Below are 138521 nucleotides of genomic sequence, written 5' to 3' on the forward strand. Positions count from 1 at the left end.
CTCAGGAAGAACAGGAGAGGTCAGTTCCCAAACCTTGTATGGCATGAGAGTAAGGAAGTTAAAAATACCTGCCTGTCTGGCAGTGACATGGTTCAGCAGTTCCAGAGGCTGGCAGTCAAGCCCAACCATCTGGGTTCTGTACCCAGAGCCTACATACACGGTGGAAGAAAAGAACCAGCTCACAGAAGTTGTCCTCTAACTTCCCACATTGGCTCTCAGGCAAAATGAAAAACGAGACTCGGTGACTCGTACCTATCTGTCATCCTAGCCCTTGGGAGTCTGGAATGGGAGGAGAGGCCATCCTGGGCCAAGAGTGAGACCCTGTCTAAAAAAGCCAAAACAAGGGACTGGGGATGTAGCTCAGTTACGGAAATGCATGTGTAACATGTATGATGCTTTGGATCTACTCCCTGGTACCCTGTAACCTGAATGTGGTGGCATCTACCTATATTCCCCACACCTGGAGGTGGAGGCCAGAAAATCAGAGAAGTTCAAAAGCGAACAGGAGACAAGCTGGGCAGTAGTGCTGTGTGTACCTTTACTGCCAGCACTTGGGAGGCAGAAGCAGGGGGTGGATCTTCGTGAGTTCAAGGCCAGCCTGGTCTAGAAAGCGAGCTAGTTCCCAGACAGCTAGGGTTCTCACACAGAGAAACCCTGTCTCGAAAAGCAAAAAAAAAAAAAAAAAAAAAAAAAAAAAAAAAAAAAAAAAAAAAAAATTAAAAAAAGAGAATATGAGACCAGCATGGGTTATATAAGAGTCTGTCTTTAAAAAAATAAATGTTGAGGCAGAGGCAGGTGGATCTTTGTGAGTTCGAGGCCAGCCTGGTCTACAAGAGCTAGTTCCAGGACAGGCTCCAAAGCTACAGAGAAACCCCGTCTCAAAAAACCAAAATAATAATAATAATAATAATTAATTTAAAAAAGAGAATATGAGACCAGGGGATCTTTCTCTTTTGTCTACATATACTGCAAGCATTTATTTTGTTCACTTGTCTCTCTTCTCTCCTTCCCGGGGCTAAACCAAGTTTTGTTTCTGCAGTTCCATTGACCACCGCCCTGCCTCTAATCCTTGGACGTTATTGAAGGAAAACTATCTTTGTGACAGAAGTCCCCAAACGACTAAGACACCCAGGCTCCACCCCCTCCGGCGAAGCACAAGGCATGATGTTATGGTTTAATTACTGCAGCGTCCTAACTGAAATTTTTGGTGACTATTCTGGTTTTTTTTAATCTCACGTTCTAAGTACGGTCTGTGCTGACCTAGACGGAAGGGTTCCACCCACTTGCTTTGGGACTGAAGAAGTCAAATTTCTAGTTCTTTCCCCACCCAGTGTTGTTCTTAATTGTACTGTTGCCTGGCAACTTCTGTAGAATCACACTCGGGAGTACGGTTAGCCGAAGGGGGAGGGGGAATCCTGTCTCTAGCAGAAGGGAGAACAACCCGTTTATCCTCCTTAGTCCAGTGACTCAGCAAATGAAAGCCTGCTACTGGACCATTCCCCTTCCTTATCAGCAAAGCAGGATTTTAGTTGAGACTCCTAAGACAGCCGAGGGTGCCAGAGTTCTCATTAACATCAACTCTGCTCTAGGCAAAGTTCTTCAGAACTAAGAACTATTTTTTCCTCAGAGGAACATTTCAGGAAGCCACTGGGGCTTTCCCAAAGCAGAGTCTTTTCTAGTTTGTGTTTAGAACCCTGAAGTTCACCTAAGGTAGATTTCTGGATTTTGGTTTGGTTTGGTTTGGTTTGGTTTTTAACTCTTCATTAGGGACTGGGGAGATGGCTCAGCAGATTAAAGTGCTCTCAGGTCTAAGTTCAAGGCCCAGAACTCAGAGAAAGGAAAGAGGCAACTCCCAAAAGCTGTCCTCTGGCTCCACAGGGGCACTGTGCCCAGCCAAGTGCACACTCAACAAAACACAGCAGTGCAGGGCCTGCGAGCCGCTCAGCCCTCATAGGGGTGTACTTCCCAATCCAACGACCCGAGCTCCACCTCCAGTGCTGCTTGATGGAAGGAAAGAACTAACTCCGCAGGTTGTCTTGTAATGATTTAAGGAAAATGCTGCAGGTCCCTGAGCCGTGGCAGTGGGCAGCTCGTCCAGAGATCACGGCAGGCCACGAAGGCAGCCGGGTCCCAGGCAGGAAGCTGCCTGGTGGGTGAGAGACCAAGACAGATAGGCACGCCATGCAGAGAAAGTGGGTATTTATTTAGTGGGTTATGGAAGGGAAGGAAGTGGGGGGGAGAAGGGAGAAGAGCAGAGAGAGGCAGAGAGAGAGAGAAAAAAAGAGAAAGGAGGGATGAAAGGGAGAAGTAAGAAGAAAGGAAAAAAGACAGAAACTGCCTCTGAGAGAGAGAGAGAGAGAGACAGACAGACAGACAGACAGACAAACAGAAAAGGAGAAGACTCAGGCTGAAAGCTGAAAGTCAGCTGGGGGGGAGTGGGCGTGGCTTGTCTCTTAAAGGGCCAGGACAGAACATTACGTGTCTGACTTTCACACACGCACCTTGGCTTGTGCCACACACATATACAAACAAATGAGAAAAAAATTAATTAATATGAATTTTCCTTAAAGAATCATTAGTCAAAACTCACACTGGCACAAATGTGCTGGACCTGGAGAGATGGCTCAGTAATTGAACACTGGCTGCCCTTCCAGAGGACCTAGGTTCATTTCCTAGCACCCCCACCGCAGCTCGCAGCCATCTGTAACCCCAGTTCCTGGCCTCCATGTGGCTCACAGACATACATGCAGGCCAAACGCCTGCACGCATAGAGTAAAATAATAGTATTTTTTGAAAAAATGTGTTAAGTAGTTCAACTCTCTTCCTTATCATCTGTATCCTTTGTCTTCTGCCATTCCTCCATCCCTTAACAAAACTTACATCACCTCAGCTCTAACTGCTACCAACTGCCACTCAGCCCCAGGAACTCGGATCCCAGGCTAGAGTGAGGCCAACCCTAGAGCTGTTCTGGGTCAACTCCCCAGGTAAATGAGATTTCTTCACTTCTCACCCCCTCGATACCCTCCACTGAATATGGGAGTAGCTCAGAGTATAATCAGATTAATTCTTCTGAAGTTATTCAGCATATTAAATGTAGCAGTTATCCTTTGCAAGGGACATTCCAGAAACACTATGTGCGCCTTAACTATAGCAATGTTGTTTGAGAACAATGTCTGTCTTAAAGTCACTTAAATACAACATGTGATTTCTGATGCCCCCCCCCACAAAAGATATTTAATACTTACAAGCAGTTGAGTTGTGCACAACCAGCTGAGATAATGAGAACAAAGTATGCATATAATATGAACGGGAAGAGTCTAATGAGCAAGGGGAGAGCTTGTAGTTTAATACGAATTAGTTTTTATTGTCGTGTCTAGTTAGTCTCTAGGGGCTATTAGACACTAATGTCTGCTTACCTTTCTGATGTTTGAATAAGATCAGTCAAGGGCAGATGACAGCATATCCTTTAGATATGAACTTTTATGGATGCTATACAGAAGCTTTGAAGATCTAATATTCTTCATATTTTCTTAGGGTCTGAAGGTAGGAGAGCGACCACGCTAGGGTAGTCACAACAAGTGGTGTCTGTCCACGCACAAACCTTGGCAGGAGTGCCAGTGAGATGGCTCGATGGATCAGATACTTCTCCCACAACCCTGGAGGCCTGAGTTTGAGCCCAGGCACCCAGCTAAAAGTGGAAAGACAGAAATGACTCTGCACAGCTGCCAGACCTTCACACACACCACAGCATGAACATGCTCCAAGCTGCTTCGCTCTCATTGGTTTTTGAAATTATTACAGTGAGGCTCTTCTCTCTTGGTCTCTCTTTTCTCTCTCTCACGAATATCATGCATACACACAATAATAATAAGTTAAAAACAAAATATCAGAATGGTCTCCAACAAATAATGACACATCTTAGGATCTTGGAAAAATAAGAAAAAACATGAAATTGGGTTCAGCACTTAAGAGCACTGGCTGCTCTTCCAGAGGACTTGGGTTCAGTTCCTGGCACCTATGCGCTGACTCCCAGTGTCTGTAACTCCAGTTCCAGAGGATCTGATGCCCTCTCCTGGCTTCCATTAGCACAAAACACATACATCATGTGCAGACATACATGCAAACAAAACACTCATAAAAGTAAAAAGAGGCCAAAATCGATGGACGGTGGTGGCGCACACCTTTAATCCTAGCACTCGGGAGGCAGAGGCAGAGGCAGGCAGATCTCTGTGAGTTCGAGGCCAGCCTGGTCTACAAGAGCTAGTTCCAGGACAGGCTCCAAAGCTACAGAAAAACCCTGTCTCGAAAAACAAACAAACAAAATAAGCAGAAAAAAAAATCAGGGTGTTGTAATGGGGAGGCGGAGGAGAAGGGGCAGGTGGGTGGGAGGGAAATGAGACCCCACCCAACATGGACATTGACAGTACCCTGGTCTAATAGGGGAAGGAGTCCTCCAATCTGTTCCCAGTTATCCTTGCAGTTCTCAGCTGTGTACAGGCCCCAGCCTAGGAAGACTTGACAGCCTCCTGCCATCAGTAAGGAAGTCCTTTCTCAAGGGAAAATGCAGATGCCTCAGCCCCCACCCCGCAAGTCCCATCATCGCAACATAAGAGTAGTCTCAAGTAGCATATTTCAGACTCGCAACTCCAAGGCATCCAACCAAAGCAACACGGAGTGTTTCCTACTTGCTTTCTGCTTTTAGTTTTTCTCTTTTTTGGGGGCAGGAGGTGCATTTCAAGACAGAGTTCCTCTGTGTAGTCTTGGCTGTTCAGGAACTCGCTCTGTAGACCAGGCTGGCTGGCCTCCAACTCACGGAGATCTTCTGCTTCTGCCTTCTGAGTGCTGGGATTAAAGGCATGCACTATCATCAACTGTGTTAATTTTCACTTTTTACTGCAGTCCTGGGGATGAGACTCAGAGCCTGCTAGGCGAATGCTCTGTCTCTGTGTCTGTGCTTCCAGCCTGTTAGTTGGAATTCTGTAGCCCCCTTCTCTGACTGACGATACAGTGCAGGAGAGCGTGAGGCCGACATCAAAGCTCAGGGTTCAGTCCTGGAACGTCGCTCTTTACAGAGGCCTAACGAGCTGCTCTTTGGTTTTTAAGTAAGAAGTCACTTCACTTCAGAAACAAAGAATCCCGGTCCGGAACAGAAGGCTAAACCACTGGGAAAGCAGGTGATTGAGTGGTTGCTAGTCCCCGGGGTTTGTGACACATACAGGAAATGATCCCGGTGACCACCAGGCTCAACAAGGACAACTCCTTGTTGGCTGGTCACCCTGTAATGAGTTGAGCAGATTTTGTTGGAATCAGGGTGGAACAAAAGATGTGGTGACTTCTCCAGTGACTCAGAGAGGTTGTGGGGAGGGGGAGGGGAGAGAAGGCAGCCTCCCCACCTCCTATGCTGGTTTTTAGTCATCAACTGAACAGTGTTTGGGTGCTGATGACTCAGTGGAGAGTCAGTTTTAAAGTTCTGTAAAGGCCTTGCTTCACCTCAGATAGGATCAAAACAAACTCACCAGGACCTAGCTGAAGGACGCCCCGCTGTGTGCTGTGATCAATCAAACTGGGAGCATGGCTGCGCACACAGAGGAAAAATGTCGCTTTCCAAGTGCAGCAAGCAAGTCCCCTTCTGTCGCATTTAAATACCAGCCTACCAACCACACACTGTTCTAAGAGAGGCCAGAACAGGGACTCATCCCACACGCTACAGGAAGTGCTTTGGAGGAGCTGTGAGGGCAGAGAACATTCAAGGGGCAGCTAAGGAAAGGCAGTCCTCTCACCTCCATGTGTGTGCTGTGGCATGCAGTCCCCGCCCACACAGAAAATAAATACATTTAGTATTAAAAATATTTTGTATTGAAAAATGTTGTTGTTGTTGTTTTTCCAAGATGGGTTCTCTGTAGCTTTGGAGCCTCTCCTAGAGCTCGCTCTGTAGACCAGACTGGCTTCGAACTCACAGAGATCCGCCTGCCTCTGCCTCCCCAGTGTTGGGATTCAAGGCGTGCGCCACCACCACCCAGCTGTTAAAAATGTTTTTAAAGACTGTTTTAGTAATTTCTGAAGTAATGTAAATATTCATCTTACTTGGCCCTGAGGACTTATTGAAACAGCTCTACAGATTTGCAAAACATAAGGTACATACAAAAGAAAGACTATCGCATTATTAGTTCTTTTAGTAAATCCATAATAAGATTTGTCTGCAGACCAGACACCCTGTGGGTGTTGGGAACACAGAAGTGATACCCTACAAAGTCCTTTCATGACATTTGTTGAGAGAAAGGTTGGTGACAAGTGTCCTCTTGCCACAGCCTCCCGACACCAGGACTACAGGTGTGAGGCTCCATCTGCTGTGTCCCTTTCCACATCATCACTGCTGCTCTCCTAAGGAGCTGTCAGATAACAGGCTCCCACACTGGGAGTCCAGCACTGCCTCTCTGTCTCCTTCCATCTGCAGTCTCTTTTGCCATAGACAAGAAGAATAAAAGCTTCGGTAAATTACACCCTGACTGCATTGAGAGAGTACTATTAGTCAGCTACTTCCCAAGCAGTGGATCCTGCCTCTCCAGAGCCACCAGCCGGTGTGATGAGATTTTGTTTGTGTTGTAACAAATAAAGCTGCCTGAAGATCAGAGTAGGGAGCTAACCTAAAAACAAAACAAAAACAAACAAAAAAAGACCAGTTAGAATTCACACTACAGGGCTGGAGAGATGGCTCGGAGGTTAAGAGCACTGACTGTTCTTCCAGAGGACCTGAGTTCAATTCCCAGTAACCACATGGTGGCTCATGGCCATCTATAATGAGATCTGATGCCAACATTGTATACATAATAAATAAATAAGTAAATTTTAAAAAATTATTTTATTTTGTTTTTGGTTTTTTGAGACAGGGTTTCTCTGTGGCTTTGGAGCCTGTCCTGGAACTAGCTCTGTAGACCAGGCTGGCCTTGAACTCACAGAGATCCGCGTGCCTCTGCCTCCCGAGTGCTGGGATTAAAAAGTGTGTGCTACCACTGCCTGGCCAAATCTTAAAAAATTATTAAAAAAAAAAAAGAAAAAAAGAATTCACACTACAAGCCAGGACTGTGGCACGAGGAAGGTTCTTCTCGGCCACCCGGCTAGCTTAGCCCCCGAAGTAAGCACACAGAAACTGTACTCATTAATGCTTGGCCATTAGCTCTAGCTTCTTATTGACTAACTCTTACATCTTAATTTAACCCATTTCTATTTATCTGTGTAAGGCCACGTGACTGTGGCTTACCGGCATGATTCTAACCAGTGTCCATCTCAGGCAGAGAAGATCCATGGCGTCTCCCACTCTGCCCTTCTTCCCAGCATTCAGTTCTGTCTTCTCCGCCTACCTAAGTTCTGCCCTATCTGGCCAAGCAGTTTCTTTCACATGAACAGAAGAACTCCTACACCACAAGACCATCCCACACAGGCCTGCAGGAGTGTCAGGCAGCATGAATCCCACCGCTTCTGTGCAGAATTGTCTTTTAAGCTAGTTCCATACTGCCACCGTTATCCTTGACATGATGCTTCCATGAGTGAGGGTATATCGTGAAGACATATAACTAGGAACACATGCAAAAACACAACAAACAGACACCAAGAAGAACTATTGACTCCTGACTTGTTGTTCAGTTCCTTTTCTGTCTCTGTAAGAGATTAACACAGTAACACAGACTAGGCCATTTATAGAGTAAGGTATTGCAACATATACCTGTAATCTAGGCTCTTGAAGGCAAGACAGGAGGATCAAGGCCAGCCTTAGCTACATTAGGCTGTTTAATATGTATATACACACACACACACACACACATATGCTGGGCAATGGTGGCACATGCCTTTAATCCCAGCACTCAGGAGGCAGAAGCAGGCAGATCTCTGTGAGTTCCAGGACAATCGAGGCTGTTATACAGAGAAACCTTGTATAACAAAACAAAAACAAAAAACAAAACAAAACAACAACAAAAATATGTGTGTGTGTGTGTGTGTCTCAAAAGGTAGCATTTGGGAGACAAAAGCTGGCAGATCTCTGATTTCGAGACCAACCTGGTCTACTGAGTAGGTTTCAGGACAGCCAGGACTGCATGGAGAAGCACTTTCATGAACCCTCCCCTCAAAAGAAGGAAAGAAAGAAAGAATGAAAGAAAGAAAGAAAGAAAGAAAGAGAGAAAGAAAGAAAGAAAGAAAGAAGAAAGAAAGAAAACAAACCATTGAGCCACACCCTAATTTGCATAATTAGTCTCAGGCCAGACAGGACTACATAGTGAGACACTGTTTAAAAAAAAATCTCATAGTTCTATATACTGGGATGTCCAATTTTATGCTAAAGATCTCATCTCTTTTAAAAAACAACAAACAAAAAAGCATAGCTCCTGTAGCCCTTCCTGCCTCGGTTTCCTGAGTGCTGGGGTTACAGGAATTAGTCATCATATCCATATATCTTTTTATTTCCTCAGACTAAATTTTTCCAAAAAAGATTTATTTTTATTATTTTAAATTGTGTATACATGGGGCTGGAGAGATAGTTCACAGGGTAAGAGCACTGACTGCTCTTCCAGAAGTTTTGAGTTCAATTCCCAGCAACCACATGGTGGCTCACAACCATCTGTAATGAGATCTGGTGCCCTCTTCTGACCTGCAGGCATATATGAAGGCAGAACACTGTATACATAATAAATATATATTTTTAAATTGTGTATACATGTCTGTGTCTTCATGTGCACAAAAGTGCAGAAGTCTGAGGAAGAGACCTCAGATCCCGTGGAGCTGGAGTTACAGGCAGCTGTGAGCCACTGGGAACCGAACTCAGAACCTCTGGAAGAGAAGCCAGTGATCATAATTGCTTAGCAGTATCTCCAGTCTCCAGACTCAGTGCTGAACCTTCAGGGAACACAGGGAAGTTTCTTTAGCTCTTAGAAAGGTTAGATGGACTCTATTCCTATCATGCCAAAGCAAAACAAAAAAAACAAACAAACAAACAAAAAAACAACAAAAAAACAAAACCAAAACCAAAAACACTTCCCAGCACTAGCGGGGCTGTAGAGGGCTGCCTGCTCCTCACAGTGCCTCCTGCACCTCAGTGCGTCCTGCACCTCAGTGTGTCCTGCAGCTTACATAGTGTCCTGCAACTCACAAGGCATCCTGTACCTCCTCCTGCACCTCCCAGTGCCTCCTGCACCTTCCTGTGCCTCCTGCACCTCCCAGTGCCTTCTGAAGCTCCCAGTGTGTCCTACAGCTCCCAGTGCATCCTGCAGTTCCCAGTGCGTCCTGCAGTTCCCAGTGCGTCCTGCAGCTTCTAGTGCATCCTGCGGCTCCCAGTGCATCCTGCAGTTCCCAGTGCGTCCTGCAGCTCCCAGTGCCTCCTGCAGCTCCCAGTGTCTCCTGCAGCTTTCAGTCCATCCTGCGGCTCACAGTGCCTCCTGCACCTTCCTGTGCCTCCTGCACCTCCCAGTGCCTTCTGAAGCTCCCAGTGTGTCCTACAGCTCCCAGTGCATCCTGCAGTTCCCAGTGTGTCCTGCAGTTCCCAGTGCGTCCTGCAGCTTCTAGTGCATCCTGCGGCTCCCAGTGCATCCTGCAGTTCCCAGTGCGTCCTGCAGCTCCCAGTGTCTCCTGCAGCTCCCAGTGTCTCCTGCAGCTTTCAGTCCATCCTGCGGCTCACAGTGCCTCCTGCAGCTCCCAGTGCCTTCTGAAGAACACAGTGCGCCCTCCAGCTGCCAGTGTGTCCTGCAGCTCCCAGTGTCTTCTGAAGCTCCCAGTGCATCCTGCACCTTCCAGTGCGTCCTGCAGCTCACATTGCCTCCCGCAGCTCCCAGTATCTTCTGCACCTCCCAGTACGTCCTGCAGCTCCCAGTGCCTTCTGAAGTTCCCAGTGTGTCCTGCAGCTCCCAGTGCATCCTGCACCTCACAGTGCTTTCTAAAGCTCCCAGTGCATCCTGCAGCTGCCAGTGTGTCCTGAGGCTCCCAGTGCCTCCTGCAGCTTCCAGTGCCTTCTGAAGCTCCCACTGCATCCTACACCTCCCAGTGCGTCCTCCAGCTCCCAGTGTGTCCTCCAGCTCCCAGTGCCTTCTGAAGATCACAGTGTATCCTGCAGCTCCCAGTGTGTCCTGCACCTCCCAGTGCATACTGCAGCTCCAAGCGTGTCCTCAGCTCCCAGTGCGTCCTGCACCTCACAGTACGTCCTGCAGCTCCCAGTGCTTTCTGCAGCTCCCAGTGCCTTCTGAAGCCCCCAGTGCATCCTGCAGCTCCCAGTGTCTCCTGCAGCTCACAGTGCCTCCTGCAGCTCCCAGTGTCTTCTGAAGATCACAGTGAGTCCAACAGCTCCCAATGCGTCCTGAAGTTCCCAGTGCATGCTGCAGCCCCCAGTGCATCCTGCACCTCACAATAATTCTGCACTTCACAGTGCGTCCTGTAGCTTCAAGTGCCTCCTGCAGCTCACAGTGCGTCCTGCAGCTCACAGTGCCTCCTGCAGCTCACAGTGCCTTCTGAAGTTCACAGTGCGTCCTGCAGCTCCCAGTGCATTCTGCAACTCCCAGCACGTCTTGCAGCTCCTAGTGCGTCCTGCAGCTCACAGTACGTCCTGCACCTCATAGTGTGTCTTCTGATGGCTGGGGCAGCACCTGCCTGGCCTTTCTTTTCAGCTTTGAAGAACAGGCTGGATTCCACTAGCTCACAACAGCAAAGCCCACATATGCAGTGGAGGAAAGTCTTTTTTTTTTTTTTTGGTAGCTGCTGCTTTCTGGTTAAAAATATCAACAGAGAAGCAGTTTGTGGCAGTTAGAAAAGCCTGGAGGAAGAGGGAAACCCGTCTGAGCAGTTTTACCGGGTGAGCTGTTACCTCTGTCCTCCAAGGGTCCTAGGGCACAAAAGTTACTGGCGTGAAGCAACGGTTTCCTGTTTTAAAAGATAAGATAGGCACAGAAACCTCCAGGACACCAAGATTTTAACCCATTACAGATGGTTGTGAGCCACCATGTGGTTGCTGGGAATTGAACTCAGGACCTTTGGAAGAGCAGGCAATGCTCTTAACCTCTGAGCCATCTCTCCAGCTCCCCCCTCCCCGGAACTCTTATAGACAGCTGTGAGCTGCCATGTGAGTGCTGGGAATTGAACCCAGGTCCTCAGGAAGGGGTCAGTGCTCCCAACCACTGAGCCCCAGAGGCTTCTGAAACTATCTAGACTGAGGTATTGTTTCAGGTTTAGCTACATCACCATTGGCGTCTATGTCTGCCTCCACCTCTGAGGACCTTCTGATGATCCCTCAACAGACACCCCCTTTTTCTGGAGAACCCCTCCAGACTACGCTCTGTCACATGACAGAATGCCACCACTAAGCAATACTCCTTTTCCTCCAATATTCCCACTTAGCTCTGAACTAGCTAGAAGATCACCTCTGTCCTCTGAGGTGATTTGACCCTGCACTAGTCTGTGTGGGGAGTGTGGATGCCACTCTGTGGTGAATCAACTAATCTAAGTGCTAAACTATACACCTCTCCCCAAGACTGCTTTGGCCTCAGGTCAGGCTGGGCTCCAGAGGAAGGCCCCTGCTGCCTCCAAGCAGGATCCAAAGGAGTTACTCTTTAACAAGGCCTGGCTGTAGTCTGTCTTCGGGCACCCTGACACTACTCTAGCAGATGAGCAGGCTTTGAGCCCTCCTGACCTTCGCTATGCACAATAAGCCCGCCCCAAGGAGAAACAATCCACACTGTATGTCCCGTTCATCAGCAAATACCAAGGTGCTGCCCGATCATCCGGACATGAGCACCACACAGGTGTCTCAAAGAACTACAACCCTGGACCCCACCACATGGAATACTGCCTGGCTGACCACACAGACTTTACCCCTCCCAGCCAAAGGGGGGAAAGTTTGTGCAATTCCTCTCTACTGTCTTACCTGCTGGGGCTGTCATGCAGTACATCTAATAAACCTAGTGCTTTATGTTCTTGTCTTGTTGAATTCTTTCACTGCCTGCACTTCATCAGCCTGTCATTGTGTTCCCGGACATGGTACCAAGTGCATGTCCCATTGTTGCATGGAACTTCATAGATAAGTTTGTAAGAACTTCAAAGGTGGGCTGGAGTGATGGCTCAGTGATTGTGTCTTCTAGAGGCCCCAAGTTCAGTTCGTAGCACCCACTCCAGCTGGGGGAATCCAATGTCTTCTTTTCTGCTAGGGCATGCACTACACTCATGTGCACAAACTCACGATAGGCACACACACACAATTTAAAACAATACAAACTCACATAAACACAATTTGAAACAATACAAATTTGGGATTGGGGAGTTAAGTGCACTGGCTTCTCTTCCAGAGGTACTGAGTTCAATTCCCAGCAACCACATGATGGCTCATAACTATCTGTAATGAGGTCTGGTGCCCTTTTCTAACAGGGAGGTGTACATGCAGGAGAAACATTGTATACATAGTAAATAAACTCGCACTCAGACACACACATACACATAATTAAAACAGTACAAAGTTTGCCAGCAGCCGGGCGATGGTGGCGCACGCCTTTAATCCCAGCACTCGGGAGGCAGAGGCAGGCAGATCTCTGGGAGTTCGAGGCCAGCCTGGTCTACAAGAGCTAGTTCCAAGACGGGCACGAAAGCTACAGAGAAACCCTGTCTCGAAAAACCAAAAAAAAAAAAAAAAAAAAAGTTTGCCAGGCAGTGGTGGTGCACACCTTTAATTCTAGCACTCTGGAGGCAGAGGCAGGCAGAACTTTGAGTTGGAGGTCAGCCTGGTCTACAGAGCAAGTTCCAGGACAGACAACTAAGGCTACACAGAGAAACCCTGTCTTGAGAAACCAAACCAAACAAACAAACAAAAATCCAAACCAAACTAAACCAAAACCTAAAATAATGCAAAGTAAAAAAATAAAAATAAAAGTAAAAAAGAAAGCACTATGGGGACTGGAGAGACAGCTCAGTGGTTAAGAGCAGTGGTTGCTCTTCCAGAGACCTGGGTTCAATTCCCAGGACCCACATGACCTCACAACGGTCTGTCTGTAACTCTAGTTCCAGGGGATCCAATGCCCTCTCTGGCTTCTGGAGGCACCAAGCACACATGCAGTGCACATAACCCATTCATATAAAACAACAAAAAGAATCACAAGTGTTTGTGTGCACACGCATGTGTGTGTGTGTGTTTGTGTGTGTGGTGTGCCTGTCAGTGGACAACTTTGCAGAGTTAGTTCTCTCCTTCCAGCTTCCAGGGTTTGCACGATTGAGGTCAGGTTTCACAGTAGTGCTTTTACCCTCTGGGCTATCTTCCTGGGGCTTGCAACAGGTTTTATTGGGGCCTCAAGCCACTTCAGGGTAGAGCTGGCTGTTCTTCCTGGACTGAACGACTGGCTGGATCTTATCACACCAGCTGATAGTCAACCTGCTGTTTGCTGACATGAACTTGTTTTCGAGTGCCTTTGGTAGGTTGATTTTTGGGAGGACTCCTTTGCACTACTTTTGCTGAGACCCACAGCACTATACCTTGAGGAGCACGCTAGCTTGCTAGACACTAGATGGGCTGGAGACAAAGAATGGCATCCTGTGTCCCATTTTCTCTGGGTACCAACAGGAAGGCCTTTTCTTTCTTGTTTCAAACCTCCGGATAACAGGGCTTACCAGAACTCTCTAGGTAAGTGCTGCCCTACCCTGCTGGCATGGGGCCTGGGCTGGCGTGAAGCACCCTAGAGTCTGAGCATAGGTGAATATAAAGGCTCAGAGGCCCCCGGCTTAGGTTTTCATGCTGGCCTACCCTGAAACCTCACATTTTCTCCAGTTTGCCCCCCACACCTCAGATGGGTACTCTACAGATGTGTACACAACACCATTGTGAATGAAGGCTGGATAGGGGATAACTAGCACACTGACATGAAAGATAATCAACCAGCCCCGGAGGGCTCCTCTAAATGACTGGCCTCAGGAGATAAGAGAACTTGATCAAAAAAAGCCACATTAAATCAAACAGCATTTCCCCTTCAAAGTATACAGCCCTACAGGAAAAACTGCCACGGTAGCCACAGTAGGGCTCTGACACCCCAAGCTAGGTGAAAGGTAGTTTACGAGTATTGGCTGGAGGGCACCTTTCAGCCTTCTCTATTTATTTTTGATTTTTCGAGACTGGGTTTCTCTGCAGCTTTTGGAGCCTGTCGTGGAACTAGCTTTTGTAGACCAGGCTGGCCTCGAGCTCAGAGATCCGCCTGCCTCCCGAGTGCTGGGATTAAAGGTGTGCGCCACCACCACCGGCTGCACCTTCTCCTTTTAAACTCTCAACATTAGACAATGGTATGGTGAATTTTGCCTGCAATCCTAGCACAGATGGAAGATGGCTTCAAGTTTCAGGTCAAGCAGGGCTATAGAGTGAGACCCTGTCTCAAAAAGACAAAACAGAACAAAAACCACGGGGAGAGATGGTTTTGCTGTAAAGAGCTCTAGCTACTCTTGCAGAGGATCTGAGTTCAGCTCCCAGCACCCGCATTAGTCCACAACCATCTGTAACTCCAATTTCAAGGGATCTGATGCCCTCTTCAGATCTCCATGGGTACTGCACACATACAGTATACAGACATACATGTAAACAAAATACCCATACAAAATAAAAATTTTTGTGATTTTTCTTTTTTTTATTCATTGTGTTTTGTCTGCATGTACGTCCATGTGAGGGTGTCAGAAGCCTTGGAACTTTACAGATAGTTGTGAGTTACCATGTGGGTGTTGGAAATTGAACCTGGGTCCTCTGGAAGATCAGTGAGTGCTCTTAATTGCGGAATCATCTCTCTGGCCCCTCAAATAAATATTTTTTAAAAAGGCTTTCAACTCTTGTTATTGAGCAAGCAGAAGTTATCAAACAAAAGCCATCTTGATGTCCCCTGCTACAGTGACTTTGTCATTCCAGGCTACAGTATAGTATAAGTATACTATACTGTATGCTTATATATATACTTTATACTGAAGTGCAGTATAAAACCCATACCAGACAAGGGGGTAGAAGGCCAGAGCTGTCCAATCTTGACCTGCCCTGCCTTTTAGGACTGTCAGGCCTGAGTAATTTGGAGACAACAAGACTGTTGAGTAGACAGTAATACACAGGGAAGTGTTTGTTCTCTGCCTGTCCAGGATACACTCTTGGCCAGTGTATACAGGGTCATGCTGTTACACTGTGGATGCTTGTGCAACATTCCCCAACACCAGACCAATTTAATAAAGCAAACAAAAAGCATTGTTTTAAAAACTGCTGTATTCAAAAATCAGTAACAATAAACTTTAGGTTAAATAAGCTTTGAAACAAAAGCTTATGAGCAAAAACAAATAATTTTACACAACTCACTAACCCAGTTTCTTTTGGTAAATCTATCCCAGCTGTAGGACTCTAAGCCTACGACAGACCTGTGGGAAATTCTCATGTTGATTATCATAAAAAAAACAGTAGAAAAACTGAGAAGCCTGAGTAGAACCTTAACAAGCCCAGCACTGTTTTCTTTGTTTTTGAGGAAGTATTTACTCTGTAGTCCAGAACGGCCTGGAATTCACCACATAGCCCAGGTCACTCTCAAGTTTATGGTAATCCTGACTCAACTTCCTCAACACTGGGATTACAGGCACAGGCTACCATGCCTAGCTTCAAACACTGGACTTAATGTTTTACTTTAAAACAACCAAACTTTTTAATTTTATACACAATCCAATGTAATGCCAAAATAATTAGTATTTTAGTTTGAAAAAGTGTTATTTAACAGGGTGGGACACTATAAATGAGGTCTTCGATTCTTGAAATGAAAATGGGTGTGGAGTGGACAAAAAATCCAGACACTACTGGAGGAACATCTGAAGGCTTGCATCCTTTATTTTCTGTGATGGCTTTGAAGTTATGATTGTTTGACATGTAGAACCTTCGGCACATTAGATACAGCCTTTATTTTTTTTTTTTTCACAGTAAGTTAAAATCTCATCTTGACTCTGTATAGACCTGGATGGTCTTGTGGGCGGGTCCAAACGTCTGCTGTGTGGTAAGAGTGACGGAAGAATTGCTGCGGCGCTCTCATTTCATACTTCCTTGTACACAATGAATCACTTTGGGAATTTATTCCAGGGGCTATGTACACAAAAGTGTCAAGAAGAAAATGTTCTCCACTCTTGCATAAAAACGTGTACAGTGCTTCAGGATTGGAACCTCTGCTCTGCTGGGCCGGGCCTCAGGGAGTTCTGTAGCCAGAAGATGAAAGGCTCCTTTCCTTCCTCCTGCTTTATTGCTCCGTGGTTCTGGTATTAATCATCCAACCCTGGTGTTTCTCCTTGTTGGATCCTAGATGCTATCCTGATGGCTTCTTCCAGAGATGGCTGTTCTCCAAGCTGAAACCAGAACACACATCAGACATCAATAATCCAAAACCCTGATCTGGGTAACGCCAGAGAATTGGTAAATGGTAGAGATGTAATTTCTCTCGGTAATTCTGATGGTTAGGGTTGCTAAAATATTAGTTAGCTTGATCACTAAAACATAAAATCAAAACTTCTACACATCTTGTGACATGCTCACTTTGGGGCTGTATGGAGACTGTTGGAGAAATCACTGAGGGTCTGTTCACAGCAAGTTCACCTCCAAGGAGTAGCTCCAACGTATTTTATTAAAACCCCACCTTGCTAGATTCCATCTTAACAATGAACACGGCTGTCTGGGTACACACAAGGACACACGCCTGACAAATTTTCTCTTGCTATGAATTCCCCAAGAACATGCAAAGCAAAGGTAGTAAAGAACACTCTTAGTTTATGTTTTGATTAAGGCCTCATATAGCTTAGGCCAAATGGCCTTCATTCAACTTCTGATCTTCCTGTCTCCATTTCTTGAGTGCTCAGATCAGGCCTGGGCTACCAGGCCTAGTTATGTGGTCCTGGGGATAGACCCCAAGGTTTTATGAATTTCAAACAAGCACTCCACCAATTAAGCCACACAGGGGTGGGGGTAAAGGTGTCTGAGAAAGGGTCTCTCTATATAGCCCTGGCTGTTCTGGAGCTATGTAAACCAAGCTGGCCTTGAACTCACAGACATCAGCTTGCCTATGCCTCCTGGGTGCTGGGACTAAGGGTACATGCCTCCATTGTGTGGTTTCTGGTCATTTTCAGATCACCGCATTATATTAGTTGTCTTAAAGCAAGTTAGGCACCCAGATGATTTTGTGCACAGCATAAACACAGGAAAGTCACACAGAAGACCCAGAGTCCCAGGCTGAGAACTATGTACTGCTGCTGTCCACCTAACCTAGATGATGTGGGATTTCCTTCTGTACGCTGTGAATATGTTTTATTACCATTGGTTAATAAATAAGTTTAGGGCAGAATATAGCCAGGCAGGAAATCCAAAAAGAGATATATAGAGAGAACAGGCAGAGTCAAGGAGACGCCATATAGCTGCTGAAGGAGAAAGAAGACAGAACTTTACTGGTAAGCCACAATCTAATGGCAATATACAGATTAACAGAAATGGATTAATTTAAGATATAAGAAATACATCTACCCCACTGGCCAAGCAGTGTTATAGTTAATATAGTTTCTGTGTGATTACTGGGGTCTGGGCGGCTGGGAAATGAATGAGCAGTCTCCACCTATACTTGCACTCACCTGAACTGCAATCTGGGTGCCATTGGATGTTGCCACTAAGGTCAGAGGTCTGGTTTCCGTGGTTACTAAATGATGGCTATGTTGCTGGTGTCCCATTTCTGAAGAGGCTGTATGGAATGCTGCCAGATCTTGAGCCACAATTGCAACCTTAAGTGAAACAAAATGAATAAAACACACATGAAAAAAATTTATCTATGAGTCATTAGGTTAAAGTCTACTCTGTGGGAAGGACCAAAGAAAGATGTGTAAGCACTTACTGCTGGGACAGACTTTATGCACTGCCTAGGATGGACTCTTTCATTTGAGGAAATTAAGTCTCCCTCAGAAGGGATTCACCTATGACCGTGAAGTAAGTCGATGGCCAAATGGGTAGAGAGTACTGGAGAAATGGATGTGCCATGTCTAACTTCACTGGCTAGGGGGATGAGGCTGTCCCTAGGTTCTGCTGTCCTAAGGATGCTGATGTGTATTTATTCCAGTGTGTGGACTGGATTATTTTCTCCTTTTGTATTTACAATTAGACTTCCACTTAACTGAGGACCTGGAAGGACTGGTGACATGACCGATCAACAGCAACATCTCCTTAGATACCTGAGACTCATGATCCTTGCAGTATCTCCTGAAGCCTCTTGTTTGTTTATTTATTTATTTGTATGGGTGTTTTGCCTGTATGTGTACATCTGTGTACCACTTGTGTGCCAGGTGCTGGAAGAGGCCAGAAGAGGGCATCAGATCCCTTGGGACTGGAGTTACAGATGTTTATGAGCTGCCATGTGGGTGTTTGGACTTGAACCAGGTTCTCTTGAAGAACAGCCTGTGTTCTTAACTACTGAGTCACTTCTCTAGCTTTGTTCTGGTGATGTTTTTGTTTGTTTGTTTGTTTATTTTTTCCTTTTGGTTTTTTGAGACAGGGTATCTCTGTATAACAATAGCCCTAGCTGTCCTGGAACTAGCTCTTATAGACCAGGCTGGCATCAAACTCACAGAGATCCGCATGCCTCTGCCTCACAAGTGAAGGGATTAAAGGTGATGCCACCACCACCCGGCTACTTATTTTTGAGACAGAGTCTCACTATGTAGCCTTGGCTGGCCTAGAAACTGCTCTGAACACCAGGTAAGACTCAAATTCAAAGATCTCCCAAGTGCTAGGACTAAAGGTATGTACTTGTATGCCTAGCTGTATGTGGTTTTTTTTTTTTTTTGATTGTTTTGTCTTCTTGTTGTTTTTTGAGATAGGGTTTCTCTGAATACCTTTAGAGTCTGTCCTAGAACTTGCTCTGTAGACCAGGCTGGCCTTGAACTCACAGAGATCCACCTGCCTCTGCCTCCCAAGTGCTGGGATTAAAGGTGTGTGCCATCACTGCTTGGCACTGTAAAAACATGGGTGTTCTTAAATTTTAATTTTAATGTGTTTATGTCTATGGAAGTATATATGCTATGTGTGTGTGTGGGTACCCTTGGAGGCCGGCTGAAGTTACAGGCAGTAGTAAGACCCTTAATGTGGCTGGGGATGGTGGCACACGCCTTTAATACCAGCATTTGGGAAGAGGAGGCAGGCAGATCTCTGTGAGTTCAAAGCCAACCTGGTTTACACAGCTAGTTCCAAGACAGCCAGGGTTACACAGAGAAACCCTGTCTTGAAAAAAAAAAAAGCCTAATATGGAAACTGGGAACTGAATTTGGGTCCTTTGGAAGAGTAGTAGGCGCTCTCTTTTAACCACTGAACTGTCTCTCCAGTCCCTCTTTCTTTCAGCCTACCGTGAACTTTATGAGGCTGATGTAAATATCACTCCTATTTTACAGATAGAGAAAAAAAATCAGCTTCAAGGACTAATTGACTAAAAGATGTTATAAAACTGGGAAATAGCTTGAAGTTCATATGCCTAAATAGGAGCATACAGTACAGCTTCTGTGCAGGTTTTGACAGTGATGTATGTGTTGACTAACAGTGAACAAAAGTAGTTACCTGCTGCCCTTCTGTGCCCTCGGCGGTGACCATAGCAACAGAGTGTGTTCCTGCTGAGGAGATGACTGCATCATGAGTAGGGACCGTGATGGGTGTGCCATCCTGTGTTACCATGGTGATGGTGTTGCCAATGGCCTGCATGTCAGCTTGAGATATGTTGACCTGCAAACAGTGTATTTTACGAGTCAGTCAATATCTCTTGTTACATTTGGCAATCTTAACTAAGGAAAGAGCCTAATCCTTACTCTGTGGGAGCAAATAAACTTTTTACAATGAAATAAACTCTAACTCATCAGACAAGTCAACGTTTTGTTTTTGTTTGTTTTTTTTTTGTTTTTTTGGGGGTGGGGGCGTTTTCGAGACAGGGTTTCTCTGTGGCTTTGGAGCCTGTCCTGGAACTAGCTCTGTAGACCAGGCTGGTCTCGAACTCACAGAGATCTGCCTGCCTCTGCCTGGGATTAAAGGCGTGTGCCACCATTAGTTTTTTTAGACAGGGTTTTGTTCCACTGCCTGGAATACTGCAGTTATCCTCCTGCCTCAGCTTTCTGCTTACTGGGATTATGTTTATGAGCCACCATGCTCAGTTTAGACCCTTACTTCTGCCATAATCTAATATTCCTACAGGTATTGGGCCCAACTCTTCCTGCTCTGGCCATCTCTACCTTGACACCTTCATCCTGCTCAAACCTCTATTTCCTAGGGTCTAGAATTCCTGCATGCACTTTTACCTGTTGACTTTTTTTTTTTAATTTCATTTGCATTGGTGTTTTGTCTGCATGTCTGCATGTATGCGGGTGTCAGAGTCCCCTGGAACTGGAGTTATAGACAGTTGTGAGCTGCCATGTGGGTACTAGGAATTGAACCTGGATCTTTGGGAAGAGCAGTCAGTGCTCTCAACCACTGAGTCATCTCTCCAGCCCCACTTTTCAACTTCTTTTTTTTTTTTAAAAAAAGATTTTATTTATTTATTATGTATACTACATTCTGCCTTCATGTATGCCCGCATGCCAGAAGAGGGCATCAGATCTCATTACAGATGGTTGTGAGCCACCATGTGGTTGCTGGGAATTGAACTCAGGACCTCTGGAAGAGCAGCCAGTGCTCTTAGCCACTGAGCCATCTCTCCAGCGCCCTCTTTTCAACTTCTTTACAAATGTTCTTAACCCCAATTTCTATCACCTCAAATCTGCATCTGACACCCCAGCCACTACTAACCATCTGTAGCCCCAGAAAGGGGCACACCTTGTCACATTTTCATGGCTTTGCCTGGCAAACTCATGAAAATCCTTCAATCCCCACTGAAGGATGTTCTATGAGAAGATCATTCTAAGATTTCTTGAAGGTCAATCATTTATTCTCTCCTAGTCTGTCAAAGTAGTTCATATATCCTTCACATATATACCCCGATCATGAGAAATTACCAACTGACTACGTTAGAAAGGCCTCTCTTTCTAGATTGTGACACCCACCACCTTTTTGCGCTAGCCAAACTACCTTAAAAAAAAAAGTCTTCATGGGCCAGGCAGTAGTGGTGCACACCTTTAATCCCAGCACTCAGGAGGCAGAGGCAGGCCAGTCTCAGTGAGTCAAGGCCAGCCTGGTCTACAAACCAAGTTTTAGGATAGCCAGGACCCACACAGAAAACCTGTCTTGAAAAACTAAAAAAGTCATCATGGAATAGAAACCCAAAAGTATCTGAGTGACTCAGAGAATGAAATAAAATTCCTAAATAAAAATAAAATAAAAAAAGAAATGGAGAGACTAAGTTTAGAGAGAAAAACGTTGGGATGAGGATGACAGTTTTGGGATAGATAGCCGTACTCTGAAGGGTCTGAGAGAGCCATGAATGAACAGTACAGAGGTGGGTGCCCTATAAACCCTAGAGCTACTCAACACTGTTACTGGCTGTCCGAAAGAGAAACTTACATCATCACACCTCACTGGAGGCTGTTTTGAAGTTGCTTCAGAAGAAACTGCTCCTGAGAGGAGCAAAGCTAGGTCAGACAACTACCTGTGATTAACTACCTGTTTTACAAAGTGTCAGGACAGAAAATGAACAAACACTGGGTTAAGCAAATGTGGTCAATCTTGCCTGTTAGTCAGTGGACAGAGTCCTCTGTGGAACCACACGACAAAGGTAGGAGACGTGGGAGCATGGGATGGTATGAATGCTTTGGCATTTCTCAGTCCTGAATGTTCTGCCTCCTAGCTAGTATCAACAAGTTAACAGTTAAAAACCAGGACAGGAGTGGTGTGCACAATTGTCATCTCAACACTTGGAAGATGAAAAGCAGAAGACTGGGAGATCCAGGTCAGCTACATAGAGAATTCCAGGCCAACCTGAGTTACATGAAACCCTGTTTTAAAAACAAAAGTTATAAAAATAAATAAATAAAAACAAAAGCTATCAAAAACAAAGAAAGGTGGGGTATGGTGGCACACAACTATAACCTCAGACCTTGGGTCGGGGGGTAAGACAGGGGGATTCTGTAAATTCAAGTCCTGATCTACACAGAGTTCTAAGCCAGCGAGGGCTGCATAGTGAAACCCTGTGTCAAGCCACCAAACCAAACCATTCCCCAAAACAAACAAGCAAAACAAAACAAAAAGCAAAGGGTATACAGACTGCAGGAGGCAGATTCTAATACAGAAGGGCAGGAAGAGAGCTCTCCATGGAACACAGAACACAGGAGAATAAAGAGCCCTTATAGTCCATCTGCTTGTGTTTTGTTTCACCAAACTAAGACAACTCTACCAGGAGCTTAAAAATCACATCAAGGGGCTGGAGAGATGGCTCAGTGGTTGAGAGCATTGCCTGCTCTTCCAAAGGTCCTGAGTTCAATTCCCAGCAACCACATGGTGGCTCACAACCATCTTTAATAAGGTCTGGTGCCCTCTTCTGGCCTGCAGGAATACATGTAGACAAAATATTGTACACATAATAAATAAATAAATAAATATTAAAAAAAAAAAGACTTGTTTGGTAAAAAAAAAAAAAAATCACATCAAGACAGGCAGTGGTGGAGTTCCAGGATAGCCAGGCTCCAAAGCTACAGAGAAACCCTGCCTCGACACCCCCTGCCCCCAAAAAAGTGCCCCTAATCACATCAAAGCATAATTCTTTTAGGCTATTGGTGCCCACAAAACCATGGCAGGTTTGGCTCTCAGAGCACACCCATCTCATTACTCATATTTCCCCCTGGCTGTCTTGGAACTAGCACTGGGTTCCTAGGTGTTGGGATTAAAGGCATGCACTGTATCCACCCAGAACTTTTTTATTTTTCTTTTTTTTAAAAGAAAAGGATTTATTTACTCATGCATTTTGTATATTTGAGTACTTTGTCTATATATATATGTCTGCACATCAGAAGACAGCATCAGATTCCATTATAGGCAATTGTGAGTCTGCATGTATGTTCTGAGAACTGAATTTAGGACCCCTAGAAGAGAAGCCAGTGCTCTGAGCCATCTCTTCAGCTCAGACCCACTAGTTTTGAAGCCCACAGTCTCCTTGTGATTCTGATCTTTGCCATTTCACTTTGAACCACACCAGCCAACACTATTTGGATTCTACATATACTATTATTACTTAGTACTATCTTTTTTAAAAAAAATATTTATTTATTATGTATACAATGTTCTGTCTCTGTGTATGCCTGAAGGCCAGAAGAGGGCACCAGATCTCATTACAGATGGTTATGAGCCACCATGTGGTTGCTGGGAATTGAACTCAGGACCTTTGGAAGAGCAGGCAATGCTCTCAACCACTGAGCCATCTCTCCAGCCCTTCATACCACCTTTTCCAGCAGACTATGGAGATCTACGATGCCTAGAGTCGTGGTTCTTGACTCCTTGGGCAATCAAATAACTGTCTTACAGAGATCTCCTTAACACCACCAGAAAACATAGATACTTACATTATGATTCAAAACAACAACAAAATTACAGTTATGAAGTAGCAATAAAAACAAGTGTAGTTGAGGGTCACTACAACATGAGGAGTTGCATTAACGGGTCGTAGCATTAAAAAGGTTGAGAACCACTGGCCTACAGGCAGGAATCCAAACTTCATGCTTTGCTACTCAGGGATTTCCTCCACTGGGACTCAGCCTGCCTTTCAATCCCAGGTGTAGAGAAATACTTAACTTTCTTGGCTTTTAGTAGATACTTACATGTTGAGTCCCATCCTGGGATATAAGTGTAACTTGCTGACTCAACCCAGACTGGGTTACTGTGGCTACCTGTGTAGATACAATGTTCTCTCCTTCTACACCTGTAACATATGTGATCTGGGACCCTTTAAGAACATCATCACCTTGACCTGTTGAAAATAAATGAATAATTTATTTGACCAACAAACCAATTTATTTAGACAACATTAGAGATTCTAACTATGTAACTATGAAACAAAAAAACCGAATAGAGAGCCAGGCATGGTAGTGCCTGACTGTCATTCTAGCACTTAGGAAGTGGAGGCCGTTCAAGATAGTTCAAGGCCAATCCAGGTCATATAAAACCTTGTCTAAAAACGAAACAAAACAAAACAAAAAGCCCAAAAAACTAAAGCTTACTTTTATATTTTAAACCATGAAAATAGTTTTCAAGACCTCTTCTTAATTCTTCTGTCTTCACTTCTGCGAGGCCAAGTCAAAGTGAACCCTATCCATGAACTTTAAATGTTCTGATTTGAGGAGACCTCTCCTTTACACTTAGATGGAATGATTATGTGCCACTGTGCACAGCATACTGGGGACACAAAGGGAGGAATTATACACAAAGATAGACTTGCCGCTCCCAGAAGGGCAAGTCTATACCAAGTTCCTGAAGTCACTTAAGATCCATGAAGGTAATAAAAGGTCTCTATAAACATTAACCACAAAACCAGAATGGCTTGTACACACAATCTACTATCTTAGTCTTTTACACACGTGATTGACAGCAAGCTATTGGTACACAATGACATCACTGTGTAAAGACTATGCAATGGCATGTTATCTCGGCTGAGGTTAATCATTTAATAAGTAACAGAACAGGAACTCCAGTCCAGTTCTTTTTTCACAAAGAATCAGCAAAAGAACCAGGCAGAAATCCTGTCTCAATAACCACCCCCCTTACTCCCCAAAAAGAATCAGAAAGCGAAGGATGATTTAACATCCAGAACTGCTATACTGGGCAATCAGGATGACTGACCTTCCCTTCTCTCAGTACGGGCCAGCTCTCATGGAGCAAAAAGAAAGTCCCCCTTTAAAGAGAAACTTCATACTCTGCAGTACTAATCTAAGAATACTAGTATATGAAGGATTTTAGTATGCAAATCTATCTAGTGTGTGTTCAGATGGCGACAATGAGGTGTAATGTTCTCAGATACATTACTTTGCGCCTTTTCTTTTCAGTTGTTTATTATTTTATTCCAAGTGTTACCCAGGGAAAGGAGCACAAATCTGTATTTTTAGAAAAGCAATCATAGTTGTTTTTGTTTGTTTGTTTTGAGACAGGGTTTCTCTGTATAGCCCTGGTTGTACTGGAACTCACTCTGGAGATCAGGCAGGCCTCAAACTCACAGAGATTCACCTGCCTCTGCTTCCCAAGTGCTGGGATTAAAGGCGTGCGCCACCACCACTTGTCCTACATTTAACATCACTAAAGCTTGCTTTCTTCCCAGGTGTATGTGGGTGGTGTGCATGCATGGAGGCTGGAGGCTGACATGAACTCCACTTTATTTATCAAGGTAGAATCTCTCAATCGAAGCCAGAGTTCACCGACATAGCTACCTACCAACCTGTAGTATATACATCTCAGCAGCTCAGGGAGCCTGTCCTACCTTCTAGGCACTGGAATCACAGGCAGGACTCCACAGCACGTGTGTGGGTTCTGGGCCCTAACTTTGGTCCTCATACCAGCACAGCACTTTTAACAGCTGAGTCATCTCCCCATCCCACAAAGCCTGTTTTTTTTTTTTTTTAAATTAAGAGGAATTAGCAGTTACATCTTTCTCGCTTCTTTCAAGTATAAAGTATGTTATTATTAACATTAGTCAGCACGCTGTACAATGTTTCCATTGATCCTCCCATTAGCTAGGAGTGGTGGCTTATGCATATAAACCCAGCATGTGGGAAGCTGTAGCAGGCTAGCCTAGTAACAGTAAAACTCTGCTAGATGTGTGTTTGTGTGTGTGTAAGAAGGGAATGAGAGGAATAAATTGTACATACTCCTGGGTGTCAAAATATTGAACTATACACACGGGATTTTGGCTAGAAAGCAATATGGAGACATTTAAGTGATGAAGTTTTTCTATCAACAACTTTTGTTTTTATTTTTTGAGACAAGGTTTCTCTGTGTATCTCTGGCTGCACTGGAACTCACGCTGTAGACCAGGCTGGCTTTGAACTCAAGCAATCTGCCTGCCTCTGTCTCCCGAGTGCTGGGATTAAAGGTGTGCATCACCACTGCCCGGTCCTATCTAACTTTTTAAACTTAAATGTTTCTGTACACTTCACTCCAGTGTTGAGAATGAGAGAAGTCTCCGCTCTTCCCAGGCAGAACTGCCATACTGGTCAGGCTTCTTCCAAAGTCTCCAAGTTGCTTTCCTCTCACCAGTACTCAGCCTTTTCCTTTGCCATCTGTCTGCAAGTCCCCTTGCCTTATGTCTGTTCCCCTTCCCTTTCCCCAGGCCTTGCTTCTTTGTTCCTTTAACCCCCTGCACCCTCAGAATCTTTCCAAGAACACTTCTTCAGGAAGCTTCTCTCCTCTTGGGAGATACCAAGTCCCCCTTGCACAACCTGGAGCCCCCATGCCCTTCCACAGCACTCGCCACAGCTGGAAATCCGGTGTGTGATCACACAAATGAAACAGAAGCATGGCTCATGCTCATAACTGATTCTCAAACTCAAAACATACAACTGTCAAAGTTCTCACCTGGGGGAGGCTCGAAGAAGGCTTCCTGCTCCTCCTCAATGGGCTCTGTGTCATTGTGAGCTGTCCGTTTGTGCATAGCCAGCGTGGAGATCTGTTTGTATGTCTTCCCACAGTGGTTACAGTTGTATGGTTTCGAGTGAGTATGAACGACATGGTGTTTATACAAACTGGAATATTCTGTAAACCTTTTGTCACAACCAGGAACTGTACAGACATATGGCTTTTCTCCTAAGAGAAGAAGATACACAAAAAGGTCATTTTTACAGAGATATTTACTCCACAACTGGAAAATGGGACTTCTAAAATAAACAGCCAAGTTATCTGTCACTATATAACTTATTGTTAGAGCGCTTGAGTTCAATTTCCAGCACCGGGGAGGTATTTGTGAGGGGTGTCCCTCTTCATCTTGAAATGAAATAGCACACTAGAAAAAAATTCCCTATGGTTTGACTCAGCTCAAAAACAGCCATAGTCCCAGCATTTAGGAGGCAGAGGCAGGTGGATCTCTGTGAGTTCTAGGCCAGCCAGGTCTATATAGCAAATTCCAAGTCAGTGTGATATATGTACCACCAGGCCTGACTCCACTTCTTACTGAATCTGGAACTCAATGATTTGACCAGATTGGTTGAACTTCTGTCTTTGTCTCCCAGAGATAAAATACAGGTACATTGTGATGTTCAGCTTTTCTGCGGGTGCAGGGGATCAGAACTCAGATCCTCATGCTTGCATGGCAAGTGTTTATATCAAATGAGGTGTTTCTGCACCCCGTTACAGAATCTGTACTGTAGCATTTGACTGTTGCTTTCGGTTTTGGGCTAGGTGCCAGGAAGGATTACAAACTAGTCCTTAACTCTTCTTATAAATTAAGAAAATAAGTGTATATGTGTGTCTCTGTGTGTGTGTGTGTGCGCGCGCGCACACAGGTACCCAAAGCAGTCAAGAGAGGCATCAGATCCCCTCGTGCTAGGTTGTCAGGCTGTCTGGTTAGAGAGATGGCTCGGCCTTTAGAGTCTAGGCTCACAACCCAAAACAGAAGAGTTACAGGCAGGTCAAAGCCACCTGACACCATGTGTGTTAGAAACCAAACTCAAATCCTCTGCAGGAGCAGTACTTGCTCTTAACTGCTGAGCCATATCTTCAGCCCTTTATAAATTAAAAAAAAAAAAAAACAAAAACAACAAAGGTTTTGTTTGTGAGAGACAGGGTTTTTCTATGTAGCCCTGGCTGTCCTAGAACTTGGTATGTACAACAGACTAGCCTCTAATTCAGAGATCCACCTGCCTCTGCCTCCTGAGTGTTGGTATTAAAGGCATGTACCACCAAGCCCAGCTATTTATTTAATTTTATGTGTATGGGTATTTTTATTTTTCTTGCTCATCTATTGTGTTTTTCATACACACACACACACGTCCATGTACCAATGGTGTGCAGTGCCCAAGGAGACCAAAGAGGGCATAATTTTCTCTAAAAGTGGAATTACAGATGGTTTTAAGCTCTCATGTAGGTTCTGGAAAGCAGCAGTGCTTTTAACTACTAAGCCATCTCTCCAGCCAATTTTTGTAAGCTTTTAAAAATTATATTCACAGACTGGAGAGATGGCTCAGAGGTTGAGAGCACTGGCAGATGACGCCTAACAGGAAATGGCTGCCAATCACCACTCGGCGCAGCAGTCCCGCTGTCTAGGCTGAAGCAGGAACACCAACACTAGGTGGCACCAAACAGTCAAAAAGGGAACAGACTGGGCTGGAAGCTTTTTCTTTTTTCCAGGGGGGGTTGGGTGTGTGTCTTTGTTTTTAAGTGTCCATGTAGCTTAGGCTGGCCTCACACTCATTATATAGCCAAAGATGACGCTGAACTTCTGATCCTGCTCTCTCCCTCTGTCAAGTGCTGGGATTACGAGTGTGCAGCAGCATTCCTCCTTCACAAGCTTCTGAATTCCTACTGTTGGCTGTACCAACTTACCTGATCAGCCTTCTTCCTTTGTGTAGTGCCTGGATCAAAAACAGACCCTTACACATGCAAGCACTCAAGCACTGAGACAGTTACATGCCTGCCTCTGGCTCTGCCTTCCCAGTACTGGGAAAAAAGGCATGTACCACCACCTATGTTGGCTCATTAAAGAAATTTTGAAGCTGCTAATCTCTTCTCACTACATGAACTGGGAGTGATGGGGAAGTTCAGCCAATCATATTTTCTTTAGGGTGTGTCCCCCTGAGGCCAAGAAAAAAAGATAAAAACACCCAGGTGCCCTTGCCAGCTCTCTTTGTTCACTGCGCTCCTGGTGTTCGCTGGACCCCTGGTTGTGTGCGTTTCCCTTTTTTCCGTTTATTAAAACTAAATCTATTATATTGAGCTGGTCTGGTTAATTTTAGCTTATCGATCGACCGCACACATCATGGGAGGAAGAGACTAGTTGGAAAGACAGGGCCAAGACATGAGCAATCATTACCTGTGTGTATCCTCACATGGTTTTTATAATTAGTTGCGCTAGCAAATGCCCTCCCACATCCTGGTTCTGTGCAATAGTATGGTCGTTCTCCTGTGTGCGTCCTGATGTGCACTTTTCTGATATTTGATGTTGTAAAGGACCGACCACAGCCTTCAATAGGACACTTAAAGGGCCTTTCTCCTGAAGATACAAAAGGAAATAAATTAAAGGATGCAGGAAATAAAATACATAGAGAATGGAAATGTCTCATCATGTGGTTCTGCCCAGTGCCTTGCCGCAGTCTGCTTGCTCTGAATTTCCCTTCTAAGCTCTGTTGTGTCTCTGGAGTATGCTTCTTCCACTCCAAACTTGGGCTGACACAAGAAAACTGAATGGCATGCAACACTCATCAGTGACTGACTTTCCAAGCTATAACCATCAACTGAAAACTGAGCTGAGGAAAGCATAGACCAAAACGTCAGAGAAAGGTTAAAAGAAAAACAGAGTAAGGACTAAGGTTCAGCAAGATGTCTCCATGGGCATAAATGCTTGTTGCCCAAACAAACTGCCTGAGTGGCATCCCTGGAACCTAAAGGATAGAAGAATAATCAATTCCTGAAAACAATTCAGCCTGCATCGTGTGCTATGGTGCATACATACATACATACATACATATATATATAGTATAATACAACTTAATTTAAAAAAAGAATTAAGTTCAAATTATAGGATTTCCTAATGCTTATTTCTTATTTATTCTACAATACCACAAAAAAAAAATAATTTCTGGGGTTGTGAGATGGCTCGGTAGGTGGTAGCTAAAACACGTGCTACCAGCTTTACTAACAGCTTGACTTCTATCCCTGAGAACTACAGAGCAGAAAGTGAGAGCCAACTTCTGTAGGCTGTCTTCTAACCTCCACGTACACAGCATAGTGGATGCACCCATATTTGTTTAATAGCAATTAAAAGAAAATAATTTGCTATTTCTTTAATCTAGTACCTCCCACAAAACACATCAAAATATCTACATATGTATGTTTATTTATTTATATTATTTATTAGAGAGAATTGTTTTTTCTTTTTTGGTTTTTCCAGGCAGGGTTTCTCTGTGTAGCCCTGGCTATCCTGGAACTAGTTCTGTAGACCAGACTACTCTGTAACTCAGAGACCCGCCTGCCTCTGCCTCCACTTACTGGAACTACCATACTTGACATCGGATATTTCCTTTAGCAGCAGGAGAGGAATTCTGCACCTTAGGGTCTGTTTTCAATTCAGCTACTTATCAAATGTGCAATCCAGGAAAACAAGCTTGTCGTTCAGATAATTTCTGAAAGCCGAAAGGGCTGTGGTCTAGGGCTACCACCGCATTTCTGGGGCGCCACCTTGGAAAGAGGTACACATGCACAAACAGAAAACTGGAGGGAATTTTACGAGTTTCCAATTTTTTCACAGACACCATCCTCACCCCCACAGATTAAGAATACCTGGTTTAGTCTAATAGTACTAGCTTGTAATTCCAGAACTGAAGAAACTGATGCAGAAGCATCATCACAAATTCAACATCAGCCTGAGCTACAGTCAAAAGAGCAATTCCTGGTCTAGCTGTGCTACTCTGTTTGTACTGGTACCTGTGTGGGTTCTGATGTGCTTCTGTAGATCTCCTGAAGTTTTGAAAGATTTTGTACAATTATCTTCTGAACACCGATATGGCTTTTCTCCAGTATGAGTTCTGAAATGACTTTTTAATCCATAACCTTTAAAAAAAATTTAAAAGAAATTTAGTGCCAGGCAGTGGTGGCACACACCTTTAATACCAGCACTCAGGAGGCAGAGGCAGGAGGATCTATGTGAGTTTTAGGTCAGCCTGGTCAACAGAGTGAGTTCCTGGACAACCAGGATTACTCAAAGAAATGTGGTCTCAAAAAAATAAAAAAAAAAGAGAAAAAGAAATTTATCAATACAATACTCTTCTAAACAAATATTAGGAGATTAACTTACGGAAATATACAGCAAATAACCAGGATAAAATACTAGCTATATACAAGAGGATGACTATTAAACATACATGGGACAAGTTAGGGTGGTAGCTCACACCTGTAATTCCCAGAATGTGGGAAGCTGACACAGGAGGACTGTCATCAGTCTGAGGCAAGTCTGGGATACCACGTGAGATGACACCTCAAAACACAGACAAACTAGGGGCTGGAAAGATTGTTTAGCACTTAAGAGCACTGGCAGCTCTCCCAGAGGTCCTGAGTTCAATTCTCAGCATGATGGCTTACAATCATCTATAATGAGATCTGGTGCCCTCTTCTGGCCTGTAGGCATACAGAACACTGTATAATAAATAAATAAATAAATAAATATCAAAAAACAAAAGCTAATAAACTAATCAGCAAAACCCTAATGTTAAAAAAGGATGGGGCTTGAGAGTCGGCTCAGTGATTCAGGGCACTTGTTCTTGTAGAGGATCTGGGCTGGAGTCCCAGCACCTCCATGACAGACGGCTCAGTTCTGTGGGTCTCTAGACCTGTACTAATTACATCTTAAGTCAGCATTTTATGGTGGAGTGGGATCTTAAGTCAGCATTTTATGGTGGAGTGGGGGTGGGGGAGGGATAGGCAGGGTCTTACTACATAGCTTTGGCTGGCCTGGAACACATTAGATAGACCAGTCTGGGCTCAAACTCAGAGATCTGCCTGCCTCTGCCTCCTCAGTGCTGGGATTAAAATTGTCTACTGGCATATTTGGCTTTTAACACATGGCTTTTATTTTCCCTGGTAGAAGAAAATAGAGGATGGAATGAGTAACAGTAAATATGTAGTCAGAGCGAGATCTCTGGAGAAAAATGGTAACACAGAGGAGGTCCAAAGTGAGCAGGACAAGAGGCAGTTAGGAAAGACGATGGAGGGTTGAACAGGCGGCTCAGCAGTTCAGACTGCATACATACTGCTGGAGCAGAGGACAGAAGTTTGGGTTCCCAGCACCCGCATCATGTGGCTCACAACTGCCTCTAACTCCAGTTCCAGGGGATCTAATCACCTCTTTTGGCTTATAGGGGCACCTGCACATACATGGTACACATAAATTCATGCAGGAACACATATACACAAATATTTTAAAAAGCATAAAAGTAAAAAACTGATCATGTGTTTCTGTGGTTTCAGAAAACAGAAGGGGTTCTGCTTCTGGCTTGCCCTGGGCAATGTCCCATTGGACTAAGAAGCAAAGAAAATTTATGTTTTTACCTGTCGCAAATGCTTTCCCACAGCCTGAATGCTCACACTGATAAGGCCGGTCTCCTGTGTGCGAGCGCTCATGGACCTGTTATTAAAACACAAACAAGATTCTGTTCCCTTTATGTGTTCTATGAGTAAGATGTTCTCAAGTTCAATCTTACTTTTCCTCTATTTGTTTTATGCGTTTCCCTCCTTCTTCTCTTTTACAGTACTGGGCATTGAACTCTGGACCTCGGATATGAGATGCAACAGCTATCACTGAGCTATATCACTATTCCAATTGTACAAAACAAAAAAATAAAAAAAAAAACCTCTTCCACAAAAACTATACCCAGTAATTCTCAATGCACACCCATATGTTACATAGAAACAAGGCCTTTTAAAATGAGAAACGGTATCATTTGAGTGCTTTTGGAGTGGTCACAGGAACTCCTATGACACACATGCATGATGAGAATGAGGGAGAGAGCGTCAGGCTTCTCAAAGGGAACAGCGGCATGCAACCTGTGCTAGAAAGTCATGAACCTGAAATCGAAAGCAAGGCTACACTACAGCCTAGAGGAGTGGTCTTGGGTACCCGTTTTTCTCTCTGTCTCTCTCTCCCCAACTATTTACATATCTATTCTCTCTATCTGAGCTGGGGTCTCATGCATTCCACAATGGTCTCACTCTACTTGTCTACTCTAACTAAGTATACGAGGATGACGTGTGCTCTTGATCTTTCTGAGTCCTGGGATCACAGGTATGCACCACCATGCCTGGTTTATGGGTGCTAGAGATAGATCTTAGTCATGCTAGTCAAGCACCCTTCTGTTGAGTGCAAAGACGTGTTATATTTGTTTCATTATGTAAAGGTGTGTCACTATTTTACCTTGCCTACTTAAGGCATCTGATTGGTCTAATTAAAAGTTGAATGGCCAATACCAAGGGAGGAGGTTTAGGTAGAACTTCCAGGCAGGGAGAGTAAACAGGAAGAGAAATTGAGGCTTGAGGAAGAAAAAAAAGGATACAAGAGGGAGATTCCAGGGCCAGCGAGTAGCCAGATACAAAGAAAGCAGAAAAGTAGGGCATAAAAGAAAGGTAAAAAGCCCCAAGGGAGAGATAGTTCAGCGGTTAAGAGTACTGCCTGCTGTTCCAGAGGTCCTGCGTTCAATTCCCAGCAACCACATGGTGGCTTACACCCATCTGTAGTAAGATCTGGTGCCCTCTTCAGACCTGCAGAACACTGTATATATCATGAATAAATAAATCTTAAAAAAAAAAAAAGCCCCACGACAAAACATAGATGATTAGAAATGGGTTAAACTAAGTTAAAGAGCTAGTGGGACAAGCCTAAGCTAAGGCGAGCATTCATAATTAATAATAAGTCTCTGTGCCTTTATTTGTGTGCTGGTTGGCAGTCCAAAGAAAATTCTAACTACACTCTATTAACTGAGCTACAATCTCCAACTCTGTGCCTGCCTTTCTAAGCCTCAAGATCCTCTCTGTAAAGTGAAATAAAATATGAATACTTATGCTAATGCCCAACATGCCCCAAAACTTTAATGGACTCATTCTTTTTAGTGACTTATATGAACAGTATTAACTTATTTAATTTTCACATCATTTCTGTAAGACAATGGTAAGTTATAAACAGGGTCTCATCAGTCCCATCCTGGATTTGCAGTGAGGGTGACCTTAATCTTCTGAGGCACCTGTCTCCATCTCTCGAGCATTGATTAAGAGCATGTGCCACCATGACCAGTTTATGTGGGGCTGGAGAATAAACCCAGGACCCAGCAAGTACTCTAGTGAGCGAGTGACATTCCCAGCCTGAGATAACCAGTTTTTGTTTTTTAAGACAGGGTTCTGGTTGTCCTGGAACTTTATTTATAGACCAGGTTGGCTTAATCCCAGCACTTAGGAGGCAGAGGCAGGCGAATCTCTGTGAGTTCGAGACCAGCCTGGTCTACAAAAGCTAGTTCCAGGACAGGCTCCAAAACCACAGAGAAACCCTGTCTCGAAAAACCAAAAGAAAAAAAAAATAGACCAGGTTGGCCTCAAGGTCATAGAAGTCTGCCTGGCTCTGCCTTCTGAGTGCTGGGTTTAAAGGTATGTGCCACCATTGCCAGGCAAACAGCTTTACAGATAGGGAAAATTAGGTACCAAGAGGTCACTTAACATGCTAAAGTCACATTAATAAGTACAAGATCACTGCTCTAAGGCCACTGTTCCAAATATATACTTCCCTATACAAGGTAAGTTATTCACTAAATCTGAACTGTTTGTTAAAAATCATGGCATAGTTTTTTTGTGTTTTGTTACAATTAAAATAAAAATATTGAGGCTTGGTGTAATGAGAGGGCCAGGGAGCCAGACCAGAACCATGACAGATTCTGCTAGCAGCCCTCCCAGAGACTAGGCCTTAGTTGAGCAAATAATTTTCAGGAAAACCACAACTCAAGAGCAACCAATCAGCAGGCACCCCACAGCCTTCTGCTAGCACAGCAGATGCCCCATAGACTCTTGGTAGCTAAAGATAGATTTTCCTACCCTGTTGCTGGAAAGTCCTTAACCACTAGGGACACCCACCAATCAGCCCTCATACTAATCTCTCCTCACTGGGATTCCCCTAACCCAGCTTTAAAGGGGCCCAAGAGCCTCTCTTGTCACCGCCATTTGCCACCCAACATGTTGGCAGTTTGGGTTTTTAATAAACACTCTTGCTGACTGCAAATGTGACTAGTGGTCTTTTAGAGGACTTCTCACGGGCCCTGACAGTAGTAGCATACACCTTAAAAATAGCTCTCCAGGGTTGGGGAGATGGCTCAGAGGTTAAGAGCACTGGCTGCTCTTCCAGAGGTCCTGAGTTCAATTCCCAGCAACCACATGGTGGCTCACAACCATCTGTAATGAGATCTGGTGCCCTCTTCCTGACTGTAGGCATCCAAGCAGACAGAATACTGTATACATAATAAATAAATAAATCTTTAAAAAAAAAAAGAAAAAAAGAAAAAAAAATAGCTCTCCAGCGAATTAATATTGCTGGGTGTGGTGGCACATGCCTACAACCCCAGAAATTAGAGGGCAGAGGAGGACGGAGAGAACTTGAAGGTCAATTTGAGCTACACAGTGAGACGCTGTCTCAAAAAAACAAGGGCTGGAGACATAGGACAATGGTAGAACACTGGCCTAGCAAATGTAAGACCCTGGATTCTTTTTTTTGTTTCATTGTGGGGACAGGGTTTCTCTGTGTAAAAGCCTAGCAATCCTGGAACTCACTTTGTAAACCTGGCTAGCTTTGAACTCACAGAGATCCACCTGCCTCTGCCGCACAAGGGCTGGGATTAAAGGTGTGCACCCCAACAGGCAAGATGCCGGATCCTCAGAGAAAGATAAATAAGCGATGAGAGTGCTTGGGTCAATGTTTGTGAAGTGGGATAGTCTTTTCCTCCCTCCATGCTGAGGACTGAACCCAATAGACAACTGCTCCATCACTGAGCCACATCACCAACCGCTGCCAGACTGCACTGAATCACTGCCACTGTAGTGACGAAACAGACTCTGGAAGCAGAGGTAAACGGATCTCTGTGAGTTCGAGGCCAGCCTGATCTACATGGTGAGTTCAAGGACAGCCAGGGCTGTATAGAGAAACCCTATCTCAAAAATAGAAAGAAAGAAAGAAGGAAGGAAGGAAGGAAGGAAGGAAGGAAGAAAATTATGTAAGTTCCATAAATGAAATGTACTAATTATATTGAATTTAATATATAGTTTCTGCCAGGAAATATGTGGGAATTAGGGATACAGAGATAAATCATCCAAGTTATCAGAGAACAGACATTTGCTGAGTCTGTCCATGTTCTTGTGTGTGTTAGTGTGAGTGTGTGTCAATAACTTTTGAATGCAAGAGAACAGGGATGTCTAACATGTAACACGGACGACCATGTCACTAGTCAGTGCAGGCCATAGTGTGCTTGTGACTAGCTACTTCTCTCTTATGTACCTTAAGATGATGAGCTGTTGTATAGAGTTTTCCACATCCATCGTATTTACACCGAAATGCCTTTTCTCCACTCTGTTGAGATTTAGGAGTTACTCTTGTAGCATGTCCTTGTAAGACAATCTAGAAAAAAAAATACAACTTATGTACTTATACAGAAATACAGTAGATGAAATTACTGTTTTCACAATAAACAGAAAGAGAAACTGGGAGGAAGAATCTAGACTCATGGATTCTCCAGGCAGACAAGGAGAGGAAATGGGAGGCGCAAGATGGAAGAAAGAACACCACGTGGTAGAACGTAGACGTCGTATTCTGTGAGCTGGCAGCCCAAAGAAAAATCCGACTATAAAAACCGTAAAACCATGTTATAAGCTATAAATCAGTATCATTTTGCTAGCACCTAGCCCTTCAAACTCCAAAGACTCACTCCATCCAAGGCTGAAGTCAGTGCTCTGGAACAGCCAAAAGGGGCCCTCTCAGGGCACAGCTGGAGCTCAAGATCCATTTCCACCTAGAAAACCTCCAGGATGCTCGTCACTCTTGTGACACATGCCTGATGTCCCAGAAATTAGGATGCTGAGGCAGGAGGATCATGAGATTAACGCTGAGTTATATAGTGAGAATCTACCCAAAAATACCCAAAGTAAATAAGACTTCCATTCCATTGTACCTTGCTATTTCTTGACATAGTCAAGGGATCCATCTCAACAGTCATACTTTTTTTTTTTTTAAAGGAAATGGAATCTTAAGACAATGTCAAGCAATGACAAAGAGGGTGTCAGGTCATTTGAATCCCTCTTAAGAGATAGAATCCATGTGATCCTAATCTACACTTAGATTCAGCAGAGAGTCATTTTTCTGGATGCCACACCATAAAAATTTAAACAACAGCACTTCCTTTAAGGTATTTCTTTGTAAGCTGACGATTTCAGAAACTATGACACCAAGGAGTAGATCTTACCTAGCAAGTATGAGCCCTAAATTCAATCCTTAGTACTGCCAACAAAACAAAACAAACCCCAAAAATTCTAAAACCATAAAAATTGCAAATAACGACCAGAGGAGCCAAGTTCAATTCCCATCATGTCAGGCAGTTCATAACCACCTTTAACTTCAACTCCAAAGAAACCACATACCCCTAAGCTACATGGGCACCAGTGCTCATAGGTACCTGCACACAGACATCTACATGTGCAAGTACATACATGCATGCACGCACGCACGCAAGCACACACACACACAACCAATTTAAAATAATAATTAAAAAACTTTTAACATGACTCAGCTCTACATACCTGCATCTTTTTGTCTTGCTCGTTTTCTCCAATCAGTCCTGTACTTGTTACACTTTCACTCCCATCAATGGACACCTAAAAGAATAAAAGAAAGCTTTAAAAGGCTTAATTTATTTATTTGCAGTGCTGGGGATTGAACCTAAGACCTCACATACATTAAACAAGCAATGTAGAGCCATACCTCCAGCCCCAGGTTTTATATTTTGATAATGGTTTAGGCTGGATCACATGCCAGAGATTTCTCTGTGTAACAGTCCTAACTGTCCTGGAACTAGCTCTTGTAGAGTAAGTAGGCTGGTCTTGAACTCACAGAGATCTGCCTGCCTCTGCCTCCTGAGTGCTAGGATTAAAGGTGTGCACAGCCTGTCTTAAACTTGTTTATTTTATGTGCATTGGTAAGTTTTGTCATGGATTTTGGGTCCCCTGGAACTACGGGCAGTTGTGAGCTACTATGTGGGTGCTGGGAATTGAACTGGTAAAGCAGTCAGTGTTCTTAACTGCTGAGTCATCTGTCAAGCCCTCCTTCACTTTTCTCTAAATCTACAATTTCACTCTGCCTCCCGAGTGCTGGGATTAAAGGCATGCGCCACCACCGCCCGGCTTATTTATTTATTTTTTAAAGCTTACATCATTGTTATTCTTCCTCAATTATTTCTTTTTTCTAATTTTTAAATTTTATTTTATGGGTATGTTACCTTCATGTATTAGTATACCAAATGAATTGCAGTGCCTGATGCTTGCAGAGTTCAGAAGAGGATTTTAGAGCCCCTAAAATTGGAATTTTGGATGGGTTTTAGGAGTCAAACCGGAGTCATATGCAAGAGCAGTAAATGTTTTGTTGTTGTTGTTGTTGTTACTGGCTTTTGAGACAAAGTTTCTCGTGGAGCACTGGCTGTCCTGGAACCCACTGTGTAGACCACACTGGTCTCAAACTCTCCTACCCCTACCTCCCAAGTGCTGGGATTAAAGATGTGCATGATCACTGCCTAACACAACAAGTGTTTTGTTTTTTTTTTTCTTTCAGTTTTTTAAGACATGGTTTTTCTGTGTAGCTTTGGAGCTTGTCCTGAAACTCATTCTGTAGACCAGGCTGGCCTCGAACTCATAGAGATCTGCCTGCCTCTGCCTCCCAAGTACTGGGATTAAAGGTGTGTGCCACCACTACCCGACCACAAGTGTTCTTAACTGAGCCATCTCACCAGCCCTCTTTCTGCATTTAATTGTCGTTGAGACAGGATCTCACTATGCAGCCCAAGTTTGTCTTTGAACCTGTGATCATCTATAAGCATGCACTATATTCCTGGCATTCACTTATTTGAAAATAAATGTTGAATTCTTTAGTACTGACACATATTTGTTTTAAATTGCTAGCTGCTGCTTTTGCTTTATTTTAAAATATTTTATTTATTATGTATATAGTATACTGTCTGTATGTCTGCAGGTCAGAAGAGGGCGCCAGATGCATTACAGATGGCTGTGAGCCACCACGTGGTTGCTGGGAATTAAACTCAGGACCTCAGGAGGAGCAGACAGTGCTCTTAAACCTCTGAGCCATTTCTCCAGTCCGCTTCTTTTTTTAACAATTTATTTATTTTTATTTTATGTGCATCATGTCTTGCCTAAAAGTATGTCTCTTTGAGGGTATCAGATCTTGGGAGTTACAGACAGTTAGCTGTCATGTGGGTGCTGGAAATTGAACCCGGGTCCTCTGGAAAAGCAGGCAGTGCTCTTAACTGCTGAGTCTTCTCCCCAGTACTGCTTCTTCTTTTTGGTGGTGTTTTATTGTTTGTTTTGTGTTTGAGACACGGTCTCACTATCCCAGGCTGGCCTTCAACTTGTTAGGTAGTTGAGGATGACGATATCCCTCCACTTAACCTCAAGTGCTGGACTGTAGGTGAGTGCCACCAGTGCCAGTGCTGACTTAGGGTTTATGCATATCACAGCAAACACTCTAACAACTAAATACACCGTGGCCAGGATGGTACTGAAGTTGCAAAATGCCATACCTTTGCTGCATACTGCTCCAAAGCACTAATGGTATCTGGATCAATTGTGGCATCCCCAGTGTGCAACCCTGCCACTGTCCCATCAGCCTGAATTGCCAAGATGGTATCAGACTGTGGGACTTGCACTGCATGGTGGATGTAAGCTGTTGTGCCATCTTCCAGTTGAACTGCCTGAAGTGAGCTCTGGTCATAACTATCTGGGGGATGGGAAAGAGAGGCATTACATTAAAAGCATCACATTAGTCCATCAACCCTCTCGGCTTTCCCTTATAGCTCATCTTCATTCCTCTGTGTCAGTCACTAATCCATAAAATCCTTTCTACCATGGACCCACAGTGGCCAAGACTAGGCTAAGATGTAGGTAGGTGATTTTACTGTACTTCCTGCCCCCCATTCTGATCTCTTACTCTTCCCTCTACTGCAGACTGCCTACAGGAGTCCCTCCTCCCCGCCATCTCCCTTCCCTGGGGATTCTGCCTCCTGGTGCAGATCTAGCTCTTTCTAGGGCCTCCCTAGCTCTTTCATTCTTATTTCTTTAGCCGTATTCTTTCTCCTATGTGCAGGAGCCCCTCTTCCCACTCTACCTTTACTCTCTAGGAACTCTGCCTCTTGGTGCAGGCCCTAGTTCCCCTTGCTCTTTCTCACGGCTGTATCAGTCTTTCTTCCTAGCCTATCTCCAATCCTTTTTGGCACTGGTCCACCCACAGAAGCACTCTCCACTAGGACCCCATCGCTACCACACTTGCATAAGACCCAGAGAGCGCAACAGCTATCAAAGAATGGAACACCCACCTAACAAAGACAAGACCAGATGTCCACACCAAAAACACCTCAAATATCATAGTTCCAGATGCCTAGGTCCAGCACAAAAATACAAACAGCCAGAAGCCAATAACACCTATTGTAACAGACCCCAAGAAATGCAATTTAGCTGAAGCACACACAAAACAAAGACTTTGGCTAAGAGGTGGTGGCGCACGCCTTTAATCAGAGTACTTGGGAGGCAGAGGCAAGCGGATCTCTGTGAATTCAAAGCCAGCCTGGCCTACAGAGTGAATTCCAGGACAGCCAGGGTTACACAGGGAAATCGGTCTCGAAAACAAACAAACAAACAAACAAAAAAACCAAACAACAAAAAAAATCAAAGACATCAAAACAGCAATTATGAATATGTTCAAGGACCTTAAAGAAGATATGAATAAATGCCTTAATGAAGACTCTGAAAACACAAACAGCTGAATGAAATAACGAAAACAGTTCAAGATATGAAAATACAAATAGAATTTATTTTTAAGTCAGAAGGGCCCGGGCAGATGCTCTACAAACTCTGTGAGATCACAGGTGCCCAGAACTACTATACCCAGCAACACTACCAATCACAATTGGAGAAAAAAAATCCACAATAAAATAAAAATAAAAATAAAGTAATATCCACCTACCAACCCAGTTTTACAGAAGGCACAAGAAAGAAAGGGGAAGGGAGGGAGGGAGGGAGGACAGGATTCATCTTTCCGCTACATCCAAGAAATATACTTCACCATCAAAGTCAAACAAACATTGTCTCGGGGTAAATGGATGGATGGATATTCCAAGCAATTAGACTAAGAAGCAAGCAGGTGTAGCCATCATTTAATAACAAAGTAGACTCCAAACCAAAACTAACCGGAAAAGATAGGGAAGTATAGAAGGACACACACTCAAAAGGGAAAAATCCACCAAGACGATATTGCAATTGTAAACACTTCTGCACCAAATACACAGGTGCCCAAGTTCATAAAAGAAACACTATGACACATATTGAACCCACAGAGAAATGCTGGCGTTAAATGTTATAAGTCAAACAGACCTAACAGAACATTCTACCGAAACACTTAAGAATACACTTTTCTGGGGCTGGAGAGATGGCTCAGTGGTTAAGAGCATTGCCTGCTCTTCCAAAGGTCCTGAATTCAATTCCCAGCAACCACATGGTGGCTCACAACCATCTGTAAGGAGTTCTGGCGCCCTCTTCTGGTCGTCGGGCATACACACAGACAGAATATTGTATACATAATAAATAAATAAATATTTTTTTTAAAAAAAGAATACACTTTTCTTCACAGCAGCCATGAAACTTTCTGCAAAATTGATCACACACTTGAACAAAAGCAAGTCTCAACACACATAAGAAAATTGAAATAACTCCCTGCGTTCTATCTGACAAGCTGATTATCAACAACAGAAACAGTAGAAAGTATATAAATTTATGAAAATTGAGCAACTCACTACTGAATGAAAAACGGGTCAAGACATATCAAGAAGAAAATGAAAAACTTTTTAGAACTGAATGAGAATGAAAACACAACATATCCAAACTTATGGGACACAATGAAGGTGATTCTAAAAAGCAAGTTCACAGCACTAAGCGCCTACATAAAAAATGGGAGAGTTCTCACAGTCTTCTCCATCAGAAAGAAATGTGGTTTACAAAGGGCAAAGGAGCAGAGCTGAAGTGAAAGACTCTTCAAATCAAGGGACTAGATTGTGACACACATACAGACACACACACACAGAAGCATCATTTTATATTTAAAGCAAAAGAGAAATGAACTTTTTTTTTTGAGTAGTTACTATGAGCATTGTACTATGCAATTTATTTACTTTTGTTTTGTCTGTAGCCTAGGCTGTCCTGGTACCTACTATGGAGGCAACACTATGTTTTGTTTTTTTTTGTTTTTTTTTGTTTTTTTTTGGTTTTTTCGAGACAGGGTCTCTCTGTGGTTTTGGAGCCTGTCCTGGACCTAGCTCTTCTAGACTAGGCTGGTCTCGAACTCACAGAGATCCACCTGCCTCTGCCTCCCGAGTGCTGGGATTAAAGGCGTGCGCCACCACCGCCCGGTGAGGCTACACTATGTTTAAAGGTACAGTGATCTTCCTGTTGCTGTTTCCCAAATGCTCGGATTACAGGCACAGGCTCCCATATTTATACTGACTATATGTCTTATACTCATTTAATCTGTACAGAAGTACTGTGAGGCAGAATTCAACCTCTACTGTATAGATAGGAACCTGAGGTTTGGGACATTAAAGTTACTTTCCTTAGGAACATTTAAAAACAGGGGGAGGGGCTCAATATTTACTGTAACATTTAACCTAAAAGAATAACATACTCATTTTGAGTACGAACAGAGAAACCAAACTTTGGGCTCATGTCAGTTCCTGGTACTCAAACAGCTGGCTCCAGTCTGCTCTCTGCTGTTCCTGGACAGCTCAAACTGCCACACGGTTCTTCCTTAAACAACACCCCGACCAGCTGCTTTGTACTTCAAGGAATAAATAGTTGTTTCCCATGGACAACACTCACAGCCAAAGACAGTTAGTTCTTCTGTTCCCCACACACCCACGGAACTATCGTACCTTTAGAAGTATGGTGGATAAACGCAGTCGTTCCGTCTTCCAGCTGCACGGCTTGCCCGTCCTCCAGCCGCAAACTGTCCCCTGCTCAAGAGCAATGCTTACATTTAGCCCCCCATTTTCAGCGTGTTCCTGCTAAGTCACACAGCAGCAGCAGAGTCAGACTAACGCATCTACCTGCTCTAGGAGTCACTGGACATTTAGTAATCTCAGTAAAGCTGCTCCGAGAAACTATTTCAAGGAAAAGAGCATTTCGAGACTCCAGGGATGAGGAGAATTGAAAGAAGGAGAATAAAAGAAAATGAGTGATGTGGGATTCAGCTCCAACAGCCATATTTCCCTAGGGTTGCTGTCTATCAATCTCCCAGGCTCAGCGCAGCAATGTCTCTGTCATTATCTTTTAGAGGAGTCTTGGTTAAGTTTGATCCTCAGTCTGGTATCTATTGACCTTTCTTCTGAAAAAGACTAGACATCAGACCAAATTTAGGTAGTAAGACAAGCTGGAGGCAGCAAGTTCTGAAGTCTGAGAGTCAGGGCAGGTTTTTGTGTGCTTGCTTGCTTGGCTATTTATTTATTTAAGAAATGGTCTCATTGTGTAACCCTGGATAGCCTGCACTACACAGACCTGCCCGCCCACTCTGAGTGCTGGAATTAAAAGCATGTGCTACCATGCCTGGCTGTTGTGTCTTAAATACTTACTACTTTTAGGTATAGGGACATGTTGAACATAGGCAGCAGAACCATCTTCCAACTGAATGACCTGGCCATCAATGAGTCTCCCATCTAGAATAAAATATTCAAGCCCATAAATTAGCAGCAAAAAAATTAAAACTTTATACAATTTCAAAATAATATCAACTATAAAAACATACACTACTTAAGCTCATGTTCATCTTGGTTCTTCCCTCAATGTTCTGAGGCAATTCAATATCACATCCAGTGATCCTACAGAAAGCAGAAAATCCTCCCTCAGCCATCCTTCCTCCCTCCAATTTCCAATCAGATAAATTCAAGAGGAAGAGTGGCTCATCACAGTAAGCTACATGCATTAAACCTCTGCGTTCTTCTCAGAGCCATTTAGTACCAAAGACCCTGACCACAGAGAAGCTAAACAGACACGTCAGTGTATATGAATTCAGTTGACACTCTCACCCCTGGGAGCTGTGTATACCTTTGTCCACGTACACATGGCAGTTTTTCATACAAAAAAGGAGTTTTAGAACTGGGTTATTTCCTGAAGCAAACTAAATGTCAATTCAGAGACAATGTCATTTTAAGAAAACCAAATACATTCTTTACATGTTTTGTAAACACACTGAATTACAATCTAGACTAAAAAGTAAAAAATGTCTTACTCTTCATCCCCTTCCCTTTTAGTTCCCCAGAATATCTTTCAGCTATCTCAAAGGGTAGCCCAAAATGATCAAAGCCAAACTTCAGATAGGCTGGACCAACTTCCAGCATCATATGCAATGCAGCATCCTAAGGAGGCTGGGATGGAGGTCTAGTGGGTGAGGGCTCTGAGTCATCATTCACCAGTGGCCACACAGGATGCACATACCTTTAGAGTTGTGCTGTATGTAAGCAGTAGAGCCATCTGCAAGTGTTACAGCTTGCAAACTCACACCTTCCATATTCTCTAAATTGTCACCATCTATGAAAAAACAAAATTATTTTTCAGATAGCTACATATATTCATGCTAATGACATTAAATTATTTTCTATGAAATGAAAAACAAGGTAAAAAGCAAGTTAAACAACTTCTTAAAGAGACTCAAGTAGAATCTTTTTATAGAATTTCCAAAATATGATCTGGCCAAATTGAAGATGTCAGCGAATGAGAGGGGTCAAGGTATCATCAAGATACAGTGGATACATGTATGGGATTCTTTTCAAAAATTAAAAAAAAAGTTCATTAATTGCAACTTCCATACTTCCCTGATCCTTTCTAGCAAGACTGCTTACCTGCCACGGTTACTGCCTCTGTCAGGCATAGGGTAACATGCTGAGCCTCCATTCCTCCTCCAGGAAATTCTGTCATTCCCTGAGAATCCCGATTTATTTGCGCTAACAACATTTTCTACCTTGAAGAAAAATATGAACACTTGAGAACAAGAAAAGATGCACATAAAATAAATCTAAGGTGGTAAAGGCACTCACTTTTAAGTTTGATGACCTGAGTTGCATCCCCAGAATTCCCTTGGAGGAAAGAGAGAGCTGGCTTCTACAGGTCCAACTACACACACACCAGTGAGCACACTAAATACTCAAATGTAAAACCTTGGCCGGACATGGCAACACGTCTGTAATTCCAGCACTCAGAAGGCAGAGGCAGCCTGGCACACAGTGAATTCTAGAACAGTCAGAGCTACGTAGTGAGACCTTTCTCAAAAAGCGAAACAAACAAAAAAACCCTTTATTTGAAAAAAAAGCTGCAAATAATCCTTGTGAATCACACACACACAAAAGTTAAAGATATGAATGGTGCTTAACAGAAGATAAAATTTCACTTAATATGCAGGGTAGGGTTATTAAAACTAACGTCTCTTAAAACTCCAGCAAGACATACTAATGGCATAGCTAAAGGGAACATCTACATAGCAGTTTGGCAAATATACCCAGGCTTGTTTTCTGCAGTTCTGAGAAACTTATTGGTAGGGTGTTAAGTGCACACCGTTAACCACAGCACTCCAGAAGTAGGGTCCCTGGGAATCTGGGGCTAGTCTGATCTATACAGTTCTAGGCCAGCAAGGGCTACACAGTGAGACCCTATCTCAAAACAATAACATAAACCACACCACCTCAAAATTACAGTGCCGATTGCACTTCATTTCTCCCGTTTGCTACACTTCTCAACCTCTCCTCCTCAAGTAGCTCAGGGGCCTTGTGTGAATGCTATAACTACCCCAATTCCTTAGCATCAGCATCTATCCATTTACCTGTATCCGAGAAAGTGTAAAGAAAGCAAGCCAAATACCACGCCTATCCCAGCTATTACATTCTCCTTGTCACAACTACTGTTCATTTTCAAGCCAAGAACACTTTCTGAAGACTGAGGGTGTAACTCATTGTTCAAGACCCACTACGCACACACACACACACACACACACACACACACACACACAAACAAATGCGCACACACACACATACACAGTGAGGGAGCATACTTAATGATTTCTCATTATCTGCTAGTGTGTACCTTTAATTTTTTTGTAAATCCTCTGTAGATACAGTGATCTTTAAAATGAAACTGAAATTATTCCTAGAATCTACCCAAAAGAAATAAAAACTACCTACCAAAGACTTCCTTTTTAAAAGATTTATTTATTTATTTAATGTGCATTGTTGTTTTGCCTGCATGTATATCAGTGCGAGGATGTCAGATTCCCTGGAACTAGAGTTACAGACAGCTGTGAACTGCCACATGGGTGCTGGGAACAGAATCTGGGTCCTCTGGAGCAACAGCCAGTGCTAACTGCTAAGCCAACTCTCCAGCCCCACAAAAGACTTCTATAAGAATATTTATATGGAGGCTGGAGAGATTTAGAAAGGATTTAAATGTCCATTCATAAAAGAGTGGGTAAACAAGAGGCAATGAATCCTGGAGAGAAAATTACACAGCAACAGGGAAAGACCTACTATATATGCAAAAACACTGATGAAGCCTGCAATCCTAGCCATTAAGAGGCAGAGGTATCTTGGGTTAATTTGTTTTTCACCTGTAGTAAGTAAAATGCTTAACCATGCAAGGGAGATGGAAAACATGCTGTCTTTACTGTCTTCTATTCACTGCACTCATTCACTTGAAAAACCGAATGTAACCATGTTGTAATTCCTATATTGCCTGAAAAACTTGGAATATATAAGCTGTAGAAAAAAATATACAGCAGAAAGAACACAAAAAGAGGAAGAACATAGAAAAAACACGAGAGAACAGAGAATAAAGAAGGAAGTCATCAGGGTTGGAAAGATGGCTCAGGAGCTGGGCGGTGGTGGCGCACGCCTTTAATCCCAGCACTCGGGAGGCAAAGGCAGGCGGATCTCTGTGAGTTGAGACCAGCCTGGTCTACAAGAGCTAGTTCCAGGACAGGAACCAAAAGCTACGGAGAAACCCTGTCTCGAAAAATCCAAAAAAAAAAAAAAAAAAAAGATGGCTCAGCAGTTAAGAGCATTGGTTGCTATTCCAGGGGACCCTGGTTCAATTCCCAGCGCCCACATGGCAGCTCACAACTGTCTATAATTCAAAGATCTGACACCCTCATACAGGCAAAATAACAAATGCACAATAAAATAAATATAAAAAAATATTTTTTAAAAAAGGAAGCCCCCCCCCCCAAAAAAAGAGGCAGAGGTAGGGGAATCACTGCAAGTTAAAGACCAGCCTGGGTTACATAATGAGACTTTGCCTCTGGAGGTGGCTGCTATCTCTTACTCCATATTTTAAATGAATTCTGGTGAAGCCCAAGATGATTTTTATGCAGCATCAGTCAGATCCGTAGGTCAAAATTAAGCTTAACTGTCAAAAGCCCCAGAGGTTACTGGTGGGAGCATGTGTTGAAGATTCAAGGCCCGAACCCTGATGCCCAACACTGGTTGTGGGAGCCACAAGCACACAAGCACGTGCTGGTTCCTGATATGCAACCAACTTTACTGTGCTGAAACCTCTGACAGCAGAGGAAATGAACAGACAATTCACATGCACATTTCCTTCATGCTTAAATAAAACCACAAAAAAAAAGGGAAGGAAAAAGGAAGAATAAATTAAAATATCCCTTGTCTTTTAAATGAAGCCTTTTGTGATGCTGGGGAAGAATCTTATACAAAATGCTAGGCAAGAGCACAACCCCAGCCCTGTCCCTCAGCCCAAGATTCAAGAAAAAGCCCAAATAACAGCTGGGTAGTCTCCTGGGAGTAGATTATCTTGCATTCCTTTGAAATCAAATATATTCTCAGGGGGCTGGAGAGATGGCTCAGTGGTTAAGAGCATTGCCTGCTCTTCCAAAGGTCCTGAGTTCAATTCCCGGGAACCACATGTTGGCTCAAAACCATCTGTAATGAAGTCTGGTGCCCTCTTCTGGCATTCAGGCATATACACAGGCAGAATGTTGTATACATAATAAATAAATATATATATATATATTCTCAGAATAAACACCTCCCAATACACACACCCCACTAAGGCTGCCAATTCCTCTTTATGCTCTGATAGGTTTGTCATCTGCACTTGCCTATTTCCAGCACAGACAGTCACAGTAAAACTTCTCAAGGCCCCTGTGACTAAACTGTTTTCTTACAATTACAACAGTGTAGTCATGAATTGCCATGATTTTTACCCTTCTAAACTTTTCTTTTTCAAAGCTGGGTGTGGTGGTATACACCTTTAATCCCTTGGGAGGCAAAGGCTTTAAAAAGATCTCTGTGACTTTGAGGCCAGGATGGTCTATAGACCTAGTGCCAGGGCAGGCACAAAGAAACCTTATCTCAAAACACCAACCAAACAAACAAAAAAATTTTCTTTTTCAGGGCTACAGAGACGGCTCATCCATTAAGAGTGCTGACTGCTCTTGTAGAAGACCTGGGTTTGGTTCCCAGCACCCACATGGCAGTTCACAACCACCTGTAGTTCCAGTTTTAGGGGATCCAACATGTTCTTCTGGCCTCTGCAATCACCAAGTACACAGTAGTACATGCAAGCAAAATCTGAATACACTGAACAAAACGTAAATAAAATCCCCTGGTGGTGGTGGTGCAAGTCTTTAATCTCAGCACTTGGGAGGCAGAGGCAGACAGAATCTCTTGAGTTTGAGGCCAGCCTGGCTAAATAGTGAGATTTAGGACAGCCAGGGCAACATAGAGAAACCCTGTCCCAATATCCTCCAAAAATAATCTTTTTTTTTCCCTTCAAGACAGGGTTCCTGTGTAGCCCTGGCTATCCTGAAACTTGCTATGTAGATCAGGCTGGCCTTAAACTCCCAGGTCTCTTGCCTGCTTCTACTTCCCAGTGCTGGGATTAGGAGTGCACCACATGCTCATGCCCAATTACTTTGTTTTCTACACTACTACATTTTTCTTATAATATTGTAATATAAAATTTAAAGTTAAGAAAAATTATTTTCCCCAGCACTCAAAAGGCAGAGGCAGGTAGATCTCTGAGTTTGAGGCCAGCCTGGTCTACAGAGCAAGTTCTAGGACAACCAGAGCCACAGAGAAACTGTCTTGAGAAAAAAAAAAAGAAAGAAAGGGAGGGAGGAAAAGAGGGAAGGAAGGAAGAAAAGAGAGAAAAAGATGATTCTCAGTTAACAAATCAAATCCCTTCTCTTTTATTCTCTATTGCTTGCTGTCCATTTTCACACTTATATTTTAGTGGCGTTATTAGAGATAACACTGTATTCACTGAGGTTTTTCTTTTTTTTTTCTTTATATCAAGGCATCTTTTTTGTGTGTATGGTGCTGAAGCTTTTCCAGGTCTTAGATATGCTAAGACAACTGCTCTTCCATTGAGCTAGATTCTCTAGCCCACTTTTCTTTCTTTTTTGGTTCTCTGAAAGAATTTCTCTGTGTAGCCCCTGACTGTCCTGGAACTACTTTATAGACCAGCCTGGTCTTGATTTCAAACATCCACCTGCCTCTGTCTCCGGAGTGCTGGGATTAAAGGGGTGTGCCACCACTGCCTTGAAGCAGGCCCTGGTGCAGACAAAGACTTTAAAGCTGAGCTAGAGAGACGATGGATCAGTGGGAGAGTGCAGTCACCTACAGCATAACCGGCCCAGCTTCTAATAAACTATAGAAATGATCTCTAAAATTATACTCTACAGCATTTTTCACTTCTGTAAATTTTTATTAGGCCAAAATTTATTCATAACAACTATTCTTCACTGACATAAAAGTTTGGGGAGGTGGGCTGTTACTTTTCTAGCAAATTAAGAGCACAGGGTATTGAGTTCACATGACTAAATGCTTACTATACACACTACTCTGGGTTCAGTTCCTAACACCAAACAAGACAAATCTTTTGCTTCCACACCATTTACCATTTTTATTATGTACTAGGCATATATTGTTTTCTCATTAAAAACAATCACTCAGGCCAGGCAGTGATGGGGGTATATGCCTTTAATTCCAGGGAGGCAGAGGCAGGTGAGTTCAAGGACAGCATGGTCTACAGAGTTCCAGGACGGCCACAGCTGTTACACAGAAAAACCTGTCTCAAAAAACAAAAACAAAACAAACAAAAAAAAAAATCAAGGACCAGTATGATCACTATTGGGTATCTGCCATCAAACCCTACAACTTGAGTTTAATTCCTAAGACCCATATGATAGCTAGGAGAGAACCAATTCCCCTGACCTTCACGTAAGTGCTATGGCCTCTCTCTCTCTCTCTCTCTCTCTCTCTCTCTCTCTCTCTCTCTCTCACTCACACACACACACACACACACACACACACACACTATTTCAAAAAACAAACAAAAATAAATAAAGTTTCCAGGATTAAAACTGTTGAACAAAAAAGTACAAAGGTTTCTCTTGTAACAGCCCTGGCTCACAGAGATCCGCCTGTACAACATTTCATAGCTACCCCGTGCTGTCAGGATCCAAGAAGACACTCCTGGTTGTATAGTCCTTCTTGCCTGACTCCCAAGAGCTGAGACTACAGTCTGTCCTGCATCCTGTCCCCTACCCCATGTTTTCTTTAGACAGTATCTCATAGAGCCTACGCTGGTCTTGAACCTGTTACAGAGCCAATGACCTTGACTGAACTTCTGGTTCACCTGCTTCTACCTCTTCAGTGCTGGAATTACAGGTATGCAACACCATATTGGATAAATAAAACCAGGGCCTCATCCATGTTAGGCAAACACTCTATTAACTCAGAAAAAAAAAAGTTAAAAAGATTCCTCAAAAATATTCTAGGGGAGCCGGGCGGTGGTAGCGCACGCCTTTAATCCCAGTACTCGGGAGACAGAGGCAAGCGGATCTCTGTGAGATCGAGGCCAGCCTGGTCTAGAAGAGCTAGTTCTAGGACAGGAACCAAAAAAGCTACGGAGAAACCCTGTCTCGAAAAAAAAGAAAAAAAAAATTCTAGGGGGAGCTGGAAAGATGGCTCAGTGGACTAATAGAGCACTGGTTGTTCTTCCAGAGGACCCAGGCTCAGTTCCCAGCAACCACGTACGTGGCAGCTCACAACTGTCTGTAACTTAGTTCAAAGGGTCCTGACACCTGCACACAGACATATACATATATGCAAAGCACCAATGCACATAAAAATAAATCTTTAAAAAAACATTCTTAGCTGGGTGGTGGTGGCACATGCCTTTAATCTCAGCACTAGGGGGAGTCAGAGGCAGGTGGAACTCTCTGAGTTCAAAGTCAGCCCTGTAGACAGAGCTGGTTCCAGGAAAATCCTGTCTTTAAAATAAAGGGGGGCCAGATGGTGGTGGCGCACGCCTTTAATCCCAGCACTCAGGAGGCAGAGGCAGGCGGATCTCTGTGAGTTCAAGGCCAGCCTGGTCTACAAAAGCTAGTTCCAGGACAGGCTCCAAAGCTACAGAGAAACCCTGTCTCAAAAAATGAGGGGGGGCCTTCATTTCAGAGCTAGACATGATGAAAACTGGACACTGAATTACAGTATGGAGGTTAAAAAAATTCACACTGTAATCGGACAACTTGGTACTAATTATTAAAAAGATATATGAAGGCCAAAGGGAAGGCTCAGCTATTAAGAAAAGTACAAACTGCTCTTGGAAAAGACCCAAGTTCAATTGTCAGCACCCACATCAGGCAGCTCACAATTGCTTGTAATTATAGCTCCAGAGGATCTGATGCCTCTGGCCTCCACAGGCATTCCTGGACAACACTCATATACAGACCCATAGATATACACATAATTAAAACAACAAATCTTTTTGTTTGTTTCGCTTTTTTGAGATACAGCCTCACTATGCAACCCTGGCTGGCCTGAACTCAGATATCCCCCTCCCTCTGTCTCTCAAGTGTCAAAACTAAAGGCATGCGATATCACGTCCAACCACAGAATAAACAAACACAAAGATATCCAACCACTAATGACCTGATGACCTGAATCGGATCTCTGGGACCTACAGAGGGGACGGAGAAAGATCCCCTCAAGTTTTCCTCTGACCTCCACCCAGGCACTGCAACAAATGCATGGCCTTCCTCAAATAAATAACACTCAACAGAACATTATTTGCATTTTGAGAATTCTTTCATGAAAGGTAGTGTTGAAAGTAGTTAAGATTATTGTCCTATGGAACTGACATACATTCCAGAGAGGGAACTCAGCAATATAATATTATATATTAGTTATATGATCCCATACCTATTTATCAACAATCTAAAAGTCCATCAAAAAGACATGTTAAATATGCTACCAATAATGAAGCATGAGAGAGTAAAAGGAAACCACCTCTCATGGCACAGCTCTGCTCTAGAGCTCCTGGCTACCATCTGCAGGACTGCGGGCTTGATCTCTAGCCAGCAGTTAAAAAGAGAGATCTTCATAAAATGGTGAGAAATGTGTCCAAAGTATATAGGGAAGAAAAAAGCAAGTGGCTGCAGAGTATGCCTGGTATGTAATAACAAAGCAAGCATGTGTATAAAATCAAGATTTCTTCCCAGGAATAGGAAGGACTAAGATAATGTAGGAGAAGAGACTTTCAATATTCCATCCCATCACTGTCTCCCCCCACTCCACTGCAGAGGATCCATCCAGGATAAGCACGTAAGTGCTCTACCATTGAGCTATAGCCAAGTCTAACAACCTGAGTTCAAGTCCAGGCCTCGTGCAGTGGAAGGAGAAAACTGATTATCACACCTTGTCCTTTAACAAACATGAGCACCCAAATTCATATTCTCTCTCTCTCTCTCTCTCTCTCTCACACACACACACACACACACACACACAAAATAAACTTAAAAAAAAGTACATAATCAAGCTTCATAACTCACCACATAATCTAACTTCTTAGTTGTGAGCCTTAGCCTTTAATATCTGAGCCATCTCTCTACCCCAACCCAATTTTTTTTTTTTTTTTTTTTGGTTTTTCGAGACAGGGTTTCTCTGTGGCTTTGGAGCCTATCCTGGAACTAGCTCTGTAGACCAGGCTGGCCTCGAACTCACAGAGATCCGCCTGCCTCTGCCTCCCGAGTGCTGGGATTAAAGGCGTGCGCCACCACCACCTGGCTTTAACCCAATTTTTAAATAGGGAAAGGATACAGACATTTCTTCTAAGATCAACAAATGATCAACTTCACTAGCAATTGGAGAAATTCAAACCAAACCCACAGAGATGTCACTACTCCATACTCAATAGGTTGGTGATGATAAAACAGAATGTCATTGTGCATGTGGTGGCATACAGATGATCAGGCAGGATGCTAAGTTTAAGTGCATCATGGACCACATAGCATAATTTGTCTCAGAAGAGAACATAACGAAAGACTGTAGTAATAAGAACTGGCAAAGAAGGCTGGGCATTAATTCAAGCACTTGGGAGGCAGAGGCAGGAGGATCTCTGCCTAGCCTACAAAACAGAATAGCTAGGATTAAATGAAACATCTCAAAAACAAAAACAAAAAACCCCCAAACAAAAGTTGCAAAAATGAAGAACTCAGAATCCCTATACCTGCAGTTAGCAGTGTAAATGTGCAAATGGTACAGGCAACCTCATTCTTTCCCCCTTTCTGGAGGAAAGGTCTTTCTATGTAGCCCTGCTAACTAGCCTGGAACTCATTATAAAACCCAGGCTGGCCTTGAACCTGCAGCATTCTTCTGTTGCCCACTTGCTGAGATTATATATGGGTACCACCTAGCTTGTGAACACAGTTCCATGACTAGGACATTACACCTGAGCCATAAAACCCTGTGACTGGAGGGCCAGCACAATGACTTATGGGAAAGGTGCCTGCTGCCAATCCTTGGAGAGTTAACTCCCTGGGACCCACATGGTGGAGGGAGAGAACAGACTCCACCCAAATGTCCTCTAACCTCCACATGTACAATGTGGCACACACACATGCACAGAGAAAATAGAAATGTCTATTTAGAGGGCTGGAAAGAGGGCTCTGTGGTTAAGATCATTGGCTGTTATTCCAGAGGACCTGGGTTTGGTTCCCAGCACCCACGTGGAGGCAGACAATCACTATAACTCCAGCTCCAGGGGACCTGACACCTTCTTCTGGTCTCCTTGTTCTCCATGCCAGACAAGTTATTTATAATAATTTTCTTTCTGAGTCAGGGTTTCTCTGAGTAGCCCTGACTTTGAACTCAGAGATCCATCTGCCTCCTGAGTGTTGTTGGGATTAAAGGAATGCACTGCCTTTCCAGGCTAGCAGTTGGCTTTTTTTTTCTTTTTTCCTCCCTGAGACAAGCTCTAGTGTAACCATGGCTGGCTATACTTGAACTCAATGTGAAGCCAAGAATGACCTCAAATTCCTGACCACCCTGTCTCTACTCTCAAGTATTGGCATGGCGACTTCATCTGCAGTCTCGGGGGCTAAATTTAAGGCCTTCTACCTCGCAGATTAAGTATTCCACCACTGTGCTACATTCCCAACCCGCTTTTTACTTTTCTGAGATAGGGCCTCACTACTGGGTTGCTCAGGGTGGCCTTAAACTCAGTCTGTAGTCAAGGAAGGCCTTGAATTTATAATTTTTCCTATCTCAGTTTTGGGAGTGAAGATTACAAAGTTTAACTTCTAGGCCTAATTTTGATTATATTTTGGAAGGTGAATTTGAAGGTATGTGAATTCTGTCAAAAACTTCCTAATTCATTTGAGATAGTACCTTACAGTGTGTACCTAGCTGTAACTATGCAATAATGGGTAGCCTTGAATTGGGGTACTCCTACAGTCTCAGACTCCCTGAATGTTGGGATTATATACAAAGCCACTAAGTCCAGATAAAATTATTCAAAATAAAAGGAAAGAGAATATTTGTAGAGTTGATTAAACCTCCAAATACTCAAAACGTCAGGATTAAATTTATGCTTCTTGATGATTTGTAGTCAACACTTCGCAATGAGTTTAACATATACTTAGAATAAAGAAGTGTTACACAGGTTTTTGTCTACTATAGAACACATCTTTCCTAGGAAAATTAAGAACCAAACTGAATACAATGAAACTTGCAATTTTTAGCATTTCCAACGGACTATGCCAGCTGATTTGGATATTTCAAAAGGGAAGGAAGGCAAAGCTTGATTCTAAACAAATAATAGGTGGACAGTGGTATTCTTTTCTATTCATTACGTGTAATGAAAGGGAAAAAGTTAATAAAAGAGTGAACAAAAGTCCTACTATAAATCATTTTTTCCTTTGGCCAAAAGAAAAGCAAACGGAAATGACAAATGGCTATTTTTGAATATTCGATGTTAGGTCTCAGACGCCTTTAAAGAAAAATTGTGAAAAAGAACAACTATGCCCACGATCAGAAAAGGAAGAAACCCGGGTACGATGTGCGGGCGGTGTCCCCAGCCGCGGGGCCCGCGTCCCTGCTGGTCCTTGCGGTGAACTGAGGCCCGGAGGCCCAGCCAGACGAGCTCCGCCGCGGCGCGCCTGGGGACGCTCTCCGCTCGGAAGGTCAGACCGAGCTAAGCCGCCCGGCTCCCGAGAGCTCCACCCTCCCCTCTCGCTCTCCCTCCCCTTAGTGGCCCCCGGAGGGGAGCAGGCGTGGCGCGGCGTGAGGGGGGGGGGGGGAGAGGTGGCGTCCTCAGCGAGACGAGCTCCGCCGCCCCAGAGTGGCGGCCTTGGGTTATTAATAAACTCCGCTTTTGCCCAGGCTGCGCTCCGAAGGCGGCCGTGGGCTCGGCTGGGCCTCAGGCCCGGCGGGAGCAGAGCTGGAAGGAGAGCCGGGGCCCGAGTGGGCCCGCGCCGTCGCGCTGAGGGCGGCGGCCGGGCGGAGAATAATGCACACTGGGTAAAAACACATTTATATACGAACCTCCGAGAAAATTTTCCAACAATTCCTTCGTCCGACCACCATGCACCAGGACAGGAAACAGCCGCCCGGCCCCCAGGCCCCGCAACCCGCATAGCAATTCTGGAGCCCGCCCCTGGCCTCCATTGGGCTGTCATTACGTCACTCACCGGGAGACTCTTGCTCTCTATTGGTCCAAACGTCGTGACGGACAGGAAGGCGCCACCGACCACGCCCACGGTCCGTGCGTGATCGCAGCCCGGTCTTCCGTCCCGCGCCGGAGTGGCTGGCGCCAAGGGCAGCAGCAGGGCTTCCGTGTCTGAGTGGCTGGGGGAACCGCCCGTCCCCGACCACTCCACCCGGCCAACGAGGGAGTTATGCCGAGTCCGGGGCCCCAGCGGGAGGCGCCATTTTGTAGCGAGGGAGGGAGGCCGGTCCTTTTGATTGCCCGGGAGGGAAATGGGGTGATGGGCGCCATTTTCCCTACAGGACGGAGGTGGCGGCTCTGGATCCCGTGGGCTTTCGGAGCGCTCGCTGGGAGGCCGGATGGGCCTCGCCGTGCGACTGGCTACTGTGACTCCGTCGGGAGGGAGGGCGGCGGGGCCCACGCGTCCCCCTGGGGCTCTGGGCTGGCCGAGGCCTTCGCTCTGGGGCTCTTCTGTCCCTGTCGCCGATGGCGGCACCGGGCTCCGAACCTGCCTGCCCTTTCTCCGTCCCAGGGCGCGGCCGTGCGGGGGAAGTTTGCTTGCGCTTTCCGCTGCTTCTGCAATTCCGGCGGAGCCGCGCTTCCGCTGGGAGACTGTGTCCGTGAACTTGTCGACCGACTTGGCGTCCCTGTTGTGTCCGAACTGAAGGATAGAGAAAGCATCCGTCGTGCTCTAAGTCTATTGAGACATTAGTTGTGGCGTGTGTGGTATGATGTTTATTGGTGCTCTCGACCCAGTCCTTTTAAAAATCATTTTAAATATGAGAAATTTCAGGCTGTGTTCGGTGAAGATGAGGTGAGCTGCAGTGTACGCAGTTAAACCGAGGCGGCAGTTTTTATTCCAATAGGATAGGGAGGATAACCAGCAGCAGCAGATTTTATTCAGTTTGTTGCATTTCAGGTAAGGATGGAATAGATAAAAGAATAAGTAAAAATGTGTTAAAGACAAGTAGAAACTATTTGCATTTGTAACTGAATCTAGTTGAAACTTGAGTGTTACATACTCTTACCTCACCCGGTTTTTGAGACTGAGCTCTGCAGTCTAGGCCATGCTATGAACTTGGTCATCCTGCTTCAGGCTCCAAGAGTGCTAGGAGTACAAGTCCACCAGACCCAACATCATTCCACTTGGGTATAAGTCGTTTCAGTTAGGTAGGCATAATGACATAATTGATACGCAAATGCCATTTGAAAGGAATAGAACTTGGAGCTTTTAAACATAACTTTTTTTTTTCTTTTTTGACTCGAGAGGTCTCCTGGCTCAGATTTGCTATGTAGTGGGCGATAGCGACCCTGAAAGAATGATCCACCAGGCACCAACTCCCAAATCCTGGCATGATAGGTGTATGTCACCTTTTTTGTCCTTAGACAGGGTCTTTCTACCTCCATATCTGGCCAGTAATGGAATTATAGGCATGTGTCACCATCCTTAGTTCTGAACGATATTCTTTACAGCAGCGGTGCTCAGCCTTCCTAAGGCTGCAGTCCTTTAATAGTTTATGTTGTAGTGACCCCAACCATAAAATGATTCTCGTTACTACTTCATAACTGTAATTCTGCTAGTCGTGAATTGTCACATGAATACCCAATATGTGACCACTGGGAAAGGCAGTCCGACCCGATAAGGGGTCACGGCCCACAGGTTGAGAACCCTGCTTTAGAAGTACTTGTAATTGCAATATACCTGGGTTTTCTTCACAGGAATGCAAAGTAAAGTTGTGCTTACTCTTTAGCCCTTGAGGAAAATGGGACATGACACTTGATTAGGCTACCTTATTTAAATTTATTAGATTTTTCAGTCCTGTACTAAAAAATATACTTTCTGTACCCATAGATGGTATGATTTTTGAATCAAATCTTTCTGAACATGAAGTTTAGCGAATTCTATACTCCAGGTTACTCACTAAAAAAACCTGCTAATGGTGAGTCTGTACTATTTTAATATAAACGACTGTCCATTGACTCCTTGTGCATCCATGTGATACTAGAGATCAGATCCTCATACATAGATATGCCAGGCAAGTGCACCGCTATTGAGACATGTCTACCTTCCCCTTGCCTGTTTAAAACTGGCTTGTACTGGTAAAGATTGGGTGATGCAAAAAAAGGGGGGGGGGCTGGAGAGATGGCTCAGCGGTTAAGAGCATTGCCTGCTCTTCCAAAGGTCCTGAGTTCAATTCCCAGCAAACACATGGTGGCTCACAACCATCTGTAATGAGGTCTGGGGTCCTCTTCTGGCCTGCAGGCATACACAGACAAAATATTGTATACTAAATAAATAAATCTTAAAAAAAAGATTGGGTGATGCTAGATTACATTTAGAGCCTCTCACTAGAGTTTTCCTGTTTTGGAGCCCATCAGATTTGTGATGTACCAGTATATTCTTGGTTAGCTTTTCAAAATAATGTTGGTAATCAGACTTACTGGTACTATAAGGACAAAATTCTCTAAGGAATAAAATTAAGACAAAAAACTTGCTAAGCAGCTGAGGCTGTGCCAGATTTATAATCTTGTACATATATCACATGACTGGCAAACCCATAAAATTTTAGTTGTCTAATTGTTTCTGCTTTGTCTAATCTAAAATTATCTCTAGAGATTAGAGATCTTTGATTCGTTTAATTTTGGGATATGTGAGCTGAGAGACCTTTGCATATAAGTATTTGCATCATGGCTATTTATTAATTCTTATTAAATGGTCATATAAGGTTTCTTTTGTGGCTCTTTTCTTTGACCATAACCAGTACCACTATACTGTCATTAATAAATCTTTTTAAAGCTTGTTTCAGATATTCTGGTCTCTTGGTGGGGGGCAAAAAATGAATTTAAGGTGGTATCAGGAATGCGTGTAGATCAACTTAGAAGTACATTGTAGTATTAACAGGTATAGGAAGTTCTTTTTTTTTCCAGTTTGCTTGGTTTAAAAGAACCCAATTTTTTAAAACATCCTGGTTGACATCTTTTGACATGGCGATACGAGAGTAAATTCTGGTCTTTTATGAACGTGTAGCTCTTTTGAAATACATCTCATCACATATGATTTATTCAGTGTATGAATATGAAGCTGCCTTGTTCACATACCATACTGCACTCAAATGTAAGGAGCCCCTTGTCACTAACTTATTTTATCAGTTATTTAAGAATTTATGAACCTATGTTCTGCAGCTGGAGATGGATCAGGTTAAAAGCTGGCTTCAATTCTCAGCACCCACATTGTCAATTGAGTTCCTCTTTGGACACCCTCTTCTCATTTCTTTGGGCACTGTTGTAGGATGGGCATAGACATATATATAACCAACCCCCCCCACAAATTTAAGAAAATCTGAAGTGAGAGAAATGGCTTAGTTGGTAAGAACACAAATTGTTCTTCCAGGGAGCCAGAATTTGATTCCTGGCAACTACATCATGGAGCTCACAGCTGCCTGAACTCCAGCTTCAGGGAGCTGACACTTGTGGTATATTCCTTTATGCTGTGTGATGACATGTCACTGACTGGCTTAATAAAGAGCCAAATGGACAACAGCTAGGCAGAGAGATTGGATAGGACTTCTGGAGACAGAGAGGAAGAAAGGTGGAAAACACAGCGTGGGCAACACAACAGAAAATAACTAAGTCATAAAAGCTAGTGAGACATATAGTGAAACATATAGGCATCCTCCTGAATATTAACCTTCAGCAGGCGATGAAAGGAGACAGAGACCCACATTGGAGCACCGGACGTAAACCTCAAGGTCCAAATCAGGAGAGAGAGCACGAGCAAGGAACTCAGGACCGCAAGGGGTGCACCCACACACAGACAATGGGGATGGTTCTACTGGGAACTCACCAAGGCCAGCTGGCCTGGGTCTGGAAAAGCCTGGGATAAAACCGGACTCTCTGAACATAGCGGACAATAAGGACTACTGAGAACTCAAGAACAATGGCAATGGGTTTCTGATCCTACTGCACGTACTGGCTTTGTGGGAGCCTAGGCAGTTTGGATGCTCACCTTACTAGACCTGGATGGAGGTGGGGGTTCCTTGGACTCCCCACAGGGCAGGGAACCCTGATTGCTCTTCGGGCTGAGGGGGGGGGGGCTTAATTGGGGGAGGGGAAGGGAAATGGGAGGCGGTGGCGGGGAAGAGACAGAAATCTTTAATAAATAAATTAAAAAAAAAAGCTAGTGAGAGGTATACGCTGAGGCCAACCTTTATAGTCTGTTCATTATTTGGGAGCAGGTACACCTCTCACTGACCTCGCTGGGTATATAGTTACACACATACAAGTAAATCATAAAAATTTAAGAGATTACTTCTAAAACCAAAAAACCTGTCTTTTTTGTAATATAATCTCTAAGTTTTTAATTTGTTAGGATGTGCAATTATTTAAATAGTGTACAAGTGATTTAAATTTCTAGGTGATCACCCCCCCCCCATCATTAAAATCATGGGTGGGTATTTTTGTTTGAGACAGAGTCGATGTGTAACTCTTGCTTCCTGTAACTTACAGGCTGGCCTTGAACTCTATGCCTCCATAGTAGGGCGTTAAACACCTGTGTCTTCAAGCCCTGCAAAAGCATATTCCTTGTAAATTTCTATTTGAGGCGTACATGTGGTTTTGCCACCAAGTGCATGCAGTGCCCAATGGGACCAGAAGAGGGAGCCAGATACCCTGGAACTGGAGTTAATGTGCTTGTGAGTCATGTGGCTTCTGAGAATTGAACCTGCCTGGGTCCTGTGGAAAAGCAGCCAATATACTTAACCTTCTTCAGAGTCCCAGTTCTTGTAATTTGTGTATAAAGCACAGTATACATCATATTATACCAAGGGTGACCAATACTCTACCTTGTAGTATATTGCGGTTTAAGGTAGGACAGAAGACAACATTAGAGTCACCCTGAAACTGGAATGAGGGACGGTTGTGAGCCACCCTGGAGGTCCTCTGCAAGAACATGTACTTTTTTTCCGGGATGGGGGGGAGGGTAGGGAGGTGGAGACAGGGTTTCTCCATGTTAACAGTTCTGACCTGCAGCAAAAAGCTCTGTCTGGCTCTACTTTCAGAGTACTGACTTGATGGCTTGACAGTAAATGCCTCCCCCGCCCCTTGGCTTTTCGAGATAGGGTTTGTAGCTTGGAGCCTGTCCTGGAACTAACTCTTCTGGACCAGGCTGGCCTCGAACTCATAGAGATCCACCTGCCTCTGCCTCCCGAGTGCTGGGATTAAAGGCATGCGCCACCACCGCCTGGCCTGACAGTAAATGTTCTTAAAGATATGCCAGTACATCTTCTTGAAATAAAAGTCTTGCCGAATGAGAATTTTCATTCTGTTTAGTATGGGACTAACTAAACCTTTATTAGATATGGTTTTCCGGTAACCTGGATCAATTCAAAGATCAGTGAAGTCTGAAAATTTAAAAAGAATAGATATTAGGGTGCAAAACATAGAAGACAAAGTTAATATTCAGTATCTCCCACCTGTATTCAATGTTGCATAAATGTAACTACTCCATTTTTATTTTATTGATTTTATAGAATAGTGACATTTCTTTAAGCAACCTAGGGTATACACTTGGTGCCCAACTATGAGACAGTAACAGAAGCACACTTGAATAAGTTTGTACCGACACATTTAGACATCTTTTTCTGTTGGCCAAGACTTTAGTATTAAATTAAAAAATACATTCACTCCTTCAGAGTTAAAATAGAAAACCTAACAGTGCCAACATTAGTGGCTTAAATATTGGTATACAAGAAAAACACAACACCAAAGGGTTTTCTTAATTATGCATTTTAAATATCAATATGTGCATTTCATTTGTACAGTTTATAAATTTTGTTTTAGACAACAGTATGTAGTAGTTTTGAATCCACTGAGATGTTGCTTTCAATTTGAAATATTGTGTATACATGTATATAAAAAATAATCCAATGTATGAGTCATCTGACAGATGTTTAAGATCAATAAAGGCTTATCTTTGAACATGCATTTAGGAAGAGAGGGGAGAAGCCCACCTCGCCACCCTGTTGTTGCTGGCTTGTTTCTGCAGTGGTATCAATAGTGGTTTTTAGAGGGAACCATGTGCCTTCTCTCTACAGTTAGGATAAAGATACCATAATCAAGACAGATAGAAGAGATGAGGAAAGGGGAATGGGCAGGTATTAGTATTAAGTACATTTTGCACTCTTTCTGGTGCAGGATAAAAACAGGTCAATGGGGACAGGATTAATTAGGAATAAATTGCAATCAGATCAAGACATAATTGCCGAATTAAGTTCTTTTAATAGATTGCATATATAGATGTTTAGCCATACTCTAGATCAACTCTTTAAGAGTAGAATTTTTATATCCAATTTACATGCTTCAGATATCACCTTTGTTACATAAGGTCTTGTGTCCAAATGTCCACTTGTACACTGAGAGCTTTAAGGAACAAAAAGGACAGAGGGAGTTGCCATTTTTAGCAGCAATGAAACATCACTAACCCCTTTTTACATACCGAATTCAAGTCACTACCAGAGGTGAGTGCACCACAAAGTCACCAGATACAAAATTGCTAGTTCATTTTTAAATTAATAATTAACCTGAAATCACCCGTTCCCCACCCACCCCATTACATCCCTTTTTTATAAACAGCAAACAGTTTTGCTTTTATACATAGGCTAGCAGGCTTGTTTCAATATGAAAGTGCTAATTCATTTACAGATTTTAAAATCAGTTATGTAGTGCTACAATAAATGTCCAATCTACATAGGAACAATCTGATGAATGAAAATGATAAAGACTGAATAAGGCTATCTGATTACCTTATCTTATTTACACATAAAGGATACCCAAATGGTAAGGGAGAGACAGAAATCGGACAAATACTTAGAGGTGTAAGAATTACATCTACCTTTGAACTTTATACTGTAAATGAGACATTTTAAATAGTCCTGTAGCCCATGCCTATTTTTTCCTCAGAAAAAGAAAAGCTGCCTTCATGACATCCCCTCGTTTCAGAATTCCACAGTGTCTCTTGAAGCTTCAGAGTCAGGATCTTTACTTTCTTCAAAAAATAAAGAAAATAGCCCCCCATGTTAACCCCTCCCCAGATCCCTCTAGTTTCTCGTCCAGCGCCAGGTTACATGATCAGCTCCCACCTCCTGGGGTTTCTGTCCATCTATTTATCAGTTAGTAGATAACATGAACCGGTTCTGGAACCACTACTAGGAGGAACACAAGCTCTTCACTACACTCACACAGCAGGAAAGAAAGTGGAAGCTCAATTCATCCCTGGTGCCGGGCCTCCAAAATTGAAAGAACTTGGCACAACTGGAGCGCTGAATTTGTATCCTCCATGTTTTTCGATCATTTTGGATTCTAGAAAAGAAGGAGGTGAAGCATTAATGGCCATCTGACCACTTACTGCTTTGGGGAAAAGAAACTGCCAATACCCAATATCAGATATGTGTACTATGTAAGCTGTATCTAGACTTCTTAGCCAATGTTGATTTACTTAAAATTAAAAAAAAAGCTTTATATTATTTTTCATTGTGCAAATCATTAAATTTTAAAAAGAAATGTATAAAGATGAAATGTCTGATTTCACTGACAACTCAAAATTTGAGATCAACAGGATACATTATCCATTGCTGGACGGTGGCAGCGCCCACCTTTAATCCCAGCAGAGGCAGGTGGGTCTCTGTGAGTTCGAGGTCAGCCTGGTCTACAAGAGCTAGTTCCAGGACAGGCTCCAAAGCCACAGAGAAACCCTGTCTCGAACCACCACCCAAAAAATTACCCCAAGTTTAAGCAATTGTATTAAGCTAGTACACACTAAGTGTAGACTAAAGTTATTCTTAAGACAATTCAGTGTGTACACCTGTAGCTGACATACCTTTACACAATGTTAAATCACTTCACATGAATGTAAAGCTATATGAAGTCATTAATTGCATCAGAGGAAGTTAGGTTAACTAACATACCATGGGCTGCTCTTCTTTGATCAGCCAGAGTTGCTATATCCTGCAACTGTTTCCTCTGTTCTTCATTAAGACCATGAGTCAAAGCCTGATACCAAACAGGATTACGATTTTGAATAGCTGTACAAGGAAGAAAAGAGGGTGAACGGAAGAACATTAGATATGGTAATAACCGATTTTATTTATCTCAAATAATATAGGTCTAGATAACTCATCTAAGAAATAAGGTTTCCCTGGCATTATAGCTCAAGCTTTTAATCCCAGCATGGAGGCAGAGACAGGCAGATCTCTTAAGAGTTCCAGACCAGCCTGATTCCCAGGTGTAGTTTAAAAGTCTGAGTCTCATCAATTTTTAACAAGTAACAAATCTGATGGACTTCAGAAATAAAGCTAACCTAATTCCCACAAAAGATTTTAAAACCAGGGGCTGGAGAGATGGCTCAGTGGTTAAGAGCACTGCTGCTCTTCCAAAGGTCCTGAGTTCAATTCCCAGCAACCACATGGTGGCTCACAACCATCTGAGATCTGGTGCCCTCTTCTAGCCTGCAGGCAAACACTCAGATAGAATATTGTATACATTATAAATAAATAAATATTTTTAAAAAAAGATTTTAAAACCATACGCATTAATCATGTATGATAAAACAGCCTTAAATACATTCTGTATTTAATGCTTTCCTAACTCAAATCCTGGGATGGGATGTAACTTGGTAATAGTAACCCTTAACTAGCATAGAGACCTTGGATCCAAGCCCTAGGCATGTTATAAACAAACCACACAAATGGATGTATATGTGCAAGAAAGGTGACTTTTTCTTAATACATGATTAAATTATACAGATCATAAATTTTTATTTTATAGACTAAACAGTAAATTTTTAATGTATAAAAAAATTCTCCAAAATGTCTCAAAATATCAAGCTATATCACAGGGTTTACAATATATTTAACTCCAGTTCTAGGTGATCTGATGTCTACGGCCTCCACAGGCACGTGAATTCACATGTACATGCTCCTACACAAACACATCCACAAATAATTCACAACAAAATTAAATAAAAAACTGTAACACAGAATCATCATTTCTTAATTGAGAAAAAAATACTGTGCCAAGACATAAAATAGAATGCTCATATTTTTTAAATATTTGGTTGTTGCAATCCCAAAACTTGTGAGGAAGAGGCAAATGAATCAAAAGTTGAGGGTATTCCTTAGCAACGTGTTAGGGCAAGGCTTAATTAACCACATAAAATGCTACCTCAAAAACAGTAATATATACATGGCAGTAGGGAAATGGGTCAGCATTGCTTGTGCAGAGGATCTGGATTAGGGAGGAAGAAGCAGGCAGATCAAGGTCAGTCAGGCAAGAGGTGTGGGGAGGGGGAAGAGAAAGGGCTCTAAACTGATTCATGTATTTCAACCTCATGTTGTTATACATGTCTGCAGTCTACACTATGGAAAACTGAAGCAAGAGGACCAAAAGTTTAAAGCCAGCCTGTGTAATAGCAGTGGCTGTCTTAGAACTTGTAGAGGCTGGGAGGTATGAATCTACCTCCCATGAATCTAGGAGGTAGACCTACCTAAGTGCTGGGATTAAAGGCATGATTCACTAAGCCTATCCCCTTTAATTTTTTTTTCCCCTCTTAAAGACCTGGTTTTTAAAGAGGTTGTGAAACCGTAAAGATGGCCGTGCAGTTAAAAGTGCTTTGAACTGTTCTGCCAGGACTTGGGTCTAGTTCTCAGCACTCAATGTAAGGTGGAACACGACCACCTCTAACTCCAGTTTCAGGGGCTCCAGTGGCCATTTCTGTACTCTGAAGGCACCTGCATTCACATTCTCACACATATACTGAAGAAAACAAAAAACTAAGACAAAAGGGCAAAGAAACCCAAATCAATTATGGCAGTGCACACCTTTAACCCCTGCACCTGGGAGGTCAGAGGCAGGTAGATCTCTGAGTTCAAGGCCAGCCTGGACTTGTAGAACTAGTTCCAGGATGGCTATGGTTCAAAAACCACAAAACAAAAACAAAAAACAAACGAAATTTTGTTTTCTTGAGACAGGGTTTCTCTGAGTAACAGCTCTGGCTGTCTTGGAACTTGCTCTGTAAACCAGGCTTGTCTCAAACTCACTAAGATCTGCTTGCATCTGTCTCCCAGGTGCTGGGATTAAAGGTGTGCGCCATCACTGCCTGAGGAAAAAAAAAAGATTTTTAACTCTGTAATTTATGAAACACACAATTTGCTGATATTATCTTCCAAATGTACATTAAATGTAGCAACAGAATGAATAAATAAAAGAAGCCAGACATGGTAGTACACACGAGAGGCACAGTGGTACATTTATATGGTCTGCCTAGTAAGTGTCCATCTCCAAAAAAGGAGGGAAAATACTCACACTCAAAGGAAACAAGTATTTTCTACTGCTCTGCCAGGTGAGTGTCTCTTGTCTAAGGGTTAGACACCACAAGGACAGATCTGTTTAATGAAATAAATATTCATTTAGAAGTTGGCTTACTTTGAAATATAGCTTTAAATATCTGATATTCATCAACTGGGTTGTCTTCATCATCGATGATTGTGGAATAGCCTTCCAGAGCAGTCTCCTCAGCATCATCTTCTTCCCAATCTTCATCATCTCCATCTTCACCTGCTTGCTTAGCAAGAATTTCCAAATATTCCTGCCCATCTTCATCAATATCATCTTCATCACTCCCTAGTTCTTCTGCCAAGACAATTATTTATACAATGAAACACTCTGTTACTCAGCAAAGTGACAACTACTTCAACATTTTTAGATGTCCAATAAAACCAACTGAAATCAACTGATAAGTAAAAGTATTGTTTTATTGAGATAGGGCCTCTCAAGAAGCTCAGCCTGGTCTCACAGGATGATGTTCCAACCTATTAACTGCTGAGATTGCAGGTGTGTGTGACAACACCTGGCTCTTTTCTATATCCAAATACAGGTGACAAAAGAAGGTAAATAACTGCCTCATCTCCCGGAGATTACTCTTCACATGTGCTATATGAGCATACTGAATGGTTTTCTCTTAAAATCCACCATGTTAAAAAGGCCTTCAAAGGCCAATCATGGTCAAGAAATCCCAACCCTGGGGAATGAAAGCAAGAAGCAAAATTCCAGGCCATCATAGGCTACAGAGTAAAAACTTGTCTCTAAGATAAATTATACTTAATAAAGCTCTTTATTCAACATAAGAACATACTAGTCACATGATCAAACACTATAGAAAGCTTCAGGTAAATGGACCCCACCGCTTTTCCTCCTAAGAATCTTTCACCTTCTACTCTTCAGGGAGCCTCAACTATGCTTTGTCGTTTAAGAACTGGTTGCAAGGGACTGGAGAGATGGTGTAGCAATTAAGAGCACCGGCTTTTCTTCCATAGTACAGAAGTTCAATTCTCACCACCCACATGGCAACTCACCAATGGCTGAACTCCAACTCCAGGGGAACTGACACCCTCACACAGACATATATCCAAATAAACACCAACGTATATAAAATAAACCATAAAAACTGGTTGTGAGGCAAGCATGGTAGCAGACACCTTTAACCCCAATCCTTGGAGTTAGATGCAAGTGAGATCAAACCAGCTTGGTCACATCGTGAGTTCCAGGACAGGGCTCTATAGATTGTATGAGGGTGTCAATTTTTTAACGCTTTGTGCATTGAGGGTATAAGGATCACACATCTTGGAACTGGAGTTAAAGACAGTTGTGAGCTGCCTTGTGGGTGCTAGAAAGTCAACCCCACTACTCTGGAAGAACAGCAAGTGCTGAGCCATACCTCCAGCCCCAATGGAACCTACCTTAAATAGTAAGAGAAAAAGACAAAACAAAACAAAAACCCTGATGTGTTTCTTTGTTGAGAGCATGATTCCTACAGATAGAGTGACTAGTTTTGGTCAGTATGCTGAGATTTTCCTGTCTTTTCTTTTTTCTTTTTCTTTTTTTTTTTTTTTGAGACAGGGTTTCTTTGTAGCTTTGGAGCCTGTCCTGGCACTAGCTCTTGTAGACCAGGCTGGCCTCGAACTCAGAGATCTGCCTGCCTCTGCCTCCCGAGTGCTGGGATTACAGGCGTGCGCCACCACCACCCGGCTCCTGTCTAACTTTAAAGGTTTATATGGTGCTGGGATACAATTCTGGCTTTGTGCATGTTGGGCAAACACTCTACCAACTGACTTATATCCTCAGTTCATCTTCCTAAACTCTTAAGGGAACTAAATATACTCAACATCTTCATTCCATTTAGTACAATTTGGCTAAACAACACATGCCTTTCTGCCAAAGACAGAAGCTTTTAGGTTTATCTTTTTCAAAAAATATGGTCTATTTTTTTCAGTATTTACAAAAAATATGGGCAGTGGCGGCACACGCCTTTAATCCCAGCACTTAGGAGGCAGAGGCAGGGGGATATATCAGTGAGTTTGAGACCAGCCTAGTCTACAAAGCAAGTTCCAGGACAGCCAGAGTTTTTACTCAAAGAAAAACTGTCTCAAAAAACCAAAGAGGTCTACTTAGCTCAGGCAGTCCTTCAGTGAGAAAACACAACAGCTGTTGCATACTATTAGGCACTGGGTACTATCTATACCTGGCTTTCCCATGAGTGAATCTAAAACCATTTGGTTATGAACCAATGATGAAGAATTCTATGATGATTTTAAGCAGACACGTTTTGTCTCCACACACCCCAAAACCCTTACCAGTTTCATCATCGTCTTCGGCCTCATCGTCATCATCACTGTCATTTTCATGTTCTGCATGGCAGGCATATGCTCTTTTTAATCCATTAAATAAAAGGATAAATGCTGGCAAAATCTGTCCTGAAACCTGATTCAAAACCTGTGGTATTTGTTCCATATCAATAAGAGCACACAAGCCCAAAACGCACATCTTCCTGTCATGAAGCCTAAAAACATAAGTAAAAAAGGCAATTACACTATATTCTATTTTATTATAAGTAGAATCTGTGATGAAGTTATAATTTATTAACACTTACCCCAGGAAACAGTCAACATCATTAAGCCATTGTGTAATAAAATGATTTGTAACAGGTTCAACATTATTAGGGAAGCGAAGATTTTCTAAGGTATTAAGCAGTAGATGTGGATTATAATACAATGCTGCAATTGCAACCTGCAGGCACATTGTTCGGAGTTCACTTGTCTTGACCTCTCTCGTCAGTCTCTCTAAAGCTGCTTCCACGAATAATGGAATACACTGTAAAGAGAGATTACAAGATCTTCCAAGATTGTAATAGCATCCTCTCTAGCTTATTATATTAATTTATTCATTACTTTAACCGAACCTTCTGACCTTAAAAGGGACATCTAAAGATGACGAGTTGAAGCACTTTGAATTGTTGAAGTATGTTCATGGAAAATCTAATTTTAAAGAAAAGCAAGTCTTCCCTGACCTGTGAGAACCTCACTAATTATTAATCCTGGATTCAGAGTCTTCCCACTTCAAGTGACAGGTAATGCAGTCACTGAACCAAACTATGACAGCCCTTTATCCAAAGCTAATTTACATGAAAATATACACATTAAATATACAGTAATTACATGTAATCTCAACATTTAACAAAGTTGGCCATCCAGGTTATAACCATGTGCAGATTGTACATGCCCCAAAGGCATTTAAATGTACCACAAGAACCAGCACTCCAAAGCCTCAGGCAGAAAATCAGCATAACCAACCTGATCGATGCCACGCCCTTTGCACTGCAGAATGATGACCTCTAATAACTTTGCTGCATGACACTCTGCATCTTCTCCTGCAACTCCAGTAAGAACCTGATCAATGCACAATACAAATGGCAAGAAGGCTTTGTGAAACATTTTAATAAGAGAAATAACTTCCCTCTATCTACAGTTCTACTTTTCATGAACAATTGCAATGTTCAGCATAAAAGGAATAGATGCTATTATAAAAGGAATAGATGCTATTTGTGTCTAACAGCCTACCCTTCTGGCACCCTATTTTTTAAGGTAAAAGCACATGTTCTGAATTCTTATCTTCTTGCATGTTAACCAACATTAAGTTCTCTCATAGAGGTATAAGCTAGAACACTAACTTTTCTCAAGGACATCTGGCTCTTCTATACAGAACAAACAAAACAGAACCAATCACACTCCAAGTGTGGTAACACATGCATGTTTTAAAAGTCCTAGAGAGACGAAGGCAGCAGGATGAGCAGTTTTAGTCTGGTCTGACACCAACTTTAAGCACGCACACACACACACACACACACACACACACACACACACACACACTCACACACACTAGCATAGTTTTGGTTAGTTTTTTGGGTTTTTGTTTGTTTGTCTGAAGGCAATGCCTTACCATGGAACTCTGGCTAGCCTGGAATTCGCTTTATATGTGAGGGTAACCTCTAACAGTGCTAGAATTAAAGCAGTATGCTACCATTCTCAGTCTGCAATCAACAAGCATTCTTTTTTGTAAACATCTCTAAAGTCAGATGTTTAAGAAATCCCAGGTTCAAAATATTTTGTCTGTTTATCTACCCAGAATCAAGTGTTCTATAACCGAACTGTTATTTCAACACACCCAAAAAAATTTCATTCCAATTTTTTTGGTCTCAAACTTACTATGTACCACATAACCTTGAACTCCCAACCTTCTTCTATTAACCAACAACTTGAGTAATCATGCCCTTCTATGAAAGAATTTGTTACTTTAATTAAAGCCTTTAATTGATCAATGTGTTCTGTGTTCAGCACAATCTAGGAGCATGTGTATCTTTATCATTTTAGTGTAACACGGTCATGTACCTAGTATTTTAAAAGGCTTACCTTTTTACACATACTATATATCATCTCAAGATACTTAGTATCAGATAGAAGCGTATCTGTATCAACTGTTACATAGTTATGCAGAAGAGGCATCATGTCTATAGTTAAAAGAAAAAAAGAAAATCAATTTGTACATCATTTACCTGTGGTAATACCCTCTGCTCACAAGGAAGAATCTCCTATCTCATAGGCTAACCTCAAACTAGCTAGGTAGATAATGATGACTTTGAATCTCTATCTACCTACACCCGTGTACTGGTACAGATAAGTACCACGGCACTGGGCTTATATATATTTATAATAAAAAGACTTAATCTTTAATTTAAAGGCAAACCTGGCAATATCAATTACTTTAAAAAGAATTCCTTTGCATTAAACAAAATACATACAGCTACTTATTTCCATTAATTTTGGCAAGTATGAGGCATGTGTTTTAAAAAGCAAACATTAATAATAACACAAAAATTAATACCCACATGCTATTATTCTTGGGCATTAATTGTTACTGACGTGTTCAAGTTATAAATTATTAGGTAATCATAATGCGGTAGAGGAACAGTAAATATTTTCATGCTGATTTAACCTTACCTGTAAAGTAATCAAAGCCATCTTGCTGAAATACCTCAAATACAAGGGGCAGTAACTGCCACATCTGTGGAGACACTTGTTGACATGTCAGACTATGTGCCAAAGAGAAGATCTCCTCATAGAATTCTAGAAGACAATTATCAAGTTGTCAAGACATGCTTACTCATTCTAAATAATGTAAAAATGGTGAAATCAGGTATAATACCTAAGACATGCTGTTGTAAAACGGTCCCAATGACTTGTAAGCAGATTCCCTCAAGCTGCTGGGTTATCTAAAAAAGAAAAAAAATTTCTAAGCAATGTCACATTTTTCTAAGAAAGCACTTTGAATCTATTCTGAAACAACACACATAAAATTACAAACAAGTCTAACAAAGAGAAAATAGGAAACCACTTGCTTGTTTATAAAAAATGGCATAATGGGAAAATACTATTAAATCTTTTTCTTTTGAGTATGTTGATTACACTCAGTCCAGACAAAACTAGAAAGTCAGTGGTTAATTTATAATAACATTGTCTGAAAGAATGCAGTGTTCATCAATGCCAGTAATTCTGATTAGGCCATTTCCCCATTTTTTCCTTTGTTTTCTAAGAGTGGTCCTTACTTAAGTAAGACCCCAAACTGAGTAGCCTTGGCTGCATTAGAACTCACTATGTAGACTACACAAACCTCAAACTCAAAGATCCACCTGTTTCTGCCAGGTTTAATGCATGTTAGCATGCCCTATACCATTGATCAAATCATCAGATAGTGTGACCCATGAAATATGAACTTAAGTCTCAACTCCATCTAAGAATTGTGCGAAATACCACCTCCTCAGCCCTTTTCCTATCTGTGAAGAACATACGAACATTAAATATAGAAGAAAAATTTATTTACAAATTAGATACATTGAAATATTAATTTCAAACATATAGCATGTTAATAAATTCCACTTAAATTTCTCAAAGATTTTCATGTGCTAAATAAAAACAAAGGACAAGATTTTACATAGATTCTGCCTATCTGTAATTATGATACAAAATGCAAAAATGTTCTAATGCCATTTATGCAACAGCTAACAGGCATCTGAAAATATTTTGTAGATGACCTATATCACCTGTATAAACATCCACAGTATAATTATCAACACCAAATTCATGACAGTGACTGTGGGAAAAGAAGCAGGGTTGAAATTATCGCTAGCTAAGCATGGTGGTAGTCTATAGAGTCTAAGAAGATGCAAGGAATACGTAAAACCAGCACAGGCTCTATGTACAACGATTTTCAAGTCATTATCAGGTACACACACACATACACACACACAATAAGACCTTATCTCCAAAAAAATGACGTAACCTTTGAGGGATTCTATTTCCTCTATTCACTAGCACTGTTTGTGCTAGGCTATAGCTAAATAGCACAGCAATTACTTAGCACAGAAGAAGCTCTGCCTTGATGCCAACACCAGAAAACTGATAAAATTAAAAAAATTGGCTTCTAATGGAAAATAAAATCCAAAGGAAACATGGTGAAAATGCTAAAACATAAATTTGGGTGAAATCAGTTAGTTATAGTTTTATGGTTTAAATAATTCAAGCTTTAATATTCACAATTATTTCTCCTTACAAGATAAATATATCCTTTATCCTTGAAGATAATGGTAAAATCAGAAGCATGTTTTATACCTACATGTTTATTCATACATTCATTTTTGTGTTTATCTATGTCCAGGAACTGCACTCAGGCCATCAGGCCTTGGAGAAAGGACTTTTTCCTGCTGAGTCATCTCTCCAGTCCAAAAACACCCCCAAGTGAAACTAGTATATGTTTTCAAAGAAATCACCATATGCTGACTTTAATAAAAATTATCTGCTTCAAAACACTCTGTGTGTAATCTGTAACTTAATAACATTTGTATGGTACCAATTTTAACCTTGAAGCCAGAAGTAATTAAGTGATCAAATAAAAGCAGGTGAAACGGCTTTATAACATCCCATAAAAAATGTGCAGCATGAGTCTTTTTCTATTTACTTGTTTATTTTTTACCTCTTTATGATCTTCAACCACACTCAGAAGTGTGTCGATTGTATTTAGAATGCCCATAGCAGTGACGGCTTTGTCATCACTTCCTTCCTCATCTGGTCCAGTCTGGATTACTTGGTTAAATGTCATTGCCTAGAATAAAGAGAATGAAATGTATTCAATGTTTTGATTGGAATACTGGGAGAAGAGTGAAGACACAACAAAGAGAGTAGCAGGCAGGCTGCATACCCCAGGCAGGCCTCAAACTTTCACCATAGTACTTGGGGGTGGGATACTGACACTGTAAGGTTAATGACAAGATACACAATGTGCTTATCATTAATATTCTTAGTGCCAAAGGACTAAATGACACCGAGTCCAGAGCCAGCCCCTGCAACTTACGAGATCCTTTCTTTGACTATGCCCAAATGCAGGTAAATTAAATCACCAGGGTGCTGATTAGCCTAAAAACACAATTCAGTGTAGGAGTGTTTTGATTTCAAATACGTCTGTGGAACATCTGCATGCCTGGCACCCGCTCACACAGACCAGAAGAGGGCGTCAATGCTGTGGAACTGGGGTTGTACACAGTTCTGAGGCAACATGGAGGTGCTGGAAGTTGAACCCAGGTTCCCTGGGAGGACAAAAATTGCTCTACCTGTTCTGAGTACTCAGGAAAGCCCAAAATATCTGAGACAAACACACCTAAGAGGCTGCAGTGTGACAAAACAAGGATGAATCCCAGACATGCTACGTTTAGCTCTGGCAAGTAACTCGATTTTTTTTAACTTCACAATCTTTCTTTACAAAGTAGAAGAGTTATTTCAACTAGAAACATGTGAGAAATAAATGAGGTAAATATTTGTCAAGGGCTTTAGAACATGTTATATAGAAAATTAGCATTTAGGAAAAGCAAGACCTTGTGACAAACTACAAGACTCATAGAGCAAGCTAAATTAACATCTTTGTAATAGGAACAGGTTCAAACAACATACCAGATGCTGTGTCATTTCTACAGCAATAGGAGTAACTTCTTCACTATATTCACAGATCATTTTCTGAATTACATTTGTAAGGTCATCATTTTCTGTTTCTCTTATAATATGAAGAAGAGCCTGCATTACAGGTCTGATAAATGGAGTGATGTATTCTTTAGCTGTAAGAGAGAGGGGAAAGGAACTTAAACAAGTAAATAATAAGTTGGATACAAAAAGAGAAAACCCCAAGTGCTTTCACAGATTTTATCAAGCTAGTTCCTAGAATTCTGCTTTACAGTTATGTAACGGTATCTATGACATACAAACCACTTACCTTTTTCTTGATTGCTTATCAATACTTGCAGAGCAATGGCAGCTTCCACTTTCACAGGCATTTCACGGTCATCAATCAGACATCTTCTTGTTAGCTCTAAAGCTGTTTGGAGGTTCTGATCACTTTTGAACTTCACTTCACAAAAATAGTGAAGTACCCAGCAAGCCTTTAAATACAGGGGGAAGGGATGGATGCATATGTGTGACTATAAACATCTTAGATTTCCCAAAAACGAGCTCTTCCCAGAGTTTTGTGTCCGGGAATTTGGAGGCTGGCCAGTGGGAGATGTGTTCAAGTACACAACACTAAACCAGTACTATGATCCCATGTTACTCTTTGGCTGCACAATCTTTGTGTGGATAGCAAGATCTGAATGCAAAACACAGACAGACACTGCTACCAGACATAGATGACAACTATGCACACAGTACTACAGCAGCCAGGTAAGACTCACAGAACTGAGACATGTTTTCAAGACAAAGTTTCAATTTTTAATCATTCCTTACAAGACTTACAAATAAACACATCAAATATACAACTTTACAACTTACTCTTGCTCTCATGTAGCCTAGCTCACTGCTGAAGAGAGGAAATACATGATTCTGCAACATGTATTCCATTTGATCTTTGTAGATCTTTTTCTGTAAATACAAAAAAATATTTCAAAAAGTTGTCTGAACACTGTGTTTCAAGTTGCAAACACACATATTATCAAAAAGTATTTTAATATAAACTATTTTAATATAAACGACTGTCCATTGACTCCTTGTGCATCCATGTGATACTAGAGATCAGATCCTCATACATAGATATGCCAGGCAAGTGCACCGCTATTGAGACTTGTCTCCCTCCCCCTTGCCTGTTTAAAACTGGCTTGTACTGGTAAAGATTGGGTGATGCAAAAAAAAAAAGGGGGGGGGCTGGAGAGATGGCTCAGCGGTTAAGAGCATTGCCTGCTCTTCCAAAGGTCCTGAGTTCAATTCCCAGCAACCACATGGTGGCTCACAACCATCTGTAATGAGATCTGTGCCCTCTTCTAGCCTGTGGGCAAATACACTGACAGAATATTATATACATAATAAATAAATAAATATTAAAAAAAAGTATTAAGAGACATAAATTTATTCTCCTCCCTAAATCTCATGATACACAACTTATTCATTTTTATACTATGACTATTTTTTCCTCTGAGATAGGCCCTCAGTATATATCTGTCTGTCTCATGAGTCATCTTACTGCCTCCTTTTACTCTCTTCCCCCCACTCCCAGCAAGTCCTAGCAATTATACGTTTTAGAATTCCCTAATTAGAAAGCAACCACACCAAGTTTCAATGGAACCTTGTCTGCTAAGGAACTTAGGGGGCTAGAAAAATAGCTTAGTTGGCACAACACATTCAGTAAAACTATTAGGATAATTTTGAGCATAAAAAGGAAGGCACAACGACTTATGCTTTTGACTCCAGTACACACACGCACGAACACACACACACACGAAACAGTTTATCTTCAATTCTAAAGAAAAATGTTTAAGGAGCACATGAAAAGATTTTTATTGTCATTTTATCAGTCATACCATTAAAAAGAGAGATGCTTCATCACCTAAGATGGCTCTAGTCAAAAAGCTACGTTGTAGCCTGTTGTGGCAGCCCACACCTCTAAGACTGCCCCTGGGATGCTAAAGTTCACCACCACTGAACCTGGTTCGTGTTAGCCTGCGATGGCTATAATGATAAAGAAAGTGAGCACTGAAAACAATAGCGAGTAAACACTGGGAACCTCAGCATTTGAGGAGGCTGGGACTAAAGTGTCTCATATTTGAGGTTAGCCTAAAAATCAAGAACATCAAAACCAAAAACTAATGATCACTGATAAATATGTGGTAGAAATTAAAGCTTTCATATGCTGCAGATGCTAAAATGCAGCAGCCATTTTGTATAACCCTCTTAAAACATAAGGAGCAATTTAGACTCCTAGAAAATGCAAAACTAACTTGAAAAGGGATGTTTGCCAGCACCATGGTTCAGAATAGAAAGGTAGAACCATAAATAATGTATATCAACTGAAACATAGACAAAGAAAATGCAATATTAACATTCAATTCAGTATTTGGTGCCACGAAATAAGCATAGCCACATGCTAGATGAGAAACCTTTAAAACATTACACTAAATCCAAATGCCAGTCAAAGAACACATAACACCCTTCAGTTTGTGTAAAAGGCCCAAAATAAACTCATAGAAATGTAGGCTCTGCACTAGGAGACTAGGCATGAAACAGGGAAAGACTTCTATTATAGATATGGGATTTCTTTCTTTTCTTTTATTCATTTCTTGCTTCTGTGAAATAGGGTCCTGAGATTTATGTTGTAGACCTGGCTGGACTTGAAATCACAAAGATCTGCCTGCCTTTGCTTCCCACAGGTGGGATTAAAGGCAAGACAGAATTTCTTTTGTGGTGATGAAAATGCCTTGAAATGAGCTAGATACAGTACTGACTATACTGTGAGTTACATGTCTTAGAATTTTTAGTATTTATTTATTGTCTGTTTGCTACGTGCTACGTGCATATCAGATGACAATTTCCAGGATTTAATTCTCTACTACCATGTGAGCCCCAAAGATTGAACTGTCAGGTTTGGTGGTTACCAGCTGTAGTTAAATACTTTAAAATAGACAGACTACATGCTGTACATATCGTACCTCAGGTTTAAATTAAAAAAAGAGGAAACTATTAAATTAGAAGCTGGCAAGATGGGCCAGCAGTTAAAACCATTCACTGCTCTTCTAGAAATCCAGAGTTCAGGTCCCATAACCCACATCAGCAGGTTCACAACAACTCTAACTCTAGCCTCAGTTATCCAACAATGACTTCTGGTCTCTGCAGGTGAGTACTGCACACATTTGTTACACAAGACAGGAAATCTATATTAATAGAGATGATTAATAATATATAAATGTATTATTACAGATATATCACTCTCTCGCACACAAAGGAATACCTTCAGAAGTATTTCAGCTAAAGAGCCAATCATATGCAAGGCTCCATCTTTTTTACGAGGATCAGCATTTGGTTCAGTAAGAATCTGGTAGCAAAATCCCATAGTCTTTTGCAGTACCTGAATAAAAGACATCAACACTTTATAGACTAACCTATGGTTTTTGATGAACACACTGACAAAAATAACACATGATTAACATTGAAAAAGGAAATATATTTGACAAAATTAAAACTAATAAAGCAAATATTATCTGATAACTCACCTCTTTCCTTTTACTACAGGCAGTGAACAAAAGTGTCTGTGCAGCAGTAGTAGGAGAAATGAAATCTTCAAACACATCTAGAGAATAAATGTAAGAAGAAAATTTAGAGGAAATAATAGTTTTCACTTTTTTTGTAATAGGTCCCTAAATCTTTCAGGAATCCCAGGATGGCCTTGAACTTATCCTCCTTTCTCAAACTCCCAAGTATGAGGATTAATGACATGGAATATGGTGCCTAGCTTACTAATTTTCTTGGCAAAATTCATATTCCCTAGTTTATGAAATGTGTTCTGTAAAAAACAAAGCCCTGGACTTAGATGTGGTGGTGCAAACCTCTAATTCCAGTACCAAAGAGGCTGAACTAAGAGGCAGATGCATTTGAAGTCAGCAGGTATGTGGTGGTCGTTAGAGGACGATATCCTGTGACTCCTCAGGTCATCAGCCTTGGCAGCAAGCACTGGACCTGAGTCATCTTTGTGGACCCTCTTGTCTGTGAGTCAATATCAAACTGGCCTCAGATTTGTCATTCAACTGGGGGTAACCTTCCTTTTTCCTTCCTAATTTTGAGATTACAGGCCTGCACCACCAAACAAAGAAGACAAGATAAATTTTCTTACCAAACTTCATGCGTATATATTCATAAGGGTCTTCTTGCCAGAGTTCCTCATCAGCATCTGTATAGCACATCAATGGAAAAATAACATCTTGGATAATGCCCTGCAATTTAAAAGTTAAGAAAAGTAACAGCCTTCAGCTTTCACATTTAACCTGTCCAATCTGCTTAAGTAGCAAAACTAATTATATATAAAATTTTACAAGCTACAGCAATTTATTTAATGCATTTTTAAGCCAACAACCAAGCTACATCTACTTATAAAGATTACATAGAGAGACATATGTCTACATAGATGGCAGTTATGTAGCACAGCGATGCTGAGCCTGACCAGCAAGCAGCGCAAGGCCAATCTATAGCACACCAAAGGCAGAAAAAAAAAAAAAAAAAAAAAAACGAAAGAAAAAGACAAGCAAATTCTAAAACTCTAAAAGCTAATAAATTAACAAAGTAGCAACGTGATGAAATAGTCTCTTGCTAAGTTCAAATGACATGACTAAAATATTAACTGAAATCCAATGGCCAAAGCTTAAATTTTATCTTGAAGTATGAGTTTGAAACTGAAATGTAGCTGGAAATTCATAAACTATCTCTCATTACTTTGTCAGAGTTCTCTTCTTTTTCTGGGCACTATCCAAATAATCACCAGATACACACACTAGGTAAAAAAAAACTCAGCAATTATCCAACCTTTATGGCAATTTATGTATTTCTATTACACCTGCTAAAAAAGCAAAACCAATCAATCAAAAAAGCAAAAAAGCTATTCAAGAGGAAAAAAATCATTACTTGTATATGAGGTTTCAGGTTCTTCCAGGTGAGAGCATGGGAAACTCCTTGATTAATATAATTCAATGTCTGCTGTAAAACTCGAGGAGCCATATATTGTTTCTCCTTGTACTGATATAACACTTTCAATAAAACCTTTATAAAAAAGAAAGTTCAATCAAAAACAAAAGTCAGATAAATTTTAACCAAAAGGTAATAAAAATACAGGCCTAGACATCTCTCTCTCTCTCTCTCTCTCTCACACACACACACACACACACACACACCCCACTTGGTCTTTTAAAAAGACACTTTAAAACTTGTGTGGAGAACTACATTAATTTGCCAGGCAGTGGTGGCACACCCAGCACTCGGGAGGCAGAGGCAGGCAGATCTGTGAGTTTGAGCCCAGTCTGGTTACAAGAAGAGCTAGTTCCTGGACAAGCACCAAAGCTACACCAAGAAAGCCTGTCTTAAAAATCAATAGGTAGGTAAGCAGGTAGGTAGGTAGACAGATAAATGCATGGCACAGTGAGATGGTTCTGAGTTAAAGACACTTGCCACCAAGCCAGACAACCTTAATTATAACCTTGGAACTGGCAAATTGTCCTCTGACCTTCACAGGCATACAATGTAATGCACACTCCTATACACATGAACATGTCAAAACAAATATTTTAAATACAATAAAATAATAAACCTAAGTAAGACTGGGACAAAGGCCTGGTGTCTAGCTAAGAAAAGAAGACAAACCCTATGCTACCTACTCAACATACCAACCACACTACTGAGATAGTCCAAGGCCTGATTTCCTTTTATTAAGCCTTACAAAGTTTGTCACCTACTATTTACAATTAATCAACAGTTCCAGTTCAACCTGATATTTTAAAATACTGAAATGCAAAGTGAGAGACCCTTTCAGAGGCTCTGAAAGATAAAGGAAAGCTACTGTAAAATATTATAATATTATTTTATCTATTTTACTTAGCCCTACTTTTTAGCCCTGCCTGTTACTAAATTATGCACAAAGGAGTAAGTCTATGTGTATCATAGACTCACATATACTTAAAGAGAAGCCTGAAGTTCAGGCATGGTAAGTAAGGTCCCATGACAAGAAAGCTTAAATGGGAATGCAGGCCACAACACAAGACAGTTTCTGGTAGGTGTTGTTAGCTAATTTCATTCGATTCCTATATTTATTCTTTGACTTGGAAGCTTCACTGAGAGAACACTATGCTCTGACCCGAATTTCTTAATAGGATCTCTAGCTAATGTCATGAAAAGTCAGTTTCTGCTGGAGGCTTCAATTTGTCAATATTTCCTTCTTCCCCTTGTCCACCATTTGGTAAATTCATTCATTAAAAACTGAAAATAGCCTGGGCACTGGTGGTGCAGCCTTTAATTCAAGTTCTCCAGGACAGTCACAATTGTTACAGAGAAATCCTGTCTTCAAAAAACAAACAAACAACACCAACCAAAAAAAAAGAACCCACAACACCAACACCCTAAGCTCTGAAAATACGGTATCTTAGATCATTTCCTGAAACAGGACAAAATAGCCAAACCCCTCAAATTGTTTAGGCCAAAAATGTTTGAAAACTGCTACAAGGGTCAAACACAATGTCTTTAGAAGAATAACTTTAAGCCATACAAGTTTTGACAAACCTGTAAATCCCAGAATTAAGGAGATGGGGGAAAGAGGATTAGAATTTTCAAAAGCTTTTTGAAAAGTAGAGCTGGAGTCAAGCACAGTGACACACACCAATAGTCCTGGTACTCCAGAGACAGAAGCCAGTCTGGGTTACACGGTAAAACTGTCTTTAAAAGGAAAAGAAAGTAAAGAAAGGAAAGGAAAGGAAAGGGGAAAGGTAAGGAAAGGAAAGGAAAGGAAAGGAAAGACGAAAGGAAACAGGAAAGGAAACAAGAAGCTTGAAATGGTGGTCCATGCTTTTAATTCCAAAACTCAGGAGGCAAAGGCAGGCAGATCACTTAATGGTCAGCCTGCTCTACAGAGAAAGAAGTTCAGGACAGTCAGGACAGAGAAACTACTTCGAGAAACAAAAAAGAAACAAACAACAAAAAACAAACAACAGCAGCAACAACAAACATGCGACTGGAGAGCCATGTTGGTTAAGAGCAACAGCTACTTAGACAAAGCACTCACATGTTGGCGCACAACCAGTTGCAGGGTTTCTGACACTCTCTTCAAGCCTCTAAGGCAGTAGATCCACCTTCCTAATCTGCAGCCCTTTAATACAGTTCCTCATGTGTGGTAACCCCAACCATAAAGTTTTCATTGCTAGTTCTAAGTGTAATTTTGCTACTGTTATGGATCATAATGCAATTACCTGATATTCAAACCCTGTGAAAAGGTTATAACTCTAAAGGGATCTCAACCCACAAGGCACCAGGAATGTTCAAATGGTTCACAATGCATGCCAAATACCCAGTAACATAAAATGAATCTTTAGAGCAACTCAAACAAAAGTGGCATGTTTCTACCTAAATGTTAAAACTTACTTGCTGGGCCAGGTGGTGGTGGCGCACGCCTTTAATCCCAGCACTTGGGAGGAAGAGGCAGGCAGATCTCTATGAGTTCGAGACCAGCCTGGTCTACAAGAGCTAGTTCTGGGACAGGCTCCAAAACCACAGAGAAACCCTGTCTCGAAAAACTAATAAAAAAAACCAACTTACTTGCTGGACGCCAACAGCAAATGCCTTCAGAAAGACTTCAGCAAATTCATTATACTCCTTAGAAACATTACCAGGGCTTCCATATCTACATAAAGATAAATGTACCCATTATTTCCTTATAATGCTTTATATCTATATTCATTATAGCAAAAGCTTGGGAAAAAATAAATTGCTACATATGGACAAGGACATACCTTTCAAAGAGTCTTGCTAGAATATGTAAGGCCCACTTCTTACATTTCCACCAGGGCAACTCTGGCCTATCATCTTCTTCAACTTGAAGTGTTTCCTTTAAAGAGACATTTATTTAATAATATTGAGAGACTATAATTTTGAAAGAACTTTATTTATCAAGTAAGAATAGACTCAATCATAAATGTAAAGAATCTAGCATTCAAACCGGGCGGTGGCGCACACCTTTAATCCCAGCACTGGGGAGGCAGAGGCAGGCGGATCTCTGAGTTCGAGGCCAGCCTGGTCTACAAGAGCTAGTTCCAGGACAGGAACCAAAAAAAGCTACAGAGAAACCCTGTCTCGAAAATCCAAAAAAAATAAAAAATAAAAAAAAAAATCTAGCATTCAAAATCAAATAATGATTAATAACATAATTTTTAAAAGAAAGAGCTAGATTAAGACATCCATGACATTTTTTTAAAGTTTACAACGTGAGAATACAGAACTGAAACCTTCATCCACTGCCACTGAGAATAATGCCAAATCAGGTGCAAGTCACTATGGAAGTTACTATTAATAAAGTCAAATATTCAGCCATTCTATCATTCCATATTTATGCAAGAGTAAAAGCATGTGACTGTGTGGGGATCATGGGAGAAGGTAGAAGGAGAGGGGAGAAGGGAGGGGAACAGAAAAATATATAGCTCAATAAAAAAATGCATGTAACTGAAAATACCGATTCATAAACACTTTCACGGACAATCTCAAAGCACACCATTTGAGTATCCTCATCAGCATGGTACAAAGGGTACTTACTATGTGGCAGAGAAAATATACAAATCACACAAAACATGAACAAATATCCTAACTATAGTTAGAAATTATAAGCAAGATTATTAATTCTAAATTAATTCTAAATTCAACCACAAGGTTAAATTTTTTAAACAAACTGAATATTTAAATTAGAGCAGATGTAGTTGCATTTGTGCTTAGTAAACTGAGTTCTATTCCTAGCACTTGGAAAAATACAAAATTAACCAAAATAAGAATGTGATCTCATTCATCCCATAAATAATAGTATTACTCTGTCATAATTATATACCCTAATGTAGAAGTTTAAAATAAAATTCAAGATTGTTAAAGGTAAGGTGCATGAATACTTAAATGTTACTGATGGAGGAAGGTCATTGGCTAATAAAGGAACTGCCTTGGCCCATTTTATTGGTTAGAGGATAGGTGGGAGGAGAAAACAGAACAGAACGCTGGGAGGAAGAGGAAGTGAGCTCAGAGACTCCACAGCTCTCCTCTCGGGAGCAGACGCCTCAGAGAGACACCATGCTCCGCTCTCCCGGGCAGACACACGCGATAAAGCAAGCCGCCAGGTTAGACATGCTGAACCTTTCCCGGTAAGACCGGTGCTACAGTTTATTAGAAATGGGTTGATCGGGATGTGAGAATTAGCCTGTAAGTCCTAGAGCTAAAGGGCCAAGCAGTGTTTAAAAGAATACAGTGTCTGTGTAATTATTTCGGGGCATAAGCTAGCCGAGCAGGCAGCCAGGGTGCTGGGGACACAGCCCCACCGCTCTTATTACTACATGTTACTAAGTATTTAACAACCTATTTAATCCCAACCTGCTAGAGATAATAAGATCAGTAGAAATATTATAACTGTAAAAATCACCATGTTTAATAGTATAAAAATACAGTTGGATGGCTCTTAATGTATTAAAATACCAAAGTTATATACTTCAAAAGGGTAACTTCTTTGGTGTAAGAGTTGTGTATCGGGGCTGGAGAGATGGCTCAGTGGTTGGGAGCACTGACTGCTCCTCCAGAGGACCCGGGTTCAATTCCCAGCACCTACATGGCAGCTCACAGCTGTCTGTAGCTCCAGTTCAAGAGAATTTGACATCGTTATACCAATGTGCATGAAATAAAGTTAAATAAAGTTTAAAAAAAAAAAAAGAGTTGTGTATCAGGCTGGAGAGATGGCTCAGGGGTTAAGAGCAGTTGAGGACCCAGGACCACTTCCGAGCACCCATATGATTTCTATAGTCTATAGCGTCCTCCTCTATTGGCATGAAGCATGCATGAGGTACAGAGACATAAACTCAAACAAAATAGTCATACATCAAATTTAAAAAATAAATAAAAATACACCAATAATAGCCTGCTTTTTAAGAATTATACAAACCACAACCTAGCAAATTACATTCTTCCTCTGTTCAAGGCCACCTGTCAGATTACTAGGTTACACTCTAATTAATGGGAAGAAAGAAATGGAGCCAGGAATGTGGGAGCACTCCTTTAAACGAATCACTCGGCAGGCAGAGGAAGGCAGATCTCTTTTGAGTTCTGAGGCCAGCCTGATCTACTTCCAAAACAGTCAGAGCTACAAAAAGAAATCCTGTCTCAAAAAACTAAAGATAGGGGGCTGGAGAGATGGCTCAGTGGTTAAGAGCATTGCCTGCTCTTCCAAAGGACCTGAGTTCGATTCCCAGCAACCACATGGTGGATCACAACCACCTGGTCTGGCGCCCTCTTCTGGCCTTCAAGCATACAGACAGAATATTGTATACATAATAAATAAATATTTAAAAAAAAAAAAACTAAAGATAGAACTGAAAGCGGCTTATTTTTTCTAGAAATAGCCCTTTGAGCACATAAGGAAACAGAAGAGGTGGTTATGGTGGTACACTAGGGAGTTGGAGGAAGTCAGCCCGGTGTACAGAGTGAGTTCCAGGACAACCAGGACTCCAGAGAGAAGGAACACATAAGAAAAAGAGAAGCAACACAAAAGAACTTACATTAGGTACATCCCTATTCACAACCGTCTTCAAAATTTCCACCCATTCTGTCAGATTCTGTTGATTTATCAGCTCCAGTGGGAGTGTATACTAAAGAAAAACCAAGAATTAGTATTTTTAAAGTTCCAAGTGTCATTTCTTTGTTCTCTACAATACCTATCAGTTCCCTCAGTCACCATTTCTACATCAGTACACAGACTAATTTCCTTAGGGAAAGCTCACCAATTCCTGGTTGGGTCAACCATAATTGTGCACCAACACGACTCACTGACTTATGAATAAAGACTATAAAAAAGTTTTACTAATTTAAGCAGGGAGTGGTGATATATATCCATAGTCCTGGTTACTCAAGAGACTGAGACCAGAAGACCACGTGAAACGAAGTTCAAGACTAGCCTGGGCTCCATCTCTACAATAGAAAATCAGTGACACTGGACAGCTAGGAGAATTCTGCCCATTTACAATATCACATCTATTAGAACTGCTAGTCTGTTGGAGGCATACTTGTTTAGGCTTTGGACTTGTAATACTAGCAACAAACCTTTTCCTAAAACAGCTCCTCACAGGCTGGCTTCAAATGTGCTTCTCCTAACTATAACTTCTAGATGGTGGCATCCAGTCACACTCAAGGTCTTTTTTACTTTTTTCTCTCTAAGACAAAGTTCTTTTGCTGTACTATCCAGACAACACCATTATAGCACCGCCTGGCCTCACTCATGATTCTCCCGTCTTAGCATCCAGAGGCACATACTACCACATCCAAGTTAGACTGTCAAATTATTAACACAAATGCTAAAATTATTTTTCTAAATAAGGATAAATGACAATCAGCGTTTACATGTATGTGTATGCATGCATATTCCTTACAAGTAGCTACAATCGTACATGCTTCTAATTCTAGCGTTCAGAAATCAGAGGCAGGAGCATTAAAGTATTTAAGGCCAGCCTGGGCTACATGATAACGTTTCCAAACGTAAAAAATTAAGGTGGAGTGGGGGAATGACCCTTGCTTTAAAAAAAACTGGAACAAGTCCGCACCCATTGTCACTGTATATAAGCAGCACTAATTAGACTCTGTGTATTATTTTCTATTTTAAAAAAAAAGAAAAAGATATGAAGGTAGAAGAGAATATGTTAGGAGGAATCAGGGGAAGTGGAAATAGAGATAGATAAGATATACTGTACATATGTATGAAATTAAAAAAGAAATTAAAAGTTTTAAAATGAACTAAAAACACTGTTTAAAAAATAGTACCTTCAGGATGGTGAGATGGCTCAGTAGATAAAAATATTTACTATCAAGTCTGAGTTCAATCTCAGGGCCCAAATGATGGTGGAAGGAGAGAGCCAACCCCACGCTGTCCTCTGACCTTCACAAGTGTGCCATGGCATACACTAAGCCCCTCCCTCCCACACACAAATAAATGTAATAAACATCAAAACAATAATACCTGAACAAGAGCATAAAAAATCTTGAATATTTGCTTTTGGATTAGGACAGACTGGTCAGACTGATCAGAGAGCAGCTGGATAAAGCGGTCCTTCAGAACTGGCAGGAAGTGCTGCATTGCTGCCACTAATGGACTTCGCTCTTCTGGTTTCTTGTACCTGTGGATAGGAATACAAACTAATTCTGTAAGAATGTACTTCCGTAACTGATACATACAAAAATCTGTTTTCACAAGTACTAGCAACAGTTTCTAACCAAACTGAGGACACATAAGAAAAGAAAAGCCAAATAAAAAATAAAAAAAAAAAAACGAATGTATGACAAGATGGTATTTCTGACTATATATTCAAGTATATAAAGAATTTTTCTTTTATAAAAAAAAAAAAGAAAAGAAAAAGAAAAGAAAAGCCTGCTAAGGAAAACAAAAACCACGCCAAGCAGTGAAGAGGTAAAGGTAAGGCAGTCGCTCACTTCCAGAGCACACATACTGAAACTGAAATGAGGCAAAGACAGCTGGCAGGACTCCTGTTTTAGGATGGTAGATTTGTGAAGCATTCCATGTTAAAGGGAGACAGGAAAGGTTTTCTTTAAAAGTTGGATTACTGGGCTAAGTGTATTGGTTCACTTTTAATGCCAGCAATGGGAGGCAGACATAAGCAAGTATCAGTGCTCTATGACAGCAGTGGCTACAAACTGAGACCCTGGCTTTGTTTTGTTATATTCCAAGCAAAACAAAAGGATTTCCCAGTCAAGCACAGAAGTATACTTCTGTAATCCCAGCATATGATGTTAAGGCAGAATGGTACAGCTAGCTTGGGCCACATTGAGGAGACCTTGTCTTAACAGCAAAAAACTTGCATTCATTTATCTTAGAGTTTAATAATAACCAAAGTAAATGGTCAAGAATAAAAAAAATACCAAGAGGACTAAAGAGGTGGTTCAGCCTGTACAATGCTTGCTGTGCAAGCATCAGGACCTGACTTCATTTGCAAAGCTATAGAGATGGCTCAACAGTTAAAAGCACTCACTGCTTTTGCAGAGACCAGGGTCAATTCCTAATACTCATAAGGACACAGTGACTCAACTGCCTGTAACTCCAGTTTCAGGGATCTGATGCCTTCTTCTGACCTCTGAGGGTTCCTGCACATATGGTGCACACACATATGCCCAGGCATACATACCTATAAAAATTAAGTAAAAAAAAAAAATTCTAGGAATAGAAAATTCATATAATTCTATTACTGGGGAGGTATAGATAGGAAGTTCACTGAATCTTTGCCAGCTAGCCAGTCTAGATGAATTAGCAAGCCCCATCTTTATTAAAAACGAAGGTGGCAGGATCATAGAATAGTTCAGGAAATTAGGGTGCTGTAATGACCTAAGTTTAGTTTCTGGGATCCCATGCAGTGGAAAGAAAACTAACATCTATAAGTTGTCCTATGGCCTACACATGCACACTGGTGTGCACATGCTTTTAAATAAATGTTATAAAGCAAACTAACAAACAAACCAGGCCATGGTGGTGCACACCTTTAATCCAGCACTCAGGAGGCAAAGGTAGTTAGATCTCTGAGTTCAAGGCCAGCCTGGTCTACAGAGTGAGTTTCAGTACAGCCAGGGCTGTATACAAAGAATCCCTGTCTCAAAAATCCCAAAGATAAAAAGACACTTGCTATGTGGACCTAAGAACCTGAGTTCCATGTCCATAACCCTTGCTGGGAGGAAAGAATAGGTGTCCTCTAATTCACACGTGCCCTCCAACAACTACACATACATACTATGAACACACTAAAAAAATTTAAGAGATTATCATACTTAAGTATGATAAAACAGTAATAACTTACAAAACAAATTCCTATAATGTGGGCTAGTAAAATGGCTCAGCGCATGGTAAGAGACTGTGCTGCACAAGAGTTATCTAAATTTGAATCCCAGAATCCACAAAAGAGAGAGAGAGAGAGAGAGAGAGAGAGAGAGAGAGAGAGAAAGAGAGAAAGAAAGAAAGAAAGAAGAAAAAAAAAGGCTATGGCCATACAAATGTAGCCAAGGTGCTATGGGGAGCCATTTTTTTTTTTCAGCTAAGCTCAGGTTGAGTGTCTCATGGGAATAAGGCAATAGTGACAGAACAAGGTATGATGCCAGACTTATCCTCTGGCTGTGGATTCCTCCCACTGACGATGTGCACGTGCACCTGCGGACCAGAGAGCTCACACTGAGGTACTCAATCAAATCACCACATACTCAAATACACCACCTGACACTCACGTACCTATAGAAAGGAAGAATACCACGTGAACTCTGCAGTTGAACTACAGACTCTATTATATACTTCCCTCCTTCCAGCCTGGTTAGTCATCTACAACTTACCTCACGAATCACACTAAATATTAGACAGGGAATTAGTTCGTAGCACCTAATCTAAGCTAGTAGCAATTAAAGTAATTTACAGCATAAAATACACTACATACTGTTGAGATTCAAAAGCTTCTAAATGTGTGATATTACATTACAGCAGGCAGAGGCAGGCAGGTTTTGTAAATAAAAACAAAAAGCCTAGTACTACAAGTCTCCAGTGATGCAAACTAATGAACTACACTCACAGGCATCCATTAAGTTCAATTCTTTGACCTTTAAATTTTTTTCTTGTTTTTTTTTTTGTTAAAACATTTTTATTTATTTATTATATATACAATATTCTGTCTGTGTGTATGTCTGCAGGCCAGAAGAGGGCACCAGACCCCATTACGGATGGTTGTGAGCCACCATGTGGTTGCTGGGAATTGAACTCAGAACCTTTGGAAGAGCAGGCAATGCTCTTAACCACTGAGCCATCTCTCCAGCCCCATAAATTTTTTTCTTGTTTTAAGAAAGGGTTTCTCTTGTGCAGTCTTTGCTATTCTTGAACTCACAAAGATCTGTTTCCCAAGTGCTGGTATTACTGGCGTGCACCACCACACTTGGCTTCATTTTTTGTTTCTAAATAAAAAGCCAGAGGTTCTTTAATATCTAAAATTCCTACCCTGTCAAGTAAAACAATTCAACTGATAGAGTGCTGTCTAAAATACACAAGAACCCAACTTTGGACTCTTAGCAGCATACAAACCAAGTGTGACAACACCCAGAACTTGAGAAATCAAAGGCATGGGATCAAAAACTCAAGTCATCCTCTGCTGTGGAGGAATTGCAAGGCCAGCTCTGTCCCAGTTACAGACCCTAGCATCTTACCAGGAGTTGCCTGAACTCCTAACATGTCATGACAAGTTAGCTGTACCCCTAAAATTTTCCCAAGGGTTGAATACCTGTACCAGTAGTGCTTCCCTGATTACCAGATTATGCTTCTGGCTCTCTACCCTTTTACTTGTTTACCACTACTATTCAATATGATGTGAGAACTTCCTCAGAGGTTCCTTTCATCTCTTCGTACAAACAAGCATTTTCTGAGGATATAAGATGCTGCTGAAGACCAAAGAACAATTTCTTCATGAATTTTCTTAAAATTTCTCCAAGCCACATATCTCTTGTAAATACCTTATATTCTAAAAACATTGCTTGAAAATAAACTGAAATTCCAATATTGTAGTTGCCTCCTCTATATTTCATTTAAAAATCCCTCAAATTCTTTCCTGCTAAGGTTATAAGAGAGACTCAAACCCTCTTAATGACATTGCCAACTTATTGTTATTCTCTCTAGCTTTGGTCACTCACTTACCAGAACTACAACTGGCACTCTGATAGAAGTTGGAGCGACAGCTGGAACATTCCTTAGCAGGAAGATGGGTAGCTGGTGGGGACACAAGAAAACACCAGTACCAAGGGTGTAAATGGTGTGTTTCACGCCTACTCAGGACAGCACAGTTCTTTGAAATGGGATTCCAAAAAGGTGTCAGAGGTTGCCTAAAAGTCCCAGAACTAGAGGGCGCACAATGGCATCTATCTAGCTCTTGGGAATGGAGGTCAAGTCACCATATCATACTAATTATTTTTTATAAATTTTCCACACCATACTTTCATACCTACCAATTTCACTGCTTTAACCACATGCTTGATTGAAAAAAATCCTTCACTGTTTGATTTACTATTCTTTTTAAAGTCTTTTTTTATGTGTGTGAGTGTTTCACCTGCATATTGTATGTTCTGTGCACCATTTGCATACATGGTGCTGCCAGAGGCAAGAAGAGGACTTCGGATTTCCTGGGACTGGAGTTACAGATGGTTTTAAGCCACCATGTGGATGCTGGAAATCAAACTCAGAGCTAAGACAACTCTTTGGTCTAAAATCTTACTAATTTATGAAAATTATTTATATGAACTATAATTCATTTAAATATTCAGGTTACTGAATAAATAGATTACTGTGAATTTCTTAGATCAAGAGCTGAGCTGGTGACCCACTATAATACTAGTTCTTGGCAGGGCAAATGCGCAGGATCAGGAACTCACTGATAAAGTGCTCTGTTGATCACTGCACTCCAATCACCTTCAAACAAGCACACACTCACAAATCTAAAAGCCTGCTATCAGTACAAAGGAGCCCCAATTTTAGAGACAATTTTTAAATAAGAGTCAATGATTTTAACAAAACGTAAAGACAGTAGTCAGGGCAGAGCTTCTCAGTGGCATTGACAAAAAAAAAAAAAAAAAGAAAAGAAACATTATGGATTAGAATAAGTACCATGAGCTTGTGGGAAGGCTCAGCAGGGTGGATACCCTGCATTGAGTCAGTCAGCTACGTTTTGGCACCTGCATGGTAGAGGGAGTGATGTCACCAGCTTATCTTCTGGCCTCCATTTGTGCACTGAACCACTTGAACACACATATGCACACACACAAAATAAATAAGTATAATGAAGAAAATTTCAGAATAAGATTCCTACTTCAATAGGAAAGTACTAAATTATCATAGATCACTAATTTTCTTATATTAAAAGCAATTTTTTATGTTGAGATTGGTTTAAATTTTCACAATTATCTCCACTTCTCAAAAACTTAACTGGAATTAGGAGGAACACTTACTCATAATTCTTCACAAGCTGATAAAGGCAAAGAAGAATTCCCAGCCAACAAGCACTGTTATCAGACTGAAGATAAAATCCAATCTTGTCCACAATGGCAGTCCAACGGCTCGGGTAGTCATGTTTGATGATATGGTGAATGCATGTAGTAAGCTGTACCCTGAAAGTCAAAACTCAACAGTAAAGAAGAAGAAAAAACCTAGATAATACTTTGGTAACTCAGACAAAGAAAAATAGGTTGGTTCAACAAAGTCTAATTTCAAATAATCCATCAAGTATTTTGATGCACAATGCAATACTATCAACTCACTTAGCAACACTGTCTCTTCCTACCAATTTAAAAGAAACCCAGCCAGGTAGTGGTGGCAAAAATCTTTAATACCAGCAGTCAAGAGGCCAAAGTAGGCGGATTTAGTTCGAAGCCAACTGGGCTACAGAGCTAGTTCCGGGAAAACCAAGGCCACAAAAACAAAGAACTAAAAGCCACCCGAGCTTAACTGCACACACACATGCGGTAGGGGCAGAAGGATCATGTATTTGAGGTCAGTCTGATGTACACAAGACAGTTTTAAAAAGCCTTTTTAGTTTTTATTATTTGTGCTACAGTACACCTGTACAATACTATGCTAGGAAGACAGACAGGATGAACTCTGGACCTTGTTGGCTAATCAGCCTAGTCAAATTAATAAACTCTGAGTTCAGTGAGAAACCTGAAATCTCAGAAATCTCAAAAAGTAGGCACAAAAAAATTTAAGACAGCCAGCAATTTGCGAAGTCCTATAAAATAATAGTGGTTGCCAGCCAGAAACACTATTAATCCAAGCATTTGGGAGGCAGGTGATCTCTTTGAGCTCAAGGCCAGTCTGACACAGTGTGTTCCAGGCAAGACAGGGCAGTGATAAGGGCCCTTGACTCCCCAGAGCAGACCTTATTTAAATGCCTGCTCTGCTGTACTGCACCAGACATTTGTCTGATCACATAAAGTTCAATCACAATACAATGAATCTAAGTACATTCATTCTATGACAACATGTGATGTAACTTTATGCTATAAAAATGTCAGGTTAAGTACTTTTAATTATAGTACCAGTAGGCAGAGGTCGGTGGTTTTCTGTGAGTTCACGGCCAGTCTGATCTACATACAAAGTAAGAAACTGTTTCCAAAAAAAGAAAAAAAAAGAAAAGAAAAAAGAAGTGGGGGGGGGGTCTGAAAAAAGAAAATTTAAATAGACATACACAAACACATATCTGCAATAATGGATAAATTTTAAAAACATACCTGATAAGCTCGGGTGAGTGGATAATGGCTTCTACAATGTTTTCTCGAATGCAATGTCGGTCTTCTTCTGGAATTGTATATGGGGAGATGTCCCCGGGTGTTGCTTCCCGATCAGGCCAATACTGTGTTATCATATTCTTCAAATAAATAACACCTACAATACAGACCATTCATAAAGTAATGCTTACTGTAAAAACAGAGTATCTCTTGGAAACATCAGTATTAGGAAGAGATTCTTTTGTAAGCAAAGTAATACAAAATTATTTCAAGCCAATAATCAAAACACACATTTAACATTCACTTGTAGGCATTAGACACAAAATTATTAAACATATAGCCCAATCCAGAGATCCTGAGTTCAATTCCCAGCAACTACATGGTAGCTCACAACCTCCCTAATGAGATCTGGTGCTCTCTCTTTTTTTTTCTTTATTTTTTTGTTTATTATTTTTTTAGTTGTTGAAAAAAAAAATTTTCGCCTCCTCTCTTCTGGCCTGCAGGCAAACATGCAGGCAGAACACTGTATACATAATAAATAAATAAATCTTAAGAGGGAAAGCATATAATAAAAAAAAATACAGTCCAAAAGAACACAAGATAAACAGTATACCAAAATCATTTTCTAAAGAAAACCCCTAAGCACCAAACCATACAAAAACAGTTCCAAAGTCGGGGGACACATGGTGGTGGTACAGGTGTTTAATTCCAGCACTCAGGAAACAGAGGCAGGTGGATCTCTGTGAGTTTGAGGCCAGCCTGGTCAAAAGAGCATGTTCCAGGACAGTTAGGGCTACACAGAAAGACCCTGTCTTGAAAAACACAGAAAGACCCTGTCTTGAAAAACCAAAATTACAGTTCCTACAACTGACTACATAAACATGATCATAGGAAAAAACATAGTATATAAAGGTTCTCGGTGTCTAAATTGATTATTTTTAATCACACAGCACTTCAAATTCATATTATTTTATGAGAAAATTTGCTATGCTCAAAAACCCTAGATTATAGTGACTGGGGAAGATGGTTCAGTTAAGAGTACTGGGCTGTTCTTCCTGAGGACCTGGGTTAAATTCCCAGCACATGCATGTTAGTTTCTACCTGTCTGTAACTCCAGTTTCAAGGGATCTCATGATACCTTCATACCAATGCACATGAAATAAATTATTAAAAAACCAAAAACCCCTAGATTATGATCTGCTGCCAGCCACCATACTGCTACCTTTGCACACTGCTGTGACAGTTAACAAGCTGATGATGCAGTGTGATGTATATCACTAACAAGGCTCTTTACTCAGCCATCTAGGGAATGTGGATAGAAATGCGTAACATGAAATCGATCCCTAAATTCTGTAGACTAGCTTTTTGATGGTAAATTCGCCCTTTAGTCCAACACCCATTTAAATAAAGGTAACTGAATCTTAAGAATTTAATGAATACTTAATCTTAAGATACTAAAAAAACTAAACTATAACTGCAGTAAAAGATATGGGACTAACATATTCCAGATTAACACTACTATATAATTAGCTTTATCACCCAAAACACAGCAAGAAGAAAAATAAGACCTGGTAATTCTCACTATAGCTAAATATTTCTTTCCATTATAACAAACACAGGAATCAAATGTATACATATTTGATTTGGTAGTGTGAAAGTTTTTCATTTTGACAAAACATAAACAACTGAAAACTACAGTACAAGTATACAGTCTACCCCAAATGTACTACTATAAAACAAAATGAACTCATCATTCAAAGTTGGCAGATGGAAGTACCATAGTCATGCACTAGAATTTCAATCAGCTGAAGAATGTCACCCTAAAGTCAACAATTACGCTTTAAATTTTTACTAAGTTTATGGGTGGTTACCTAATTGGCCCACATTTTCATCCATTTATTATAGTGCTTGGGATAGAACACAGGGACTTAAACTTGATAACATGTGCTCTATCACTGAAGTGCACAAATCTCAATTTCATAGTTTATTTATGCTTCCATTTTATACACACTGAAATGATTTAAGTATAATTTAATCTTCTAAAATCCAATTCTGAAATAAAATTCAAGACTACAATGTATTAAGAACCAAACTTTTTATACATTAAACACTTTCATTCTAGTAAAATTTGGGAATTAAAGGCTATGTAACCTTCATTTGAGCTGGAGTTATAGGCAATTGTGATAATAAAACTATTTTTTTTTTTTAGGAAAGCTCAGAGCATCCAGAAGACCCAGTTCAATTATGAGCACCCACATGGTGGCTCACAAGCATCTTAACTCCTGTTCAAGGGGATGATACCCTTTACGGGCCTCCACAGACACACACATTAAACAAAAAACAAGTATATTGTGAGCACTGGGTTCTCTTCCAGGACCTGGGTTTGATGATCAGCACCCATAAAAGCAGCTCAAATTTCTCTAACACCCTCTGTTGACCTGAGAGGAATGGGTGGGTGCACAGACATACATGTATGTAATACCCATACACAAAATATGAAAATACATAAATCTCAAATTTTCCTTTAAATTCTGCCAAATACCAGAAACTTGTTGTTGCTATACACACCAGAAATAAATGGATTCTCAGGTGTTGACTGAAGAAATATACGGAGGTCTATGTTAATTATAAACTGACTGTCCCATTAGCTCAGGCTTATTATTAACTCTTATAAGTCACATCAGCCCATAATTCTTGTCTGTGTTAGCTACGTGGCTTGGTACCTTTTTCGGCGTGGCAGTCACATCATGCTTCCTTTGTTTCTGGATGACAACTGCAGACTGACTCTTCCTCTTCCCAGAATTCTGTTCTCATGGCCCCACCTCTACTTCCTGCCTGGCTACCGGCCAATCAGCATTTTATTAAAATAATACAAGTGACAGGCTAAAAGACCATTGTCCCACAGCACTCAGGGAAGGAAATTACTGAAGGTCCAAGCCACAATACTTCGCTAGTTTATTAACATAACTTTTTTTTTTTAATTTATTTATTATGTATACATATTCTGTCTGCGTGTATGTCTGCAGGCCAGAAGAGGGCACCAGACCTCATTACAGATGGTTGTGAGCCACCATGTGGTTGCTGGGAATTGAACTCAGGACCTTTGGAAGAGCAGGCAATGCTCTTAACCACTGAGCCATCTCTCCAGCCCTATTAACATAACTTTCAATCAATATATTTTGTTTGTATATTCAAGAAATAATTCAAGAAACTTGCCTGCCTGTCTCACAGGTAAATCCAGTTGTTCTGACATAGTGATCTGGAGCAGTGTTGAAACAAAATTCAGAGACTTGTGTGCCTACAAACAAGCAAACAAAACAAAGACTTTAAATTTCTGTAGATGAACATAATTTTATTTACTTAAGAAACAGTCTCATTACATAATCCAGGTAAGCCTTGAACTCACCATCCCCCTTCCTCAGTCTTCTTAGTGCTGGGATTGTTTGGGTATCAAAGACTTAATGTCTACTTTCTGCTATTTTATATAAGTGTATACTGGAATGATTGTATTCTGCTGGGTACAGTAGCTCACACTTTTAATCTCAGTTCACAAGGAAGTACTCAGGGTGGAAGCATAAAAATCATGAGTTGGAGTCTCATAACCATTCCCTAAAGAATTCCAGGGGATCACACATCCTCTTCTGGTCTCTAAGGACACTGCACACACATGATGTACTCATACACATAAAATTAAAACAATTTAAAAAGATAATATTGGAAGCAGGCACAGTCACTCATGTCTTTAATCCTAGCACACGGGAGGCAGAGCCAGACAGCTCTCTGTGAGTTTGAGGCCAGCCTGGTCTACATAGCAAGTTCCAGGACAATCAGATCTGTTACAGCTGTTACAGAGAAACTCTCTCAAAATACAAAAATATGAGCCATAATGAGGTTAAATATTAAGTCACCACAGTAGTAGGGCCAAGACCAGGCTGAGCCTTTTCACTGTACCCATCTTGCTTTCATCAAATAACAGTAGTATGTACATGCTTCCAAACTAGGAAGGTTTGCTTCTAAATTAAGAGACTAAAAAGCCCACTTTAGAGTTATCATAAAAGTGCCATTCACAGAAATTATATAAATATATAAAAAACATATAAATTGAATATATATATATTTACAGCCACCTACTACATTCGACAGATGATTTTCTTTTTAAATTGTTTTATGTATATGGCTATTTTACCTTCCTGCATTCTCTGTGCCCCTAGAGGCCAGGAAATGTGATTCCTTTGGAGCAGTCAGTGCTCTTAATTACTGAGCTTTCTCTCCAACCTGTTTTTATAATTTTTTCTTTATAATTTTTAAATGATGACTTTATAGCATTGGTTTAGCCTAAAGACCTCCTAAATCTTTACAAGGCTGTCACTAAGGTCTTGTTTCATAACCAAAGTAATGAGGGATTTTCCCAAATTCTGAGTAGTATTCTTGGTAATAAATGTTTGTTTTGTTTTTGTTTTTCGAGACAGGGTTTCTCTGTAGCTTTGGTGCCAGTCCCGGAACTAGCTCTTGTAGACCAGGCTGGCCTCAAACTCACAGAGATCCGCCTGCCTCCGCCTCCCAAGTGCTGGGATTAAAGGCGTGCACCACCACCGCCCGGCTCTTGGTAATAAATGTTATGAGGGCTGGAGAGATGGCTCAGCAGTTAAGCACACTGGCTGCTACTCTTCCAGAGGAACCAGATTCGATTCCTAGCATCCACATGGCAGCTTACACCTATCTATAACTTTGTATTCCAAGGGATCCAACTCCCTCAAATAGACACCCAGGACGGCAGGCAGAATACAAATGTACATAAAATAAATTAAAAAAGAAAGAAAAAAAGGAAATGATATGAGCCGGGTGGTGGTGGTGCATCCTTTAATCTAACAGAGGCAGAGACAGGTGATCTCTGAATTAGAGGCCAACCTGGTCTAAAGAAGAAGTTCCAGGACAACCAGGGTTACACAGAAAAAACCCTATCTGGAAAAATAAATCAAAACAAACAAACAAAAACAAATATTATAAATTTTCTGGGTGTGGTGGAGCATAAGCCAGAGAGAAAAGGCGAAGGAACAGGAGCTCAAGGTTCAAAACTAACCTAGGTTACTGTCTCAAAAACAAAAAACAAGATTGAAGGAACACACCTGCTATTCTAGCACTTGGGAAACTAACGAGAATTACTTCAAGGTAAGTCCAGGATTCATACACAAGCAAATAACGATGTTCAAAACATAGGCAACTTTGGTCTCTCAAAAATATACCAAAGATCCCAATTAATTTCTAGATACACCAAATTATTCTTGAGGAGAAGGTCTTAAGTCCAACTGAGTAACTGTTGGTTACTGTCAAGGTAAATATGCCATTATTGTACCCTGAGGGTTACCATGTTATAATGGGCATTGTCATAGTTCATAGGCATCCTATGCCGAAAACAGAGATCCAGAAGACCCTGAGCTGGAACTGACCTTAAAAAGCCTCCTCCCTGAGAACCAGCTTTCATGGAACCAAAAGAAACCAAGCAAGCTTCCAAATGACCAACTAGGATGCCAGGAGGAGAACACGAGGGAACAGAGTTGGGGGAGGGACAGAGAAGGAGAGCAAAGAAATATCTTAATAGAGGAAGTTGTTAAGGGTAAGGAGAAATCTGGTGATAGGGAAATTCCCAGGAATCCACAAGGATGACCCCAACTCAGACTCTTATAAATAGTAGAGGGTACCTAAGCGGACCTTCCCCTGTAACCAGATTGATGACTACCCTAATTGTCATCACAGAACCTTCATCCAGTAACTGATGGAAGCATATGCAGAGATCTACAACTAAGCACTGGGCCAAGCTCCCAGAGTCCAGTCAAAGAGAGGGAGAAGGGATTATATGAACAAAGGGGTCAAGATCATGATGGGGAAACCCACAGAGACAGCTGGCCTGAGCTAGTGGGAACTCACTGACTCTGGACTGATAGCAGGGGAACATGCACAGGACTGAACAAGAACCTCTGAATGTGGGTGACAGTTCTATGACTTGGACAGTCTGTGGGCCCACTGGCAGTGGGCCCAGGATTTATCTCTAGTGTATGAACTGGCTTTTTGGAGCCCACTCCCTATGGAGATACCTTGCTCATCCTGAAAATGGGCTTTCCATTTTCCTCTGGCTTGGTCCAGCCTCAACTTCACAGGCCAGACTCTGCTAACTCTCCATGGGAGGCCTTACCCTTTCTGAGGAGGGGATGGGTTTGGGGGAGGGGGGGAGTGCAGGGGAGAAGGAAACGAGAGGAAAAAAATCTAAACAAAAGATTCAGCCTAAATTAAAGAAGTTATAAGAGAACAAAAAGTATTCTTAAAACAAAAAAACACAAGTATTCTAGACTGGAGAGATGGCTCAATGGTTAAGAATACCAGTTGCTCTCCTAGAGGATTCCAGGGTTCAACCCCCAACACCTCCATTGTAACTCACAACCATTCATAATTCTAGTTCTAGAGGACATAATGCCCTCTTCTGGCCTCCAAGGCTATCAGGAACATATGTATGCATACATATTGTCAAAACACCCATACACATAATTCTTTTTTTCGTTTTTCCCCCCAAACAGGCTTTCTTTTTATAGCCCTGGCTGTCCTCGAACTCAGAGGGATTAAAGGCATGTGCCAAAACCACCACACTCAAATAAATTTTTGAAGTGTTCTTTACAGAAACTTGAAGTTTATTGTATATGTGGGTGAGTGTTCAGCCTGCATATATGTATACCATATGCTCCCTGTGACTGCAGGGTCAGAACAATGCATCAGAGCCCCTGGGAACCAAACCCAGACCCTCTCAAAGATCAACATGGTAATCACTGAGACATCTCTCCAGCCCAAATGAATGCTCTTAACACTTCTATTTAGGTTCTTTTGTCTTAAATTCAACAAATACTTCCTGTGTCTATTATGTGCCAGTTATTATATACAGCCAGAACTGTGTTAATTTTCCTGTCAATGCTACTTCAGTGACCTCAGTGTCCAAAGAAGCATTCCAACCGAGAGTAGTAGGACTAAGACAGAAGTAGCAGGCTGTGGCAGGAAACAAACTCTAGACTTCTTGAACTTGTACAGCAAGTGGCACACGCAGTACAAATAACTTGGAGGATGTAGGATGTACTGATGCCACTTCCCTAGATTTTTACATACACCACTTCCTTAAACCATACAACACAAGGCAGATACTATTTCATTAGACACACAAAGAAATCAGCACTCAGGAGGTTCCACTGCCAAGAACGCAACCTAATGTAGATAGAAATACTTAGGGAGAAAATGCACCTCTATTAATACATACAGACTTTTTATCATTTCTTTCTTTCTTTTTTTACTGAGACAGAGTTCCCCTTTGTACCCTTGGCTGTCCTGGAACTTGCTTTGTAGATCAGGCTGGCCTCAGAGATCCTCCTGCCTCTGTCTCCGAAGTGCTGGGATTAAAGACCTGCACCAAACTTCTGGCTTTTTCCTTAAACAGTACTGTATAATAACTGTTCTTACAATGCACTGGACATTACAGGTGACTAAATATTTAAAGCACAGGGGTGTAGTGATTTAACTCAGTAGTACATAGGCTAATATATAATTATTCCATCTTACATAGAGACTTGACCACTGTTGATATCCTTAGGGAGATATATTGTTGCCTAGGGAAAACTGCACAGAATTTTGAAATTACATGTATGTATACATGTTCACACATATTTTCCACAGCACACACGTGGACATCAGCAAGATTTGGTTCTCTGCCACTCGTGTGATTTAAAACACTTTCTAGACTGGGCATAGTGGCGTTGATGCCTGTAATCCCAGTACTCAGGAATCTGAGGCTAGCCTAGACTACAAAGGAACCATGTTTCAAAAAGAAAAAAGTTTCAAAAAAAAAAAAAAACCCAGTCACTAGTTGCTTAGTCTAATATCATTTTTATGTGATATAAAAAATAACTAAAATATCCTTTAAGTACAGATGTTATTTTGAGAGCAAAGCTTTATAAAACAAGAAAAGGAAAATACATGAAATGTGGACTTCCTCCATGGCAAAAAGACATTTGAAAAGAGACAAAAGTTCCAAAGCTGAGCACACAAGCTCAGTACTGTCCTATTTTCAAATTGAAAACTTTGAAAAGCTGTGCATGGTGGGTGCATGCCTTCAGTCCCAGGCAAAGGCAGGGAGATTTCTTGCATTCAAGGCCAGTCGGGTTGACAGCAAAATCCAGGCTAGTTAGGAACTTAGTGAGGTTCAAATCCCCTCAAAAGCAAAAATTAAAAATAAAAATTAGTAAGTTAAAATAAAAATGCTGAAAAACATCTACAGTTTTTAACCAATGATTACCTCACTGATGAGGGGGACTCATTCAAATACAAGGATTTTTTTTTAAATATTTATTTATTATGTATACAATATTCTGTCTGTGTGTATGCCTGAAGGCCAGAAGAGGGCACCAGACCCCATTACAGATGGTTGTGAGCCACCATGTGGTTGCCGGGAATTGAATTCAGGACCTTTGGAAGAGCAGGCAATGCTCTTAACCTCTGAGCCATTTCTCCAGCCCCAATACAAGGATCTTTTAACATGAGCAATTTTCAATGTCTAAGGAGCAAAAGCAGCTTTAATGAATGGATGATAAATCATGCACCTTACACCATACTAAAAGCAAAAGCCTCACAAAATCAAGATGCTCTGTTCTCATTTCTTCAAGACTTATCTGGAATGTTTCTTAAATCAGAGTAAATATCCTAAAAGCTACTTTAGGCAAATTACTTAAAATCTAAATGTAGTAACTGAAAGATTATAAGAAGTGAAGAGCTTAGGAAAAAAAAGAAAATCACAGAAATACACAGGCCAGATAATACATTTTCTTTTTTTTTTAATATTTATTTATTTATTATGTATACAATATTCTGTCCCTGTGTATGTCTGCAGGCCAGAAGAGGGCACCAGACCTCATTACAGATGGTTGTGAGTCACCATGTGGTTGCTGGGAATTGAACTCAGGACCTTTGGAAGAGCAGGCAATGCTCTTAACCACTGAGCCATCTCTCCAGCCCGGATAATACATTTTCTTTGGCAGAAAAGATTATCAGTGTTTACTGTTCCATGGCATTCCAGAACAGATCAATGGCTGAGTATACTTTCTCCAAGCCTCATGTGAGTGCACACAAGTAGAAGCGCAAAGCTGGATGTGCTGGTATATGGACTAGGAAGGCTGAGGCAAAAAGGTTACCCAGGAATCTGAGACAGCTTAGGCTAAAGAGTGAAAACCCTGTCTGAAAACAAAACAAAAAACCTAGAAATACCGTAACTGTTCACAAATCTGAAGAAAGCATTATTACCCAACCTTTACACAAAAGAAATCAAATCTGTGAAGAAACAATTTTATGAGCCACATGTATTCACGATAGAAATACCTAAGACAAAACTTTCAGGTGTTCTTGGTCTATTTTATTTTATAAAGCTATGGTCTCACTCTGTAGCCCAGAAGGCCTCAAACATCTGGACAATCCTCCTGCCTCAGCCTTCTAATGCTGGGATTATCACGCAAAGCTTGGTTTTCCAGGCTATTACATGCACTAACACGTCATAAGGAAAATGATATTCATTATAAGTAAGGTCGACCTAAAGCAGAACAAGTGACCCCTAACTTATTGTGTGGCTTAATAACATTTTAAGGGGACTATTCCCCCCCCCCCCCCCTGTTTTTCAAGACAGGTTTCTCTGTAGCTTTGGAGCCTGTCCTGGAACTCAATTTGTAGACCAGGTTGGCTTCAACTCCCAGGGATGGGACTGTCTCAGCCTCCAAAGTGCTAGGATTAAAGGCGTGGGCCAACACCACCCGACTGGGACAACCTGTTTTATCTTATCATTTTAATGCCCCAGGTAAGTTCTTGCCAAGGTGACTTTGGGTCTACAAATTTGAGTGCACTCACTATCTCCCAGAATGACTGTCTGATTTACGTATTCGAGACTTACCTTTTCATTCTGAAATAACTTGAGTTATCTGAGCTGTGGGTAGTCTGGTGGAACTGTAAATTCCTTGAGGACAGGAATATCCAGCACAGCGCTGTAAACTTTGCAACCTCAATTAGTAGTTTTCCTGACGTTTTCCGGAAGTCAATGCTTTTAAATATCTTTTCTTTTTTTTTTTTCCGAGACAGGGTTTCTCTGTGGTTTTGAAGCCTGTCCTGGAACTAGCTCTTGTAGACCAGGCTGGTCTCGAACTCAGAGATCAGCCTGCCTCTGCCTCCCAAGTGCTGGGATTAAAGGCGTGCGCCAGCCCGGCGAATTTCTTCAAACAGGTTTCTTTTTAGTCTGTCTGTCTGTCTGTCTGTCTCTCTCTCTCTCTCACACACACACACACAAAACCTCACTGAGACTCAGTAGTATATATACCAAAATACAGTCGCTCTTACGAACCTCCTAAATTCTTACATAAAACTGCAACGTTTAGAAACAAAGAACGCCGATGAAATCAGTACTGTAAAATATCTATGTAAACTTTTCCAAGGGGCACTCCTCAAAACACGTGGGAGAGAGACCAACTCTCCGCAAATTATGAAAGATCTATAGGCGGACTTGCACTATCTCACTTGACCATCACAGCACCACTGTGGTCTAATTTTGTGAATGAGTACAACTCAGGGCCAGGAGAGGTTACGGGACTTGCCCAAGGTCATTCCAGAAATCTGTGAGGGAGAGACCTAGAAGGTCGCACCTTATCTGACCCTTTCCACTACCTCAACCCGCCTCCCAACTGTAGCACTGTGACAGGACGAGAGCGGGGAGCGACTATGTAACACGCACTACCCCAGCCCTACCAAGGAGGCGCAGGCTTACATCTGAAATCTGTCCCTAGCAGCTCGCAGGCGAGAAGTTGTACCCGACAGGCAGGTCACTGATTCGCCCAGTGCCGAGACAAGACTGACAGCGCAACCCCCAGCGGAGCAGCTAGCCTTCCCAGGAAGCCCGGCATCCCCGGCGCCGGCGAGACTGGTCTGGGACGCGTCTGTACACCCTCCCAGAGAGTTTCGCCCCCTCCTGGGAGCAAGGAACTAGCTGGGAGAGAGCCAGAGGGCGGCGGGCCACCCGAGCCGGCCATGTGTCCAGACCGTCACACCCGCCCAGCTCGGCCGGCTCCTCACATTCAGACCGCAGCCAGAGGCCCACTCGGGAGCCGACCAAGGCGGCTTGGGCGCCGCGGCCCCACAGCGAGGCACCCGAGCTTGGCACGGCGGGGAGATCTCCGCCCCACCCCTCCAAATGGACCCATCGACGACGCGGTACGCGCTCCGGGCCAGGCCGGAAGGCTCGGCCTGCCGGTCCACCAGCCAGCAGCAGCCGCTACCCGGCCGTCCTTACTTCATTGAGCTGGCGCTCCGCGGCCTCGCGCAGGGCCGGGTCCATGGTGCCCCGAAGGGCCTCGATGATGGTGTTGGGATCCATCGCCGCGCGGTCGGTCAAACCCGGGACACCGGTGCTACTGAGCCAGAAATAGCGCCACTCACTGCGCACATGGACCGGCCGCGCTCCGCAGCGGCAACCGGCGCGAAAGGAAAGAGAAGCGCCAAGGCCCCGGATAGAACCTTCTCGCCTCGGCGTGGAGGCGGGAGATGCTCCGGCCACTTCCTGTCAGCGCACCCGCGGAGCACCTTGGGAAATGTAGTCCGCAAACTCAGGCACGACCCACGTGGCTGGCTCCTGCTGCTGAAAGAGAAAACGTTTAAATGCCACAGAAAGAAAAGCAAAACCGTTACAAAGATTTATATGATATCCCTAGAGGTTCTCAGTCAATGTGTGACACAATCCGTTGTTACTAACTGTATCAGTAAAAGAAAACTTCTGTTTTATTTTTTGATAGACAGGCTTGCTGACCTGAACTGATGCTATGCCACTACCTCGGCCTCCCAAATAGAACTTTCTAAACAAAAAAACCTTTAATCCCAGCACTCGGGAGACAGAGGCAGGCGGATCTCTGGGAGTTCGAGGCCAGCCTGGTCTACAAGAGCTAGTTCCAGGACAGTCTCCAAAGCCACAGAGAAACCCTGTCTCGAAAAACCAAAAAAGAAAAAGCAAATCCCAGTTCCTAGAAATTTAATGTTCTGTTCTCTCTTCTGTGGGCACCTGCACTCACTTGCACAAACATAACCAGGCACATTTATACACACATAATAAAACGAAAAAAGCTAAGGGATTGGAGAGAAGGCTCAGTGATTAAAATCACTAGTCACTCTTCCAGAGGACCTTGGTTTGACTCCTGGCACCCACACGGCAGCTCACAACCACTTATGAATCCAGTCGCAAGGGAACAAACAGATCTCTTTTGGCCTTGCAGGCATCAGGGATGCAGGTGGTGCACAGACATAACACTCAAAAACATAAAATAATAAAATATCTTTTAAAAAAAGAATATAGTATAGCCATTATTTGTAATATCACGTGGGGTATTAAAAGTAACCTAGAAAATATGACTATTGTATTACCTGAGCCCTAGAGCTGAAAATTAATTTACGAAATATAAACATATCTATTTCTGAACTCTATCTAGCGTCATTGACCTCTTTATCTTCCCCTGCAATACTATGATATCTTCATTAAAGTGGTTTTCTTCAAACTCTTGAAGCCAGTATGTGTAAATCCTCCAACTTTTTAAGTTAATTTTTCAAATGTTCAGATAGTTCAAAGTTATTTTCAAGTATGGAAAATAACACAAGTTAGTCTGTAAATAAAACCTGATGGGATTTTCATAATTACTAAATTTAATCCATAAATCAACTTGGGCAAAATTAACCCCCTAACATTATTAAGTATTCTGATCCATGAACATAATATAGCTCCATATTTAATTAGAACTTTAAAGTTTTGATTCATTTTTACTTAATGATAATGTATGTTTTGCCTACTTATATGTCTCTACACCGTGTTCGTGCAGAGCTGTCCAAGCCAGAAGAGGTTGTCCAATCTCCTGTAATTTCCTAAAACCAGAGTTACAGGTAGTTGCTAGCTATCATGTGGTCTCTGGGAACCCAACTTGGGTCTTCAGCAACAGTAACAAATACTCTTAAGTGTTGAATAATCTCTTTAACCACAATGTAGAACTTTTAAAGATTCTCAGCCGGGCAGTGGGGCTGCACACCTTTAATCCCAGCACTTAGGAAGCAGAGGCAGGTGGATCTCTGTAAATTCAATGCCAGCCTGGTCTACAGAAGGAGTTCTAGAACAGGCTCCAAAGCTACAAAAAAAAAAAAAACCTGTCTCAAAAAACAAAACAAAAACAAAAAAACAAAAAAAAGATTCTCTTAGCTATATTCCTATATTTCTAGGTGTGTTTAGATTGGGATTCTTGCTTTTAGAAACAAGGTTTCCCCAGCTAATATAAACAGTCATTAAATCTGTAATTCTGCTCCACCTCCTAAATGCTGGGATCACCAGAGAACACCACTATTCTTGACTATAAGTTTAACTTCTGATGGAATAAAAATGTTTTGATTTTTCTGCTTTAATCTCAGCACTCAGGATGCAGAGGTAGTCAGATCGTTGTGAGTTTGAGAACCAGTCTGGTCTACCTATCAGGATCTGGGACTACATACAAGATCAATGGACATACATACATACTCTGTCTTAAAAACCAAATACACACACACAGAGAGAGACAGAGAGAGAGAGAGGGAGAGAGAGAGAGAGAGAGAGAGGAACATACATACAAAAGAAAGAAAAAATAAAAACAAAACAAATAAATTAAAAAACAAAAAAGCCAAACACTATATTCACTTAAGGTTCTAATGTCTGTATATTCACTTAAGGTTCTAGTGCCTGTAGTAATGTCTTCTCAAATCTGACATTAATAATTTTGTCTACTTTGCAACTTGAAGCTCTGCCTGGCATTTTGTTTCTATTGATGGCCTTTGCTCTGTGTGGTTTTGTTGTTTTATTTTGTTTTCAGGCACAGTCTTGATCAGTTACTCAAGATGGTTCAAATTAAGTATGTAACACTGCTGATCAAAAGCCTGATCCTCCTTCCTCCACATTCTGAGAGTTGAGACGGTCTGCTACTTATTAATTACATGTTAGATACTGTGCATGTTACATGCTTGAATAAAGTTTCCTTATCTTTCTTTCATGAATGCAAGACATTGTCCAAAATGGCAGCTAGATTATTTATTGTTCAGTGAAATAATTCCAGGTTTGGTTCCACGTTTATGGATTGCTTTGTTTGTTGTTTATTTTTGAAACAAGTTTTCATGTAGCCCAGGCTGACCTCACACCTATCAGTATGAATAATCAGACCTTAACCTTCTGGTCTTTCTGCCTCTATTTTCAGAGTGCTAGGATTATAGGTGAATACCATTAGGACGGTCAGAATGAGAAAAAGCCCCCATTGTCTCAGGTGTTTGAAACTTGGTCCTCAGTTGCTGGCAATGTTTGGGAGGTGCTGTAGATGCAGCCTTGATGAAAAAAGTATATCACTGGAGCTTGGATTTTAGTTTAAAATGTCTAGCTACTTGCAACTTGTGGTCTATGCTTGGTGTCTGAAACAGACTCAGCCTCATTTAATTCTCAAGCCAAGACTTAACAATTATCCTGATTTTCTCAAGGTTCCCCCAAAGATTAAAGTGGCCCCAAAGAACAGGGAGTAGTCTAGAGAACAACGCTCGTATTCCCCACCAAAAAAAACGGTTATGGATGTTTATTATCACTTAAGTGGGGGGTTGGTTACATGCTCATAAAAAAAAAACTAAAAAAAATTAAATTCAAAGATTTTGTTTTTAGAATAAAAGGGAGGATATAATATAGAAATGGTGAGGTAAAAGGATAGATTACTGAATATACCTTAATAATCCAAAAAACAACTATTAATATCACAATACTTTACATTGCTAGGGATTTTGATATATTAATACAAATTTAAAGTTATTTCTGTTATACTGTATGTATGTTTCTACTCTTGTTTGGAGTATTGTGCTTTTACAACTCATTTAAATTATAATGTATAATTAAGATATACAGACTAATAGTAATCTATAATAGTCAAACTTATAGTCATATTAGGTATGTTTTCAAGGACATACACAGATATAATTAGATATATGGTCTTCAAACATTTCAAAGACCTAAAGAATATGGCATGTAAAATGTTTAATAACCTAAAGATTTTCATTATAGTGAGACACAGCTTCTCTTGAAAGCACCAACTGACTTCAAAGAAGATGATGAGATGCCGGGCGGTGGTGGCGCACGCCTTTAATCCCAGCACTCGGGAGGCAGAGGCAGGTGGATCTCTGTGAGTTCGAGACCAGCCTGGTCTACAAGAGCTAGTTCCAGGACAGGCTCCAAAACCACAGAGAAACCCTGTCTCGAAAAACCAAAAAAAAAAAAAAAAAAAAAAAAAAAAAAGAAGATGATGGGCATCAAAAAACTCCATGTGAAGCTTACTTCCTTTATGGCAAAAGCTAGCCATATGGGCAAAGAAACTGTGCTTGCTTCAATTATTGATAGTATATTTTCCAAACTGGACCAGCAGGATGAAAAAGAAGCAACTGCCAGGGCTGGAAAGATGGCTCAGTGGTTAAGAGTACTGACTGCTCTTCCAGAGAACCTGAGTTCAATTCTCAGGTGGCTCACAACCAGCTGTAATGAGATCTGGTGCCCTCTTCTGGCATGCAGGCATACATGGAGGCGGAATGTTGTATACATAATAAATAAATCTTTTAAAAAAAAAAGCAACTGCCAAATTTTGCCAAGACAAGTTAGGATAGTCCTTCAAAATTCTCTGCTTCTCAGAAACATCTCACAGATATACCCGGCCTGTGGGCCAAAGTTGGATGCTCCAATATTATAGAAGAACCTAAAGTGATTGTCCAGGCAGAAAAATGTCACTGTTGTTAGGTAACATTTCACCCTTCTGAGGTTTTTGATAGCGTTAAAGACTAGATAGTTATAATTTTCCTTAGTTATGATTTAAGGTAAATTAGTTACATGGAGTCACAAAGATAAAATAGATAATAGAATATTCCCTAATTTTTTCAAATACAAAATAGACTAGGTATTATAACTATAATTCTTTTAGGTTTTTTTTTTTTTGGTGGTTTTTGTTTTGTTTTGTTTTTGAGACAGGGTTTCTCTGTGTAACAGCCCTGAATGACCTGAAACTCCCTTCATAGATCAGGCAGACCTCAAACTCACTGACATCTGTCTGCCTCTGCCTCCCAACTGCTGGGATTAAAGATGTGTACCACCACTACCTCTAGCTTCACAACTGGTTTTTGTATACAATCTTACTATGTTAAAGTTAAAACCTTCCTTTTTAATTAGACGAAAAGGGGGAAATGCTGTGAATAATTCTTTTGTACACTGTGTAAATTTGTCACTGCAGTTGGTTGAATAAAGAACCTGACTGGCCAATAGCTGAACAGTATAAGTTAGGTGGGAAAGCCAAAATGAGACTGAAAGGAAGAAGAAGGGCAGAGTCAGTAGTCTCGAGGAGACACAGAGAGAACCAAGATGGTCATGCTGTACTAAGAAAAGTTACCAAGTCACATGGCAAAACATAGATAAGGAATAAGGGTTAATTTAAATGTAAAAACTAGCTAGTCACAAGCCTGAGCTAATGGCTGAGCATTTGTAATTAATAAATGTGTGGTAATTTGGGAGCAGGCTGCTGGGACAGGAAAACTCTGCCTACTCTGGAGTTTAGGGTATGAAAGCTCAGCTTCCTCCTCTAGCTATCATGCCTCTGCTCTGCTGTGGACTCACCCCTCTGAAATCTACAACCAAACAAACTTTCTTCCATAAGTTGCTTTCTTCCTGGTCTTTCATCACAGCAGTAGAAAAGTAACTAATACAACCATAACAATCAATTTATTTGGTTCTGGGGATCTAATTTTTACACATCCTAAGCAAGTACTCTACCAAGTAAGACACATCCCTTGCCTCTAATTATTTTTTAAAGATTTTTTAAAAATTATTTAAACAAGCCGGGCGATGGTGGCGCACGCCTTTAATCCCAGCACTCGGGAGGCAGAGGCAGGCGGATCTCTGTGAGTTTGAGAACAGCCTGGTCTACAGAGCTAGTTCCAGGACAGGCTCCAAAGCCACAGAGAAACCCTGTCTCGAAAAACCAAAAAAAAATTATTTAAACAAATACATGTATGATGAGGTGGGGGTTGCAGTTACATGTGCGTGGGTGTAGTTCCCTCAAAATGTAGAAGAGGGTGTTGGAGCACTTGGATTGAAATTACAGGCAATTGTTAGCTGCTTGACATGGGTGCTGGGAACTGAATTCAAATTCTCCATCAGAGCAATACACACCCTTAACCACTGTGTCATCTCCCTAGCCCTCTTATTTTTATTTATTTGTTTGTTTATGGTGTGGCTCTACCTGCCTCTGCCTCCTGTGTAACAAGTTCTTTTCTGTCCTGCAAGCCAGCTCCCAAATAATAACATGGAGATATTTTATTAATTATGAAAGGTCAGCCTATAGCTTAGGCTTATTCCTAACTATCTCTTAAAACTTAAATAATCCATATATATTAATCTATGTCCTATCATGTGGAATTACCTCTATTTCATCTTGCACCTCCTGTTTGCTCTCCCTGTCTCCTGGTTTCTTTGGCATTCCTAGATTCTTACTACTCTTTTTCTCTCTGTCTGAAAGTCCTGCCTATAATTCCTGCCTAGCTGTTGGCTATTTAACTTTTTATTACACCTGTCACAGCAAAACACACTCATACAGTGTACAAATATAGCACAACACTCCTGAGCATTCGGATTGAAAATAAAACCATATGACCAGTCCTATTTTTTTTTTTTGGTTGGTTGGTTGGTTGGTTGATATTTTGAGACAGGGGTTTTTTGTGTAGCTTTGGTAGTCCTGCAATTCACTTTGTAGACCATACTGGCCTCAAATCCACAGAGATTTTCCTGCCTCTGCCTCCACAGTGCTAGGATTAAAGGCATGTACCTCCATGCCCGACCCCTATTTCTATTTATTTTTATTTTTTTAAATATTTATTTATTTATTTATTATGTATACAATATTCTGTTTGTATGTATGCCTGAAGGCCAGAAGAGGGCAGTAGACCCCACTACAGATGGTTGTGAGCCACCATGTTGTTGCTGGGAATTGAACTCAGGACCTTTGGAAGAGCAGGCAATGCTCTTAACCTCTGAGCCATTTCTCCAGCCCTATTTTTTGTTTGTTTTTTTTTTTTTGAGACAAAATTTCTCTGTGTAGGTTTGGCTGTTCTGGAACTCCCTCTGTAGACCAGGCTCCACCGCACAAAATCAAGACAACTTTAAGATACCATCTTACACCTGTCAGAATGGCTAAAATCAAAAACACCAATGATAGCCTTTGCTGGAGAGGTTGTGGAGAAAAGGGTACACTCATCCATTGCTGGTGGGAATGCAAACTTGTGCAACCACTTTGGAAAGCAATGTGGCGGTTTCTCAGGAAATTTGGGATCAACCTACCCCTGGACCCAGCAATACCACTCTTGGGAATATACCCAAGAGAGGCCTTATCATACAACAAAAGTATATGCTCTACTATGTTCATAGCAGCATTGTTTGTAATAGCCAGAACCTGGAACAACCTAGATGCCCTTCAACGGAAGAATGGGTGATGAAAGTATGGAATATATACATATTAGAGTACTACTCAGCAGTAAAAAACAAGGACTTTTTGAATTTTGCATACAAATGGATGGAAATAGAAAACACTATCCTGAGTGAGGTAAGCCAGACCCAAAAAGAGGAACATGGGATGTACTCATTCATATTTGGTTTGTAGCCATAAAAAAAGGACATTGAGCCTATAATTAGTGATCCTAGAGAAGCTAAATAAGGAGAACCCAAAGAAAAACATATAGGCATCCTCCTGAATATTAACCTTCATCAGGTGATGAAAGGAGACAGAGACAGAGACTCACATTGGAGCACTGGACAGAAATCTCAAGGTCCAAATCAGGAGCAGAAGGAGAGAGAGCACGAGCAAGGAACTCAGGACCGCGAGGGGTGCACCCACACACTGAGACAATGGGAATGTTCTATCGGGAACTCACCAAGGCCAGCTGGCCAGGGTCTGAAAAAGCCTGGGATAAAACCGGACTCGCTGAACATAGCAGACAATGAGGACTACTGAGAACTCAAGAACAATGGCAATGGGTTTCTGATCCTACTGCACGTACTGGCTTTGTGGGAGCCTAGGCAGTTTGGATGCTCACCTTACTAGACCTGGATGGAGGTGGGTGGTCCTTGGACTTCCCACAGGGCAGGGAACCCTGATTGCTCCCCTTCCCTTCTATAACAACACTAAATAAATATCCAACCTTAGTCTGCATAGAGTGCCTATCCGTTTTGGTCTCTCAACCACCGTGAGGCTCCCTGCCTGGAAATTGGTGCTCTGGTCTCTCACCTGCCACGCAGTTCCCTGCCTAGGACCCACTGGCCCTCATGGCTCATGGGCCACTCAGGGGGGTCCCTGCCTGGGACTGGCTGCCTTCGTGGCCTGCCATGGTCTCGTGCCCGCTGCCCACTGCTGCCACTCGGGGACCTGTGGTGTTTTTTTTTTACCATAACATCCAGCATCATATACTAAACAACTCCTGGATTCTTGGGCCTTCTGTCAGTAGACAACCATTGTTGGAATAGTCAGACCATAAGCCATCCTAATAAATCACCTCCTCCCTTGTCTAAGAGAGAGAGAGAGAGAGATCAAGATCATTCTATAAGTTTTGTTCCTCTAGAGAATCCTGACTAATACATCTTATACTCTCTTTAACCTGTCTTTAAGAGAACAGTGTAACAAGCAACCTTGCTCATCTTGGAATTCTCATGTAATCAACTTTTACAACTTAAGCTAATGAGTAGCTTCAATCTCAAGTTTTGTACTCTACCATACCCCTGACCTAGTTAATACATTTGCTAAAAACAGCAAGTACAGAAGTTGAAAGAAACTGTAAAACCTAACATGAGGGTCTAAAACAACTATTTTGGGTATTGGTTTAAAAAACAATGGTATTCATTTGGTTAAAAAATGATATTCATTATCTGGTCAGTTGAGATTAGTTGGAGCCAATGACTTAACCCTTGTAAAATTCTGTTCAAGGCTTCTGCAAAGTTCCTCATTCCTTTTCCACGTGATGGTTTCAATGTTTAATAAACAGAGCCACACTCCTCCCAGACAGAAACAGACACACTGGAACAGACACAGGGACAGAGACAAACAGACAGCCTTCACAATATACAGCAAGCCAATAGCCAACATCAAACCATGTGGAGAAACTCCCAGCGATTCCACTGAAATCAGGAACAAGACAAGGCTGTCTACTCTCTCCAGATCTATTCAATATAGTTCTTGAGGTCCTAGCTAGAGCAATAAGACACTAAAAGGAGATCAAGGCGATACAAATTGGAAAAGAAGAAGTCAAACTCTCGCTGTTTGCTGATATGATAGTTTATGTTATGGTTTTGGTCCCTTTAAGAGACAAGCCACACCCATTCCCCTCCCCATCCGCTGAGGCAGGCTGATCTTCAGCTTCCGGCCTGAGCTCGCATCTCTTTTCCAGCTGAGGCAGCTTCACTTCTGCCTCTCTCCCCACTTCTCTCTTCCCCCCTTCTCTGTCTCTTTCTCCTCTTCTTTCTCTTCTTCTCTCTCTCTCTCTCTCTCTCTCTCTCTCCCTCTCTCTCTGTCCCCCCCTTCACCCTTCCTCCTCCATAACTCCCTGAATAAACATTCAACCTCACCCTACATGTTGTGTCTATTCATGTTTCTGTCTTCTGTCTGCCCGCCATGTGTCTCCCTGCCTGGAACCAGCCATTGCTCGGGGACCAGCAGCCGTCTCTGCCTGGGGCCCACTGCCTGCTGCCACATGGCCTGCCACCACTGCTCTGGGACCGGCAGCCATCTCTGCCTGGGACTGCCTGGGACTGCCACATGGCCCGCCGCCACCATTTGGGACTTACAGCATTTCTGCTGCCTACTGCCGTGGGGATCTTGGAGCATTTTTAAAAAAGAACAACAGTTTATATAAGCGATCCCAAAAATTATACCAAGAAACTTCTACAACTCATAAATACTTTCAGTAATGTAGCAGGATACAAGATTAACTAAAAAAAATCAGTAGCCCTCCTCTACACGGATGATAAAAGGGCTGGGGAAGAAATCAGAGAATCAACACCCTTCACAATAGCCACAAATAGCATAAAAAATCTCGGAGTAACTCTAACCAAACAAGTGGAAGACTTGAATGACAAGAACTTTAAATCTTTGAAGAAAGAAATTGGGAGCTGGAGAGATGGCTCAGAGGTTAAGAGCACTGCCTGCTCTTCCAAGGGTCCTGAATTCAATTCCCAGCAACCACAGGGTGGCTTACAGCCATCTGTAATGGGGTCTGGTGACCTTCTCTGGCCTGCCGGCAGACATACAAACCGAATATTGTATACATAATAAATAAATATTAAAAAAAGAAGAAAGAAATTGAAGAAGACACCAGAAAGTGGAAAGATCTCCCATGCTCATGGGTAGGCAGAATTAACATAGTAAAAATTGCAAGCCTACCAAAAGCAATCCACAGATTCAATGCAATGCCCATCAAAATCCCAGCAAAATTCTTCACAGATCTTGAAAGAATGGTACTCAACTTCATATGAAAAAGCAAAAAAAAAAAAAACCCCAGAATACTCAAAACAATCCTGTAGAATAAAAGAACTTCTGGAGGCATCAAATCCCAGCTTCAAACTCTACTACAGATCTACAGTACTGAAAACAGCCTGGTATTGGCAAAAGAACAGACAGGCATAAGAACAGACAGGAGGACCAATGGAACCAAAGAGAAGACCCGGATATCAATCCACACATCTTCAAAAACCTCATTTTTGACAAAGAAGCAAAAATTATCAAATGGAAAAAAGAGAGCATATTTAACAAATGGTGCTGGCATAACTGGATGTCAACATGTAGAAGAATAAAAATAAACTCACATCTATCACCATGCACAAAACTCAAGTCTAAATGGATCAAAGACCTCAACATAAAGTCAGCCACACTGAACCTTATAGAAGAGAGGTGGTGGCACACGCCTTTAATCCCAGCACTCAGGAGGCAGAAGCAGGCGGATCTCTGAGTTTGAGGCCAGCCTGGTCTACAAGAGCTAGTGCCAGGACAGGCTCCAAAGCTACAGAGAAACCCTGTCTCGAAAAACTAAAAAAAAAAAAAGAGAAAGTGGGAAATACACTTGAAAGCATTGTCACTGGAGACCACTTCCTAAATATAACCCCAGCAGCACAGACACTGGAAGAAACAATTAATAAATGGGACCTCCTGAAACTGAGAAACTTCTGTAAAGCAAAGGACATGGTCAACAAGACAAAACGACAGCCTACAGAATGGGAAAAGATCATCACTAACACCACATCAGACAGAGGTCTGATCTCCAGACTATACAAAGAACTTAAGAAATTGGTCACCAAAAGTTCACATAATCTGATAAAAAAAATGGAGTACACACCTAAACAGAGAACTTTCAACAGAGGAATCTAAAATAGCTGAAAGACACTTAAGGAAATGTTCAACATCCTTAGTCATCAAAGAAATACAAATCAAAACAACTCTGAGATTCCATCTTACACCTGAAAGAAAGACCAAGATAAAAAACACTGATGACAACTTATGCTAGAGAGGTTGTGGGGTAAAGGGAACATTCTTGTATTGCTGGTGGGACTGCAAGCTGGTACAGCCCCTCTGGATGTCAGTGTGGCGATTTCTCAGAAAATTAGAAAACAATCTTCCTCAAGACCAAGTAATAACATTTTTGAGTATATATCCAAAGGATGCTTAATCGTGCCACAAAAGCATGTGCTCAACTATGTTCATAGCAGCTTTGTTTGTCATAGCCAGAACACAGAAACAATGTAAATGACCCTCGACCAAAGAATGGATAAGGATTCGAGACCAGCCTGGTCTACAAGAGCTAGTTCCAAGGCAGGCTCCAAAACCACAGAGAAACCCTGTCTCGAGAAAAAAAAAAAAGAATGGATAAGGAAAATGTGGTGCATTTACACAATGGAGTACTACACAGCAGAAAAAATAATGACATCTAGAATTTTGCAGTAAAATGGAAGGAGCAGCCGGGCGGTGGTGGCTCATACCTTTAATCACAGCACTGGCGGGAGGCAGAGGTGAGTGGATCTCTGTGAGTTCGAGGCCAGTCTGGTCTACAAGAGCTAGTTCAGGACAGACTCCAAAGCTACGGAAAGACCCTGTCTCGGAAAACAAAACAAAAAGAAAGCCTTCAGGCAAGCACAGATTCAGATGCACAATGCAACAGACAGAGAACAGAAGACACAGGGAGCATGAAGTAGAAAATTCAAGTCTGAACTCACTCTTTGTTAAGGACTTCAAGGAGGCCGGGCAGTGGTGGCGCACGCCTTTAATCCCAGCACTCGGGAGGCAAAGGCAGGAGGATCTCTGTGAGTTCAAGGCCAGCCTGGTCTACAAGAGCTAGTGCCAGGACAGGCTCCAAAAACACAGAGAAACCCTGTCTCGAAAAACTAAAAAAAAAAAAAACAAAAACAAAAACAAAAAAAAGGACTTCAAGGGCAAGAGCATTTCTTTCTTTCCTGATGCATTATTCCTAATTTGGAGCTAATCACTAATGCATTAGTGATTATAATCCCTGAAGTCAAGCGTAATGTTAAACTTCTGCTCTTCCTGCCCCCGCCATTTCCCAAGTACTGGAATTACAGGCATGTATCAAAATATGAAGCCAAGCACTGAACCAGGGTTTCGTGTGTGCTACATTTTGAGTTACATTCCCCAGCCTCTTCCTCCCTCTCCTCCTTCACACACACAAAACGTAAAACAAACATTAGGAAAATCATATCTAGCAGGGTACTGGGGGGCGGGGGGACGTTAGATTTTTTTTTTTTATTTTCGAAACAGGGTTTCTCCGTAGCTTTTTGGTTCCTGTCCTGGAACTAGCTCTTGTAGACTAGGCTGGCCTCGAACTCACAGAGATCCACCTGCCTCTGCCTGTCGAGTGCTGGGATTAAAGGCGTGCGCCACCATCACCAGGCTTGGGAATGTTAGATTTTACAGAAGAGGATAACAACTACAAACGCAAAGTGGTATTGCTTTGTTCTAAAATAGTGCACCGCAGCGGGGTAGTGGCGCACACCTTTAATTGCAGTACTTGGGAGGCAGAGACAGGAAGATCTCTGTGTAGAGTTTGAGGCCAGCCTGGTCTACAAAGCAAGTTCCAGGATTGGCTCCAAAACTGTAGAGAAACCCTATCTCAATAAAGAAAAACAAAAACAAGTAACTAAATAAAACAGTGTCTCACTGTATAGCCCAAGATGGCCTTGAGTTCACCACCCCTCTGCTGCTCCCTTAAAGTGCTGTGATGAGCATTCATTTGTTATTACCGTTTTCTTTATTTTTTTTTTGTTCGTTTTTTCTAGACAGGGTTTTTCTGTGGTTTTGGAGCCTGTCCTAGAAGTAGCTCTTGTAGACCAGGCTGGTCTTGAACTCACAGAGATCCGCCTGCCTCTGCCTCCCGAGTGCTGGGATTAAAGGCGTGCGCCACCACCGCCCGGCTTCCGTTTTCTTTAAAACTGTATTTTGGCTGACACAGTGGGTTTCTTACGAAGCGTTTGCCTACAGGAGTTTATGTGTATCACATGTGCACAGAGAATTGCGAGGCTAGAAGAAACTACTGCATATCCTGGAACTGGAGTTAGAGGCAGTGTGAGCCACAGTGTGGGTACTGGGAACTGAATCAAGATTCACTGAAAGAGCAGTCATCTCTCTCTCGTCTCCCCTGGCATGAAGTATTTACTAGGCTCGTTATAAACAGGTGTGAAGTCCTCCTTACCATAGAAATGGTATTTCCAGAACGCTTTCTCGGTGTGTTTCCAATACCACTTTATGTAATGACACTTTCCTTCTATCTGAGATTCCTTCAACAGAAACTGAAACAAAGACTCAGAAAACAAGTGGAGAGCCGGGCAGCGGTGGCGCACACCTTCAACCCAAGCACTCTCAAGGCAGAGGCAACTGGATGTCTTGTAAGTTCCAGGCCAGCCTGGTCTACAGAGTGTGAATCCTGTCTCAAGAGAGGAATGGAGGACAAAAGTGAAGGACAATCTGGGAATGATCAAGGAAGATGGAGATGATTAAATGTGGGCTCAGTGCTCAGCTCTGATAACTGAGTACTAGATTTTGTGAGATGCCCTTAGGAATTGTTGGAAATGCATCTCAAGACTTTCTACTTAAGGGAAGAGATAAAGAAATATTTATCTGTCTACTCCTGTTACATTGATAAGGGGTTGCCTCACTGGACTTAAAACTGCCCAGATACCTCTGGACTATTCCATATTGAGATTCCCGATCTGGTCACCAGAATCCAGAGATGCACAACACAGCCATCTTGGAGCAGGGTGGCAGATATACATCCAGGTGTGAAACGGGGTGCTACCAATCTGCGCCTGCAGGTAGGTAGGTAGGTAGTTGGCAGACTGCATAGATTAGTCACTACAACTAGAGGTAAAGAACTTGCAGAGCTATCAAAAGATGTATGAAAGACCCTTGAGGCCAGGCAGTGGTGGCACACATCTTTAATCCCAACACTCAGGAGGCAGTGGCAGGCAGATCTCTGTGAGTTCCAGGCCAGCCTGGTCTACAAGAGCTAGTTCCAGGACAGGCTCCAAAGCTACAGAGAAACCCTATCATGAAAAACAAAACAAAACAAAACATAAAAGACCCTTGAGGGCTAGGGAGTGACGCAGTAGGTAAAGTACCTACAAAGCAAGCATGAGGACCAGAGTTTGGATCCCCAGAAGCCACATAAAAGCAAGGGGCTGTGACAGCTTCCTGAACACTGGGCAAGCAGGCTAGCTAGAGCAGCTGCAATCCCAGAGGTCCAGATTCAATGAGAGACTCTCTGCTGATAAATAAATGTAGAGAAAAGTTAAAGAGGACTCCCAACATCAACTTCAGGTTCATGCCCACAGAAGTGCATGCACAGGCCCACATACACAAGAACACACACACACACATACTGAGAACTTTACCTCCTGAAATACTGCTTTTGGTAATACCTGTGCGCTCATCTCTCCCCTGTATTACAAAGCCCTGTCATCTAGTTTATCTACAAGTCCATCAATCCCTTCCAAGTCAACCCTCCTATTATCACTGGGGTCACTATTCCAAAATAACAGGTAGTAATCTAGTTCAAATAATAGCAATTATAATGATAAGGAATAATAATAAGGGCCAGTGAAATGACTTAGTAAAGGTGCATGTCACCAAACTGATGACCCAAGTTCAGTCTCTAGGCTCCACACTATGGGAAAAAAACCCAACTATTGCAAGCTATCCTCTGACTTATAAATGTCACACACATACTCTCTCTCTCTCTCTCTCTCTCTCTCTCAATAAGTAAAATGCAATAAAATTTGAATAATATTAAATTGAAGGGAAGTAAATATTCAAACCACAGTACTGCCCATAAGTGTTTTTGGTAATTATCTGTTCAGATCCCAGCACCTCCATTTTCTTTTTGGAGACAGGGTTTCTCTGTGGCTTTGGAGCCTGTCCTGGAACTAGCTCTTGTAGACCAGGCTGGCCTTGAACTCACAGAGATCTGCCTGCCTCTGCCTCCCTAGTGTTGGGATTAAAGGCCTGCGCCACAACTGCCACCTCCATTTTTTTTTTTTTTAGACAGAGTCTCAAGTAACCTAGGTGTGGTTACATTTGATTAAGAATGGCCCCCATAGGCTCATATATTTGAAGGTTTAGTCGCCAGGGAGTGGCACTATTTGAAAGGATTAGAAGGATTAGGAGGTGTGGCCTTGTTGGAGGAAGTGATTCACTGAAGGTGGGCTTTAAGGTTCTAAAAGCCCAAGCAAGGCCCAGTACGTCTCTCTTCCTGCTGCCTGAAGATCTGAATGTAGAACTCTCAGCTACTTCTCCAGTACCATATATACCTGTGTGCTGCTGTGCTCCCTACCACGATGATGATAATGGATTAAATCTCTAAAATTGTAAGCGAGCCTCACAAGAGGAAGTGTTTCCTCTTGGAAGAATGGCCTTGACAAGGTGGTGGTGTCTGACACCTTTAATCCCAGCACTTGGGAGGCAGAAACAGGTGACTTTTTGTGAGTTTGAGGCTAACCTGGTCTACAGAGTGAGTTCCAGGACAGCCAGGGCCACACAGAAAAATCCTGTCTAGAGAAACAAAACAAAACAAAAACAAAAAGAATGCCCTTGCTCATCTCATTTCTTCACAGCAATAGAGCATTGACTGGGACACCAAGGTATCAGCTGGCTTCAAGTTTGCTCTATATCAGGGTCTAATCTTAAGACCCATTCCTCTGTGTCTATCTCCTATGTGCTGAGATTACAGGCATGTGCTACAATGCTACTTGACCCACTTTTCGTTGTTTTTCTTACTGTCGAATTTTAAGAATTCTTTGTATATTTTGGGTATTAATCTTTTTTTTTCAGCATAGGGCTTGTTTTGTCTTAAAACACACTGTCACCACCCCCAACACACACACACATACACACAGGGTCTCACTACATAGTCCTGAAAGGCCAAGACTCACTAAGTAAACCAGGTTGGACTTGAACTCACAGAGATCCATCCACCTGCCTCTGCTTTCTGAATGCTTGGATTAAAGACCAGGCTGGCTTCAAATTCATAGATATCTGCCTGCCTCTGCCTCTAAGCACTGGGTTAAAAAGCATGTGCTGCTACTTCAAAAGTATTGAACTTAGAAATGCTTCTTGCATTTAATAAGTTTGCTGATATATCTTACTTTTTCTAATGATGTCTACTGATGATTTCCAGGTAGATGATCATACAAAATTTGCAAATAATTACAACTTTGTCTCTTTTCTACAAATCATTTTCTTACTCTTTCTCTTCCTCCTTTATCCTTCTCTTCCTTCAATTATTCATTTTTTAAATTTACTCTTATTTATTTGTGTACAGGAATACACACACACCAAGGAACTTGGTAGAGGTCAAAGAACAGAGAAAATAAACTTCAAAATGAAAGACTTGTAGAACCTGGCTGATACATCTCCACAGACCCGTAGGAATAAAGGTTGAGGCTGTTAAAGCAGAGTTGGAACGCAAAGCTTCAGGAGTGGGAATTGATTGACATGCAATGATTCATCTCTGACTCAGATTCAACCACCTGCCAAGAGCACATCTAAAGCCTTTTTTGACACTGCTTCAATGAGTGTTTTGAAGTCTGAACACAGGCAGCACGTGAACACAGCTTCCAGCAATTGTACAACTATGTACAAATTAAGAATCAAAGGCAACTTGTCAGTCGTGTATGGCAGCACGAGCCTACAGTCCCAGGACTCAGGAGGCTGAAGCATAAGCATCATTAGAAGTTCAGATCTATCTTGAGCTACCTGGAGAGACACTGTCTCTGAAACCAAAACTTAAACCAAATGGGCATTACTTTCTACTGTCCAGTGTCCGTTGCTATCTTGCCTCAAGTCTATTTTGCTTATTTAAATGCAGTACTGGGATTTCAATGTGCATGCTTAGACAAGAGTGATACCATTGTGTTATCCCTCAGCCTCAAGGCTGTCTTAGCTTTCTTGCTCATGATTCATGTGGTCTTCTGTAACCTTCATTTCTTTACATTGCACAGAGCATCATACTGGTTCAGTATACTGAAAACATCAGACAATAGGACCCGGAGCAGGCATGATGAGCCCCTAAATCCTCTAGTGTTTATGTAGACTACAGAGTGAGAGATGGGGCTAGGGCTATAATTCAGAGGCAGAGCGCCTGCCTACCACACCCAGGTACTCTAGTTGCTTTGTCACTGATGTCCTAAGCTCAAGTCACAGTTCTGCTGGGTTCCAGTTATACAGCAGATATTTCTGAAAGAACTACTCAAGAGAAGCGGGGTGGAGATGGTGCACACCTTTTATTCCAGTACTTGGGAAGCAGAAGAAGGTGGATTTCTTTGAGTTTGAGGCCAACCTGGTCTACAAAGTGAGTTCTAGGACAGCTAGATCTGTTACACAGAGAAATCCTGTCTCAAAACAAAACAAGACAAAATAAAAAGTTACTCAAGGGATAAATAGCAAGTATTCTGTACATAAATAACACATGCAATTTCAAGTATACATGTCTGAAAAGGTTTTAAAAAAAACAATGTTCAGCCAGGTGGTGGTGTCACATACCTTTTATCTGAGTATTTGGGAGGCAGAGACAGGTGGATCTGGGTGAGTTCGAGGCCAACCTGATCTACAGAGCAAGTTCCAGGCAGGCTCCAAAGTTACAGAGAAATTCTAACTTGAAAAACCAAAGCAAAAAACAAAAAAGTTCTAAACTTGTGGCTCTAAGAAGCAGGCAAAGAACAAAAATTAAAAGAATAAAAAAGAGGGGGCTGGAGAGTTGGCTCAGGGGTTAGGAGCATTTGTTGCTCTTGCAGCGGACCTGGGTTCAATTCCCAGTACACACGTGACAGCTCACAACCATCTGTAATCCCAGTCACAAGAGGATCTAATGCCTTCTTCTAACCTCCAAGGGTACTGCATGTACGTAGTTTATATACATGCAGGCAAAACAATCACACACATTTTAAAAAAAAAATGAGAGAGAGAATAAAAAAGAAACCCAAAGCCCAACCAAACTACAGAAAGCAAGTTGTATTTGACTCATAGACCATGGTTTGTCAGCCTCTGGTCTAGAGCTAGGTATATGCTGTGGGTTGGTTCATCCTTCCTTCCCCCTCCCTCTCTCTCTCCCGTCCTTTCTACTTCCTTTTCTTTCTTTCTTTCTGTTTTTTTTTTTCCGACTTCACAAAAGTTATAAAGTGGTTAAACCCACAGCTTCTTAAACCACAGGACATGACTAACACTCTATGTAATACAGTGTGAGGATCTAGAAATATTTGGACACAGTAAAAGACTTCTGAATGTGTAACAAACAAAGAACATTTGAAAATCAAACCTACGATGAATCTGAGTTCTTGCTAGTAGTGCTGACCCACATTGCTCCCAGGTATTTTCCACTGCACACTTGTTTCCGGACACAGTGTGTGCCCTTTGCACACTGTATGTGCTATCACACCACAGAACAACAGGTGAATGCTCCCTGAAACACCCTGGCTCACACTGGATATTATGAACTGTGGTGCTTTTAATATGCATACATATTAAATACAGAACCATATGATTTAGTTATGAAAAACAAAGACTTTAAATATTTCCCTACTATCATTCCTTAGCAGGTATCAAACTGTATATCTTTAGATAGTATTGTGTTAAAATGTTTGATTTTAAAAATTAAGCCAGGCAGTGGTAGCACATACTTCTTGAGTTCGAGGTCAGCCTGGTCTACTTAGTGAGTTGCAGGAAAGCCAGGGCTACACAGGAAAACCCTGTCTTGGAGAACAAACAAACAAACAAAAATTATTAGCTGGGTATAGTGATTTATGTCTATAATCCCAGCACTCAGACAGAGGAGGATCCAGAGTTCAAGGTGATTTTCAGGTACATAGCAATTTCTCTCCTTCCCACAACACTGATTTTCTTGAGTTTTATTTTAAAAAAATCATTCAATGAATTTTGGTTTATGATTAGGAAAGAATCTTCAATAATTTCTGAAATGGTCCTAGACATGTTACTGCTGTTTCTGAACTATGCATTATTCAAAGTCATATTCTCAGTATTGGTGATTATAAAATCAAAATATTGGTCATCTTTGAAAAATGTTAAAATGGGGGCTGGAGAGATGGCTCAGTGGTTAAGAGCACTGACTGCTTTTCCAGAGGACCCGGGTTCAATTCCCAGCACCCACATGGCAGCTCACAGCTGTCTGAAGATCAGTTCCAGGGGATCTGACACTTCATACCAATGCACATAAGATAAAGTTAAATAAACCATAAAAATATTTAAAAAAAAGAAAAATGTTAAAATGCTGTTTGTCCTGCAGTATCAGATATCCAAACCAAAATGAATTTTTGTGTACAAATAAATAAGTACATCCATATCATAACTGTTCAAAATTGATTTTATCTTTAATGAAGGAAAAAGATTTATGTATGTCAAATGATTTTTTGTTTGTTTTCAAGACAAGGTTTTTTCTATGTAGCTTTGACTGTCCTTGAACTTGCTCCGTTGAGCAGGTTGACCTCGAACTCACAGAGATCCACCAGCCTCTGCCTCCAAGTGCTGAGATTAAAGATGTGTGCTTTAGCCAAGGGTTCTGGTACAAGTTTTTTCTTTTTTTTCTTTTTTTTTTTTTTTTTTTTTGGTTTTTCGAGACAGGGTTTCTCTGTGGCTTTGGAGCCTGTCCTGGAACTAGCTCTGTAGACCAGGCTGGCCTCGAACTCACAGAGATCCGCCTGCCTCTGCCTCCCAAGTGCTGGGATTAAAGGCGTGCACCACCATCGCCCTGCGTGGTACAAGTTTTCAATCCCAGCACTTGGGAGGCAGAGACAGGCAAATGATTATGAGTTAAAATTTGGCCTGATCTACATAGTAAGACTTTGTCTCAATAATAATACTAAGAATAATAATTTAAAAAGGGTAAAAAGTGAGGTTCTGGGTTGTTCTGTAGTCAGCGCCACCTGACCTCAGTTCTGTACACATATCTGTTTGTCTGTTCTTTCTTTATTCCCTGATTACCCCAATCAGATTTTTTTTGTTATTTTGGCTTTTTGTTTGTTTCCTTGTGTTTTGTTTTCAAGAAAAGTTTTCCCTGTGTTGCCCTGGCTGTCCTGAAATTCACTCTGTAGATCAAACTGGCCTCAAACTCATAGAGCTCTGCCTCCTGAGTGCTGGGATTAAAGACTTGTGCCACCACTGTCTGGCTCCAGTCAGGTTTCTAAGACCAAGCTGTGCAGGATGTGGGGCTTTGTCTTAAAGAGAGATAGCACATTTGATTCCCTGTAAAACTAGGCATGGTGGTCCACGCCTGTAATTCAAACACTTGGGAGGGTAGAGGCAAAATGATCAGAAGTTCGAGATCATGGTCAGCTCGGACAGCAATGGTAAACTGGAGGAGTTAGAAGCCAGGCTGGGATACCAAAAACCCAGTCTGAGGGAGACAGTGTTCGTGTTGGGTGTAATGGTACATGCCTTTAGTGTTTGGACCCTAGAGGTTGAAGCAAGAGGGTTATGAATTGGAATGAGTCCATCTCAAAAACAAGAAAGAGGAGAGAAGGAGGAATGCAATGGGGGGGAGAAGAGGGAGACAAGGGAAGGAGGACCTCTGAGGAACAAGGGCGTCATTACTTGGAGCTACAGTGTCAGGGATGGCAGGGTGGAGGAGGAGGCCTCTGAGCTGGGCTCTGGACTCTGAAACATGACAGTACTGGGAGTCCTTCATGGGCAGAACAGTGCGAGTGGAGGAGATGATGAATGTGCAGGGAAAGCCTCATCTGGAGAATACAACAGCTAGTATCTTTGGTTACGAAGATCACATTACTTAAGATGACTTAAGTGATTTATTCCAAGGCTATGTGGGAAAAGGAAAAGAATTTCAGTCATGCAGATTAAGGCTTTGGAGGCTATTAAGTTCAGTCTGGGATCTGAGGGGCTGTATTAGATCGCAGGCAGCCTAGAAAAGCAGGTATGCTGTCTGGATGCTTTTCTGGGCTCTGTCTGTATCTAATGGTTCTGCTGAACTTCTCTCTATGCTCCGGAATACTAGCGATTGCCGTCTGCCTCTGACTTCTGCTGTGTCATAGCTACTCGTCAGAGCATTTCCTCTGTGTACCTTCCAGCGTCTGACTCTGTTATTAGCGACTTATTATCTGGGTCCCAAATCCAATCTTTGGAAGAGGAAATTTGATTCTTCTGGTTAATTATTATCATTCCTATCGAACAACCCTCTGGGAGAGCCTGAAGGTCAGCTGGACGTCACAGTGAACAGCGGTCTCTGCTTAGAGCAAAGATGGAGCTGAGTAGGCTGCATGCTTGCCTAGGGTGTCTGAAGCCTGGGGTTCTCGCACCAGAACTACAGAAAACTGGGAGTGGTGATGCATGGCTGTAGTCCTAGCATTTACGGGGTGAAGAGACTTGAACTTTGGGCCTTGGGAATGCTTGGGGAGAGCTCTGGTGTATGGGGAGCTATGCTCCCATCTGAGAAATGATTTCACGGCCCATGACAGGTCTAAGTCATAAAAGTTTTCAAAAGATCATGTGACATCTTTTTTCAGCTTTATCCATTTCCTCTTAATGAAGTCACTGATCTGATTAAGAAGGACTGAACTTGGAGTTGATTTTTACAAAAGAGGAGGGTTTGCAAAGAAGCATTTGCATCATCTCGTCTAGGACAGCCATGTCAGACTCAACTGTCATTCTTCCCAGCGAAATGGGCACAGTGCTTCAATGCCTCTGATTCCAACACTTGGGAGTTAGAGCTGGGAGTACCTGTGGCACATCTCCTGCCTAGGCCTTCCAGATACTCAATTTACGGGATTTTTTTAAATTAAACAAAGAAACTTGTGTTTGTGTGCTTGCTTTATTATTATTATATTATTATTATTATTTTATTTATTGCATGTAGGAACCAAATGAGGCAAATCATTTTGTTTGGCCCTAGGCAAGTGTCTTTTTCTTTATTTATTTTGTTGTTTTTTTATTCAGGAGGCAGTGCCCCACTATCACAAATTATGCAGTCGAGTTTCCCACATTTGGGGTCAGCACATCAGAGCACAATGGATAAACCTCACTCTGAGAAAACTACCTTCTTGATCATGGTATATCCCCTGCTAGTTAAGAATCTTTGGTTTTCATCTAACCAGTTTTGGAAGCTTTCTGATTTTGAAACCAGTGTCTCTCAGCACAGAGTTGGTCTTGAATAGTTTCCTCCTCCGCCACTTTCCAGGTGCTAGGTAGTTTTTCAGGGGTTTTGCACCTGGCCCAGTAGCCAGACCACAGTGCGATTTTTGTTTTCCTTTGGTTTGGTTTTTCTCTTTCTTTCTCTCTCTCTCTCTTTCTTTCTTTCTTTCTTCCTTTCTTTCTTTCTTTTTTTGGTTTTTCGAGACAGGGTTTCTCTGTGGCTTTGGAGCCTGTCCTGGAACTAGCTCTGTAGACCAGGCTGGCCTCGAACTCACAGAGATCCGCCTACACAAGACACTAAGCCTGCATACAGTGTTTGAAGCTTGGGCCACTTCATGACTTTAGATTCGGATCTCAGCTCCTGTAATGAGGCGCAGGGACAGCGGAATTCTAGAAACACCAGATGCCAGAGCGGTGCGTGGCCCCGGGCGGTTCCCAGGCGCGTCGCGGCGCTAAATCAGTCCTTCCGTTTAGCCAGCTGCAGCTGCGTCTCCTGGAGTCCTCCTCTGGGGCCGGCCGGGAGGTGCGGACGCCAGAGTCACTGCCATGCTTGGCCCCTGACTCAGCCACTTCCGGAGCATCGGAGCATCCTAAGCGTGGCCGCCTCCGGCACCGGGACATCTCCTAGATCCTCTGCCCCACGTGCTCTTCTCTCGCTGGGGAAAGGGATCTAGAGCATAGCAAGGTTCTCCGCAGTGCACCGAGGTTGCAGCTCAGGTACTTAGGAGCAGAGACCTTCGCTCCCACTTTATACGGCAGGAGTTTTGTGCCCTTGCTCCCTTCACTAGCCAGGCTAAGCCACCTGTTCTTAATAAACTAATTAAAAGAGTAAATTACTATTGCAAAACAGAAAAAGATTCATCCCATGTGGCCACCTTTGGAAGGGGACAGAGTTAAAAATAAGAGACACCACCCCCAAACCCCTTCCCAAGTTCATCTTCCTGCATGGGATTTAGGTTGAAATAGAGGGTCAGTGTTAACATGGCTAAACAGTCATGGGCAAGGAGTGGCCCCACTCATCAGTAACCATCGTGTTATCTGTTCCAGTGGTTCTGCAAAGTGATCGACAAATTGCCAGTCTCTTTTCAGGATTCAATCGCCCCCCTCTGACTGGCCTGGGCTTCAGCCTGTTTCTTCTAGCATGGGACTCCTGGGGGGAAGGGAGGGAGAATTCCAATTTCTTGGTGTTCACTGTTTTAATAATCTCATAGACAAAGTGAGGGGCTCAAATGTCCTTTAAAACGTCCTTCCTCCTGTTAGGACGGCTACACCTAGAGTCATTTAATCTGGCTGAATTTCACCTGACACATGGACGCAATAGGAGTGACTCTGCTCATCTTGGTGCCCCTGGCACAGCATAGAGGAATTTGGTAGACCCTAGCTTTGTCACTACTCCGCAAGTAACAGTTTTTTCATTAAAGTTATTTGTGTGTGCGTTTACATGAACACAAGTGCATGTATTAGACATGTGTGTTATGGTCAGAATACAACTTGGAGAAGTTGGTTCTCTTCTACCAGGGATCAAACTCAACTTGTCAGTCTTGGTTGCAAGGACCTTTCCTGGCTGAACCATCTCAACACCCTTCAAGTGACGTTTAGATTTACCATAACAACCTTCTTAGTGCCAGCCCTGAGCATGCCACCACGGGGTGACCTCAACGACTTCCTAAGTGTCTCTGCCCCTTCCCCACCCAACCTACACACAGTATCCACATTCGTTTTTGCAACACACTATACTTTCAAGCTATTTCTCTGTACAGGAAAATTGAATATTCTTTTGTTTCGAATAGAAAGCTATTTTCCTTCTTTATTACAACATGGTCTACTCATTCCCAAACCCATCCCTTCCATCATGGTGTACAGATTGCTGCTGTCTGGGAGCTCTAGTGGGGGGCACACATTTACATAATTGCTGTGCTGGGGATATATATGCCGCAGTGCCCATGTGGAGGTCAGACAGTCACTTGCACAAGTGACTTCTTTCCTTCTACCATGTGGATCCTGTGGACTGAATTCTGGTGGTCGGGCTTGAAGTAGGTGCCTGTAGTGGCTGAGCCATCTCAGCAGCACTGGGGAGATCTTAGAGATATCAGCTTTCTCTCTTGGTTGCTTAGAGACCCTAGAAGCTATCTGAGATTACGCTATCCTTGGTGTTCCAGAATGCATGAAATATCTAGTCCTATTCCTTTGATATTCCCAATCTTCCTCTCTGGGTCTCATTTATGTAATTCACTTATGTAGCCAACAGTGACCTAAAGCTTCTGTTCCTCCTGCCTCTACCTCCTGAGTGCTAGAATCACAGGCCTGCACCCCATCTCTCATTTGTGCAAACCCAGGACTTCACCCATGCTTGCTAAGCACTCTAATGCCTGAGCTAAATCCCCAAATTTATTATTTAACCAAAGGGTTGCCTCCTTTGGCTTCAATCAGTTACAGAGTCTGAGAGGTATTGAAGATTGTGAAAAATTCCTTTACACTGTGTTAATACATGTTACCGTGATTGGTTTAATAAAGAAGCTGACTGACCAATAGCTGGACATGTAGAGGTTAGGTGGGACTTGCAGACAAAGAGAGCACATAAAGAAGAGGAGGAGTCGGGCTGGAGAGATGGCTCAGAGGTTAAGAGCACTGACTGCTCTTCTGGAGGTCCTGAGTTTGATTCCCAGCAAACACATGGTGGCTCACAACCATCTGTAAGGAAATCTGGTGCCCTCTTCTGGCCTGCAGGCATGGAGGCTGAACACTGTGTACATAAGAAATAAATAAATCTTTAAAAAAAGAAAAGAAAAAAGAAGGGGAGGAGTCTGGGGTCACAAGGAGATGAAGGAGATGCAGAGGAAGCAGGAGATAAACTTGCCACACTGAGAAAAGGTGCCAAGCCACGTGGCAGAGACTAGATAAAAAATATGGATTAATTTAAATTTTAAGAGCTTAGTGACAAACTGAGCTGTTGGCCAAACATTTATAATTAATAATAACTGTCTGTGTGGTTATTTGGGGACAGAGAAGTCCGTGTACAGAGATAGTTTAGAGACTTTCAAATCCTAACTCAACCGTCTCAAGTGTCCCCTTAGTCCTGAGGAGTACAGTGTCCCCTTAGTTCTGAGGAGTACAGTGTCCCCTTAGTCCTGAGGAGTACAGTATGTACCAAAGTAGAAAGAACCGAATCACCTGGGACCAGATCTTTTCTGAGTGGACATGAGTTCAGTTCCCAGCACTACCATCAGGTAGCTTACAGCAGCCTATCCATCTAGTTCCCAGTGGCCTAACACCCTTTTTGGCCTCCTGCACATACATGGCATACAATCAAATAAGTATACAGACACACACACACAACTACACAGACATAGACACTGAACAGACATGCAGACACACACAGAGAAGAGGATAATACAAATAAAATAAAAATTAAGAAAAAAGAACAACCCAGCTCATTCTCTCTCTCTCTCTCTCTCTCTCTCTCTCTCTCTCTCTCTCTCTATATATATATATATATATATATATATATATATTTTTTTTTTTTTTTCAAGACAGGGTTTCTCTGTGGTTTTGGAGCCCGTCCTGGAACTAGCTCTTGTAGACCAGGCTGGTCTCGAACTCACAGAGATCCGCCTGCCTCTGCCTCCCAAGTGCTGGGATTAAAGGCGTGCGCCACCACCGCCCAGCTCTCTATATATTTTTTGAGATAGTATCTTATTGTGTAGCCCAGGTTGCTCTAGAACTTCTTATAGAGCCCAAGGTTACCTCAACTCACATTCCTGATGCCTTAGTCTCTGAGTGCTGGGATTTCAGGCATGTACTACCACACCTGGAGGATCTAACTTTTGTGCACACAAGTTACCCCACCTATGAGTTGGTGGGGACAGGAGGATCATTGGGTTTGCTGACTTCCACAGAAAATATAAGCCCAAATTCATGGAGGGACTCTGCCTCAAAGAAATAGGTAGAGAGTGATATGGGATACTAGACAACCTCTTCTGGCTTCTGCACACACATACACAAGCATCTGTAAATGCACACACATCAACATAAATAAATAAACAATATCTTTAGAAAAACAAAGTTCAAAACTACCCTCAGCAGCAGAATGAGTTCAAAGCCAGATTAGGCTACACGAGACCCTTTCTAAAAACAAGTGTTGTTAAGAAGAATTCTACTAAGGTAAATTATATATGCACATTGGAGAAAGACTTCTTAAGCTTTTTCCATTTGTGACTGATTTTTGGTTTTTCAATTTAGGTAGGTTTTTGTTTGTTTGTTTTGTTGTTTGAGATAGAGCTCTCACAACAGAGCCCTGGTTGGCATGAAATCCATTTTGTTGATTAGGTTGGCCTTGTACCTGTTTTTGCTTTCCAAGACACCGTCTTTGTGGCTCAGACTGACTTGGAATTTAGCACATAGTACAGGTAGGCCTTAGACTCATGGTGCTTCTCCTGCCTCAGCCTCTGGAAAGTTGGAACTATAGATGAGACCTTTTCATTTGAGAAATTTTTGCATGACTATAGGAATACAGGAATATAAAATATATATACAAGTCAAACATTTACTGATTAAAATCATATAGAAGTAATACATTTAAAAATAATTCTTAGTCCCAGCACTTGGAGACAGAGGCAGGGAGATCCCTGTAAGTTCCAGGCCAACCTGATATATATAGCAAGTTCCAGGACAGCCAGGGATACACAGAAAGACCCTGTCTCAAAAACATATATATAATTCTGGTCAGATGGTGGTGGCGCAGGCCTTTAATCCCAGTACTTGGCAGGTAAATCTCTGTGAGTCTAGCCTGGTCTACAAAGGATCTCTCTCTCTCTCTCTCTCTCTCTATATATATATATATATATATATATATATATATATATATATTAAATTCAGCTGAGCATGGTGGTATATACCTTTAATGCCAGCACTGGGGAAGCAGAGGGAGAGGCACATTGATCTCTGAGTTTGATCTACAGCCTGATCTACAGAATTCAATCCAGGCTGGCTAGGACTACACAGAGAAACCCTGTTTTGAAAAAAAACTATTATATACATATATGTATTGTGTCTGTAAGGCTGTGAATATGTTTTATTACCACTGGTTAATAAAGAGCTGCTTTGGCCTATGGCAGGCAGAACACAGCTAGGCAGGACAAACTAAACTGAATGCAGGAAGAAGATGGAGTTAGGCAGATGCCCAAGAAGAAAGATGTGAGATAACAAACCATGAACCTTGTGGTAAAATATAACATAATAGAAATTGGTTAATTTAAGATGTAAGAGCTAGCTAGGAATATGCCTGAGCTGTTGGCCAAATAGTGTTGTAATGAATAGTCTGGGTAGCCAGGAAATGAAAGTGTGGTCTCAGTTTACATATGTGTGTGTGTGTGTGTGTGTATTTTTTATATACATACAAGTTTAGCATTGATTAAAGACTAAAGCAGATTTATATGCTAATGAGATAGATTTGCTTTTATTTTATTTATTTTTCATTTTTCTCTGAAATTTCTTTCCCTGTGGCCCTGGGGAATAAAATCAGGAACTCAGAAACAGTGTTTTACCACTGAACCATGTACTCAGCCCTACTTTTGATTCAAAATATTTTTTAATTTTGTATTTTCTGTGTATTGGTATTTTTTTTTTTGGCATTATAACTGTGTACTACTCATGTACCTGATACCTAGAGACCAGAATAAAGCATCAGCCCTGCCAGGACTAGAGTTATAGACAGTTTTAGGCCACCTTGTAGCTGTTGCAGATGGAACTCTGGGCCCTCTGGAAAGAGCAGCCAATCCTATTAAATGCAGAGCCATCTCTCTAGCACCCCCTCCAACACACACACACACACACACACACACACACACACACACACACACGAGATTTTATTTCTTGTTATGTGTATGTAAATATAGTTGAGCATGTATGAAGTGACTAATGACTGTTCAGACCAGAGGCACTGTATCCTGTTGTGGAATATTAGTTGAAGATGTGTTACATTTGTTTGTGCTGTGTAACATTTGTTTAATGATGCAAAGATGTATTGCATTCTTTTATGAATCAAACAGAGAAAGTGAACTAAATACCAGTTGTCATGACTCTGCTTCCTGTCTGAGAAAGCAGTACAACTGGCTGCCAACACCATGCTTTGCCCTGATGGATCTTTGAATGATGGGACAAGGAAACCTTTTCTCCCTTGCATTGCTCCTTGTCAGGGATTTTGTCACATTCATGAGAACATACCAAAAATTGGTACAGAGAAGGAGGGCTTTTATAATATTTTTAAAAATGCTGCAAGATCCCCAGTGGCAGTAGGCAGCAGAAATGTTGTAGGTCCCAAATGGTGGTAGTGGGCCATGTGGCAGCAGACAGTGGGCCCAGGGAGCAACGAGTCCCAGGCAGAGATGGCTGCAGGTCCCAGAGCAGTAGCCCGAGTGGTGGTGGCAGGCCATGTGGTGGTGGGCCATATGGCGGCAGGCAGTGGGCTCTGGGAGCAGCCAGTCCCAGGCAGAGATGGCTGCTGGTCCCCAAGCAGTGGCTAGTCCCAGGCAGGGAGACACATGGAGGGCGGGCTGGCAGGAGACAGAGACATGGATAGACACCACATGCAGAGTGAGGCTGAATATTTATTCAGGGGGTTATGGAGGGGGAAGGGGGAAGGGGGGCAGAGAGAGAGAAGAGGAAAAAGAGACAGAGAAGGGGGGAAGCGGAGAAGTGGGGAGAGAGGCAGAAGCGAAGCTGCCTCTCCCAGAGGAAGATGGAAAAGAGAACGAGCTCAGGCTGGAAGCTGAAGATCAGCCTGCCTCAGCAGATGGGGAAGGGAGTAGGCGTGGCTTGTCTCTTAAAGGGATCAGGGACCAAAACCATAAGGGCCATTGCTGTGATAGACTTGGCTATGTGGTTCATGGGCCTTCAAAACTTTTTGTGGGAGGAATATGGAGAGTTTCAAACATTGGACTAGAAAAGTCACTGGATACTGAACACAGAGCTTAATGGGTCACTTCAGTATGAGCTTGGAAGAAAAGAATGTGCTTTTCATTCTAACACTCAGGAGGCAGAGGCGGGCAGATCTTTGTGAGTTTAAAGGTAGCCTGGTCTACAAGTGAGTTCCAGGCAAACCAGGGCTACACAGTGAGACCATATCTCAAAATAAATAAATAAAAATAAAAACAGTTTTTTTTTAATTTAAAGAAGCAAGAAGTGAACTGCTATGGAATAAGCCTCTGTACACTGAGAATATGTATTACTCTCATTGGTTGATAATAGAGCTGATTTGGCCTATAGCAAAGTAGAATAAGGCTAGGTGGGAAAGACAACTGAAAATTCAGAGAGGAAGAAGGGCAGTCAGGGAGAGATGCGAGCTAGTCGGCAGAGGAACAAGATGTGCTAAAGGACAGGTAAAGCCACAAGAAATGTAGCAAAGTGTAGATTAATAGAAATGGATTAAGTTGTAAGAGCTAGTTAGTAATAATCCTGAGTTATAGGCCAATCATTTTGTAGTTAATATAAGCTTTTGTGTGATTATTTGGGATTAGGTGGTCAGGACAGAAAAGCTCTGCCTCCATTTACAGTGAAATACAAGGTAATGGTACCAGAGAAGCAGGGAGCAAGGGACTGAATCTATGCTTAGAAAGACAACCCTAGCCGGGTAGTGGTGGTGCATGCCTTTAATCCCAGCCCTTGGGAGACAGAGGCTGGAGGATCTCTGTGAGTTCGAGGCCAGCCTGGTCTACAAGAAAGACAACCCTATAAGCAGTGAGTAAAAATGATTTAGCTAGGGCAAGACTCCCACAGAGACAGAGATCACTATGTTAGCTTGGTGTGTGTCACTGACTTTAGAATAGGATTGCACCACTGAATCAGAAAAGGGCTGGAAGCCAGCTCGGCTGGTAAAGTGTCTGCACTGCAAGCCCGAGGACCTGAGTTCAACCCCCAGCATTGATGTAAAAAGTTGGGAGTGCTGGGGGCTGGAGAGATGGCTCAGTGGTTAAGAGCATTGCCTGCTCTTCCAAAGGTCCTGAGTTCAATTCCCAGCAACCACATGGTGGCTCATAACCATCTGTAAAGAGGTCTGGCGCCCTCTTCTGGCCTTCAGGCATACAGACAGAATATTGCATACATAATAAATAAATAAATAAATATATATATTAAAAAAAAAAGTTGGGAGTGCTGGTGTGCACTTGAAATTCCAGAGCTGGGGAGGCAGGCAGGTGAGCAATCTAGCTCAGCCTACATGCTAAGATCCAGGCCTGTGAGAGACCTCCTCAAAGACAAGGTGGTATCTGAAGAATAATACCTGAACAGGAGGTAGTGGCGTACACCTTTAATCCCAGCACTCAGAGGCAGATGCAGATGAATCTCTGAGTTGAAGGTCAGCCCGGTCTAGCTCCAGTACAACCAGGACTACACAGAGACACAGAAAAAAAAAATGATATCTAAAGCTATCCTCTGGATTCTAAAGTTAGGTTGGTGCATGTGCACCTACACATACATGAGTATGTACATATACCTGCATGTGCATACATACAAAAGAAAGAAAGAAAGAAAGAAAGAAAGAAAGAAAGAAAGAAAGAATTTATTTTGCCAGGCAGTGATGGTGCACGCCTTTAATTCTAGCACTTGGGAGACAGAGGCAGGTGGATCTCTGAGTTTGAGGCCAGCCTGGTTTAGAGTGAGTTCCAGGACAGCTAGGGCTACACAGAGAAATCATACTTCAGCAAACAAATGAACAAACACACAACAAAACGATTTCTTTTATTTAATTATGTGTATGGGTAGGGGTCTGTATGTGGGTGTGCACACGTGCGTGCAGGGTCTACGGAGGCCAATGCATCGGATCCCCTCAGAGGTGGTGTCACAGGAAGTTAGTTGTAAGTCACTTGATATGGGTGCTGAGAACAAAACTCAAGTCTTCTGCAAGAGCCCTGTGCATTCTTAACTACTGAGCTAGAATGATAAAATATTCTACATTTTATCATTTTGTGTGTGTGCGTGCTGTGCTTACATATGTCTGTGCACTGCATATGTGCCTGAGGAGGTGACGAGCTTTCATGTGGGTGTTGAGAATCAAACTTGGGTCCTTTACAAGAACAAATGATCTTAGCCACTGAGTCAACTCTGCAGTCATATGTATGTGTGTGTGTATTTGTGTGTAATATATACATGTACACACATATGTGTGTGTGTATATATATATATATATTGTTTGTTTGTTTGCTTATTTGTTTTTGAGATAGTATCTCACTATGTAACCTTGGCTGGCCTCAAACTCATAAAGGTTTGCCTGCCTCTACCTCCTAAGTGCTGGGATTTAAAGTGTGCCCCACCACACCCAGAACATTTCATCAAGCTAAATGCCTTCTTTGAACATTAATTTTACTAGGAATTATGATGCACACCTGCAATCCAACTTTGGGGGTTGAGGCAGAAGGATCTCAAGTTCAAGGTTAGCCTGGACTACATAGAAAGACACTGCTTCACTAAAAATAAAAATGAACACAGCTTTGAAAAGCACTTCTAAAGAATAGTTGAGTCAATAAAATAAGCAAGGTACTTCTCTGGCAGTACTTAGTAATTAAATGTTTTCTTTGTTGTAGTTTTAAGACAGGTCCATATACAGCTCAGCCAGCCTTGTACTTGTAGCCTTCCTCCCAAGTTCTACACTGGCTCTGACAACTCAATGTTTTGTGGGGTTTTTTTTTCAAAGTCTTTTGACTTTTGAGACAGTTTCTCTGTGTAGTACTGGCTGAACTCACTCTATAGGCCAGGCTGGCCTCAAACTCAGAGATCTGCCTGCCCCTGTCTCCCAAGTGCTGGACCAAAGGCGTGTGCCATCATCCCCGCTCCGGGAGCTCAATGTTTTCTAATGTAAAATAAAAAACAACCATTTAGCTTTATATATTTGCACATTTAGTCAAAGATCATATAGTAAAGTTCTTTACTTATGGCAAGTTGCTTTTAACCATGCTTCAAGACAATAAAAATAGTTTTCATATGATTATGCTTTTAGAAGTCTAGCCCAAAATATGATTTCACTTAAATAGTTTGGTGTAACGGCTGTGAATGTCCAGATTCCAGCTCCATGTTTCAATAGCATATTTTCAGTATTACTGAACTGTTCATTTCTTCTGACCTTGACAGCCTTTTTCAAGTTCTGGCACTCAGATGAATCCCCCAAGACACCCCTCACAATGACACATGTTGACAGGACATTCCTCTGAAAGATCCTAACTGGATAGCATTCCACCCAGATGCACTGGTAAAAGCATCAGTGTTCGTGTCTGTCCATGTGTCCGTGTGTGTCCATGTGTCCGTGTGTCTGTGTGTTCATGTGTTGCCAGAAGCAAGAAGCACAGAGAGAGGAATGGAACTTCTGCCACTGGCCAGCAAGCTTTGGGCATGCTTTCTTTTTTTGTTTTTTGATCTTTGTTTTTTGGAGCCATGTTTTCTCTATGTTGCCCTGGCTGTCCTGGAACTCATTCTGCAGATCAGGCTGATCTTGAACTCACAGAGATCTGCCTACCTCTGCCTCCCCAGTGCCTGGATTAAAGGTGTGCAGTACCACTGTCTGGCTGGGCATGCTTTCTTAAGGAGGCACTGTGCAGTTTGTTTATTTAGACAAGATCTAACTTTGTAGTTCTGACTGACCTAGGACTCACTATGTAAGCTAGGTTCATCTCAAATTCACTCAGGTCCAACTACCTGTCTCCTGAGTGCTGGGATTAAAGGAGTGCACCATCAGGTCTGGCCACTAGGCAGTTTAATAGGGCAAATTTTTATTCATAGAAGTCAAGGGTAGTGCAACTGTTGTAATTTTAGAAAGCAGCACATGAGAGAAAGACGCCATGCAACAGAGGTCACGTGAAAGGGTTTTTATTAGGAGAAAGGGAACATAAAAAGAGGGAAGGGGGGAGACCGGTGTCTGGGGACAGAAGCAGCAGAAGAGGAGAGAGAAGCAGAGAGAGAGAAGGGTGGGGGGAGGCAGAGAGACAGGCAAAGAGAGAGTGAGGAGGTGGCATAGTCCTTTTAAAAGGGCACAGGAGGTACTCTTAGGGGCTACAACTGAGGACTTAGCCTGTCAGAACCTTAAGGGCAGACCAGTACAGATACCTGAATTCCTTCATTTTTATTATAAAAAGGTTTGGAATAGAAAGGGGTAGCAAGTGAGGCAGGGATGAGGACACAAAGTTCTCAAGACTACTTCCTGCTGACCTGGGGGCGTCATTCATCATTGGGGGACCTGGAAAGCTGGGGTACTGGCACGTTCTGGAGTAGCTGGCTGTTTCCCTTCACTGTCCAGGCTCTGAGGAAGCGTCAGGTGCTGTGTGGACCTGGAAAAATGCTGTTTGAGGTGGATCCAAGTCGACTCCCGAGGGCTTACAGCACCTGATCAGCACAGCGTCACCCGAAGGTGTTTGGTCGTCTTGCACCTCCAGCTCTACGGCCCACAGCTGGTAGTCCAGCCACACTAACTGATTAGGAATGGTCAGCGGGTCTCCCAAAAACATCCCAATGGGAGCAAGGAGCTATAAACAATGACACAGTTCCCATGAACGAGGCAGAGAAGTAGACCCAAGGGTCTGCAATTCCTAGCGTTCTAGGAATTCTGTAACGGCATAAACTAATGCAGACACATTGTAAAAATATATATAGCTTTAATGGCGAAATAGACTTACAGAACCACTGTTCCGGGGGAGACCAGGAAAGCAGAAAATGGGCCTTGGCTGGGAGCTCGCTTGCCAAATTTATAGGCCAACATTAGCCTGAGGCGAACACGCCCCCTAAGGGGCGGGACTTATCCCTACATCTCCCCTTTTTGTCTAAATAAGACAGAACTAAACCAAATACAACTATATACAATAACAACAAATAATAAATATAACAAACAATATTGAGAACAAAAGCTTTGCTAAATATTCTATCTCAAGGAGTCCAAATAATGTAGAGAGTAACTACAATTATATAATCTTCAACTCCATCAAAGATCTGAGAAGGGAATAAACACTA

At 42.0% G+C, this 138521-nt stretch overlaps 2 protein-coding genes, 1 non-coding gene and 1 pseudogene across 6 annotated transcripts; all 4 read right to left on the minus strand.

Annotated features, from left to right (window-relative positions):
* Positions 1-15822: 15822 nt before the first annotated feature.
* Znf143 (zinc finger protein 143) lies at positions 15823-55896 on the minus strand. 4 transcript variants are annotated; one of them, XM_041667182.1, is made up of 16 exons: positions 55807-55896; positions 44812-44930; positions 44408-44500; positions 43546-43629; positions 42850-42933; positions 39454-39650; positions 37448-37522; positions 36153-36272; positions 32180-32255; positions 30560-30685; positions 28950-29129; positions 26501-26728; positions 23758-23906; positions 19586-19747; positions 17620-17766; positions 15823-16350 (listed from the first exon to the last, which is right to left on the minus strand). In XM_041667182.1, the coding sequence occupies exons 2-16, from the start codon at positions 44921-44923 to the stop codon at positions 16267-16269; spliced, it is 1917 nt and encodes a 638-aa protein (XP_041523116.1). In that variant the 5' UTR covers positions 44924-44930; positions 55807-55896; the 3' UTR covers positions 15823-16266. The 4 variants fall into 4 exon arrangements, with proteins under 4 accessions (XP_041523116.1, XP_041523115.1, XP_041523114.1 ...); XM_041667181.1 differs by having other exon boundaries at positions 42850-42930; positions 44812-44926; positions 55807-55877; XM_041667180.1 differs by having other exon boundaries at positions 44812-44926; positions 55807-55877.
* A 5556-nt stretch (positions 55897-61452) lies between these two features.
* Positions 61453-104300, minus strand: Ipo7 (importin 7). Its single transcript, XM_041666420.1, has 25 exons — positions 104072-104300; positions 95938-96019; positions 92725-92878; positions 91447-91605; positions 86435-86591; positions 84984-85073; positions 82197-82291; positions 82003-82087; positions 79330-79464; positions 78545-78644; positions 77928-78004; positions 77666-77782; positions 75220-75309; positions 74669-74834; positions 74353-74513; positions 73382-73510; positions 71558-71624; positions 71353-71478; positions 70765-70862; positions 69649-69744; positions 68949-69169; positions 68653-68858; positions 66446-66652; positions 63931-64047; positions 61453-63325 (listed from the first exon to the last, which is right to left on the minus strand). The coding sequence occupies exons 1-25, from the start codon at positions 104153-104155 to the stop codon at positions 63228-63230; spliced, it is 3117 nt and encodes a 1038-aa protein (XP_041522354.1). The 5' UTR covers positions 104156-104300; the 3' UTR covers positions 61453-63227.
* On the minus strand, positions 74919-75102 carry LOC121458179. The gene has a single exon (XR_005975818.1). It is a non-coding gene; the product is annotated as a small nucleolar RNA SNORA23 (small nucleolar RNA).
* A 22040-nt stretch (positions 104301-126340) lies between the features above and the next one.
* Positions 126341-126478, minus strand: LOC121458170 (annotated as a pseudogene).
* Between the last annotated feature and the right edge of the window lie 12043 nt (positions 126479-138521).

This window comes from Microtus oregoni, unplaced genomic scaffold (genome assembly GCF_018167655.1).
Source record: "Microtus oregoni isolate MIOR12 unplaced genomic scaffold, Mior012 000016F_ref0000370, whole genome shotgun sequence".
Taxonomy (NCBI): Eukaryota; Metazoa; Chordata; class Mammalia; order Rodentia; family Cricetidae; genus Microtus; species Microtus oregoni.

Excerpts from the sequence above, each read along its gene's own strand:
- Znf143 (XM_041667180.1), bottom strand. The coding sequence starts at position 55,848 with ATGGTGGTCGGACGAAGGAATTGTTGGAAAATTTTCTCGGAG. Across the intron at positions 43,630-44,407 it reads CATACAGCACAACTCTAAAG|ATGGGAGACTCATTGATGGC; the intron begins GTATGTGCATCC and ends ATTTTATTCTAG. Across the intron at positions 36,273-37,447 it reads AGCAAGACAAAAAGATGCAG|ATTGTCTTACAAGGACATGC; the intron begins GTATGTAGAGCT and ends TTTTTTTTCTAG.
- Ipo7 (XM_041666420.1), bottom strand. The coding sequence starts at position 104,155 with ATGGATCCCAACACCATCATCGAGGCCCTTCGGGGCACCATGGACCCG. Across the intron at positions 71,479-71,557 it reads TTTACAACAGCATGTCTTAG|AATTCTATGAGGAGATCTTC; the intron begins GTATTATACCTG and ends ATTGTCTTCTAG. Across the intron at positions 69,170-69,648 it reads AAGGGCGTGGCATCGATCAG|TGTATTCCATTATTCGTGGA; the intron begins GTTGGTTATGCT and ends CTCTCTTTACAG.